This window comes from Pleurodeles waltl, chromosome 4_1, assembly GCF_031143425.1.
Source record: "Pleurodeles waltl isolate 20211129_DDA chromosome 4_1, aPleWal1.hap1.20221129, whole genome shotgun sequence".
Classification (NCBI taxonomy): Eukaryota; Metazoa; Chordata; class Amphibia; order Caudata; family Salamandridae; genus Pleurodeles; species Pleurodeles waltl.
In genome coordinates, this window is record NC_090442.1 from 29,156,876 (window position 1) to 29,291,562 (window position 134,687).

General features: G+C 49.0%; 2 protein-coding genes across 2 annotated transcripts; one reads left to right on the plus strand and one right to left on the minus strand.

The window, feature by feature from the left end:
* Positions 1–22,639: 22,639 nt before the first annotated feature.
* LOC138287303 (zinc finger protein 850-like) lies at positions 22,640–37,913 on the minus strand. Its single transcript, XM_069227656.1, has 2 exons — positions 37,729–37,913; positions 22,640–29,542 (listed from the first exon to the last, which is right to left on the minus strand). The coding sequence occupies exon 2, from the start codon at positions 28,950–28,952 to the stop codon at positions 27,030–27,032; it is 1,923 nt and encodes a 640-aa protein (XP_069083757.1). The 5' UTR covers positions 28,953–29,542; positions 37,729–37,913; the 3' UTR covers positions 22,640–27,029.
* Positions 37,914–38,054: 141 nt separating this feature from the next.
* Positions 38,055–105,267, plus strand: LOC138287307 (zinc finger protein OZF-like). The gene is made up of 7 exons (XM_069227663.1): positions 38,055–38,152; positions 46,239–46,365; positions 50,890–51,000; positions 70,137–70,244; positions 72,162–72,233; positions 73,422–73,517; positions 103,240–105,267. The coding sequence occupies exons 2-7, from the start codon at positions 46,332–46,334 to the stop codon at positions 104,109–104,111; spliced, it is 1,293 nt and encodes a 430-aa protein (XP_069083764.1). The 5' UTR covers positions 38,055–38,152; positions 46,239–46,331; the 3' UTR covers positions 104,112–105,267.
* The last annotated feature ends 29,420 nt before the right edge of the window (positions 105,268–134,687 follow it).

Sequence of the window (134,687 nt, forward strand, 5' to 3'; positions counted from 1 at the left end):
GCAAGGGAAACTAATAATTATAGTTTCTCCTATTTCTACACTAGAAGTGGTGTCAAAAGCAAGTTTTTCTAATGGTCACACTGTACACCTGTGTTGGTTGCAGTAGCACGCATCTTTAAGTGCAGTTGATGTAGGATCTGAGTATGATCTGACTGTCTGCTTTCAAGAATTTCTTCACTATACCCAAAATATACCAGAAACTCCTAACATCCTACCCATTGGGGAATATAGGAGAGTTTTCTATAAAGATGGCTCTGCACAGCCTGCGCTTGTTACTATACTGAAATAACCTGACTTGTGCTGTAGTGCAGGGAAAGTTGGAAAATGCCAAATTTAAGGCACTATTTACTCACAGTAAAATCTTTGGTGATTGTGTTGCACAGCTCGCAGAAAATCACACCTTGTTGCTTGCACTACAGAAGACTGATCCATCAACTCCCACACTAATAGTGTCAGATTCATCCTTCTGTGTGCAAGGGGGCAATGTTGATTCAGCATAATGGCATTCGAAAGGTTTCAGAGATTCAAAAGTGAAACCAATTAAAAATAAGCAGCTCTGAGGAAAGATGGCTGTCTTAAAATACAAGTTTCTTTTGGTCCATGTTCAGCATAGCGTGGCCCATAAAAGTACGGAAATTCACACTAGAGGGTACCGTGCAGTCGACTTAACCGCAAAGTCAGTAGTTCATACTTTAAAAAAATCAATGATATCCAGAGCTCAAACCAAGCTTGACAGGGACATTTTGGCAACGATACAAGCAATCATTAAGGGTGAAATGCCTCCAGATGGCCTTCCTTGTGCATATTTACACCCTCCTTCAAGATACCACTCTGATGGTTCCATTACGTGGACTGGAAGCAAGACAAATTCTTAGCAAACAAGTTAGATTGTATGCATAAAAAAATAGAATGGTGCACCCACATCTAAAAAAAGGTCCGATGTCAAGATTTGATATAAAAGCTTTAATTCCTTTATTTCATCAACTCAACACAAAGACAGCCAACGTGTTTTATTCATTTCATATGAAAAAAAGGTTGTTTTTGTTGTTGTTGTGGACTGACTGTGAAATTGGTTGCCGGATGTACTGGTGAGGGATGCAGATGTTGCCTCTGTATCCAGTATATCACGGCCCGTTGTTTAGTGTCAGGTTAATACATAGGGCAGGATTTGAGTAATTAAAACCGCAATCGGTCCCAAAGTGTTCTACGGGAACTAAAGACAGTAGTGAGTCAGTGACCTCTACGCAGTGCAGAGGAATGGGCTTTTGCTGCCTGTGTCTTGTAAGCTGCAGTGCACTGTGCACTGATTACTAATAGTACACTATATGGCAGTGCAGTGTGCACAGATTTCACATACTGCAGTAGAAGGCAGTGCAGTGGGCACAGATTCCTCACAGTGCAGTAAAAAAACAGTGCAGTAAGATAAAGTGCAGCATGCATAGATTCCTCACAATGCAGTAAGATGAAGCACTGTCTTCACATATTTCTAATATTGCAGTAAGATACAGTGCAGTGACACATTCCTCATAATGTAGTAAGATACAGTGCAGTGCGCAAATTACAGTGCAGTATGATGCAATGCAGTGCACAGATTCCTCATAGTGAAGTAAGATGCAGGGCAGTGTGCGGATTCCTCACAGTGCTGTAAGATGCAGTGCAGATGCACAGATTACTCACATTGCAGTAAGATGCAGTGCACAGATTTCTCATAGTGTAGTAAGATTCGGTGCAGTGCACTGATTCCTCATAGTGCAGTATGATGCAGTGCAGTCCACAGACTCCTCGCTGTGCAGTAAGATGCAGTGTAGTGAACAGATTCCTCACAGTGCTGTAAGATGCAGTGCAGTGCACAGATTCCTCACAGTGCTGTAAGATGCATTGCATTGGCACAGATCCATCACAATGCAGTAAGATGCAGTGCTGTGTGCACAGATCCCTCCCAGTACAGTAAGATGCAGTGCAGTATAGATTCCTCATAATGCAGTAAGATGCAGTGTTGTGCAGTGTACAGATTCCTCACAGTGCATGTTTAGAGTCTGTGAGTGTCTCAAAATGAAGATAACTGCACAGACAGGCAGGGTGTCCTTCCTTCAGACACCAGAGACTGTCTTTTTGTTTGCTGCTTTGTTGACCTCCAGGGTTGCTGCTTTTCCCATTGAAAGGTACTAGCCATCTATAAACATTTTCACATTCTGCAAAGGGACAGGCTAGGGTCAGATGACTGAATTGTTAGCGACTCACAAACCAGCAGCAAAGTTGTAGGAGGCTAGCCTGGCTTGTAGTGGGTACCAGAGGTACTTACACCTTGTGCCTGGTCCAGTTATCCCTTGTTAGTGTAGAGGGGTGTCTAGCAGCTTAGGCTGATAGAAGGTAGCTATGGCAATGCATCTTAGGCTGAACTAGGAGACATGTAAAGCTCCTGATATAACACTAGTGTCATGTGCACAATATCAAACGAAAACACAATACACAGATATACTAAAAATAAAGGTACTTTATCTTTATGACAATATGCCAAAAGTATCTCAGTGAGTACCCTCAGTATGAGGATGAGAAATATGCACAAGATATATGTATACAAACCAAAATTATGCAAGTAATAGCAAAAGGAAGTAATGCAAGCAATGTAAAGTTACAGTAGATTGCAATAGGAGCACATAGGTATAGGGGCAACACAAACCATATACTCCAAAAGTGGAATGCGAACCACAAATGGACCCCAAACCTATGTGAGCTTGTAGAGGGTCGCTGGGACTGTAAGAAAACAGTGATGGTTCGAAAAATAGCCTACCCCAAGACCCTGAAAAGTAGGTGTAAAGTGCACCTACTACCCCCAGAGAGCACAGCAGTCGTGATAGGGGGATTCTGCAGGAAGAACAAACACCAGCAATGCAACAACAGTGGATTTCAGGACCTGAGTACCTGTAAGACAAGGGGACCAAGTCCAATAGTCGCGACACTGTTGGGAATGGGCAGGAGCCAAGGAAATGCCAGCTGAGGGTGCAAGGAAGCTGCCGCCTGTTGGAAGAAGCTTGGAGTTCTGCAAGAAAGAAGAGGACCAGCAACTTCTCCTTTGAAGGATGGATGTCCCACGTCGCGATGAAGCTTGCAGAGGTGTTCCCACGCAGAAAGACCGCAAACAAGCCTTGCTAGCTGCAAGGGTTGCAGTAGAAGTTTATGGGTGCTGCTGTGGCCCAGGAGGGACCAGGATGTCGCAACTTGGAAGAGGAGACAGAAGGGGCACCCAGCAATGTAGGGAGCCCTCACAGAAGCAGGCAGCACCCGCAGAAGTACCTCAACAGGCACTTAGAAGAAAAGTGAACCGGAGTCCACTCGAAGTCACAAAAGGGAGTCCCATGATGCCGGAGGACAACTCAGAAGGTTGCGCACTGCAGGAAGGAGTGTCGGGGACCCAGGCTTGGCTGTGCATGAAGGAAATCCTGGAAGAGTGTACAGGAGCCGGAGCATCTGCAAATCACGCAGTACCCAGCAATGCAGTCTAGCGTGGGGAGGCAAGGACTTACCCCCACCAAACGTGGACTGAAGAGTCACTGCACTGTGGGAGTCACTTGGACAGAGTTGCTGAGTTCCAGGGACCACGCTCGTTGTGCTGAGAGGGGACCCAGAGGACCAGTGATGCAGTCTTTTGGTGCCTGCAGTTGCAGGGGGAAGATTCCATCGACCCACAGGAGATTTCTTCAGAGCTCCTGGTGCAGAGAGGAGGCAGGCTACCCCCAGAGCATGCACCACCTGGAAACAGTCAAGAAAGCCGGCAGGATGAAGCGATACAAGGTTGCTAGTAGTCGTCTTGCTACTTTGTTGCAGTTTTGCAGGCGTCCTGAGCAGTCAGCGGTCGATCTTTTGGCAGAAGGTGAAGAGGGAGATGCAGAGGAACTCTGGTGAGCTCTTGCATTCGTTATCTGGTGAGATCCCCAAAGCAGAGACCCTAAATAGCCAGAAAAGGAGGTTTGGCTACTTAGGAAGGAGGATTGGCTACCAAGAGAGGTAAGAGCCTATCAGAAGGAGCCTCTGATGTCACCTGCTGGCACTGGCCAATCAGAGCAGTCCAGTGTGCCACAGACACCTCTGTTTCCAAGATGGCAGTGGTCTGGGACACGCTGGAGGAGCTCTGGGCACCTCCCCTGGGAGGTGCAGGTCAGGGGAGTGGTCACTCCCCTTTCCTTTGTCCAGTTTCGCGCCAGAGCAGGGCTGGGGGATCCATGAACCAGTGTAGACTGGCTTATGCAGAGATGGGCACCATCTGTGCCCATCAAAGCATTTCCAGAGGCTGGGTGAGGCTACTCCTCCCCAGCCTTCACACCTATTTCCAAAGGGAGAGGGTGTTACACCCTCTCTCAGAGGAAATCCTTTGTTCTGCCTTCCTGGGCCAGGGCTGCCTGGACCCCAGGAGGGCAGAAACCTGTCTGAGGGGTTGGCAGCAGCTGCAGTGGAGACCCCGGAAAGGCAGTTTGGCAGTACCCGGGTTCTGTGCTAGAGACCCGGGGGGTCATGGAATTGTCCCCCCAATGCCAGAATGGCATTGGGGGGACAATTCCATGATCTTGGACATGTTACATGGCCATGTTCGGAGTTACCATTATGACGCTGTACATAGGTAGTGACCTATGTGCATTGCACCTGTGTAATGGTGTCCCCGCACTCACAAAGTCCGGGGAATTTGCCCTGAACGATGTGGGGGCACCTTGGCTAGTGCCAGGGTGCCCACACACTAAGTAACTGTGCACCCAACCGTCACCAGGTGAAGGTTAGACATTTAGGTGACTTATAAGTTACTTAAGTGCAGTGGTAAATGGCTGTGAAATAACGTGGACGTTATTTCACGCAGGCTGCAGTGGCAGGCCTGTGTAAGAATTGTCAGAGCTCCCTATGGGTGGCAAAAAAAATACTGCAGCCCATAGGGATTGCCTGGAACCCCAATACCCTGGGTACCTCAGTACTATATACTAGGGAATTATATTGGTGTACCGGTATGCCAATGTGAATTGGTAAATTTAGTCACTAGCCTGTTAATGACAAATTTGGAAAGCAGAGAGAGCATAACCACTGAGGTTCTGGTTAGCAGAGCCTCAGTGAGACAGTTAGGCATCACACAGGGAACACATACAGGGCACATACTTATGAGCACTGGGGCCCTACCTGGCAGGGTCCCAGTGACACATAGACTAAAACAACATATATACAGTGAAATATGGGGGTAACATGCCAGGCAAGATGGTACTTTCCTACACAACCCCCCCCAAATGAAGGACAATAAGACTAGCCATGACCTGATGAGTCTTCATTGTCTAAGTGGAAATATCTGGAGAGTCCATCTGCATTGGAGTGGGTACTCACAGGTCTATGTTCCACTGTATAGTCCATTCCCTGTAGAGATATGGGCCACCTCAACAATTTAGGATTTTCTCCTTTCATTTGTTTTAGCCAAAGTAGAGGTTTGTGGTCTGTCTGAACAATAAAGTGAGTGCCAAACAGGTATGGCCTCAACGTTTTCAGTGCCCAGACCACAGCAAAGCCCTCCCTCTCAATGGCAGACCAACGCTTTTCTCTAGGGGTCAACCTTCTGCTGATAAAAGCAACTGGTTGATCCTGGCCCTCAGAGTTCAGTTGTGATAAGACTGCCCCTACCCCTAATTCAGATGCATCAGTTTGAACAATGAATTTCTTGGAGTAACATGGGCTTTTTAGGACAGGTGCAGAGCACATGGCCTGTTTGAGCTCCTCAAAAGCTTTCTGACAGCTAGCTGTCCACAATACCTTTTTAGGCATCTTCTTACTTGTGAGGTCATTAAGAGGGGCTGCTATGGAGCCATAGTTTCTAATGAATCTCCTGTAATACCCAGTGAGGCCTAGGAAGGCTCTAACCTGGGTCTGTGTTGTAGGGGGAACCCAATCGATGATTGTCTGGATTCTCCCCTGCAGTGGTGCAATCTGTTCTCCACCTACCAGGTGTCCCAGATAAACCACCTTTCCCTGCCCTATCTGGCACTTTGAGGCCTTGATAGTGAGGCCTGCCTTTTGCAGGGCCTCCAAAACTTTCCAAAGGTGGACCAGGTGCTCATCCCAGGTGGAGCTAAAGACAGCTATATCATCACATTCATATTGTGACCAGACACTCATGTGTATGTCTTTCCACAGGTGACAGTGCAGATGCCTTGAGACCCTGCATTCGGACACCATATCTCTCACCATGAAACCCTAGTGAGCAGCACTACAATGTGGCACATAAACGCACAAGAGGGATAATTGAGCAGACATTTGGGTTGTTGAAAAACTGATTTCATTGTTTGCACAAAAGTGGGGGTGCACTGCAGTACGTACCAGAAACAGCTCGCAAAATCATAGCTACTTGTGCAGTGCTGCACAACATTGCCACCAGGACAGGACCACACATCACAGCATCGGATTCTGAGTCTGAAGATGATGATATCGCACCTCCAAGGCTGCAGCGTCCAGAGGACAGGAGGGCAGTGGAGGAAAGATTGAGACAGAACCACATTGCCAACATTTATTTTGGAAGGTAACTCCAAATTTCTCTATGCATTTGATCATGTGGTCAAAAAGCAGACAGCTGATGATGCTTGGAAACTTCTTACTTTATTGATTGGTATATGTCATTAACAAAACCAACAATAGTGAGGTACGCAATGCTGGTTAAGCCACCAGAAATGTCCATTGCAGCACACTGATTGAACATCATCATTACTTTCTGCCTCTGCGGATTGATGGTGTTCCTTGCTCATGTGCCTCAGTATGTAAGCGGATGCTGTGTCTCTGTGTTGAGCTATCAATGGTAGACACGCTGCTAATCCTAGAGTGGTCCTCCCTACCCTGACCGTCACCTGCTACGTTGCCTGCAACGCGCTCACTTTGCATGTCTCCCGGCTGATGTCAGGAGCTGTAATTCTGTTGTTACTTCACCACTGAAGGGGCCCAATTCTACTTGGACATTAACACTCCCTGCATAGGTTAATCATAGCATGTGCCAATCTGCCAATTGAGTGGCCTAGTGTGTCCAGTTGGGTAGCAAGGTGCTTCTCCTTGTGCTCCTGGCTGGTGTTACATGTAGCAAGTTGGACACACAACTGTTCAATTGCAGCTGTCATGCTGTCCATCTTCATGTCCAAGTGACCCTGATTTTCTGCCAATTGTCTGGACACATTGGACAAACCTACTGACATTGTTGCATAGTCTGCAACCTTCTATTCATGATTTTTATCTGTTTTGTTGCAGGCGTTGAACATGTAATATGGATTTTTTCTAGGCCTCCAAACACCTGCTTAGTGTCAAAACGTCGTGGGCTGGAGGGGATTGCCTGTGCAGCAGGTCTTGGCCTTCGTCGTGGAGGGTCACATAGGTATTGAACAAAGTGGGACAGAGGGATGATCCTGCATATGATGTTTTTGGGAGTGAAAGTGAAGGCAGGCAGCCGGGCGTAGTGGGTACATCCTGTCAGGAAGGAGGTGACCCATTTGAGAGCGTCTTCCTGTATGCTAATGCTGTGGATTCTGTTGATGAGGGTGTGGCGGGAGAAAGTGTCAAATGCAGCTGATAGGTTGAGAAGGATCAGGGCAGCGGTTTCCCAGTGATCAAGGAGTTTTCTGAATTTATCCATGCCAGTCATGAGTATGGTCTCGGTGCTGTGGTTGGTGCAGAATCCTGATTGGATAATGGTGAGCAGGTTGTTTTCTTCCAGGTAGCTGGTGAGCTGTTGACTGAAGCCCTTATTTAGTACATTAGCAGGGTAGGGAAGCAGAGATATGGGTTGGTAATTTTAAAGTTCTCCGGGGTTGGTGGAGGGTTTCTTTAGGAGGGGTCTAATTTCCAAGTGCTTCCAATTGTCTGTAAAAACAGCCGAGGTGATGGAGGTGTTGAGGATGATAGGAAGTTCCATGCTGATATGGTTGGTTCTGAGTTTAAACAGGTGGTGGGGCATTGGTCGGCGGGTGCTCTGGAGTGGATGACATAATGGCTGAGGTGGAGTGTGTGGTGAGCAGTGTCCATGTGGTGATTAGTCTGTTGGTGTGCCCTAGGGGGTCGAGAGATGCAGGGCCGAGAGATTGTGGGATGGGGGTTGTTGTAGATGGTGACAATCTTGCTGTGAAAGTAGTCTGAGAGAGTGTTGTAGAGTTCTTGGGAAGGGTGGACAAAGTTATCTGTGGCTGGATAGAGTACTGTTTGACTATTCTGAATAGTTCTTTCATAAGGTTGGCAGCTAGGGAAATGCGGGCCATGATGGGTGCTTTCTTGGCTTCCTTGATTTGCCGGTGGTAGCAGCTGAGGGCTGCTTTGTAGGTGGCTCTGTCGGAGGGTTTCCTGGTGAGGAAATTGCCCTGAACTATGTGGGGGCACCTTGGCTAGTGCCAGGGTGCCCTCACCCTTAGTGACTTTGCACCTAACCTTCACCAAGTGAGGGTTAGACATATAGGTGACTTATAAGTTACTTAAGTGCAGTGTAAAATGGCTGTGAAATAACGTTGATGTTATTTCACTCAGGCTGCAGTGGCAGCTCTGTGTAAGATTTGTCTAAGGTCCCTATGGGTGAAATGCTGCAGCCCATAGAGATCTCCTGGAACCCCGATACCCTGGGTACCTAGGCACCATATACTAGGGAATTATGAGGGTGTTCCAGTATGCCAATTAGAATTGGTGAAAATGGTCACTAGCCTATAGTGACAATTTTAAGTGCAGAGAAAGCATAAGCACCGAGGTTCTGGTTAGCAGAGCCTCAGTGACACAGTTAGGCACTACACAGGGATACTCATACAGGCCACAAACTATGAGCACTGGGGTCCTGGCTAGCAGGATACAAGTGAGACAGTGAAAACACCCTGACATACACTCACAAACAGGCCAAAAGTGGGGGTACCAAGGCTAGAAAGAGGCGACCTTCCTACAACATGTGACTGTGTCCAGCGTTCTACTGTGTGCAGATTAGCACCTTACACCTAAAGAGGGAGCAACAATCCTCTTCAGAGTATAGTAACTATTCAGCAGAGCCGATGTCCTACACTTTGATAATAATACTTTTCCATATTTCACATTGACTTCTGTGCATATTATCAGACCTGCCAACTAAACCAAAAATCACAGCGTGTGAGACGAGGACGGGATTTTAGGGTGTGGGTCTCATGCTAAGAAATACTGAAAGAGGCACTTGTGTCCCCACCCCACCACCAAACCCTCTCCTCAAAAGAAAAACATAAGCTTGCTGAGGCTGTTGCTGATGACCAGGGGTGTTTACACACCCATTAATGAATGTTAGCAGTTCAAAGCCTCTGAAATCGAGCTGAAAATCCTCTGGTTACAGTTGTTTTCAGTTTGTTTTCCCTGCCATCATGTGATATTGGCTCCTCACCAGATGACTGTGTGATGGGAATTGATATTATGTGTCATTGTGTGAGTTGGCAGGTCTGTATTACTTTTGGTGTAATGTTAATTTGTTTGTTTCAGTTACTTAGAAGTATCATTTTACATGTGTATTCATAATTTCTACAACTTCACTTATGTTTCTTTCTCTGACGGTATCAAAGTCTAATGTTATGTGACATCACTTCCTGTGTGGTCATTGATATATTCATTAGTTTTGGCTCCTAAGAAAAACTTGAGTGCTCCGGAGCACTGAACAGGGTTCACATCAGAGGCAAGGGGACGGCCCTAGAGGTCAGAGGCAAGGGGACGGCCCTAGAGGTCAGAGGCAAGGGGACGGCCCTAGAGGGAAGAGGCAAGGGGGCGGCCCTAGAGGTCAGAGGCAAGGGGACGGCCTTAGAGGTCAGAGGCAAGGGGACTGCCCTAGAGGGCAGAGGCAAGGGTGCGGCCCTAGAAGTCAGAGGCAAGGGGGCGGCCCTAGAGGGAAGAGGCAAGGGGGCGGCCCTAGAGGTCAGAGGCAAGGGGACGGCCTTAGAGGTCAGAGGCAAAGGGACGGCCCTAGAGGTCAGAGGCAAGGGGACGGCCCTAGAGGTCAGAGGCAAGGGGACGGCCCTAGACATCAGAGGCAAGGGGACGGCCCTAGAGGGAAGAGGCAAGGGGGCGGCCCTAGAGGTCAGAGGCAAGGGGACGGCCTTAGAGGTCAGAGGCAAGGGGACTGCCCTAGAGGGCAGAGGCAAGGGGACGGCTCTAGAGGGCAGAGGCAAGGGTGCGGCCCTAGAGGTCAGAGGCAAGGGGACAGCCCTAGAGGGAAGAGGCAAGGGGGCAGCCCTAGAGGTCAGAGGCAAGGGGACGGCCTTAGAGGTCAGAGGCAAGGGGACGGCCCTAGAGGTCAGAGGCAAGGGGACGGCCCTAGAGGGCAGAGGCAAGGGGACGGCCCTAGTTTTCAGAGGCAAGGGGACGGAGCAAGGTCTTCGCTCAGAGTTGAAAATGTCAGGAATCAGTGCAGACGCTACTCTGTCTCCGCTGTCAGCATTCAGACCAGAAGAGTGCTGATCTCTGTAAACAAAATGTATAAGAAATGTTTGTTTTTGTTTAAGTGCGCTTCATGTCAATGTTGTTCAGCTTTCTAATGGTCACGAAGCGTTCCTCACAGGTGTTCCTACGAATACTAATGAGTACTGTGTTTTTTTTTTTTAAATATTTTTTTATTGATTTTATGTTTCAGATATGTAATACAAATTGTTCAATTTTCAACCACAGGATAACCCAGTGCAATGTCTAGTATCTAAACCATTTAACAATCAAAAACCCCCCCAATAAACACAACACGGAACACTTCCAGTTTTACAGTATCATTTCTAACTGCACCCGCCATGAGTTTATCCTTTGTTATTTATCTTATAAAGGTATTCGCTCGTGACCAGTGTGGGCCCTATTTTGCGTGTGTGAGTTCCATAGCTGACTAACGGGGGCTCCTTTCAGATTGATGAATGCACGCAGCTACCCAGGTTTTCTACTCCTCATGTGACGCTGGTACTGCAGTGCCGGAGATTTGACGGATTGTTGCTACAAGAGGGAGAGAAAGGGGTGATGCGCATGTGCTGTGGTGCCTGGGTGCCCTATGGGCTTTATTTCTGTAGTGGGGGATGCAGGGGGATTTATGTCGTAGTTATTGCGAGTGTGTGTTCCCCAGTTCAAGGGGGCATCTCATCGTTTTTGGCCTCCAATTTTGTTACCAGTTCTTCCCAGGTGGTGCACCCTGTGTGTTGTCGCCCCTCGCGCACCATTCTTTTTAGTACCTGGTGTTCAGTGCGAGCCCAACGTAATATTAGAGAATGCCAGGATTTCAGGTCGGGAGCCTTGGGGGCTTTCCAGTGTATCGCTATTAGTCTTTTGTACATTAAAAAGGCTAGGTCTATAAACTTGTGTAGGTATCTTTGTTTTTCTGGTCTCTTTCTCAATCCCAGCAGGCAAGACTCAAGGTCTGCTATCAGTGCAAGCCCCGTTAACTCGGATACCTCCCCTACCACCTCCGCCCAGGCCGTTTGTATATTAGGACAATCCCATACCATATGGTAGAAGGGTGCTAACGGTGTTTTGCATCTTGGGCATACTGGCTCAGAATCGGGGAACATACGCTTTATCCTGGCTGGGGAGAGATATGTTTGATGCGTGAAATTTAATTGAGTGTACCTGAATCTGGGATTCCTTGACACGCCGCGGGTGTGGGACAAGGCCTTTGGCCAGTCTGCCTGTGGGATCGGGGTGGGGAGTACTGCGTTCCATCTCCCCCAGGCTTTCCCCGCCTGTGGTTCGGGAGTCATGTTGAGGGTTCTGTATAGGTTGGATATTTTTTTTATTTGGTCATTATGTTGTAAAAGCTGGTGGATCACTGGGGAAATCGCTGGTTCTAAAATACCTGCCCCCCATATTTTTCTAATTTCGTGACATACGGCTTGGTATGTCAGGAACTGACCCGGGTTTATCTCTGTGAGGGCCTGGAGAGCCTCAAACGTCATTAATTTGCCATATTCAAAGCAATCTCCTACTGTCTGTATTCCTGCTTCACTCCACACCCTCGCAGCTTGCATTCCAGCTGCGGTCCCCACCAATAAATAGTTTAGTGGTATGTGTGGGGAGTAAGGAAGCTTATCCGCTCCTTTTTGCACATATTTAGCCCAACACACGTGCGCAACTGCAAGCAATGGGTTGACCTGTTCCGTTTTGGGGGGCTTAGACGTCAGCCAATTTATGAGGGGGGTCCCGTTCCGCCGAGGCTCTAGGCTCATGTTGTTATGGGGGATTCGATTATATCTCTATCTGTTTGTGATAGTTGGGGCAGGAGGGAGTCCGCAAGAAAAGCCTCAAGTTGTGTAGCTGTGCATGAGGTGCGTTTAGTGTACAAGTTTGAGTAATAATTCCTAAACGCTCGTTTATTCCTACTTGTGTGGTAGCCATCTCTTGCGCCCCCACACGGATGGCACCTATCGGAGCTTGCTGTCTATCTTCATGGAGTAGCCATGCTAGCATTCTGCTTGATCTATCTCCTTCCATTTGCAACCTAGTTAAGTAGTAGTTATAGTCGTGACAGCAGAGTCTGCTATCTGCATCATTATATTTTGAGCGCTTTTCTTTGAGGATGGTGTTGGAGATTTCCCCTAGCGCTACCGCTTTTTCCGCCGTCCTTAGCTCCTTCTCTAGTTTGCTAATCTCTGCCTGTAAGGAGCATCTCACTCCCCACGTAGTGGATATACATACTCCGCGTGCTACTACTTTATGGGCGTCCCACTCTGTCGCCCGAGTTGTTGCAGACATAGCGTTTATTTCCCGATATTGGCTTATAGATTTCCCCAATGTTTCGGCGAATGCTTGGTCTTGTAAAGCCTCCGCCTGGAATCTCCAAGTGGGGACTGCCTGACGTGTTCTTCCCCAGTTCAGTGTTACTCTCAGAGGCGCATGATCCAAGAGCGTCTTTGCTAAGTATTCAGATTCGGTGACCAGTGCCCCTATTTCGCAAGTGCCCCATATTATGTCTATTCTAGTGTAGGTGTTGTGTGGTACTGAGCAAAATGAATATTCTTTTTGTTCTGGATGGCCTAATCGCCATATGTCATGGAGTCCCATAACGTTTGCCCATTCTTGCAGGGGACCTATGGGTTTCCTTTTGGTTAGTGAGCTCGGATAGGCACTGGTTCTATCCAATACTACAGATGGGGTACTATTGAAATCACCGCCCCAGATGGCTAGGGCCATGGGGTGGGACAACAATGTTGGAGTGAGAGTGGTAAGAAAACCCGTGATGCCACTGTTTGGAGCGTATACCCCGACCACCGCCATTTGTCTGCCGTCTAGTCTGCCCTCCGCAACTACGTATCTCCCTCCCTGATCTATCTTGTGTGATGACAAGAGGAATGGAACTCCTGCCGCTATCCAGATCAACAGCCCCCCTTGAAAAGGCCGAGTATGTCGTGCCTATCAGCTGGCCTCCCCATTTCGTGCGCAGGTCACGTAGGTCCCCCTCTAACATGTGTGTCTCTTGCAAAATAGCAATATGCACTCCTAGTGGTTTGAGTCGAGCGTGCACTCTAGCCCGTTTATTCAGCGCCCCAAGACCCCTGATATTCCATGTTACTATGATATACTGGTTTTGAGTATTGTTGCGGGAAGACATCATATGGGGTTCTGAGGGTGCATTGCTGTGTTAAGGATCTGGGCTCTAGAGTTGGCCCGCCTGGTCACTGCCTTTCTGTAGCTGGTATTTAAATATAGCGGGTGCAGGTGTTCATTTTGCGCAATAAGTGATTCCGGTACTTGTGTTCCTACTAAACTATTAGCCCCAACTCCCCTTATTAAACCCCCTATACTACTTTCAACTACTGTGAAACTACAAAACTTAAAAATACGTGAAATAACCCATATCCAGTTGGATTTGCATAGTGGGATTCTCATATCGTACAGATGTGGCTCTTATAAGGGGCTCACATCTTTCCGCAGACTTAGGGGGTCATTTTGACCTTGGCGGACGGCGGAGGCCGTCCGCCAAGGTACCGCCGCTGAATGACCGCACCGCGGTCAAAAGACCGCAGCGGCCATTCAGACATTTCCTCTCGGCCGGCGGGCGCTCTCCAAAAGAGTGCCCGCCGGCCCAGAGGAAATGCCCCTGCAACGAGGACGCCGGCTCAGAATTGAGCCGGCGTAGTTGCAGGGGTGCGACGGGTGCAGTTGCACCCGTCGCGTATTTCAGTGTCTGCTTAGCAGACACTGAAATACTTTGCGGGGCCCTCTTACGGGGGCCCCGCGGCACCCCCTACCGCCATCCTGTTCCTGGCGGGAGACCCGCCAGGAACAGGATGGCGGTAGGGGGTGTCAGAATCCCCATGGCTGCGGAGCGCGCTCCGCAGCCATGGAGGATTCTGAAGGGCAGTGGTAAACCGGCGGGAGACCGCCGGTTTACCCTTTCTGACCGCGGCTGAACCGCCGCGGTCAGAATGCCCTCGGGAGCACCGCCAGCCTGTTGGCGGTGCTCCCGTGGTCGGTGGCCCTGGCGGCCACCGGCCGCCAGGGTCAGAATGACCCCCTTAGTCTGCTAATATCGTCAGGCGCCCCCCCTGGGCATGAGTTTGTTCCCTCTGGCCCCACCCGCCAATTGTATTCCGCCCCCATATACCCCCAATCACTTACCTTAGTGCTTATATTAAAGATACATATTGTTGGAGGCACATTGTCCCCACATCTCGGCGGTGCCACAAAGTCTCTGCAGATTTCCAGGTTTCAAGCATCATCGCTGGCGGTCTCTCTGGGCGTGTGCGTATAGTTTAAAGTTCGTCAGCGGTTCTGGGGGTGACCTGTGGCCCACCTAGTTCTCCTGTTAACGTGGATGCGGAGCTGGCCGTGTCTGAGTCCGATCCCGGCTCTGGGGGTTTCCTAGCCATTGCACTGTGACTTTGCATGTGTAACGGCGTCTCTTTTAGCACTTTTGCTCTTTCTTCTGCTGCTTGCCAGTCATTGGGCTGTCCTCTAGTACGTCTTTTGGATCGCTTCCTTGCAGCAGGAGTTTGCCATTTCTCGTCCCCTTCCTTGTCTTCCCGGGGGTGTGCTAGGCCCTTGGCGTGTAGCCATGTCCAAGCATCTTCGGGGTTTGTGAATATATGGGTGCGGTCCTCCATTACTACCCTTAGTTTGGCAGGGAAGAGCAAGGCATATTTTATGTGGTGTTCCCGTAGGCGTTGCTTAATTTTGATGAAGGAATTGCGTTGGTTCTGCACCTCTTGTGTAAAGTCTGGGTATGCGTTAATGTTCGAGTCTTCATACTTGAATGGCCCTTTACTGCGGAATTGTTGCAATATTGCATCTCGATCTCTGTAGTTCAAGAATCTAGCAATCAATGGCCTGGGGGACTGGCCAGGGGCCGGGGGTCTACCCGGGATTCTGTAAGCCCTTTCAACTGAAAAAAACTTAGATGGAGCCCCATTTAACACCTCCTTGATTAGCCACTGCTCTAGGGAAATTTCTGATTCCGGTTGTCGCATACTTTCTGGAAAGCCCAGAAACCTCACGTTATTGTGACGCGGCCTGCTCTCCATTTCCTCCGATCTCCTCCAGAGTACCTTCAGCTCCTCATCCATGCACTGGATCTGTTTTTGGTTTCCTTGCGCTATTGGAGTTAAGTCGGCTATTTCAGCTTCTGTTGTTTTCACTTTTTCAGCTAGGCTTCGGTGGTCCACTCGCAAAAGGTTCAAGTCTTGCGCAACTGCGTCAATTCTGCTTTCCAGAGATGACTTAGGGGGTCATTCTAACCCTGGCGGTCGGCGACCGCCAGGGCTAAAATGACGGAAGCACCGCCAACAGGCTGGCGGTGATTCCTTGGCCATTCTTACCGCCGCGGTCAGAAAAGGGCAACCAGCGTTTTCCCGCCGGTTTACCCCTGGCCCAGGGAATCCTCCATGGCGGCGCTGCTTGCAGCGCCGCCATGGGGATTCCGACCCCCTTACCGCCATCCTGTTCCTGGCTGTTTTCACCGCCAGGAACAGGATGGCGGTAATGGGTGTTGTGGGGCCCCTGGGGCCCCTGCAGTGCCCATGCCACTGGCATGGGCACTGCAGGGGCCCCCTAACAGGGCCCCACCAAGATTTTCAGTGTCTGCAAAGCAGACACTGAAAATCGCGACGGGTGCCACTGCACCTGTCGCACCCCTTCGACTCCGCCGGCTCCATTCGGAGCCGGCATCCTCGTAGAAGGGGGTTTCCCGCTGGGCCGGCGGGCGGCCTTCTGGCGGTCACCCGCCGGCCCAGCGGGAAAGCCAGAATGGCCGCCACGGTCTTTTGACCGCGGTGCGGTCATTCGGCGGTTCCCGCCAATGTAGGAATGACCCCCTTAGTGTCCAATATTGCCTGCAATACTTTCTCAAACTGAACAGAATGCGCAAGAAGTGTACTTTATAGTGACTGTAGGGATGGATTAGATTGTTGGTCGGCAGGTGTTAGTCCTTGAGTGGTTCGGTCTGAGTTCTTAGCTGATTTGGCTCTGCCGGCCATTTTGGCTGTTTCGAGATCTCCTCCCAATCTGCAGTGATTTCGCACTTTTAGTCCTCTTAGTTCGTTGATTTAAACTTTTACTGAGTGACCTGGGCGTGGTGTACACTTTCGTCGTTAAGAGCGTGAGACTGGCCAGCAATGCCAAGGGATGGTGTAGCCTTATTCAGGCGTGTTTGTAGCCTGAGGCCTTGTATTCATTAACAAATGCTGCGGCCGTTGATAGATTCGGTGGCCCGGCGTTGAGTTCCCGTGGGACTGTCCGCAGGACCCACCGGGGTGTGCGGGGAGCGTAGGAGCTGGAGGGGAGCACTCTCTCCCTCATGTGTGATGGCAGGGCTTGGTGCCAGAGGTTTCCCCAAATGGAGGGGCAGCGTATTTGAGGGCCGGGGGAGGCGGCGTTGCACGGGAGAGACCACAGATCAGGGCGAACGTCAGGCGCCGCGGATGGGCTCCGTGTAACAAAGGACAGTCGTGGCATGCACCCACTGCTCACGTGGGCACGCGGCCCACATTAGTCTTGCGCCCTTGCATTAATGATGAGGTGGGGTGGGGGGGGTGTCCAAAAGTCCAGGAGTTTCCCCACAGCGTTGGTTTTAATTTCCCGCCCCCACAGGTGCCCTCCTCACCTCATTCCTCTGGCTATTATTTGGAATCCCCTGCATCCTTCTGAACTGCCACAGCGATATGTCTTCAATTCTGGGCAGGGGTGCCCCTTCTTTGTTCTTCCGTGGCGTGTACACGCAGCTTCTGCCGCGGCGGCGTCCAAAATGGCGCTCTGGCCCCTCGGGCCGGCACCAGCCTCGCGCGCCTCAGGGCGCCGTGCAAAATTCTCTGTGCGGCCCGCTTGGCCGCGGCGCTTCAGCCCCCCCGGCCACGAGCAAGCATAGGGGCGGAAGGCGGCCGAGCGAAGCGAGAGCGCGACCGGAGCCGCAGGAGCAGCCCCTCCCGCTCGTCGCCGCGCCCAGCGCGAGCCCACGAGACCCGGCTCTGGTCCGCCCACGCTCCGATGGGCGCGCACGGCTCACAGCGGACGCTCCGGTCCTCCCCGGTTGGGCCGCCTACCCGGCTGCTTCAACAAGGCTGCGGGGGGTGCCTTTCAGGATACTTCATTCGAGCCGGGGACGGAGCGCTCGAGTCAAGCGACCGTCCCGGCCGCCATTTTGGCTCCTCTAATGAGTACTGTGTTGATTCTCTCTCTGCCAAGTTTTACATCCAGAAGAGCCGCAGATGAGTTTTGACATACTTAGGTCTTCTCACTGAGGGATAGCTTGAGTCCTGTGGAATAGTGAGCATGGGACCCACATCTGGGCACACCAGTCACACTTTGAGAGTCTTCAGCCACATACAAGGGGTGGAAGAAATGCTTGAATAAATTTCACCGCTGCCGAGATGGGACTGCACCAGCTGCACCGTCAAAAAGTTGTAAATAGGTTGAAAGTACTCGGGTTGCTAGTGCTCAGGTTCAGAGGGGATCGGGCCTGGCAGTTCAGGCGTCACTGTCCTTTTTTGAGAAGGTCTGATTTGCTGGTTCCTGTCTGAGGTGGGAGGGTGGGCAAAGAAGCAATGGAATGGACTGGGATGCGTGCCCGAGTAATTACCAGGGCAGATAATTTAAACATTCCACTTATCACTTTTTTGTTTTCCTTGGTGTAGTCCCACCATACGGATGTTTATTGCAGAAAAGTATCTGGGTCCTGCGTTCCAGTCAGCATGCCCAGGAGCACAGGATGAGAAGGGGATAATCTTTGCCATCGCTGTAGACCCAACACTACCTGCTGTTGTTGAACTTATTGATTTATAACAGAGAAGGGACCTTGAAAGAGTAAAAAAGACGAACAGGCGCTGCGACCTTCAAAAACTGAAATCATTTTGCATCGTCCATAGCCAGCTTGCCTAACTCCAGGTCCACGCTCTTACTGAGAGGATCCTACCTAATAACTCTGCAATCACTGAGGAAATAAGAAATCAAAAGAGGGTCACAGACAGACTGTGGAAACTAAGGGGCATCTTTAAGAGCCCCGAGCGCCATTCTAACGCCACATTGTGCCACTTTGTAACCCTTTGCGCTACATTATGCCTGTGCCGAGCATAATGTATTCAAAGGGGGCACTCCCGGTTAGGGGGTGTGAAAAAATGGTGTCACTTTTTTCGGCACTTTTAATGCCTGCTCAGAGCAGCAATTAAAAGGAGGCATGCCACTGATTACATTGGGCCACTATTTTGTGACTATTCCTGCAAAGTACATCAATAGTGTAAAAAGAAAAATGACGCTATTGCCCCCTACCCTGCACCATAGTGCACCGTATTTTAAATACGGCGCACACATGGTGGAGGTACGGGGGTGCTAATGGGTGCAAGAAAAGTGGTGCGGCACTGTGTAACTTATCTTAAATATGCCCCTAGGAAACTGATTTGCCAGAAAGTGGGCTTCCTTTTTTGACCAACTCAAACAGGAAATGTTTTGTGGGTGACATATAAGTCAAAGCTTGTGTCAAGACAGCACCCCTATACCTCTCCAAGGCCCCCTTGGATTTATTGATATTGTGAATTCATGTAACTGTGGAGGTAGAATTACCAGGCAATTACAAGTGGAATCCTTGGAAATGATAATTAACTGGACAAATTGATCATTTTGCATTTGGTTCCCCCTGTAAATTCTCATTTTTCCTGTTTTTTGCCCAGAGCTGTCACCTGCCTGGAGCTGATGACATCTCAATGAGGAAAGCACCAGCTCTGTGGTAAATCAGCTGACCTTGCAATTGGATGGGCCAGATGGGCAGTTAAATGAAGTTGCTGACCATCGGAATTAAAAGGGCAAATCACTGGTATTTGGGTGTCTCCGTGTGTGGCATATCACTCTGTCTGAGTGTGTTATATTGTCTTTAAAACACCTGGTAATAAAGCATATCACTGCACTGCATGAATTGTTCCCACTCTCAAGGCCTGGTAACAACCCTCTTAACACCAGTCTCTGAACAGCTCCTCTGCTGCAACCCCCTGCCTCCCAGGTGGTGTGGGGTATGGTAGGCTTTGAGGTGATAAGTCAGGGGGCTGCCGCATCTCTTCATGTGGCCCGCCCAGTGCGGGCCCTGGCAGGAAACACCCTCAGCCGACTGCTGGCTATCACGTCCCAATAAGGCACCCCCCCCCCCAAATTCTAAGAAGGTGCAAGGCGACACTGACAGTCTAACCTCCTGGGCCCTGCAGAAGTTTGTTCTTTTGTGACGTATCCCTCTGCGTTGCCTTCCACACACAGCATTTGTGTAGAGTGATGCTCTTCACAGCAGGGTCGTTCCCAGTTTGGACCACCCACAACAGAGGAACAAATAGCTGTGAGTTTTCTGCACCTGGCTATCAACAGCCACACACAACAGTGATCACGAAACACACAAAAGACCGTCCTCAGTTAAAGGAAACTTCACACCCTGAACAACAGAGCCTGCAGTCCCACACTTCACCCCACCAATTACCAAATGGCAGTGCTCATGAAGACAAATCACTTACGCTCACAGCAAAAGGAGCTACTCGAATTTCAAAAGGGAGCACTGTTTCCTTTTTCCCTACTTCAGTGTCTAGGCCTCCTCCCTCCAGCTTCAGGAATGTCATGAAAACACTCCCACTTTCTGGGAAAAAACTCAACCTGTCTTGTACACTTGACCAGGTCCGGGACTTCAAAAATGAAACCCATAGGTTTTCAATTCTCTGGTTCACTGGTACACACAACAAATGTACAGGCAACACATGAACGTGCACACATAACATGCACAGGATGTTAGCACTAGGAACTGGGTTAGTGCATAGAAGCAGAACTTTATAAGGGTGGGCAGTAGGCCTCCATTCATGTGACACAGATTAAAAGGTCGGTTCACAACTACTGATTCACAAAACTCGGAGCCACCACCGCTCTACATGATAAAACCATGACCGGAATTTTAGGCCACTGTCCAACAAATGAGGGCATGCTTTGGTTGCCCCTCCAGGTCCAGGTCAAGGGACAAGCCTAAGCCTTTACACACATACATCAGATCAGTGTGACACTGGGGAAAAAAGAAAAACCATGATGCCAGATGGTCACAGTTAGGCACCAAGGGCCGGGGAACACAAATGGACACCATGCACCGGACATTCCAACCCAAACACAAATGCTAATCCTATGAAGCACCCTACAAATTTAGGGTTACTTACACACATAGGAACCCAAATCCCAGTCATGGAATACTGCACAGATTTACAAGGAAGATCCAGCAGCCAGTCTCCCCACAGGGGGTCAGGTATAAAGACTTATAACACACTACTACAATCGGTTATCACCAACCACTGGTAGTGTCAAGACCTAGGTCCATATTTATACTCGGTTTGCGTGGAATTAGCATCATTTTTTTATGCTAATTCAGCGCAAACCTAACCTATTTATACTTTGGCGCTAGACACGTCTAGCGCCAAAGTTATGGAGTCAATGTGTTTTTTTGGGGGGGAAAACCTACCTTGCGTCAATGAGATGCAATGTAGGTGTTCCCATCCAGAAAATGGCCTTTGCACCATATTTATCCCACTGTGCTAAAATCCAGCATAGGGGATGGGGGCCTTAAATAATGGCGCTAAGCTTAGCGCCATTATTTAACGCCTGGTTATGGGCAGGCATAAGGGCACCTGTAGGCATATTTCCACAGTCAGAGACCATGGAAATTGCCCACAGGGGCCCTTCCCTGGCCCCAGGGACACCCCACCCACACCAGGAGGACACCTAAGGATGGGGGACCCATCCCAGGTAAGTCCTGGTAAGTATATATATTTTTTTCCTCCATCACCGCTTGGGGGCCCTGACTTGGGGCCCCCTGCACAGCGCTGGCCCGAATGGCCTTGCCCAAAGGACATTTGTCCCCAGGGCATGGACATTGGGGTGGTGGGTCATGGCTCCTGTCTTTACTGGGGGTTATGTGCCAGAAAATGAAGCTACACTGCTTAGAGACATTTTTTCTGCCGCTGAACAGTTTAGCGCCATCATTCGGCGCACAAGCCCTGGTCTCCCCTACGCCTCCCCAGCCCTGTTAGCGTCCTTCCCAAGAACGCTGGCAGGGCATTAGCGCCAGCTAGCGCTATTCTATAAATATGGCACCTGTCTGGCATCTTGGAATGGTGCTAGCTGTCACTATACTTTTTCAAGCAAAACTGCGCTAACGCAGTTTTGCTTGAAAAAGTATAAATCTGCCCCCCCAGTCTTTGGGGCAGTAGTAACCAATGTCTAAAGGAGTACCACTGTGTGACCAAACAAGCCCTGGTCGATCTCTAGGCCCAGTCACTGAGGGCCAATGATCGGGTCGGACAGCAGTCCTAGTTTTGTTGTATTTGCATGAAGTGTTCACCTCCGAGTCTTCTACAGGTGCTGCAGGGGGGAGTGAAGAATGGGTTGGGTCTGACATAGACAGGGTTTGGTGTTCACCCACCAGTCTCCTACAGGTGCTGCAGGAGGTAGCATGCAATAAGTTGGATTTGACATAGAGAGTGTTTGGTGTTCACCCACCAGTCTTCTACAGGTGCTGCAGGAGGTAGCATGCAATAGATTGGGTTTGACATAGAGTGTCTGGTGTTCACCCACCAGTCTCCTATAGGTGCTGCCAGAGAGGGTGTAAAATAGTTTTGATTTGACAGACAGCGTCTGGTGTTCACCCACCAGCCATGCACAGGTGCTGCTGGACAGAGTAAAGAATAGGTTGGGTTTGGCAGAAAGAGATACTTATAAAGAACGCTCTTAACATAGAAACAATCGCACTCCTGTTTGCAGTACTTGAGTAGGGGGTGTCACACATCATGAAACATCTTTACATCATGAAATCTTGACTTTGAAATGCATGATGAACTCACCCAGCTGGTGGTCCATCTGAACAAGGGAGGAGGGGACCTGATCCTGTACCTTCTGCGATCAATGAGGATGAGGAAGAGGCAACCAACAGGTTTGAGGTCTAGGAGTCTGTGCCTCCACTTTAAGCTGTAATTGAATGTTAAATCAGGGTTTTGAGACCTCCTTCATGAGGAAGACCCTAGACCAGTGGTTCTCAACCTTTTGACTTCAGTGGACCCCTGCGTCATTACTGCAATCTGAGGACCCACACTGAGTCACTAGTGGAAGCCGGGGACCCCGGACTAAGCATTTTTGATTTTTTGAACCACAAAACTATGGACAAAAAAAAACACAAAAACAAGCATTTAGCAAACAAATACACAAACAAAGAAATATTTTATTTAATGTGCAAAAAATGAGAAATCAAAATTTAAATTTTAATAGGAGGATTGTAGCTTTTCTAATCCAATTGAGGCCACTCATCGTCCATACTATATTCTGTTTGATGCACTTGCACTGCTCCCACAGATCCATCTGAGGACAGCAACTTAATTTTCAGTCTCAAATTTCGAATTCCTTAACATTTACAGAACGTTTAAAAAAGTTTCAGTTGTACATTTTGAGCCTTTTCTTACATACACTTTATTAATCTCTTAATATTATTTGATTTTCTAAGCAGTCACAGGGCCCCCTGAGTAGGTTCACAGACCTCCACGGTTCCCTGGAGCACAGGTTAAGAATCACTGTCCCAGACATACATTGCAGTATTCTCACTGAAGAGCTGACAGAATATGAGTGAATGAATCAATCAATATTTATTTTAGAATCAATGTGCATTAGTGTATATTGCATGAAAGTGTTACTTCAATAGTACAGAAGAATACTTTAATGCCAAAAATGCATTTAACATTAGTTATTCGATTCATAAACAGTAGCAGGAAAACAAGGAACTGCTGCACCAAAAGTATAACTTACATCTAATGTCTAAAACCTAACTTAAAGGAATCCATAGTTTAAAACACCAATGGTTAAATAACACTTGCAAAAATATCTTCCAGTAGCTTCCTCCAACATATGGATTACATGAATTGTTAGGCTAATTATGTCAATTTATGACATAAAACTCACATACTTAGACAATTCCCCTCTAGTTTCAGTACGTTTCATACCTTTGGCCAATTATTACAGGACACTTGGGTCATGTGATATTAGGTGGAAAGGTATTACATATTTACAGTTTCTCGCATTAGCTTTTTTTTAAAAAAGAAAAATAGCGTTATTTTCTTTTTAAGGGCAACAATACATTGACAAAAGCAGCTTGCAAAATGCAATTCTGTTTTCTTATTATCTGTCTGCTTGGATCACACAACTGGCTGTGTGAGCGACTGTGTGCAGCTCCTTATTCTGCACATCTGCACTGAAAGCTAGAGACAGATTTCTTATCAATCAACAAACCATTTAAATTATTCAAACGTCCTCACTGCCCTCTGCCCAGATGCAGAAGGCAATTCTGTGAACCACTGCCATGCCACGCAGACAGGTAGGCATGAGGCTAGGAATGAAAAAGTTATTTACCTGTGGTAATGATCCAAATCCCTAGGAGGTGTCCCCAAGACCAGTCTCAATGTTTGCAGGCAAATGAGATGAGATTCTAGCTTATTGACATAGCACATCACTGCAGAGATGTCTGCCAGGATCTGGACAGACCGACCGTGGATGGAGAAGAAAGCCTTGAGTGCCCTCCACATTGCCTGCAGTTGTAACAGAACCTGTTCTCCCAGAGTCCAAATGCCTTTGATCACCAGATCCTGTAGACGAGCTGCCCACCCTGAAGTGGAAACATCCATTACTACCATAGCCATGGCTGAAGTGGGAGCAAAGGTCATCTTGCCACTCAGGTTCACCTCGTTCCCCCACTAAACCACTTCTGCTGCAGCACTGGGGGAGATTATGATGGAGTCCAACAGATCTCCCCTGTATTGTAGCCACTGCTCGCAGAGGCATCACTGTAGGGCCCACATGTGCCAAAATTCATATAAGACTAGGAGAATGCAGGAACCCATCAGACCTACGAGTCAGAGGACCTACAATACTGGGACTTTCACACTGTGTTGGAAAGAGGGAACCATTTCCCCTGAATGTCTGTAATCCTCTGAGGTGGGGGAACGGCGTGGGGAAGAGTTGTGTCCAGTACTGACCTTATAAAGTTGAGTCACTGGACGGGAGTTGGGTGGGATTTCGCCTCATTTGTTGAGAAACTCAGGTCGAACAGTAGGGCTACTCGACTGCAGATTGGGAGATACCACCTTTGTCGATCCAAGTCTGATTAGCAAGTCATCCAGTTACGGCGAGAAAATAGGTGTGCCCAACCTTCGGAAATGCATTGTAACTACTACAATCACCTTTGTGACAACTCGAGGTGCCGATGTTAACTCAAATGGTAGCACTGCAAACTAGGAGTGCGTAGAACCCACTACAAAACAAGATACCTCTGATGCAAATGCACTATTGGGATGTGGAAGTACGCATCCTGCAGGTCGAGTGACACCATACAGTCTCTAGCTTCCAAACCCATTAACACTTGAGCTAGGGCCTGCCTCTTAAACTTTTTCTTTTTGAGCTGTAGTGTGGTCGGAAGCAGTGTCACCTGCGCTTCTCATCCCTCACCTGGGCCATGAAGAGCCTCGTCTCATAGTCCTTGATGGGCTTTGGGGGCTTGCTCTGGCAGTAGTTACAGGACCGGGAGCCGTGGTCTGAACCGAGGCACTAGTGGCAGATGAAGTGGGGATCTGGTACGGCCATCTGTCACTCCCAATACCATCAGGGCCTGAACCCCGATCTCTTGGGAGACAACAAGGTACTGCACTTGTTGGAAACATTTCTGTGAGAAAACTCAAGACTCTTTGAGAAAGCGAGCTCCAGACCTGCACCAAGAGAAGAAAAAAGGTAACTGACATCCTTGTGCCAGGGTGAACGCTATATGGCTTCGGTAACAACACTGAATGCCACCTTTGGCACCAATGCAATGCCAGGCCACCCACCGGCAATGTGATAGCCTTGAAGATTCCTGCTCCAGACTGGCATCTGCGGATTATGCTATAGGTGAGGAATCGTAGGTAGAAATATCCATCAGAAGTGATCTCTCTTCATTGAGAGGTGCAGCGACACTTGACTCTCATTGGTTCACAAAATCTTCAATGTGAAACATGCAGGATGTGCAGAACTCTGGCGGCATAGATGTGCTGTGCTCATTCTGGTATTTAACAGCAAGTAACAGTTTCATTTCCAAGTTCTGAAAGGGACCTCGCCCCAAACTACCACTACCAGGTGCTGGTGATCGGCAAGAGGGACTCTGCACTTTGCTACTATTAATTCAGAGGAGTGCATTCGTTTTTAACCAGCTTTGGCTACTGAAGATGTTTCATTTTCTTTCTTCTCACATGAATATTTTATCGGAGAACTCCTTCATCTACGCAAGGCTGGGTTATGAGTATTTGGTGGTTCCTGCATCACAAAAGCAAATTTCAGATGATTCAGAAAGCTGCCGCCTATCTTATTTGTGGTCATTCTTTACTCACGAGGCAGCACCTACTTTTAAAGTCCTTTCATTCACCAGCAGAGTTTATAAAATGATGGTTTGTTTTTGCTTATAAACATAAATCTGAATATCATTTGTGTTTCTTTTCTACTCAATCCAGGTTTCATTTCCAGTGCCAAGGTTTCAGAAATGTATAGCATGGAGTCAATAGTTCTGGATTCTAGCTTCTAAGAGCTGGAATTCTTTACTTCTGAAGATTCAATTTTTACTAAACTGTCAAACTTTCAGAAACCTATTAGGAACTAAACTTTTCAACATCTTTTCCTCCTATCAATAATTTTGCCAATTATGCATTCTATCCTTGCACGAGTCAGAATATGGTTGAATGATTCTCTGCAAATAAGAAACGCATAAAATATATTGAGCCCTCCAATCTCCCAAGGATGCAGCTGTTGAACCCCACTGGGGAAGTACCACTATGGTGGGTGCATTTACAAATGCATGTGATGATGGAAAGAGCATCCCTTCTCCAGCATTAGGTCTTGGGAGGTAAATGCCGACTACTGCAAACATTAACCCAGACAGTTACAGCTCACATTTCTTACTTTCACTTCTTGTGCTTTTGGGCACTGTTGTCTTGCTGCTGTCACTGAACCATCAATGTTGCATAAAGCGCCCAAACACCACAATCAGCTATGGATATTCTCGTGTGTGCTTGTTGAATCGGTATGAGTGTGTTGGGTTTACATGTTTTAGCACTAAAACCAGAAGTTAGCTGAAATACACGTGTTAGTCCAAGCATTGGTCATAGTGTTGCTTTTACAGGCAGCATGAGCAGGTGTGCTTGGGTGTTTTTCTTTATAACTCTACTTCATCGAAGAAAAAAACACTTTTCCTTTTAGCCCACACTCTGCTGATGTCTTAATGTGTTGCTTGCAACTTCTTTTCTTTTTGTTAAATGTAAAGACATGGAATAATCAATCACTGAGAACAGACACTTTTATAATTCTACAACTATCTGTGTGTTTTTATTTACTTCCTAGCCGGGGCTTCTATCATCTACTTATCATCAATTGGCATTAGAATGTCCCACATATTTGTAATGTTATCATCTTCTGAAATTCATCGAATAAAGCTCTTCTGTTATTCACTGCACTTCAATAGTTTTTAATCTTTGTGTGTTCGCTGATGTGTTTGTAGTTGTGATAACTGACTAAAGCTCTTCACACATTCACTGCAGTTCTATGGTTTTTCCCTTGTGTGTTTGCTGATGGCTTTGGAGGTGTGATAACTGACTAAAGCTCTTCACACATTCACTACAGTTGTATGGTTTTACCCCGGTGTGTGTTCGCAGATGTTGTTGTAGCGTTGATAAGTGACTAAAGCTCTTCACACATTCACTGCAATGGTATGGTTTTTCCCCTGTGTGTGTTCGCTGATGTATTCGTAGGTGTGATAATTGACTGAAGCTCTTCACACATTCACTGCAATGGTATGGTTTTTCCCCTGTGTGTGTTCTCTGGTGACTTTGCAGGCATGATAATTGACTAAAACGTTTCGCACATTCACTGCATCTGAATGGCTTTTCCCCTGTGTGTACTCTCTGATGTTTCCTTAATGTTGAAGATGCACTAAAACTACTTCCACACTCACTGCATTGGTATGGTTTTTTGCCTGTGTGTGTTCGCTGATGTTTTTGGAGATCTGATAATTGACTGAAGCTCTTCACACATTCACTGCAATGGTATGGTTTCTCCCCCGTGTGTGTTCGCTGATGTCTTTGGAGGTGTGATAACAGACTAAAGTTCTTTCCACACTCACTGCAGTTGTATGGTTTTTCCCCTGTGTGTGTTCGCTGATGGCTTTGGAGGTGTGATAACCGACTAAAGTTCTTCATACATTCACTGCAGTTGTATGGTTTCTCCTGTGTGTGTGTTTGCTGATGCTGTTTTAGGTTTGATGAAAAACTGAAGCTCTTTTCACATTCACTGCACTTGAATGGCTTTTCTCCTGTGTGGATTCGTTGATGATTCCTTAATGTCGAAAAGTCACTAAAGTTACTTCCACATTCATTGCAGTGGTATGGTTTTTCCCCAGTGTGTGTTCGCTGATGACTTAGGAGGTGTGATAACCGACTAAAGTTCTTCATACATTCAGAGCACTTGAATGGCTTTTCCCCTGTGTGTTTTCGCTGATGTTTCCTTAATGTTGAAGATTCACTAAAACTACTTCCACATTCCTTGCAATGGTATGGTTTTTCCCCTGTGTGTGTACGCTGATGGCTTTGGAGAGCTGATAATCGGCTAAAGCTCTTCACACATTCATTGCACTTGAATGGCTTTTCTCCTGTGTGTATTCGCTGATGATTCCTTAATGTCGAAGAGCCACTAAAGTTACTTCCACAGTCACTGCAGTGGTATGGTTTTTCCCCGGTGTGTGTTCGCTGATGGCTTAGGAGGTGTGATAACTGACTAAAGCTCTTCACACATTCATTACACTTGAATGGCTTTTCCCCTGTGTGTATTTGCTGATGTTTCCTTAATGATGAAGATGCACTAAAACTATTTGCCCACTCGATGCAATGATAAGGTTTTTCACCTGTGTGTGATAGCAGATGTTTTTGGAGATTTGATAAATGACTGAATCTTTTCACACATTCATTGCAATGGTATGGTTTTTCCCACGTGTGTGTTTGCTGATGTTGTTGTAGGGTTGATAAGTGACTAAAGCTCTTCACACATTCACTGCAATGGTATGGCTTCTCCCCTGTGTGTGTTCGCTGATGTATTCGCAGATGTGATAATTGACTGAAGCTCTTCACACATTCACTGCAATGGTATGGTTTCTCTCCTGTGTGTGTTCGCTGATGTATTTGTAGGATTGATAACTGACTGAAGGTCTTCACACATTCACTGCAATGGTATGGTTTTTCCCCAGTGTGTGTTCGCTGATGTCTTTGCAGGTTTGATAATCGACTAAAACCTTTCACACATTCACTGCATCTGAATGGCTTTTCTCCTGTGTGTGTTTGCTGATGGTGCTGTAAAAGGGACGGGAAAATGCATGTATATGATTCTTCTTTCTTGGTTAGTGTCTCTGGGTCGGCTCTATATTTGTCTACAGCCCATGACTGTGTTTCCTGATGTGCCAACATGGTTATAAAGCAATTGTATTATTCTCATGTTACCTATATTTCAACGATTGTGGGTAAAGATTAATCATCCATCTTTTGTTCAGAGCACACTGGGACAGTCCGTTGTATTGAAGACAGCAGAACTCCTCTTTCCTTTACCTTTCCGTTGTTTTATCCACTCCGTTGTGCTTTACTCTGGTTCCTGTGGTGCAGCCATGAAGAGTTTATGATACACCTAGCGCACTGAATTAAGGCCTGTTATCATTTTATAATCAGAGCACTGTGGTTGTCACATCATACAGATCCCGAGATCAAAGCTGGTGTTGGTCACCAGTTTATTCAGGAGGTGGTTTGTCAGTGTTGTTTCCTTAATTTTGTAGAGGTCTTTTCTTAGTCTTGTGGTGTGAAGTTGCACAGCTCAGACTCTTATGTTTACTGAATCGTCCTTCAGAACTTCTTCCAGCATCTATCAGTCTATGTTCAGGGTCCTCAGTCTCTGACTGCACTGATGTTTTCCTGAATCCTGGAGTTGATTATTTCTGACCATTTTTGTAGATTTACAGAACCACTGTTGTTATTCATAAGCATTTCATGCATTCAAGCCTTGTTTCCTGTTGGATGCAAAGAGATTTACAATTATGAAATGCAAAAGTAACAGAAATTGTATACACAATATTTAACTGGCATAAACATCATCTCTCCTTTACCATCTTTGAAACTTAGCAAGGGTTATTTCACTATACACAGATATGTTCTATTGAACATGTCACATCTTACTTTCGTCTGAAAAGGAGGTGATTTACCAGTGTTCGCATAGTAACTTAGTAAAGAAAGGGCGAGGGGTGATGTAATGTTTTGAGTAGTGACCACTGATGTCATGGCACACTGCTTTGCACCTGGTTTAGCTGCCTATTGGCTTTAACGTGGCATTGGACATGACATTTTGTATTCAGTTTAGCTACCTATTGGCTTTATCGTGGCATTAGACATTGCAGTTGAGGCATTGCAGATGAGCTGTGTTTTTCCACATGGTAAACTAAGCTTGTGTTTTTCTCCCACTGAACACTATCATGATAAAGAAGCGCATATTTAGTGTTTTTCTCTAGTGCAGCCTTGGGAAAAGCAAGCTTCGAGGTCTTGGCCAACCTTTGACACTTGTTTTTTTTCCAATTCTGACCTACAGTAGCCAGCATTTTTTTTTTAATAATTCCCCTCTAAGAGGGAGGGCTTTCTAGAAAGTTCACTCCTAATTATTCAAAGATATAAAAAGATGACTCAGTTCAGTAGCGATAAATTCCGAGACTTCAGTCAGGAGCGGGTGTCTCTTTCTCGCAGTTGAACAGGAGTCGTTCTTCTTGCTGGCATGAGAAAGATGAAGCATTTGGTGGGCCCTACTACGGTGATGAATTTTTATAAATGATTTGCTTTGCATTGCATATGAATATATATCTATATATCAATATACAGGTGTTTGTATCCTTGCATGCATATATTTGCTGTTTATAGATTGGAGACTTTTTATACATAGTCTCACGTTGTGGTTGCACATTTTGAAAGTACACTTTTTACTAATCAAACCTTCCTTCACGAACCTTGCAAAAAGCTATAATAAATGTCTTCTTCAGATTAAGAAGTGCATTCCAGAGAATCTTTTTGACTCCTTTCAGTGTGCATATCTTGGCTCAGTCGAAAGTAAAGCAAAACAGGTGACTTGTCTCGAACTACTGAGACCACAACCACATACTGCAAGTTGCCAGGTTCAAGGATCCCTGGTGTATCTCCAAGGCCTCAATTAACATGTATTCAGACTACACTACAGAAGTACAGAGTCTCAGAGGTCCATTCTTGCTGGTCACAGGGAAGCTCCAGCAACTCAGCCTGAAATATTCTCTTACGTACGTGGCCAAATTGCCTATGGTGGACTCTGAATGCTCCCTATGTTTCACAACACCTGCAAATGCCTGCGGCTGGCTGTCTCTCCTCAAAACCGACTGCAGTCTTTTAGGGAAAGGTTATAGCTAACAGATTTATACCACTACCTCCCCGTTGGCACTCCCTGATTGAAACGCCTTCACACCAAATAGGAATACTTTCCTAAACCTACTGCATCTCTTCCGAATCATGGAAGAATGTGAGTGCACAGACCTGTTCCCTACAGCCCCATCTCTGGATATAGAGAAGGCTTTTGACACCTTAGTGTGGCCCTACCAGACTGCTGTGCTAGAGAAAATGGACTTTGCCCCAGAAATACTACACAGGATAGGTATAGTACATACCAACCCAGTGGTTCGGGTGCGCACATGCGGTGAGATTTCTACTGTGGTCAGTATACATCGGGGCACCAGGCAAGGCTTTCTATTGTCAAGGATCATATTTGCCCTAGCGATAAAACCATTCACAAACCTGGTGTGTATACAGAGGCCACAGTGGGGGACACCAATCGGTGGCTATTTTGCTGGATGCGGGTTATGCGCTGGTGTACCTCCACGAACCTCACGGAACCCTCCCACAGGTGATGGAAAGGTTTGAAGATTCTTGAAGCATGTCAAGCTTAAAACTGAAGTCCTGCTTGTTCTGCTTGTGTAGTCTTACACAACAAGAGTGGAGGGCTGCCTCTCCTGGCTCTGGGATGGTAGTACGATACATTCAAATATTTGTGGATAAATATATACCATTCTGAGACAGATTTGGTACAAAGGAGCCTGGTGAAGGTCCTGGCTGGCATGCGCAACTCCTTGATATTCTGGGGATCACTGCCTCTCTCTCCCATGGGCAGAATGACGATAGCCAAACTGCTAGTATTTCCCAGGTTATTGTACCATTTTTCAGCACTGCCTGTCCAGTTGCCAAAATGCTTCTATCAAGACCTTAATTCTACCCTCATCCACCTGATTTAGGGATCAGTTCAGAAGAAAGCAGCAATGCACAAACTATATGCTCCATTTGAACAAGGGCTGGGTGCCCCCAACTTCACACTCTACCAACTGCGGTGGGCGACACAGTGCCTAGCCAGACACACCCTTACCGGTCAGTTGTTCTCATTAACTTGATGGCTGCCATAGTGTCATGTAACAGGGACGTCTCCCTTCCTTACAGCCCAGAACGCATGAGCTCCTGGACGTCCACACACTGCACTACGCATTCTACTGCTCTCAGGGGATGACTTGAAGGATGCACTGTGATTCTTATGCGTTACAACGCTGTTGTACCATGAGTGTTCTATATTCCTTATAAAGAACTACTAGAAAAAAAATTAGACACTTTATGGTTGATTTGAGCACTTTCAGAGAGAGAGAGAGTCGATCTGATATGAACTGGCAGAAGGTCCCAAAGTGTCCAGGCTTTGGCAGTGATGGACTTTTCGAGTGTGGACATCTTTGTTATATGAGGAGACTTGAGAATTCTGTTCTTGCATGGATAGCTCGAGCCTTCTTGACGAGATGGCTGTGAGTTTAATTAGAGAGTCAGTGTGGGAGGCAATATGCTGATCACACACACTGAACAAGGCTTCCATGAACTGTGTGAGGACCTCAGTTGGAGGAGGTTACTCATAAGATTCCAGGCAACACGTTTGTAGTGAGCAGGCAAAAGCCAAACATTCAAACGAAGAAAGCATTGTTAGGATGCTGTCACATACTTTTTCTGCCCCATTTTTGTGCTAAGCATTTTATAAATTTGCACATTCTTTCACAGATTAATTCCTTAAAAAACATGTTTTGTTTTTCATTCCCAATATATCCATCTGCATAGGAAGAAACATCCCTGGCTTCCTGCCAAAACCTTCCAAAGAAGTCAAGGAAAAGCACTAATTTCAATCATCCATCTGCAAAGGAAGTGACATCACTGGATTGTCCATCATCCATCTGCAGAGAAAGTGACATCACTGGATTTCGCAGAGTAAGTGGCATTAGCCTTCCCCCTTCCCAGGACCCATGGAAGGTGCTCTGTGGGCATGCGGCTGTCACCCTGAAGGTGTGTCAAAAGCAAGCCCATCTGCACCTGATCATGCCTGGACGATGCCCAGCGCCAGGAACCCTGGTCCTCCCCAATCCCACCACTACCTCACTGAGACGCTGTATGCCCTCAACCTCAGCCACCCTTCCACATGCTGGTGCCTTACCGCACCACACAACATCAAGGAAGTGTTCTCCTGCACTTCCTGCAAGTTTTATGCACTGACCACACCCATCACACACCGCGTCTACACCGACAGCACCCAACAATTCACTCTCTCACACTCACACATTCCTGCAACTAGTCACACAATGCTCCGCACTTACATGCATGCTCCTCAACATCCTGGACTAAATGCCCCACACCCTGACCTACATTTCTCACAGAAACCTGGCTGAACCCCTGCATCAGCACCCAACATCACCACAGCCATCCCCCCAAGGTACAAGATGACCAGGCAAGACAGACTTCATAGGCTTGGAGGCGGAATTGCATTTGGCCACAAGAACACCATCAGTGGGCACCACCCCTAGAGAAACTTCATACTCTATAATGAAACACCTGTTATTCAGAGCGCGACGTCTCAGCCAACTTCACCCTAAGCAGCATTCTCGTCTGCAGACCACCAAGACCACGCAGCAACTTCACTGACTCCATCACAGACACCGTCAAGGTACTTGCCATGGACGCTAGAAATTACATCCTGCTTGGAGACATGAAGTTCCATCTGGAAGGCCACTCCAACTCCAACTCAAAAGCACTCATCGAAGACCTTGGAAACATGAGTCTAAGCCAAACAGTAAAGAGACCTACCCAAATTATAGGAAACCTCCTGAACTCTATTTTAACCACCTTTGACAACATCAGAATAAGGGAGCCCACAGTTTCCTGGACAGACTAAGCCCTCATTAAGTTCAGCATGCCAGTCCAAAACACACACACCACCGCCAGACCAGCCTGCAAAAACAGGAACAGCATCATTGTCAAGGACTGGAACACAGCGCTCAACGCCCACTGACCTAAACACAGGAACAGCCTCCCCAAAGCCATCATGAATTTGAACAATTCAATCACCTCCTGCACTGACTCCCTCGCTCCCTCCAAAACGGTAATACAAGATCTCGACTTCAAGCCAGTTGGTACACTGATGAAATGTCACTGCAGACAACTAGAATGCAAATGCAGAATGTTCAAATCTACCCTGAGATGCTGTTACCGAATGATCCAGACCAGGAAACGTGGCACTATAGCAGACCACATTGAGGACAGCACCAGCAGAAGCAAAGAAATTATTGCCACTGTGAAGGATTTCACCTTACCCACGGCCACCTCTAACTCGATCACCCCCTTGCATGACCCCTCTCTCTTCTTCAGCAACAAAACCAGTACCATTTACAGCAACTTCAACCTGCTATCGGACCCGACAGACCTAGTCAAATATCTCCTGATCTTATCCAAAGAACCAATGCTAACCAAATGACCTGTCATCACCCCAGAAGAAACCGCTGCCTCCATGAAGTCCATCCTCTAAGGGGCCCCTATGGACCCCTGCCCTCAACATGCCTACTCCAGAGGACATCAACCCATAAGTGCCATGCTCACACCCATCCTGAATGTTATCGTCTCTTCAGCAACCTTCTCAGATGCTTAGAAACTGTCAGAGTCTTGGCGGTACATGCTCTAGGGCCTGTGGAGATCCCTTGCCTACCTCAGGGCTACTCAAGTAACGAGCAATTACTTTGTGGAAAAGCCCACTGGTTGCTGAGACCACCAAATGGTGGTCCTGTTGTGAGTGTGTCAGCTAACGCCTTGACCTCTGCCTGAAATGGGGTCTACAAGTGCTGCAATATGCGATCAATAATGCCTGCTGTAATTCAATATGGGAATAAATATTGCCAGTTATTGCTGCCTTGAAACCCTGCCTGTGTTAGAGTTTACATTTACTACAATATAAAAATAATATTGGCTGCAGTGATTCAAGGCGATATCTAATGTTGCCTGTGGTTGCCGCCTTGGAACACTACCTGTACTGGGGTTGCATGCAATATGCAATAAATACTCCACACTGCGATTCTGTGATTAAATGTGGGAACTAATCTTGACCATCATTTAGTTTCAGAGAAGGAATGTGTCAGCACTATAAATCCCAGAAGCAGGGAGCGGTGGCCATCGTCGATGGGGCTAGTGTTTTAACCGCACGCTCACTATTCCAGGAACCCATCAGAGAATCAGCTTCTTTCCTCGGTTCCAGCGCTAAACTGGGTCTCTCAGTTTTGTTGTCATAGTTCAATGGACAACGTTTCTTCAACTGAGTGCTTAGGTAACAAGTTCGCTCATGCTGCAAGTGATCCGGCATTCACTTGGGACAGAGTAGGTGACCCTTGGTAGGGGTTGAGTCAGCCGAATTCCTTAGCGTTTCAAGCCTTGGCATAGTTCCGGTTCTAAATCAGAAGTAGAGATTAAATGTGAGCTAATTTCTTGTGCTACCAGTAAAGAACATTATTGATAGAAACCAGTCCAATAAAGGCAGTTCCATAGAGACAGACTAGTTTGACTAAAGAGTAAAGAACCTGACTCATGAATGTTAGTTTATCTAACTGTCTCTCTCAGTCAGGTGACTTAACCTGGGGCACTGAACAATCGAAGAAGAGAGAGAGAAATGTTTAATGGAACTCTTATTGCTATGTATACCTGTAACAGTGTCTAGAATGGAGTGTAGCTAAGGTATTAAAAGGTATGCGTTAAAAAAGTGACTTCATCTGATCCCCCCTTACTTTACAACCTATTATTAAAAGATCCTGTATAGAGACTGAAACCCTCAAAACAGCAGGAAAGAGATAGAGTGGGTAAAAACTCACTCCTTCTAAAGTGCGGAAGATTTTACAGGAAACTCAAAACTCAGGGTCCATCTGAATATTATGTGTGCTCTCTTTTTTCATATCTCCCTCCTGGCTGTTCCTATCCTCTAAACCCCTTTCTCTCACCTGGCCACTCCAATACTCTGCGCTAATACAGCATTCAGAGTTAGTGGTGCATATCGATCTTCGTTCAGACACTGAGGAAGGACCGGCCTGACTGAAGCACACAATTGTTCCCCCACAGCTGAAGAAACACTCTGCAGACCCTTCAATGCTCACCAACCACAGGCCCGTCTCCTTGCTACCATTCCAGGATAAGGTCTTAGAGAAAATGATCAACAGTTACCTCATTGAATACCTCAATGAACACCAGCTCCTCAACACCACTCTACAGCATGGAAACAGCCCACATCTCTGCCATGAATGATATCCGCATGACTCTGGACAGAAGAGACAAGGTGTCCTCATCCTCCTGGTACTCTCTGCAGAGTGAGGCAGTCTCTCACCCCATCCTCATCCAACGCGTACACAACATCAGAATCCAAGGAGATGCACTCCGATGGATCTGCCCATGATCTCATCTGCGGAATTCCACAAGGATCTTCCCTAAGCCTGACCCTCTTCAATGCATACATGATCCCTCTTGCCAGAATGAATAGCTCCCACAACATCAACGTCCTCTCCTACACTGACGACACACAACTGTTTCTGTCTCTCATGGTCAAGACACCCAGTACCTTTGGGAAAGGTGTCACTGGAAAGTAGATAAACTCCCATTTCTGAAGATATCTCTGCCCAGTGGATCCTTCCTTGGGAATTGCCACTTGAGAGCGATACCTAAGCAGGAATCCATAGATTAGGCTCGAGGGACATTGTTGAGCGGCCCCTTTGGAACAGGCTTGTATTCCCACACCACCTTCAAATATCTTGGTCTTTCTGTGCCCTGGGGAGAGGAGGAGGTGATTGCCCCTGATATGCCACGTGGATGGGCAGAATGAGCACTGGACAACAGGGAAAAAATATAGATATAGGGGTGGGTGCTACCTGCCCAATAATGGCCATGCCCTCCCCCCAAAAATGACAGCATAAGCCTTTCTGCCCAACCTGGGGGGGTGCGATGAGCGTGTTTACCCTCAACTGCCTGGGAGGGCTTGAGGGGATGCAGAACACTCCCTAGACACCAGGGAAAGTTTTTGAAAAAAAAAAAAATCAGGGGTGGGTGAAGACCCCCATGGGCATGGCCATGCCCTTAACCCAAAAAGTGTGTCAGTTTACAACACCTACCCCACTTTCCTATGCCCTAATGTCAGGTAGACTTTCTGACATATTTGGGGGAACCACCCCAATTGGTACAAGCCTCTCTCCTGCCCCCATTAGGGTAGAAAAACACCATTAACCCTTTGTGGACGGGATATGGCTCCATGCCACTGTAGCCTCCCCTTCCTTTTGTTTGTTTTGGCTCAGTTTTGAAAGTGCTGGTGTTTAATGGGCTTTCTGCCCCGAGGGAGAGGGTGATGAATACCCCTATCCACCCAACCTGGTAGAGCAGAAAGTCAATAAGGCCGTAGGATGGTGCAGAGCTCAGACAAATGCCCAGGGGAGCGCCCCCCACAAAAAACACTGCATAAATGCAGTCCCTGGTATCTAGTGGGCTTACTGCCCCTCCCCCAAATGGTATATTGGGGGTAAATACCACCATCTTCCTCCAGGGGGACAAAAAGACTGCCTGTGGCATTTTAGGGTGGGAGTATTTTCATGCCCATGGTGGACAGCCCCCACGCCTGTAATTTTTTTGTTTTGCAAATGTTCACTGGTTCATAGTGGCCTTTCTGCCCACGCCCCCCCCCCCCCCCAGGAGGGCAGATTGGGGGTGATCGCCCTTATCAGCTTCCCAGGTGGGGCAGAAAGACTTAATGCTTTTCTGGGGTGGGGCATGGCCGTGCCCATGGTGGGTAGCCCTCACCCGTGTAAAAAAAAATAATTACCAAATTTCTGTGGTGTCTAGCTAAAGACAGATACTGAAACCAGCCGAGCCGACCTCCACGGACCCCGGGGGGCTCTTCACTGGGCTCCGGGGGTGAGCGGTGGATGCGGCGGGGGGAGCCGGGAGACCCTCTCCCTGGGGAGACGGTGGGGCCTGGGCTGCTCCAGCGGCTGCTACTACGCATGCGCGGGAGAGAAACGTCGTGCATCACTGCGCATGCGCGAGAGAGAAGGACGTGCCTCACTGCGCATGCGCGGGAGAGAAACGTCGTGCATCACTGCGCTTGTGCGGCAGAGAAGTAACATGTGCTACTGTGCGCGCCCGGGAGAGAGGTGTCACGTCTTACTCCGTGTGTCAAGAAGTGTAATCTTTACTGCGCATCCTCATGAGATAAGTGTCCTGTCTTTACTACGCATGCTCTTCAGGTAAGTGTAGTCTTTACTGCGCGCCCTCATGAGATAAGTGTAGTGTCTAAGCCCGTATGAGATGTTTGTGTCTTTACCACGCATGCCCTTTATATACCGCGCTCTCTTTACTGCGCATGCCCGGGGGATAAGTGTACCCGCTGCTGATCCTGTGTGCCAGGGATTAATCATCATGGTGAGATAACTCTGGGGGTTAACGCACCCGCTGCAGAGATATCAGTGTTTTCTCTAGTCCCAGTGCTGAATGAAAGTATCATAGAGGGTTAAAAGTCTCCTGCACAGCACATTATGTAACAAGAGATAACAGATGTGTATTTCCTGTGAATGGGGAGTGGGTCACTGCTTTCAGCACTGAGATCCTTCTGTTACTTGCAGTTCATAGATTGTAAGTCACAGACACCCTGTACATTGATTTACACTCATGATTTATTGTCTCTACATAATTAGTACGTTTGATATAAGCGCTCTTACACCCTCCATTGGGATGAGAAGCGCTATAAAAGAAATAAAACAAAATAGTGGTATTTAAATCATAACTTGTGTGAATACTGGGAGGATCAACACATCCGAAGTTCTTACAGTGCTGTACGTGTCCTACATGCAGGGGCTGAACAAAGCCAAAAACATCCCTCTCAAGTACCTGTGAGGAGACAAGCTGTGCGCCTTTGTTTCCTCCATTGCTTTTAGGTGAGAGGGTCGCGATAGCTCCCAGCCAGGATACTTCAAACAAGCAGCGGCACAGCCGACAGGTCTCACCTGTACAAGAGCTATTGGTTTTAGCATTGTCTTTCTGCCCTGTTGTACATCAGTGTGGCTTCTGTTCAACATGGCTAAAAGGTAGTGGCATGGAGTGTTGTGGAGTGGGGAAGTGAAGTGTTGGTAGAGAGGAGTACACTGTTGTAGAGTTGAGGGGAGGAGAGTAGAGTTCAGTGGTTCAGTGGCAGAGAGTGTTATGGCGTGGCGTGGCGTGGGGTGGAATGGCTTCGAGTGGATTGAGGTAGTGGGCCGGATTGGAGTAGAGTGGGTGGTTTGGATTGGAGTAGAGTGGGTTGGATTGGATAGGAGTAGAGGGGTGGTTTGATTGGAGTGGGGTGGATTGAAATAGGGTGAGGTGGATTGGAGTAAACGGATAAGACTGGACGGGATGGGTGGATTGGACTGAAGTGATGGGACTAGGTTGGGTTGGATTGTGGTGATTTTTAGTGGGGTGAATTGGAGTGGGGTGGATTACACTGGAGTGGGCTGGATTGGATTGGAGTAGAGTGGGTTGGATAGGAGTAGAGTGGGGTGGGTTGGAGTGGATTGATTGGAGTGGGGTGGATTGAAATGGGGTGAGGTGGATTGGAGTAAAGGGATAAGACTGGACGGGATGGGTGGATTGGACTGAAGTGACAGGACTAGGTTGGGTGGATTGGGGTGATTTTGAATGGGGTGAATTGAAGTGGGGTAGATTACACTGGAGTGGGGTGAGTTGGAGTAGAGTGGGGTGGATTGGAATGCAGTGGATGGATTGGAGTGGGGTGGATTGGATGGATTGGAGTGCACCCTACCATGAGCAATGAGCACCTGACGCCATCGTTCCATGTTGTTGGGCCGGGCGACATGGTCAGCGTTTGCACTGTACTTACCACACAGCACTGCCCGATGCAACGCTGCATTGGGGTTAGGAGTGGGATCGCGTTGGCAACACAAACACAGGCATATCTTGTGATGCCTGGCAGACAGTACGAGGGAGGAGGAGGCCAGGCACGTACTGGCTGCAGTTAGTGATAGGCTCCGGCTCACAGAAGGTCAGCCCTAGAGTAAAGTCGCCACTCAGGCTTGGATTGGGATGGCAGGCAGTGGGGCACTGGGTGATGAGCCGGTGCCTCAGGGTCACCTGTGGGCCGGTTTTCCCTGTCAGACCATTGTAATATGGCACCAGCATCATGGACACTTCCCTGCCATGCTGTCAAACTAAGGCTGAGGTCCAGGTGTTGCTCTGGCCCTTAGGCAGGGCCACTGGAATTATGCGGCAAGGGAGGGCTAAATTATGCAGGAGGGTTGAGTAAATTATGCAACAAAAAAGGCAGATTATGCAGCATAATGCAGCACATTTTGCATAGTATTACTTCATAATTTGTCATTTTCAAACCTGTTAACATTGTTTTGGCATTGTTGTCTCTCATTAGTACCAGTATAACACCCAAATATAGCAATATAGTAACAAAAATGTAACTGCAAATGGCCTTCCACTGAGCGTCAATGCATGCGCTGTATTTTTAGTAACTTTTGAACGGTTTGAGCTGGAAACAATTTTTTTTGTTAAAATCTGCAGAATATGTAGCAGATGATGGATTATGTGGCAAATTTGTCAAATCTGAAATTATGCAAAAATCCCTGCAGCCACACCATTGCATAATTTCAGTGGCCCTGCCCTTAGGGCATTCTCACCTCGGCCCCCTGCACAGTGAGGCCTGGCTCAGAAGCAGTGTCATCCCCCGCTGGGCTATTACTTTCAGGCCATGGTGGGCGTCTGGAGGGTGGGAGTTTGCAGGGTCCTTGCTGGGGGTCCATTCTCACCTAAGCCCACAGAGCAGCAGCAGGTTTGTGCTTTTCTGGAGCCCTCCGCTGGCTGAGGCCTGGCAGCGGAGGGCTTAGGAACAGATCCCCAGGCACCTGATGGTGCGTCTGGTGTTCAGAGGTAGCCATTTGGATATCTTGCGGAGTATGAGAAGAATGTGGAAGCAGGATGAGCTGACTGCATTGGTCTACACTGTCATGTTGAGCTTCTCATCCAGGATGAGTCCTAGGTTTCTGGCATGGTCAGTCAGAGTGGGAGTTGGTCCAAGCTCTGAACACCACCTGGAGTCACATGGATAGTTCTTGTTGCCAAAGATTAGCACTTCTGTCTTGTTGGAGTTGAGGTTCAGGCAGTTAGATCTCATCCAGTCTGCTATGTTGATTACGCAGTTGGAGAAGTTGGTTCTGGCGATGGTGGTCTTGTCTGTCAGAGAGAGAATAAGTTGTGTGCCATTGGCATAGGATGATGGTGATGCCTTTGTATCTGATGATGTTGGTGACGGGTTCATATAGATGGTGAACAGAGTTGGGCTGAGTGAAGAACCCCAAGAGACTGCGCAGATCAGCTGCTTGGATTCCAGTTTATACGGTGGTAGTCTGAATTGTTGTGTTCCTTCTGTGATAAAGGATCCGATCTATGTGAGGGCTGGTCCTTGGAAGCCTGTCTTGTGGTGTCTTCTGACACTGGTGTAGTTGGAGACTGTATCGAAGACTGCTGAGAGGTCGGGTAGGATGAGGGCTGTGGCTTCTCCCTGGTCCAGTATAGCGCTTATGTTGTTTTTTGCCACAATGAGTGCCGTTGTCTCAAAATCCTGATTGGGTGTGGTCCAGTAGGTTGTTGTGTTTGAGGTGGCTGGTGACACTTTGCTTGGGTAAGGAAGCAGAGAGATGGGACGAACGTTGTTCAGCTCACTGAGGTTGGGCGATATAGAGATCTATAAATATATATATTTTAGTTTTTAGGAGGGCATTGGCTGTTGCATGCTTCCAGACTTTTGGGAATGTGTCAGATTTGATGGAGGTCTGATGATGTGAGTGAGGGCTCTGCTGATTGGTGATCCCCCCATGTTGTAGATGTGGTGGGGACATGGGTCTGTAGGTGCCATGGAGTGTTCTGTTTTCATGATTGCTGCAGTGCCTTCTTCGGTTACAGTTTTCCATTCAGTCAGGTGTTCGTATCGGTTTGTGGTGGTCAGGTGTGTGATCAGATCTTTGGGGGCTGATTATTGTCGAAGTTGCTGTAGAACTTTTCTATTTTGCTGTGGAAGAAATTTGATAACTTGTCACAGAGCGCCTGTGAATGAGTGATGGTGTTGGCTGTGGCCTCTGAGGTGGTTAACTCTTTGACAATTGTAAAAATCTCCTTGCAGCTGTTGGTGCTCGCCTCTAATAGTTTGGTTAGTACCCTTCATTCAGCGATTCCTAGAAGTTGGTGTTAGTGTCTTAGTGAAGGCGGTTCTGGCATTGGCATCATGGTTGGATCTCTATTTTCTTTATAGCTGCTTGCAGTAGCTTTTAGATTCTCTGAGGTCCTCTGTATACCAGTTGGCTTGTTTGTCGTCTCTTCTTTATTTGATGCTTTTGATGGGCATAAGAAAGTCTGCAAAGTTAATGATCCATTTGTTAAAGTTGGTGATGTTGTTGTCGAGGTTGTTGGTGGTGTTGGGTTGGTCCGTTTTAAAGCTGTTAAGCCAGTCTGCTGCTGCTACTTTGTTCCAAATCCGACTGGGTAGGTTGATGCTTGTGGGTGCGTTATCTTGTGCTGCGGTAATTTACAAGTTTATGATGGAGTGGGCATTCCATGTCAGCAGTGAGATGGAGTTTTAGGTGATCCTGTCACTGGTGGTGAAGATTGGATCCAGGTGATGTCCTGCAGTGTGAGTAGGGTTATGATACCTGAGTCTCTCCACTCAACACAAAGCTATCCCATGACACCAGCCTCAACACTCCTTCACTCACCAAGCATGCTACAGAAATCTGGAACCTACTGCATGAATATTCACTGGAAAGTCTGTTTTTCAAGGAAACTTGATTGAACCTTTGCAACAGACACTGCCACAGCAATTGCTGACAACTACAAGATTGTTAGGCAGGACCTCCAGAACAAGCCCGGAGGCAGATTCTCCATCCTACTCAAGGACACAATCATCTGCTTTACCACCAGGGACTCCACCGCCAGCTACATGGAACTCACATTCAGGCTCCACACCACAGCCTACTTCAGCCTATGAGGAATCCAAACCCTGCAGACCTCTGTGGCCCTGCTCCAACTACACTTCACAGACTTCAATACACACCGCATCATCGATGCCAGCACCTTCATCCTCCTAGGTGATCTGAACTTTTACCTAGAGGCCCATGCTGACCCACACTCTATGGCTTTCCTAGAAACCCTCGGAAACCCAGGGCTCACTCAGCACATTACCAGACTGACCTATATTGCTGGTCATCTTGTGTCCCAATTTACACCTCCCTCCACAACATCACAGTCAATAAGACAGTACTATTGACCTGGACAGACAATTGGCTTATCAGCTTCAGCATTCATGTCCCACACCTCGCATCATCGGAACTGCCCACTGGAGCTGGAACAAAATCACAGAAACCGACTGGACCACCGTACTCAGATCTTAGGCTGACAAAAGACACTGCAAGCAACTGGAGCATAGGTGGAGATTCACCCAAGAGACCACAGACAAAGACACTAGTTGATCCCAATAGACAAAAGTACAACTATCACAGACCATATCAATGCCTGCAGGAAGATTATCACCACTGTAAAGGAGTTCACTGCCCTTGTCAGCTCCCTCCCACTGTAATCCCCTCACTAGACCTCTGTGACAAACTCTCTGAATTCTTCCGCAACAACATTGCCTTCATCTGTGGAAACCTTGGCCGCAACCAGACCCCATCATCCAGGCCACTCAACTCCTCACTGGGGAGCACACCCTGACCTCCTGGAGCACCATCACTCAGACTCAACAAATGCTACCTTCAAGACAGTCCACTCAGGCTCCCCCTGACTCCTACCTAGAGACCACACTTTCACCAAATGACTCCCTCCTAAAAGCGAAGCTTTAACTATCAACCTCAACGGCTCCACCGACTCAGCCGATATCCTGGACACTTGGAAACCATCACTCTCCTGCTCAAGCAGCCATTTGCAGACCCAGCCACACTGTCCAACTAACTACAGGCCCATCTCCATTCTACCATACCTGGCCAAAGTCTCAGAGAAGCTAATCAACCTATTCCTCACCAACCACTTCAACAACCCTCAACACTTTGGCATCACTCAATCTAGTTTTAGGCCCAGCCACAGCATGGAAGCGTCACTCATGGGTGCCACAGACAACATCTGCATGATCCCACACAGAGTAGAATCTATATCCCTCATCCTCCTGGATCTCTCAGCAGCTGTCAGCACCATCTCACACCCTAGCCTCATCAGGCACCTGCTTAACATCAGCATCCAAGGACCCCCCCTCCACTGGATCTGCTCCTCCTTAACTGAGAAAACACAAGCTGTCAGCCTGGCACTGTATTCCTAGGTAACCTGAAAAGTAATTTGTGGAGAAGCACAAGGCTGTTCTCTCAGCCCCATGCTTTCCAACATATACATGGTTCTGCTGGACAACATCACCTGAGAACACAACATCAACATCCTCTCCTACGCTGATGAGTTACAACTGATCATTTCCCTCTCAGACAGGCCCCCAACACAAGAAGCAAGATCACCTCCTGCATGACGAATGGATGAAGTCTAACTATCTGGAGCTCAACACCGACAGTTCAGACAAAGTAGTCTTCGGCTGCAGCACCTTACCTGAGAATTCTAACTTGTGGCTGCCGAACTAGAGCCTACATCCTCACTCAGCAGCTATGCCAGGAACCTTTGGATCATCAAAGACAACAAACTGGATATAAAGAGGCAAGTGAAGGACGTCACAGCATCGTGCTACTGCACCCCGAAAATGGTAATGAAGATCTACAAGTGGCTCCCCAACCATACCATGAAGACCGTCACCCATGCTCTCATCACCAGCAAACTGCACTGTGAAACACCCTCACTGCCGGAATCTTCAAACAATGAACTAGAAGGTTTTAATCCATCCAGAACTCAGCAGCAAGAGTGATAATCAAACTCCCACACACACACACACTACACCTCAGGGAGGTCCATTGGCCTCCTATACACATATGCCCTCACTTCAGACTCCTTAGACATACATTCAAGGCACTACACAACCTTATTCCTGCTTACCTAAACAGTAGCATCACCTTCGGCCAACAACACAGATATCTCTGCTGTGTCTGACTGCTACTCGCGCACATCCCACGCATACACAGAAGCAAAGCCAAAGGCCGAGCGTTCTCACATATTTGCTACTAAAGCCTGGAATGACTTAGCTCCTCACATCTGAGCCTCATTCTCACTTCTTGAGTTACGTAATAGGCTGAAGGCATGTCTCTTGAAGTAAACCCCTCTAAAGACAGATTTCGCTCCAGCAGGAGCATAGTGCTAGGACACCCTCACGATTGATAGCACGATCACAAATGCTTGTAACATAACCCGATCAGGCTCATCCTGATGGAATTACATTGGCTCCACTTGCCGGGCCACAACATCTTCAAACCGGTTGCATCATTTACAAAGCCATCATGAATAACACCTCTGCTTATTTTGCAGACAAGCTCACCGTCACTGTTGTTTTCTCAGCACACCCACAGCCTGTACATCATCAGACTGGAGACTAAGAAGTGTGAAAAAGCAAAACCAAGGAAGCAGGCCTTTGCCATCTCTACACCAAGGATGTTGAACAACATTCATGTATCCATCAGGACCGGTCAAAGGCTGCTCCAATTTAGGAAAGAGTTGAGGACAAAGCTTTTTAAGGAACACTACATCACAGTATAGTAACAAGCCACAACCCAGCCACATCTCTAATCACTTGTTGATCGTTGGCTTGTCTTTGACACAGTACAGCCCGCCGGAGCCTTTTGGTCCTATACAAATATCACATACATACAAATGTACGCACAGGTGCGCAAACAATAATATACCCAGATAAATAGCAGGCCATTTTCTTTATTAATTTCCTACAGATTTCATATGCAAAATTTAACGGAGCAAAACTTTATCGCCTCCTATATTGACTGCATGGAATAAACACCTCATTGTTTATAGTTACGATCCCTGTGCAAATCAGTGTTTGTGAGGGGATTGTCCTTTAACGACCCACTTGTAATCAGGCCCTGAGTCTTAAAATGTAGTATTTAATCTATTTCTTTATATTTAAAGTGGTCTTCAGCCCCTCCCCGTCAGTTTACTCATTACATGTTTTTAACTTTAAGAAACAGATCTAAGTGTCTCAGTCTCTGCTTTCATTAAATGTGAAGAGGACAGAATGTGGTGGGAAGTTAACATTAAGTTCAATGTAATTAAGATGGATGCAGGGTCACAGTTTTCTTGATTTCACTGAGTGCAGCAGACGAGATAGAAACTTCAAGGTTTTTGTTCCAGACACAGGTTCCCTCCCGGGATGCTTCTTGCTGTTTCTCAGAGGAGGAGTGGAATCTTTTACAAGAATGGCAGAAGGAGCTTTGTGGGAACCTGATGAAAGAAATTCACCGAGCACTGGTCTCGCTGGGTAAAGTTGCACTATTGACCAGTACCAAGAAACGTTGTTTTCCGGATGCTGCATGTGTGCATTATTGCAGAATTGTGGGAGCAAATTTTCTTTTGATGTTCTATCTTTTTTCTATCTCTTTCATTCTTCCAGGAGTAATGATCTGGGTATGTTGAGGTGGAGTGGGTACTCCAGAAAAATAGACAGCCATGGTTATGATGGATGCTTAAAGATTGTAAGTGGTAAAATGGGAAAAGTGGCCACTGGACAGGGACAGTCGTAAATTAGGGCATACTTACGACACAAAGGCTGTGCACAGTGGGTGGTGGTGGTGGGGGGTGTTGGCTGCCCGGAAAGAGGGGTGCAGAACCCGGCAGCCAACCACATGCTGCGAACAGCCAAAGTGCGGCCGGGCATTAGCCGCTCGCGGAGAGCTGGGCGTAGGACCTTCCTGTCTATGCATTAAACTAATAATATTAGCGAATGAGATGTAGTTTGTATGTTATCTGGACGAGTAAGTTGCTCATATGCTATTGCCTACTGTATTAAGTCTGCTTTCCAGGCTTTTCCGTCGGGCTATAGACGCCACCCAATGTATTGCAATCCATCTCCCCGCCAACATCATACTGAGCGTCATCCTTCGGGTCTTCATTTAAGAAGCGTTTCCTTCTTGTCATCATGCTAAAGAGGAACATTTTGATAGAAACGGAAGCTTGCATCTGCTGCAAACTGCAGGGCTAGCGGGGTATTTCTTAGTCAATTTGTTTGGACTCATGTAGGTTCTGTGTAAATAGTGAAACCATACTTGCTTGAATTTTGCCATGGGGGATACCGACTTGACTTTTTCACATGCCCTCATTTATTCGGACACAGTCAATTGATCTGAACAGTTAGCACTCCATCGGTCCTTAACCTGATCTGTCGTGCCACCTTTATCTGTCACTAAGGCCGCATGTAAATGTGTAAGTCAGCCCTGCCAAGTACCAGGCATCAAGGATTAAACTAATGTATTGTAGTGCTGGTGTCCGCATGACTCTGCCAGTCCCAGTATCTCTTGTAAGACTCTGTGTTCCTATTCTTTATCTGGGGGCGAAATCCAAATCCCTGGGGCAATGCGTGCTAATACGTTCTGATGCAAGTGAGACTAAATAAAGTTCCACTCATGAATGGGAGCATCTATGCCACAAACATGAACCAGACGCAGGTTTTCAAGTCTCAGGCCTGCTGTTGTCACAGGACACGCAATTTACAGTGCTGCTACGAGGGGATTATAATTGTGTCATTAACTGCAGCAGCCACGTCCTAACACCTCTAGAAACCAGTATTATATAAACACAAGGCAGCAGGCTATATTTCCATGCACCTAACCCCTATCACCTAACATGTACTAGAGATTCAATAGAAATCAACAAGTTGAATTCCAATTCATAGTAGCAATCCAATTGAAATCCTCTCTTTATTCTTCATTTTCTTTTTTAAATAGGCGCATATTCATAGCAGACACAGCCAACGGGTTTCGTCCATACAACGGTTTTCGTCCATTACAGGGCTGTAATACCATGGATATAGATTTCTTACAATACAAACATATATACATACAACAACTTAAAGACATGTCTGTCTTTTTTTGCTTTCCTTGTCTTTTTTGTACTCTTAATAGGCATTGTGTAAGTTATCTATATGGTGTTTCAAGTGTGTGTATGTATATATCTTTAAGTTGTTGTATATATATTTTTATGTTTGTATTGTAAGAAATCTATATCTATTGTAATACAGCCCTGAAGAAGTCCTGTTTTATAAATGAAACACGTTGACTGTTTCTGCTATGAATATGTGTCTATTTCAAAAAGAAAAAGAAGAATAAATTGGAATTTTTAACTTGTTTAGGGTGGTGCACCGTTGAGAAATTATTTGTTTACAGTACCTCTAGAAACCAGGTTGCTAAAAAGGGTATGAGTTTCAGATACACAAAGAGCTCTTGCAGTTCTTTAGTAAAATATGCCTGCATTTCTTCTTCACAGACAGAACTGAGATCGACACCAGGGAATTGCAACCAAATATGAACTTGAGAAATAAATCCACATTCAACCCGCCATCTCACATGATCCCCAAACGAGGTATTGACTTTGAAGAGGCAGTACTGAAAGATTTTGAGAGGAACAAGAAAATGGCCATACCCCTATTTTACAAACTCTCTTAACAGGAACAGTCATCCATTAACACTCTCAGCACGGACACTACTATTACTATTAAACCGGCTGACGAAGCCGGTGCAGTTGTCATCCTTGACACCGTTACTTACAGAGCCAAATGCCTTAAGCAGCTGAGTGTGAGAAGTTCCTATCCACCTCTCAAACGAGACCCTACCAAGCAGTTACAATCCACTATCAAGCTGTTGCTAAAGGAAGCTGACTTTCTTATTGCAAGTGACCCTGTTTTACTCTACTTCTGCACACTCCCTAAAATTCAATAACCACAACGGCCTCCTCCCACCAGACCTATTATCTCAGACGTTGGTTCCTTACTCAAACCACTGTCCCAGTTTGTTGATTTCTTCTAAAGACCCCTTGTCCGTGAGATGCCCACCTACCTATAAGACACTAAAGATGTCCTCAAAAGCCTCAATGGCCTTGCCTTTGACACAGAGACTGATTTCTTGATCTCTTTTGATGGCGAGTCGCTCTACACATGCCTCCCCAAGATCAGACTATTGCTACTGTACAGTCCATGATTCGGGCTACTGCCCATTACTTTCTTACATCTGTTTCTTTCACCATGAAATGTGCCCATCTGGCCACGAAAGAAAACTATTTCCGTTTTGAAGACCACTTGTATTTACAAACTTCTGGGACCTCCATGTCCAGCACCTTCGCCCCCAGTCTGGTAAATGTATACATGCATGCTTTTGAGACATGTTCTCTCTCCTGGCAATCTATACCGCTCCAACATCAAGGTTTGGAAGCGGTTCATTGAAGATATTTTTGTTAGCTGATGTGGAGACGCAACTTCCATCACATTCTGAACTCTCAGAATAATTTCCTGAGATTCGCATACGAGTATAGCAAAGAGAAGCTCCCCTTCCTTGACCTCTTGATCCATTCTTCAGCAGGCCTTTTGGAAATCGAACTGTATAAGAAACCCATGGCACAGAACACCTTACTTTCGTACCACAGCTTTCACCCCAAGTCCCTGAGGGCCAATCTCCCATTTGGCCAGTTCATACTCAATTGTTCTCAAGTTCATAAATTCAATGAACACGACAAAACTCTGTCCTAAACTCTGTCCATCCATTTCTTAGACAGACAGTGTCCTGCTCCACTAATACATGCAGCAGCCAAGAGAGCCAGGAATAATACGCAGAAAACACTCTGGCCCTAATTATGACAATGGCGGTATAATCCGCCTACTGCTGCGGCGACAGCCACCAAAAGACCATAGCAGTGGCCACCATCCATCTGCCAAATTATGACCACAGCCGGATTCCCTCCACAGCAGCGCCACGCCAGTAGACCGGTGCCAGCCATATCATGACACATGATACTGCCTGGCGGTGTTCTGCTGGCGGGCTCTGTTGGCGGTAGCAGCGCCCCGTCCCCTGCCAGAAGACCCTCTGGATGCAGGTAAGGAGGGCTTCCGACAGGGGCGGGGGTGTTGTGTGTGTGTGGGGGGTTGTGTGCATGAATGTGTGAGTGTGTGCGTGAATGCGACTGTGTGTGTAGTGTTGTGTGAGTGGGTGTATGCATGTGTGAGAATGTGTGTGCAAATGGAAATGTGAATGCGTGTAAGAATGCGTGTGCAAGAATGAATGGATGTATGCGTGAATGAATGCGTGTATCACAGTGTGAGTGAGTGTGTGTATGCGTGGTGCATGTCTGCGGATGTGCGTGAAGGGGGGGCTGAGGGATTGGAAGGGGGAAGCTTGGATAGGGGTCATCTGAGGAGTGTTTGGGGGGGTTGGTGAGCCTCCTACTAGGAATTCCCTGCCACAGGTAGGGCCTACAGCCATGGCTTTCGTGGCGTTGTGAACGCTATGAAAACCATGGCGGTAGGCAGGCTCATTAGCAGCTGCCAGGAGGGAGATTGTTATTTCCGGCCCAGCGGCTGCTACTGCCATGGTGGTAGGAATGGTAAATAGGCGGGTTGGCTGCAGCCAACCCGCCAGTGTCATAATGTGGCAGTATGTACTGCCAGCCTGTTGGCGGTACTACCGCCACATTAACGCCTACCGCAGGGGTCATAATGACCCACTCTGTCTCTCATGAAGCACAAGCGTCTCTCTCACTCTGTCTCTCCTGAAGAGAAGTCCATCTCTCACATTATGTTTTGTGAGGGGAGTGAGGACTTCTCTCACATTGTAAGGGTGTGCACATCTGTCACTTTGTCTTGGAATTTTTGGACTGTACCTGACGTATTGTGCTCAATATCCGCTCCACCCATAAATGTGTGTTGATGGACATGTGTTGTGTAAGACAAACAGCAGATTCTGCTCAATATTGTATATTGCCCCTTGTAGCATTATTAATTTGTGATTTCTTTCTTTAATAGGCCCTCTGATTGCTAACACTGTCTTTTCATTGAGAACGAAAGGAACACAACTGATCCACCCTCTGGACAACAATGAGTCCAAGAGAAGAAACAGTGTCACATGTTCCCCAAGTAAGTAAGGGGTGCTTTAGCCTTGATGTAAGAATGACAGCTTCATGCATATGGGACACGTGTGCTCACTAGACAAGGCACTGCTTCCCAATCACAGAAATGACCACTCACTCATGGAGGCACACATGAGGTCTATGTCCTCACTAGACCGGAAGTTTAGTTCCGGGTTTGTGTTACGTGTTTGAGTAGATGAGTGTGTAATTGTGTTGGTTGTTGTGGGTGTTATGTCAGCAGTGTGTGTATGTTCTGTTATGGATGTATGCCAATGTGTATTTTCGGCATGTAAATGTAGTGTATGGCAGAATGGGTAGGGATAATAGTGTGTATATAGTGTGTTGTGTAGTGTGTTCTGCAGGTGGACACATATGGCTAAGGTACAGTGTGTGTGTGTGTGTAACTTACCACTATTCCATAGCCACTTCAAGGAATTCAAAGAACTCTCACGGCACGGCATGGTACAGTACAGCATCTCTGGCCTGTTCTGGGGCACCATCTTTCTCTAACGACTGGAGCTGCTTACCCAGCGCACTGAGCATATGATCACGGCAACCATGATGGGATGGGTCAAACATCAGCAACAAAGAGGACAAGTCCAATTTTGCAATAAGTTCCTGGAATATTAATGGGCTACTGGACAAACTGGAGGACAAGTGCCTACTCAACTACCTAACGTCATTCCAGATAATAATGCTGCAAGAGACTTGGACAGAATCCCCTACTAAAAGTACAGGATTTGTGAGTTATCATGTCCAGGCAACAAGGAGGGCTCGCTTTGGGTGCTTGAGTGGTGGGCTCATCACATATCTCAGAATAACAATGAAGAGGCACCATCATACGTCTCCAGTAACGTGCAGTAACCTGTGACAGTTCTTCTCACTGTGAGTCAAGGCCCCTCCACCCTCCATCCAGCCCTAATGAATATCTATATCCCACCGGGAAAAACTCACAAATTAGAAGCTGCACGTCAGCTGAAAGAGAATATTGAAGAACTAGTCAATAATGTTCCATGCCCTCAACTGATTCTAAGCTGTGATTGTAATATGAACCTGCTGAGATCTGAACCCTCTGACGAAGCCACTTTGGCACAGAACTTTCTCTGGCAGATACAGGACCAAGTTCTACCTGTAACTTGCAAGGGGGACAAACTAGGGGAACAACTCATAAAAGAACTTGAAGCAATGGGACTCCGACCTGCCAACGGCCGCTAATGTACGGACCAACCTCCCCATTAATATTTTTTAATCAAAAAGCACGATCAATAATAGACTACACAATTTTATCCCTACCCCCTTTCAGCCGAATTTTGAAATTTCAGGTAACAAGCAGAGGGGAGAGCGATCACTTACCGCAAGAGCTGCATTTTACTCAACCAATTGAACAACAAGTACCTTCAGACACGTTGCAGCAAGCCACATATATATCTAATAGTAGGTGAATTAAGGGGTCCTCCAAGACCACTCCTCCGCTGGCAGAGACAGCCAAATGATTATGGTCCCTTAAATCAAACCTCGCAGACCCTGAGCAAGCACCACAAATAACCTGGGACGTGTTTGTAGTTGAGCTTCTGGCATCCTACCATCAGCAGCTTCAAGGAACAAGACCCCACAGCTTACAAAACCCTTCATCCAGAAGGTATACAAAGACACTTAAACCAAACTTAAATTCCGCCCTTCGATGTCTTCAGAAAGAACCTAGGAACGAGGCCCTGAGAGCGCTGGTATCTACCTCTAGACAGTCCTACAGAGGCCACTTATGGACACATCAAAGAGACAAGGCAGCTGCGCTAGCAGCAAAACATTTGCACGCATCAAAGACAAATCGGCATGCACAGTTCTAGAGGCTTATTAACAGCCTAAGCTCTGCAACACACTCATCCTCTATGATTAATATCTCAGAGCCCACCTGGCATCAGCATCTCTCACACCACTTTGGCCTTTCAACCAAGCGCTCTGTAGGTGAGGCAAAAGCATCAGCATGTACCTCCACCGGCTCTCCAAAACAACAACTCAGCTACTTTTCGGTTTCCTCAGAACAGAGAGGATGAGAATTATTAAGTGCCGGAATGAGGGAGCACCGGGACCCAATGGTATTCCTGCCGCCCTGTACAAAGAGGACCCAGATTTCTGGGCAAAACATCTCTCGACACTCTACAATTGCATTCTTGCTACTAACATCATCTTGCAAGCATGGAGAGGCTCAACTATCACCTCTATCTACAAAGGGGGTGTAACTAACGACCCAGCAAATTACTGATTAGTAGCACTCCTAGATGTCGAATCACAAGTCTTTGCAGGAATTCTCTTGTAAGAGCTCGAAACCTTTGCTACTATGAACAACCTGATCTAAAGGGGTGGGCACGACTGCCAATCTTATGGCCATCGCACTATTATTTGATCAATGCCAACGTGTCAAGAAGTCCCTCTTTCTTTCTTTTATAGACTATAAAGCTGCATTTGATCGAGTAGACAGAGGGAAACTCTGGTTAAAACTCGCAAGTTGGGGTATTCCCTCCCAGTTGTTGAAAGCAATAGTCCTTCTCCACACAGATACCTGGGTGAGGGTCAAATTGTGTGGTGGGATGCACCTTTCCAGGAAAATTCCCACTCTTCGGGGTCTGTGTCAGGGATGTGTACTTCCACCCCTTCTCTTTAATTTACTTTTGGCTGACCTACCGGCGGAGTTTGACAAGGTGAACTCACATTCACCAAGGCTGGGGCAAACTACCATGACAAGCTTGATGTACGCCGATGATATCATCCTTTTCAGTCACACTAGAATAGGCCTGCAGAGGCTACTTACAGCAACAGCTGAATTCTCTGGAAAAAATGTTCTTCTCATTAATTTGAATAAAGCAAAAATCATGCCCTTTAAGACGACTGGGCGGCTGCAACATCAGTGGTACTTGGGTAACACTACGGTTGAAACAGTGCATGAATACAAATACCTAGGGGTTCTTCTTGACAGCAATGGCTCCTTCAAACCCCACCTGGAGTACCTCAGTCGGATATCCATATTGCTTGCATTCGCATTCAACAGCGTTAAAAAAGCAACTGGTCCTTCAACCTACCTGCCGCTATTAAAGGTCAACCAAGCCAAATAATACCAACAATTACATATGGCAGCGAAGTTCTAAGAGGCCACTGGAACGACCACTTCGACAAAACGATCACCAAGCTTTTCAAGAGGTTGTTCAGCTTACCAAATTATGTTTCACCGGCCCAAGTTCGCCTAGAATTTGGCCTGGTTAGGCAGACTCTAGCAAGGAAAGGGGCATTTATCAACCTAAGCCATAAGCTTAAGGTACCAAAAGAAGGCTCCCTAAGCTCTTATTTGGGCAGAAATGACTTCAGAGTCAACCTCCACCTTCTGTCTCTACCTCGAGTCCTCCCTGACAACATTGGGCCTGGTAGATCAACTACTCCAACTCAGCTCACATCAGCTTGTCAAACGTGCAACAAAAGTAAGTGTCAAGTCTCTCTCACATCTTCAGGAAAAAGAGGCTTTATCGAAATGAAGCCCTACCTGGCTGGTTCTGTCATCATACGGCTCTCTAATCCCACAGCTATATGTGGGAGCAGCAGTTAATCCACGGATTAAAGCAGCCCTTATGAAATACCGATTGGGCTGCCTTCCAACACGTGTCCATCTTCCTAGGTGGACGAGAGTCAATATGCCGGACACCTGTCGACTATGTGGGCTGGCTCCGGAAACGCTGATCCATCAGATATGCCTATGTAAAAGCATTACAGCTTTTCGTAACAGGCTCCTACGACCAGTTTGGCTCCAAAGAGGGCTACGTAGGTGCAGACCGTCGATATAAGCAGGCTTTAAAGGGGACGATGTACAACTCAGCTGCAGACTGGCTAACTTTTTGGATAAATTAGGGTGCCTTCTTCAAGAGACTGAACAAGCGAGACAAACGTGCACAATCAGCCTGCAAGCAAAGTCTTTGTACTCCGCAATTCAGCTGAAACATTTTCACGCAAATCGAATTTTATTACTGTATTCTAAGATACCTTTGCCTTTTGTTTTTTTCTTTTCTCTTTCTTCTTTTCTATTTTTTCTTTTCCTTCTTTTTCTTTCTCTCTCCTTTCTTCGTGTAATGGTTTTTACTGACTGAACATGTGATAAATAAAAAAATACAAATACAAAATACACTGCCATTATACAATGTACATTACCTCCCACAACGGGCTCCCTCTATGAGCAATCCGCTGCCAGTACACCCCCTGCAGAACTGTGACGTCTAAATAGGGTCGACAGTAGTCCACCAACCTGACGACTAGGAGAAGCACTCCATCGTGGCCGTCGGCGGCTCAACTGCAATACATCTAAATTCGGTGGTCGGAACCCTGTCTACTTGACCGAGTACTCGGGTCCACCGCCACTGCAGTAATACCGTCACGATCAGGCCCATGTGTCTGACATTAAAGAGTTACTATTTCCACTTGAATCTATGCTACTTTGGGAAAAGCGTTTGGTAAATAAAGGACTATAGTGACTGCTCCCACTCAAATCTCAGCTACATTGGGCAAGGTTTGGTCATTAAAATTATTAACTATTCTATAAACAGTCCAATGTATATACTAAATGTTCTGAAATGTAACACTTTAAAATTTCACTACCACTTAAACTAAATGTGTTAGTCAAAGAGTCAAATATTAGAGAGTCAAATATTAAAATCTATACTTAACGTTAACATTTTTTATTATATGCATATGAACTGTAATAATTACTAAAAGCTTTGAAACTTATAAGTTATATTTATAGTACTTTTTTGAAATTGTGAAAATTGAAATAAAGTTAAAAAAATAAATTTTAAATTATATATACAAAAATGTATTTACAGTACATAAATATTCACCATTAAAACATTAAATATATAACTATAATTTTTTAAGAAGTTTGTTGTTAAATATATTTTCTTTAGAATACAATTTAAAAATGTAAATTTATTAAATGTATAAATACATATTTTTATAAACGTGTATTGTATTAGTTTTTAAAAACAACAAATACAATATACAGTGCTAGATTGTGTACTAGACACATAGGGGGTGATTCTAACCCTGGCGGTCGGTGTTAAAGCGGCGGCCAACCCGGCAACAGGCTGGCGGTCCAAAAAATGGAATTCTGACCCTGGCGGGAACCGCCAACTTAACACTCCGACCGCTGCGGCGGTACAGACAAACAGCGCGGCGGTCACCGCCAACAGGCAGGCGGCAGACAATGTACCGCCCACACTATCATAACTCACCAATCCGCCACCTTTTCCGGGGCGGGAGCACCGCCGATAAAAACACGGCGGAAACAGACTACGAACGGGAAAACGCTCACCAAAACACACTCCACGAGTACGGAGGACAGCATGGAACCCGAATTAAACATCCTACCTGCTCTCGTCTACCTTCTCATCTACCACGAGTACGAAGTCCGGCGCAGACGACAACAGTGAGTACTGCACCTACGACACACGGGAGGGGGAGGACGAAAGGTTACGGGCACACACATATGCGACCCCCCCCCCCCAACTATGTACTCACCAATGCAGAGCACCAAGTCACAGTGACACCACCCAAACACCCCTGAAAAATGCTAGGACATAATCATATTTGGAATAAATATTTATGTACCAAAAAGCTCCAGAAAATTAGCGTACAACCATGAAAGATATCCACAACAAAACAAATGACATACACATCAGTGTATAACTGAAGTACCAAGTCCTGCACATCCTACGAATTCAGCATGTCCGTGGGCCAAAGTCTTGAGAAACAAGGGCAAAGCCCACACAGGAGACCTGAGTCCTTTGGAGAGAACACTGCAGGGGCATCAGATGTAAAAACTACAGGCACCTCAGGGGGAAGGGAAGGGGGGGGCACCACAGCCACATGAGTCCACGACGCCAGATCCACGAGGAGCCACCATGCCCACTGTACCATCCTGGGGAGTGCAAAGCCACAGTCTCTCAATGTCTCTACAGTGGGTGGGCTGCCCACTGTACCATCCTGGGGAGTGCAAAGCCACATTCTCTCAATGTCTCTACAGTGGGTGGGCTGCCCACTGGACCATCCTGGGGAGTGCAAAGCCACAGTCCATCAGGTGGATGACAGTCTCCACTGGTCAAGGAGGAGGCATGGTGGGCACAGTGAACCATCAACGGTGCTTGAGACGGCGGTGCCCTGTTCAGCGGTGCTTGAGACGGCGGGGCCCAGCGGAGCGGTGCTTGAGAGGAAGGGCCCAGCGGAGCGGTGCTTGACAGGAAGGGCCCAGCGGAGCGGTGCTTGAGACGGCGGGGCCCAGCGGAGCGGTGCTTGAGAGGAAGGGCCCAGCGGAGCGGTGCTTCACAGGAAGGGCCCAGCGGAGCGATGCTTGAGACGGCGGGGCCCAGCGGAGCGGTGCTTGACAGGAAGGGCCCAGCGGAGCGGTGCTTGAGAGGAAGGGCCCAGCGGAGCGGTGCTTGAGACGGCGGTGCCCAGCGGAGCGGTGCTTGAGAGGAAGGGCCCAGCGGAGCGGTGCTTGAGAGGAAGGGCCCAGCGGAGCGGTGCTTGACAGGAAGGGCCCAGCGGAGCGGTGCTTGAGACGGCGGGGCCCAGCGGAGCGGTGCTTGAGAGGAAGGGCCCAGCGGAGCGGTGCTTGAGAGGAAGGGCCCAGCGGAGCGGTGCTTGACAGGAAGGGCCCAGCGGAGCGGTGCTTGAGACGGCGGGGCCCAGCGGAGCGGTGCTTGAGAGGAAGGGCCCAGCGGAGCGGTGCTTCACAGGAAGGGCCCAGCGGAGCGGGGCTTGAGACGGCGGGGCCCAGCGGAGCGGTGCTTGACAGGAAGGGCCCAGCGGAGCGGTGCTTGAGACGGCGGTGCCCAGCGGAGCGGTGCTTGAGAGGAAGGGCCCAGCGGAGCGGTGCTTGAGAGGAAGGGCCCAGCGGAGCGGTGCTTGACAGGAAGGGCCCAGCGGAGCGGTGCTTGAGACGGCGGGGCCCAGCGGAGCGGTGCTTGACAGGAAGGGCCCAGCGGAGCGGTGCTTCACAGGAAGGGCCCAGCGGAGCGGTGCTTGACAGGAAGGGCCCAGCGGAGCGGTGCTTGAGACGGCGGGGCCCAGCGGAGCGGTGCTTGACAGGAAGGGCCCAGCGGAGCGGTGCTTGAGAGGAAGGGCCCAGCGGAGCGGTGCTTGAGACGGCGGGGCCCAGCGGAGCGGTGCTTGACAGGAAGGGCCCAGCGGAGCGGTGCTTGAGAGGAAGGGCCCAGCGGAGCGGTGCTTGAGACGGCGGGGCCCATCGGAGCGGTGCTTGAGAGGAAGGGTCCAGCGGAGCGGTGCTTCACAGGAAGGGCCCAGCGGAGCGGTGCTTGACAGGAAGGGCCCAGCGGAGCGGTGCTTGAGAGGAAGGGCCCAGCGGAGCGGTGCTTGAGACGGCGGTGCCCAGCGGAGCGGTGCTTGAGAGGAAGGGCCCAGCGGAGCGGTGCTTGACAGGAAGGGCCCAGCGGAGCGGTGCTTGAGACGGCGGGGCTCAGCGGAGCGGTGCTTGAGAGGAAGGGCCCAGCGGAGCGGTGCTTGAGAGGAAGGGCCCAGCGGAGCGGTGCTTGACAGGAAGGGCCCAGCGGAGCGGTGCTTGAGACGGCGGGGCCCAGCGGAGCGGTGCTTGAGAGGAAGGGCCCAGCGGAGCGGTACTTCACAGGAAGGGCCCAGCGGAGCGGTGCTTGAGACGGCGGGGCCCAGCGGAGCGGTGCTTGACAGGAAGGGCCCAGCGGAGCGGTGCTTGAGAGGAAGGGCCCAGCGGAGCGGTGCTTGAGACGGCGGTGCCCAGCGGAGCGGTGCTTGAGAGGAAGGGCCCAGCGGAGCGGTGCTTGAGAGGAAGGGCCCAGCGGAGCAGTGCTTGACAGGAAGGGCCCAGCGGAGCGGTGCTTGAGACGGCGGGGCCCAGCGGAGCGGTGCTTGAGAGGAAGGGCCCAGCGGAGCGGTGCTTGAGAGGAAGGGCCCAGCGGAGCGGTGCTTGAGACGGCAGGGCCCAGCGGAGCGGTGCTTGAGAGGAAGGGCCCAGCGGAGCGGTGCTTCACAGGAAGGGCCCAGCGGAGCGGTGCTTGAGACGGCGGGGCCCAGCGGAGCGGTGCTTGACAGGAAGGGCCCAGCGGAGCGGTGCTTGAGAGGAAGGGCCCAGCGGAGCGGTGCTTGAGACGGCGGTGCCCAGCGGAGCGGTGCTTGAGAGGAAGGGCCCAGCGGAGCGGTGCTTGACAGGAAGGGCCCAGCGGAGCCGTGCTTGAGAGGAAGGGCCCAGCGGAGCGGTGCTTGACAGGAAGGGCCCAGCGGAGCGGTGCTTGACAGGAAGGGCCCAGCGGAGCGGTGCTTGAGACGGCGGGGCCCAGCGGAGCGGTGCTTGAGAGGAAGGGCCCAGCGGAGCGGTGCTTGAGAGGAAGGGCCCAGCGGAGCGGTGCTTGACAGGAAGGGCCCAGCGGAGCGGTGCTTGAGACGGCGGGGCCCAGCGGAGCGGTGCTTGAGAGGAAGGGCCCAGCGGAGCGGTGCTTCACAGGAAGGGCCCAGCGGAGCGGTGCTTGAGACGGCGGGGCCCAGCGGAGCGGTGCTTGACAGGAAGGGCCCAGCGGAGCGGTGCTTGAGAGGAAGGGCCCAGCGGAGCGGTGCTTGAGACGGCGGGGCCCAGCGGAGCGGTGCTTGACAGGAAGGGCCCAGCGGAGCGGTGCTTGAGAGGAAGGGCCCAGCGGAGCGGTGCTTGAGACGGCGGGGCCCAGCGGAGCGGTGCTTGAGAGGAAGGGCCCAGCGGAGCGGTGCTTCACAGGAAGGGCCCAGCGGAGCGGTGCTTGAGATGGCGGGGCCCAGCGGAGCGGTGCTTGACAGGAAGGGCCCAGCGGAGCGGTGCTTGAGAGGAAGGGCCCAGCGGAGCGGTGCTTGAGACGGCGGTGCCCAGCGGAGCGGTGCTTGAGAGGAAGGGCCCAGCGGAGCGGTGCTTGAGAGGAAGGGCCCAGCGGAGCGGTGCTTGACAGGAAGGGCCCAGCGGAGCGGTGCTTGAGACGGCGGGGCTCAGCGGAGCGGTGCTTGAGAGGAAGGGCCCAGCGGAGCGGTGCTTGAGAGGAAGGGCCCAGCGGAGCGGTGCTTGACAGGAAGGGCCCAGCGGAGCGGTGCTTGAGACGGCGGGGCCCAGCGGAGCGGTGCTTGAGAGGAAGGGCCCAGCGGAGCGGTGCTTCACAGGAAGGGCCCAGCGGAGCGGTGCTTGAGACGGTGGGGCCCAGCGGAGCGGTGCTTGACAGGAAGGGCCCAGCGGAGCGGTGCTTGAGAGGAAGGGCCCAGCGGAGCGGTGCTTGAGACGGCGGTGCCCAGCGGAGCGGTGCTTGAGAGGAAGGGCCCAGCGGAGCGGTGCTTGAGAGGAAGGGCCCAGCGGAGCAGTGCTTGACAGGAAGGGCCCAGCGGAGCGGTGCTTGAGACGGCGGGGCCCAGCGGAGCGGTGCTTGAGAGGAAGGGCCCAGCGGAGCGGTGCTTGAGAGGAAGGGCCCAGCGGAGCGGTGCTTGAGACGGCGGGGCCCAGCGGAGCGGTGCTTGAGAGGAAGGGCCCAGCGGAGCGGTGCTTCACAGGAAGGGCCCAGCGGAGCGGTGCTTGAGTCGGCGGGGCCCAGCGGAGCGGTGCTTGACAGGAAGGGCCCAGCGGAGCGGTGCTTGAGAGGAAGGGCCCAGCGGAGCGGTGCTTGAGACGGCGGTGCCCAGCGGAGCGGTGCTTGAGAGGAAGGGCCCAGCGGAGCGGTGCTTGAGAGGAAGGGCCCAGCGGAGCGGTGCTTGACAGGAAGGGCCCAGCGGAGCGGTGCTTGAGAGGAAGGGCCCAGCGGAGCGGTGCTTGAGAGGAAGGGCCCAGCGGAGCGGTGCTTGACAGGAAGGGCCCAGCGGAGCGGTGCTTGAGACGGCGGGGCCCAGCGGAGCGGTGCTTGAGAGGAAGGGCCCAGCGGAGCGGTGCTTGAGAGGAAGGGCCCAGCGGAGCGGTGCTTGACAGGAAGGGCCCAGCGGAGCGGTGCTTGAGACGGCGGGGCCCAGCGGAGCGGTGCTTGAGAGGAAGGGCCCAGCGGAGCGGTGCTTCACAGGAAGGGCCCAGCGGAGCAGTGCTTGAGACGGCGGGGCCCAGCGGAGCGGTGCTTGACAGGAAGGGCCCAGCGGAGCGGTGCTTGAGAGGAAGGGCCCAGCGGAGCGGTGCTTGAGACGGCGGTGCCCAGCGGAGCGGTGCTTGAGAGGAAGGGCCCAGCGGAGCGGTGCTTGAGAGGAAGGGCCCAGCGGAGCGGTGCTTGACAGGAAGGGCCCAGCGGAGCGGTGCTTGAGACGGCGGGGCCCAGCGGAGCGGTGCTTGACAGGAAGGGCCCAGCGGAGCGGTGCTTCACAGGAAGGGCCCAGCGGAGCGGTGCTTGAGACGGCGGGGCCCAGCGGAGCGGTGCTTGACAGGAAGGGCCCAGCGGAGCGGTGTTTGAGAGGAAGGGCCCAGCGGAGCGGTGCTTGAGACGGCGGTGCCCAGCGGAGCGGTGCTTGAGAGGAAGGGCCCAGGGGAGCGGTGCTTGACAGGAAGGGCCCAGCGGAGCGGTGCTTGAGAGGAAGGGCCCAGCGGAGCGGTGCTTGAGACGGCGGGGCCCTGTTCAGCGGTGCCTTTCTCCACGGCGGGGCCCTGTTCAGCGGTGCTCTTCTGCACCGCGGGCCCTGTTCAGCGGTGCCTATCTCCACGGCGGGGCCCTGTTCAGCGGTGCTCTTCTGCACCGCGGGCCCTGTTCAGCGGTGCCTATCTCCACGGCGGGGCCCTGTTCAGCGGTACTCTTCTGCACCGCGGGCCCTGTTCAGCGGTGCCTATCTCCACGGCGGGGCCCTGTTCAGCGGTACTCTTCTGCACCGCGGGCCCTGTTCAGCGGTGCCTATCTCCACGGCGGGGCCCTGTTCAGCGGTACTCTTCTGCACCGTGGGCCCTGTTCAGCGGTGCTCATCCAGCAGGTCAAGGGAGCCAGACCTGGCCTGGACTCCCTGTTCAGTCGCCCTGGGACCGTGACGTTTCTGGACCCTTCGGGGACGGACTCCTGGCCTCCTTAGTGTCCTCCTTCCCAGCTGGGATGTGGCATGTGGGGTCCACCTTCTCCGCGCTCCTGCTGCCCTTCCGCTCCTTTGATGGGGCTCTCGGGCCCTTGCCTCCCCTAGATGGTGTGGGTGGTGAAGTGGCCGCACATTGCTCCTTGGGGGCAGCCCTGTCGGTCCTCGCACGGCGGTCCTTGTTTTGGCGGGTCCTCTTGCCGGGGGGGGGGCTGGACGTGTCCTTGCTGCTGATCGATGTGTCACTGCTGGCAAAGGGTGGGCTCCAGAACCCAGGCACAACAGTGACACCCGAAGCTGGGCTGGTGGTGGCTGCGGTGCTCTTGGGACTCTTTGAAGATGGATGGGGGAGGTCATCGGGGGGAAAGAGGTTAAGGTTAGCCAGGAAAAGTTTTTTAGGGCCAAGGTAAAGGGTAGGAGAAGTGGAGATGGAAGTGGAGGTAGAGGAGGTGGTTGTAGGAGAGTCAGGTGTGCTGTCATTGGGTGAAGGTGCTGGTGCTGTAGGCTGTCGTGAGGTGGATGGCTGTTGGGTGGGTGGCTGCCTGCGTTTGTGTGTCTTGGAAGAGGGGGTGACAGACACAGTGGGAGAGGACACAGGGGATGTGTACATGGCAGTGGGGGTGGTGACTGCACGAGTGTGGACTGTACTGGAGGGTGAGGTGGTGATGGAAGCACTGGCTGATGTTGGGGTGCATGCAGGTGTGAGTGTAGACGTCACAGGGAGGGAGGAGGGAGACGAGGAGGAGGGGGACACAGGGGTGGCAGTGGCTGTTGGCATGTCTGCATCTGGGTGTTGCTCGGGTGAGTGTTTGCGGGATCTGTGGTGCTTGTGTTTGGATGAGCTGCTCTTGGGTGTTGAGGTGTGTGCAGGCTGGTCTGATGGTGTGGATGGGATAGGCTGAGGAACAGGAGACAGAGACAGGCTGGAGGCAGTCAGAAGAGGGAGGCTGGAAACAGGGACAATGGCTGCCGTCAGTGCTGAGGCCAGAGCAGTGAACGCTCGTTGATGGGCAGCCTGACCCGAATGAATGCCCTCCAGGTACGCATTGCTCTGTTGCACCTCCCTTTGCACACCCTGGATGGCATTCAAAAGGGTCGTCTGCCCAACAATGAGCGTCCTTACCAGGTCAATGAGCTCCGCACTGAGGGCAGCAGGGGCAACAGGGGCAGGGGCTGAGGTGCCTGGGGCGAAGGAGACGCGCGCCTTCCTGGGCGAACGGGCACGGAGCGAAGACTGAGGGGCTGCTGGGAGGGCGGGGCTGGTGCGCTGGGTGGCGGCTGTACCTGTAGAGGCGGGGGGCACGGATGTTGCCGCCACCCCTAGGGAGCTCCCATCCGAGGACGTGTCGCTTTCGCTGCTCTCACCAGCGGTCCCCGTCGTGGTGCTCCCCTCGCCCTCCGGATCACTGGTGCCCTCGGTGTCTGTTCCTGGGCCCACCGGGGCCTTGTGTCCTGCAGCTCCCTCGTGCTCCGATGCCAAATCTCCTCCGCCTGATGATGCTAATGCACACATGCACAAGAAGATGGAGAGAAAGGGTGGGGGGAGAAAAAAGAAGACCAGGTTGAGTGCATGCAATGTCAACACCGTTGGCGGAGAGGACAGACACAGGTGCCTAATGCACTAAGCCGCGCATTCGGGGTACACTACTCAGTACTACTGACTAAGACAACAGGCCAAGAGACGTCAAACGCGCACATGGGAGATGCTGGACCTTCAATGGCTGTACTTGTCACCCTACCGAGGTGGGGGCCGGGGGCACAGGGCCATGCCTAAGGGAGAGGACTACACTACAGAAAGCGCCCTGGCCTAATGTCACCCACAGCCCTCCTCCCCCACCCAGACGCCTCCACTGCGCAGAAAGATAGGAGAATGTGCTGATACTCACCCCCTTGTGTCTGCTGTGATGTCTTAAAGCGCCCATCCAATTCAGGGTAGGCCACCGCCAGGATCCGGGACATCAGGGGGGTCATGGTGCGACTGGCACCCCTCCTAGGTTGGGAGGCCATCCCCAGCAGTGTTTCTGCGGTCTTCCTTGTTCCGCGGCGGATGTCCTCCCACCTCTTGCGGCAGTGGGTGCCCCGTCTGTTGTGGACCCCCAAGGTCCGGACTTCCTTGGCGATGGCACGCCAAATCTCGATCTTCTGATGGGCGCTGACCTATTAGACATGTACAGGGTGGAAAGGAGGAAATCATCAATGGCCTGCATGTTAGATGTAATTGGCCCCCCCCCACCCACTTTGCCATATGGCACATGCTCTCATCTGTCGGGCGTTGCACTCCTCATTCGCCCCCCACCCCACCAACTTACATCCACCCCAATCCACACAGGCATAGCCCATTCCATTAGCACCCGGTGTACTCACTTGTTGGTCTGGAGGACCGTAGAGTAGCGCATACTGGGGGAGGACCCCATCCACGAGCTTGTCCAATTCTTCAGACGTGAAGGCAGGGGCCCTTTCCCCAGTCGCAGCAGCCATTGTATCTTCCAGACCGAGGTCACAGCAGCACTTGCAGTATAGGTCCTCTCCTGTGGATGATCAGGTCTCGAGTGATTAAGCAGATAGAAAATGGCGGTCACGTCCGCGGCGGTGCGTACCGCGGCGGTGCGTACCGCGACCGCCGGCGCACTTCGTTATTGGCTCCTGAAACCCATAGGCTTCAATGTTAACCAATGCGGCTTTGCGCCGCGGTCTTCGACCGCCTACCGCCACGGTGTGCCCCGCCAGCGCAGTGACCTCACATCCCATTGTCCCACTTCACAGGTCAGGCAGCCGCCATTTCAAGGGCCCACATGGCTTAATTTTGACTGCGACACACAGGCCTAGGCCTTGCATTGCCACACATACACGCCTTTCAACCCATTGCCATTCTTTAACTGTGCAAGCTGTCTGTACGTACCTGTGGTTTGGCTGACTCTGTGCTCCATGTTGTCCTTCCTAGGCACCGTCCGCTGGGACTTGGGATGAGAAGGAGGAATCCTCGCATGTACCGACCGCTGGTGGACCTGTCGACAATGGAAGAACGCCATATAATACTTCGATACCGACTTGACCGTGCCACTATCCATGAACTGTGTGCCCAGCTGGAGCCAGCCCTGATGTCCCCCATCCGCCAACCCACAGGGATTCCCCCTCTGGTGCAGGTTTTCTCAGTCCTCCATTTTTTGGCCAGTGGGTCATTCCAGACCACAGTGGCCATGTCATCTGGAATGTCTCAGCCTATGTTTTCTAAGATTTTGAGCAGAGTGTTGTCTGCCCTGATGAAACTCATGCGGAGCTACATCATTTTCCCCGAGGAGGGTGACTTGCCCTCAGTGAAGGGTGATTTCTATGCCCTTGGACATATCCCCAACATCATTGGTGCCATTGATGGGACCCATGTGGCTTTGGTACCCCCAAAAGACGATGAGCAGGTGTACCGAAACAGAAAAAATTATCATTCGATGAATGTCCAGGTGGTCTGTTTGGCTGACCAGTACATCTCCCATGTAAATGCCAAGTTCCCAGGGTCAGTGCATGACGCGTATGTGATGCGAAATAGCAGCATCCCCTATGTGATGGAGCAGCTACAGAGACAACGTGTGTGGCTAATAGGTGACTCTGGTTACCCCAACCTGCTGTGGCTACTGACCCCAGTAAGGAATCCCCGGACAAGGGCAGAGGAACGCTACAATGAGGCCCATGGGCGTACAAGGAGGGTGATTGAGCGAACCTTTGGCCTCCTGAAGGCCAGGTTTAGGTGCCTGCATATGACTGGTGGATCCCTAATGTACTCACCAAAGAAGGTGTGCCATATCATCGTGGCGTGCTGTATGCTTCACAACCTGGCTTTGCGACGCCAGGTGCCTTTCCTGCAGGAGGATGGTCCAGATGGTGGTGTTGTAGAAGCCGTGGAGCCTGTGGAGAGTGAAGAGGAGGAAGACTCTGAGGACGACACAGACAATAGGGACAGAGTGATACAACAGTATTTCCAGTAACACCCAGGTAAGAATCACCCACGCCATTTCACAATTGCTTCTAGCCTCCTGCATCTGTACTTTCTGTAGTTCCCCACAGATGTTTTTTATTAATTTATGCCTTTCCCTTCCCTTCTCAGTGCTGTCTGACTCAGTACCTGACTTCTGCTTGGTTCGCCCATGAAATACAGCGTATTGACATTGGTATGTTGTCATGACTAATTGACAGAACAGAAATTGAACAGTAATATGTTATCCATTTGTTAATAATACAGCATGACTCAAAACAGGTTTGTGTGCAAAATGTGATTTATTTACAGTGCTAGATATCGGTACATGTGATTCTAAGGGTGATGGGTGGGGGTGGAGGAATATCCATGGCAGAGTCCAGTTCTCAGTCTCACAGGTGCATTGTTCTTTTGCCTGTGGAAGGATGGAGCATAGGCAGTTCATGGTTGGACAGGGTGGCAATGTGGGACAGTGGGAAGACTTGAGGGGGTATGTCCTGCTGGCGGGGGTCTTGACATCCTACTCTGTCTTTTTCTTTGGTCTCAGGCTCCTCTTACGGGGTGGTTGTTCTTCAGCAGGAGGTGGGGTTCTGGGGGGCTGTCGAGGTGTTGGGACCTCCTGTCCACTAGCGCCGGCGGAGGTGGTAGGCTGTTCCTGGTCCGGCCTAGTGACAGGGGCCCTGTGTGGTGCACCATGGTCCCGCAATGCGTCCTCTATCCTGTGGAGGGCCAGGACGATGGTCCCCATTGCGGTCCCGATGATTCTCAGCTCCTCCCTGAACCCCATGTAGCGTTCTTCCTGCTGTGCCTGGATCTCAGTGAACCTGGCCAGTACCGTCGCCATCGTTTCTTGGGAGTGGTGGTATGCCCCCATGATGGTGGTGAGGGCCTCTTGGAGAGTGGGTTCCCTGGGCCTCTCCTCCCCCCCCTGTCGCACAGCAGCCCTCCGAGCTGCCCGTTTTCCCCCGGCCTCTGTCCCCTGGCCGGTGTGCCCGCTCCCACTGCCCCCAGGTCCCTGTTGTTGTTGGGGTGTCGGGTTAGCCTGGGTGCCCTGTAGTGGCAGACACACCGCTGATTGAGCTGTCCTAGAGACAGAGGCATGGGCCCGCTGGGTGGGAGCTGTGCTGGTGTCGGCAGAGGGGGTCGGGTCTGGTGTGGCCTGTGTCTGGGTGAGGGGAACCGACTGCCCAGAGGTCCCCGATGGTCCGGGCTGGTCATCAGGTTCACTGTTGACAGAGCTGCTATCCTCAGTGTGGGCCTGTTCCGGTGGTGGGATGGACACTTCTGGACCCTCCTGGCTGGTGTGTTGTCGTTCGGGTCCTGCATGGGGTAAGAGAGTTTGGTTATTGTTTCTGTGTGTGCAATAGCATGCGTGTTGTGGGTGCCCTTGTCCCCCAGTGCAGGCATTCCCTGGAGGGAGGTGTTGTGAGGGTATTTAGTGGGGGGGAGGGGTTAGTGCAGTGGTCATGCTTAGGTGATGGGTGCCCATGGTTTGTGTTGGCATGCAGGAGTTGGTGTTGGGATGGGTGGGTTGTGCTGGTGAGACATTGTCAGGAAGGATGTGTGCTGGGGGGTTGGAGGTGAGGGTGGGGGTGTGGGTTGGCATGCTGGTGGGGTGGGGGGGATATAGTAGTTGAGATGGGACTTACCAGAGTCCATTCCTCCGGCTACTCCTGCGAGGCCCTGAGGATGCAGGATGGTCAAGACGTCTTGCTCCCACGATGTAAATTCGGGAGGGGTGGGTGGGGGTCCGCCGCCAGTCTTCTGGACCGCGATGTTGTGCCTGGAGACCATCGATCGGACCTTCCCCCGTAGGTCGTTCCATCTTTTGCGGATGTCCTCCCTATTCCTGGGATGCTGTCCCACCGCGTTGACCCTGTCCACAATCCGCTGCCATAGCTCCGCCTTCCTGGCTATACTGGTGTGCTGCACCTGCGAGCCGAAGAGCTGGGGTTCCACTCTTAGGATTTCCTCCACCATGACCCGGAGTTCTTGGTCCGAAAATCGTGGATGCCTTTGGGGTGCCATGGGGTGGTGTGGGTGAGGTGTGGGGTGGTGTATGTGATGAGGAGTGTGTTGGTGAGTGGTGCTTTGTGCTACTATGTGGTGTGTGTGATGGTGTAGTGTGCCTCAGTGTGTCTTGCTTTGGATTGTCTGCTGTGTCTCTCTCTCCTTCTCTCAGTAATTGGGGTCGCAGGGGTTTGTGGGTGATGTGGGTGTGTGTTTTATAGTTGGTTGATTGTGTGGGAGTGGTGTGTGTATGTGTATCAGGTGTTTGTTTTTCAAATTGTCCAATGTGGCTGTGTTTTGGTGATGTGTATGTATTCTGACCGCGGCGGTGTGTAGCGCCAATGGATTACCGCGTTTGAATGACCGGCGTGTGGATTCGTGGGTCGTAATGGCATGGGCGTATTTCTGTTGGCGTGACGGTGGAGGTTTGGTCATCTCCAGTTTATCGCTGCCCGCCGATGTGGCGGGCTGCAGTGGAGGACGGATTTTTGGAGGTTTGGCCGTTGTGGGTCAGAATGACCGTGGCGGTTGACCGCGGCCGCGGCGGTGTTATGGCGGTCTTCTGACCGGCGGTAAGGGCATTTTACCGCCGATGTCAGAATCACCCCCATATTCTGCTGAATTACATTTTGTTCACAGTGACAATCTAGCTGAGATGTGTCAAAAGGTAGCAACTACTTGCACACTTTAGGAATTGTGGGGAACCATTGGCCTGCAGGACATTAGCTAGGGCTGGGCCAGTAACTAAGAACCACAACCTTAGCCTACTAAATTTATATTTGAAGTATATACAAAATGTTTAAAATGTATTAGTAAAAATGTTATTTATCATTTTTTAGAAATATTAATTGTAAGTAAAACACCATAACAAAAAAAAAATATTGAATTACAAATTTTAATTAAAAAATAATCTATATTATTGTAAAAAACACTTTAATTGTATTTCACATTTAAAAAAAAGTGCCTATCTTTTTAATAAACTCCCCATCCTTTTCCCCTTTAAACCCAACATCCCACTACTAAAAACAAACTTCCCAATTGAAAATAAAATTACCAGTTAACACTAATACAATACACATTTCTCACATATTTATTTGCTCACGATTTTTTAAAACATAGAAAATAAAAAAAAAATTAAGTTAACCACTCAAGTCAGTAAAACTCTTAAACATTATTACTAGACACCAAGTAAAAATATATACCACCTCTACTATTACAAAAATATTGAAAACACCAATGACAATAATTTTAACAATTACATTGAAAACACACACTAAAAAATATATATTCTTACCTAAGATATTCCTGTCGACTATATTTTTGATATCACAATATTCTTGTAACACTATTCTGGTAACACTATTTCGAACTCAATATCTTGGTTAAATAGGCTTGGATGTGTACAAAGGAATGTGTCCCTATTGACTATCGTACTTTCCTGTGTCCTTAAATATATACAGAGGAGGGTGCTTAATGCATGCATGAATGCCTTCTGTACTCATGAGGTTTCAACAGAGGAAGCTTTATGATTGTCATATTGTATGTCTGAATGCCTTTGGTTCTCCAATGGCTACAGAGGTGATTTATCACAAACACAAGATCACTTAACAGTACAGAAGCGAGACTAAAGATACCACTTTAAACAAGTAGAATGAGCAAAGACATAGGGGGTCATTATGAGTTCAGTGGACGGTTTTTACCTTCTGCCGAACTTCTGACTGGGAGGTCGCCAACACACAGGCTTCCTCCCCCAGCCCCATTATGAGTTTCCCACTAGGTCAACGGGCGGAAACCTTAGTTTCCACCCGCTGGCATAGCGGGAAACGGGCTACATCATCCTCGCAATGTTCACTGTCTGCAAAGCGATGGTGCTGGCTAGGGGGCCCTGCACTGCCCATACTAAGTGCCCTGATGGATTAGGACCGCCACCACCTCCAGAGCTCTGGGATCTCCAATCCTGGCGGAGCTGGCTGTTCCCAGGCAGTCCGACCACCATCCGCGCGTTTCGCGGCCTAGTGACTGCCAGACTCGTAATGACCCCCATAGGTAACGGCCTCAACGAAGAACTAACATCGTCTCCAGAAAATTGAAATCATGTTACATTTATACACTAGGTGACCCAAACACCAGCCATTGTGAGTTATTGATCCTAAAAAGAGAAGAAAATGTCCAACTGAACAGCCCCCAGGAAACAGATGAAAGAGAAGATTGTCTTAGCAGAGGTAAGAATATTGGAAATATTAAAATGCCTCCGCCTTTCTGAATCCTTGTCTTGGGAAATTACCCACTATAGCCCTCTACAATTTCTAGAGCAAGATTGTGCAAATAATGTGGAATAGTGTGCACCACCTGTAGTGTTACAAACCTCTGACTCTCAGGAAGACTGCGTCATATTCACCTGTGCAGAAATTGTTGTGCCTCTGCAGGAAACTGGATTGTTAGACTGTCAGGCCTTTAGTCTTGATATAAGCTATGGCTGAACTTAAGCACTGTGAAAACAATCTTGTTCGTAAACATAAAAAAGGTTTCTGTGAGGACTTCTAAGCTTACTTTTTGTAGTTTGGTACAAGCAATTGCATTCCTCAAACAAAAGTGCATTTGGCATACGTAGTGTTGCACCAAAACAACATTAAAGTTAGTATATAAGTCCAAATTCATATCAAATGTAATTAGCAGAAAACAATTTAACAACTAAAATGTCAGAAGTAAAGCTGATGTACAGATCAGGCAATATTAAAAAAAAGTACTTGCTTGTTTTTTTATTAAATCTTAGTAGGTGTTACTTTAAACCTATCAGTCAGCTTTGATTTGCAAAACTGCCTCTAGGAGACATGGCGTTGAACCAAAGTAATGCCCCACCGAGATATGTGTTAAGAGAGGATACCCCCCGAGATTGGGTGTAACAGAGGATACCCCACAGCACAGGTGTTAAGAGAGGATACCCCACAGCACAGGTGTAAAGAGAGGATACCCCACAGAATGTGTGTTAAGAGAGGATACCCCACAGAACAGGTGTTAAGAGAGGATACCCCACAGAACAGGTATTAGGAAAGGATACCCCACAGAATGTGTGTTAAGAGAGGATACCCCACAAAATGGGTGTTGAGAGAGGATACCCCACAGCACAGGTGTAAAGTGAGGATAACCCCACAGAACAGGGTGTTAAGAGAGGATACCCCACAGAACAGGTGTTAAGAGAGGATGTCCCACAGAACAGGAATTAAGAGAGGATAGCCCCACAGAATGTGTGTTAAGAGAGGATACCCCACAGAATGTGTGTTACGAGAGGATACCCCACAGAATAGGTATTAAGAGAGGATACCCCACAGAATAGTTGTTAAGAGAGGATACCCCACAGAATGGGTGTTAAGAGAGGATACTCCACAGAATGTGTGTTAAGAGAGGATACCCCACAGAATGGGTGTTAAGAGAGGATACCCCACAGAATGAGTGTTAAGAGAGAATACCCCACAGAACAGGTGTTAAGAGAGGATACTCCGCAGAATGTGTGTTAAGAGAGGATAGCCCCACAGAATGTGTGTTAAGAGAGGATACCCCACAGAATAGGTGTTAAGAGAGGATACCCCACAGAATAGGCGTTAAGAGAGGATACCCCGCAGAATAGATGTTAAGAGAGGATACCCCGCAGAATAGGTGTTAAGAGAGGATACCCCACAGAATGTGTGTTAAGAGAAGATACCCCACAGATTGTGTGTTAAGAGAAGATACCCCACGGAACAGGTGTTAAGAGAGGATACCCCACAGAATGGATGTTAAGAGAGGATACCCCACAGAATGGGTGTTAAGAGAGGATACCACACAGAATGGGTGTTAAGAGAGGATACCCCACAGAACAGGTGTTAAAGAGAGGACAGATTTTCTGAACATGACGTTCTTTCCCTTAGTAGTTTCACTCACTTGCAGCAATGCCTATTTTTACAGATTAAACAAAAAATGCAAATGTCAAAGTCTTCTGAACTTGTAAAAAATAATGGTCCTAATCTTATGGGAAGAATATTATTGGTCTAAAATTGTATATGTATAGCGGATGAAACTCAGTCTGTATAAACCTGTAACTGTCGATAACTAGTTCTACCTGGTTTTCTTTGGTAATCCTGCTATTTTATTGAGGAACAAAGAAGAGGCAGCTTCACCTTTTATCGATCGTCTTGCTGAGGAAATTAAAGAGAGCAGTGGCGACCCTGACTTGGGTAAGTCCTAAATTGTTGCACTTCTTGTGTTGGACAATGTGCAGTTGTTTCAAAGTGACCCCTTCTTGGGTGTTCACCTCCAGTTTTTCATTTTTTGGGACTCATCTGCTGGTCCTTGAAGGATTCCAACTCTTTGTCCTCGATACAAGAGAAAGCAGATGCAGTCGGTCAGGGCTCCTCTCTGGTCACAGACAGCGGGTCCAGGCCTCTTCTCCAGAGCTCCAGTGGTACCAACCTGCGTTAGGTATCCGGCTTTCGGTTTCAAACCACAGGCTACAATTTCAGCAGCAGCCCGCTCAAAGAGGCTTTTTCTTCTGAAAAGTGACAGTCCCTTTTGATATTTTTTACCTCTAGACTTTTACCAGGATCAGCCTACCTGTTATATCTGACCAGAGCTCCATCACATTCAGCCTCAAATTGTGTACTCTTGTGTTGGACACTACACCTAGGGCTCGGGGAGGGTGCAAGTTTACCCTTGTGTTGGACAGTGTGTCATTGCACCAAAGGCTCACAGAGCGTTCAAGTCTATCATAACTAAAGCAACCAAAAATCCTACTGAATAAAAAGTTGGAGGTAACAATTGTACCACTGTGATTATAGTACAAGCAGATAATCTTTTAACCCTCTAATTTCTTTATTTGTAGATAGATAAAAGCCACATCCTTTACAACATGAGTAGTCACCTTAAAATGAAATAATTCCAAATTGACATCAGTAACAGCAAGTGAGTCCTCCTTAATTCATCTCAGTGTTCAGAAGTTGAGGTTCTTCTAACACTTTCTACACAATTCACATAACCAGTGCTTACTTCTGACATGGGGCTTTATAGATTACCAAAGGGTAAAATACTCTTCCTTCATTTATAAAAAATGAAGTCGTTTGAATAGGTTTGGTTAATTGCCTTTGCAGATTTTTGTATGCTGCTAGGAAACTGACACCTCTTTGATGTTATTTCCACCGCGGCCGCCGGTGATGTAGATGCAGTTTGTGTAGTTGTGCTTAGACAGTTTTGTTTTTTCTCCTGTACACACTGTGGCATCACTCACCTTTTGTTTTCTGTTCTGTAGCTCATGTTTTAGGGCCTCCTTTCAGATAGTTGATTTTTGGTTATACTTCACAGGTTTCTTAACTCATTGTGTTTATTCTTTCATTCTCTCATGCAATTATATATGGTGTGTCTCTTTTCAGGGGTTCCACTTATAACAGCAGTGTTTTCACTGAGCACAAGACCAAAGGAGGAATCATGTGTTCAGAAGACAACGGAACCCGAGTTAAGGATTTCAGGTGAGCATGAGAAGAGGTGGTTGTGAATTACAAGACAATAGAGAATGTAACATGTTTTGCTTGTCTGAGAAATAATGCTTGTACATATCCATTGAAACTTTGGGGTGGATTTAAGGGATCATTGTTACAGCAATTTTTGTAGCAGGCTTTCTTTAAAAAGTGACATAAGTTTCAATGGAGGAAAGCAAATATATATCAGTAGTTATACATGTGTATAGATCTATAAGATGTATATATTTTTTCAATGGAAAAAAAGGTTGAAGGGACATTGTAGTTAGGTGGAAATGTCAGTTAAGACATAGGCCCTCATTACAACATTGGCGGTAAAAGCCGTTTACCGCCGTGCAGAAGACCGCCAACACACCGCCGCGGCCACAGAATTCCAACCACAGCTATTATGACCCACATTACGAAGTCCGCCAAATTTCAGACACCCACACAAGTCCGCCACACCAAAGGTCAGTGATAAACTGGCGAAAACAAATCCTCCACCGTCACGCTGACAGAAATACGCCCACACTATCACGACACACGAATACACGCAGCGGTCTTTCAACCGCGGTATTCCATTGGCGGTACACACCGCCGCGCTTAAAATACACACACTATTACAAAACACAGCCACATTGGACAAATCGAAATACACACACCTGATACACATACACATACCACTCCCACACACCCAATACAATATAAAACACACACCCACAACAACCACAAACCCCTACTACCAAAAATTCAGAAAGAAGGCCAGAGAGAGACAGCACCAGCAAGAACAACAGCATCAACACGCACACAACACCATCACCCACATAACTTCCACGCACCTCACACAACACACCACTACATATCAGCACACTTATCACCACACACTCCACCCCCCACATCACCTACACCACCCCATGGCACGGCAGAGACACCCCAGGTTCTCGGAGGAGGAGCTCATTGTCTGGGTAGAGCCACAGCTATTCGGAGCACAGGTGCAGCACACCTCAATAGCAAGGAAGACGGAGCTATGGCGAAGAATAGTGGACAGGGTCAACACAGTGGGACAGCACCCAAGAAACCGGGAGGACATCATGAAGAGGTGGAACGACCTATGAGGGAAGGTGCGTTCCGTGGTCTGAAGACACCACCAGGCGGTTCAGCTAACTGGCGGAGGACCCCCACCTCCTCCCCCACAACTAACAACATGGGAGGAGCAGGTCTTGGCGATTCTGCATCCTGAGGGACTCGCAGGAGTAGGTGGAGGAATGGACTCTGGTAAGACAAATCTTAATTATTACATCCCCCACCCTACCTGCATTCCAGCAGATACCCCCACCCTCACCCTCACCCCCAGCACCCCAACTCCTCACATATGTCCCAACATCACAAACCACACATCCCAACACCAAGCCCTGCATGCAACACCAATGCATGGGCACCCATCACCAATGCATGTCCACTGCACATACCCATACAACCCCCTAAACCATCATCACACAAGGTCCCATACAGGAATGCAAGCACTGGGTACACAGTCACCCACCCATTGCACACCATGACACACACAGATGTAATAACCATCCTTTTGTACCCCTGCAGGACCCCTACCCAATGTCACCGGACAGGAGGGTCCACACATGTCCACACCACCAACAGAGGCCCACAGTGATGACAGCAGCTCTGTCCAACTGGATCTAGATGACCAGCCTGGCCCATCGGGGACCTCTGGACAGTCGGTTCCTCTCACCCAGTCACAGGCCACCACAGACCTTCCCCCCTCTGGAAACACCAGCACAGCACCCACCCAGCAGGCCCATACCTCCGTCCCCAGGACACGTCAATCAGCTGTGTGTTCACCACTATAGGGAACCCAGGATAACCCACCACCCCAACAACAACAGGGACCTGGGGGCAGTGGCAGTGGGCACACGGTCCAGGGGACGGAGGCCCAGGAACACAGGGGAACTGGGAGGGCTGCTGTGCGACAGGGGGCGGACAGGCCAAGGGAACACACTCTCCATGAGGCCCTCTCCTCCATCATGGGAGACGATGGCAACAGTACTGGCCAAGTTTCAGGAGACCCAGCGCCTGCAGGAGGAACAGTATATGGGCTTCAGGGAAGAACTCAGAACCATCCGCTCCACCCTGGGCACCATCGTAGGGGTGCTGAAGGAAGTACTCAACACCAGGAGGGACACATTGTGGCACTACAAGGGGCCCCTGACACTAGCATGGACAATGAACTGCCCACCACCTCCGCCGGCGCTAGTGGACAGGACGTCCCGCCACAGGACCACCACACCAGCACCCCACCCCCTGCAGAGGGAGAACCACCCCGCAAACAGTCCCTGAGATCCAGGAACAGGACAGAGCATGATGCCAAGACCCCCGCCAAGAAATGAGACCACCCTGATTGTCATCCTACTGTCCCACTTTGTCACCCTGTCCATACCTAAACTGCCCCAGCTCCACTTCCTATGCCCATTTGGGCAATGCACCTGTGAGACTAATAGACTGGACTCTGCTATGGACATTCCTCCGCCATCACCCCTCACCATTTTGCTACCCCCTCTAATTTTGAGCACTAAAATAAACACCCTTAAAGCACAAAACAATCTGGAGTCAGTCTGTGATTTCGAAATAGTGTATTAGCAACTACAGTGACAAAATGCTCTTTCAATTGTAATGTCAACATACCTATGTCACACAGCTGTAGTCCATGAGGAATCTAAGCAGATATCACACAGTGGGACCCACATCTGTGAAATCGTAAGGAAAAGTGACAACTCAGTGGCCATACACTGGGTGAAAACAACAGACAGTAGAGAGGTAGTAGTGTTAAAGTACATGTAGTAGGCAGGTCTGTACTCTTACCTGTGTCTCACTGGAAATATTGCTGGATCACTGAGTCCCTGTTGTTCATGTCTTCTTCCTCTGCTTCTTCGTCTTCACTGTCCACAGGCTCCACAGCTGCCACGACACCGCCATCCGAACCATCCTCCTGCAGAAAAGGCAGCTGTCGTCGCAAAGTCAAGTTGTGAAGCATACAGCAGGCCACGATGATCTGGCACACCTTCTTTGGTGAGTAGAATAGGGATCCACCTGTCATATGGAGGCACCTGAACCTGGCTTTCAGGAGGCCGAAGGTCCGCTCGATCACCCTCCTAGTTCGCCCATGGGCCTCATTGTAGCGTTCCTCTGCCCTTGTCCTGGGATTCCTCACTGGGGTCAGTAGCCATTACAGGTTGGGGTAACCAGAGTCACCTGCAAATGGCGAGGGACAACTGTTAGACACACACTAACTTGTAGGGATATCCCCAGACCCAGACAACCATTCCCACTGACTTGCTTCCAGATGCTCACCTAGTAGCCACACACGGTGCCTCTGGAGTTGACCCATCACATAAGGGATGCTGCTATTCCGCAGGATGTAGGCGTCATGCACTGAGCCAGGGAACATGGCCTTCACATGGGAGATGTACTGGTCTGCCAATTATACCATCTGTACATTCATGGAATGATATCCGGTTTCTGTACACCTGTTCACTCCTGTGGGGGGGGACCAAAGCCACATGGGTCCCATCAATGGCACCTATGATGTTGGGGATGTGTCCCAGGGCATAGAAATCACCTTTCACTGCAGGCAAATCCTCCACCTGAGGAAAAACGATGTAGCTCCGCATGTGTTTCAGAAGGGCAAACAACACTCTGGACAATATGTTGGAAAACATAGGCTGGGACATCCCTGATGCTATGGCCACTGTTGTTTGAAATGACCCACTTGCAAGGAAATGGAGCACTGACAGCACCTGCACTTGAGGGGGGATTCCTGTGGGATGGCAGATTGCTGACATCAGGTCTGGCTCCAACTGGGTACACAGTTCCTGGATTGTGGCACGGTCAAGCCTGTTTGTGATAATCAGATGTCGCTCCTCCATTGTCGACAGGTCCACCAACGGTCGGTACACCGGAGGATGCCGCCATCTCCTCACATGTCCCAGCGGACGGTGCCTATGAAGGACAACAGCGAGCACAGAGTCAAACAACTCAGAGGTACGTACACACAGTTTAGCCAGAACACCAATCATACACAAAAGGTGGCCTGTATGTGTGTTGAGTCTAGGCCTAGGTATGTGTGACGCAGTTGAAAATGAAGCCATGTGGGCCCCTGAAATGGCGGCTGCCTGACCTGTAAAGTGGGACAATGGGATGTGAGGTAACTGCGCTGGCATTGTACACCGTCGCGGTAGGCAGTCGATGACCGCGGCGCAATGCTGCCATGGATACATTGGACCCTATGGGTCCCAGGAGCCAATGACGATGTACGCCGGCGGTGAAGGTACGCACCGCCACGGACGTGACCGCCATTTTCCATCTGTTCAATCACTCGATACCTGATCTTCGACAGGAGAGGACCTACACTGCAAGTGCTGCTGTGACCTCGGTCTGGAAGAGACAATGGCTCGAGTGTCTGGGGAAAGGGCCCCTGCCTTCACATCGGAGGAGTTGGAGAAGCTCGTGTATGGGGTCCTCCCCCAGTACACGCTACTCTACGGTCCTCCAGACAAACAGGTAAGTACACAGGGAGCATGTTGTATGGGCTATGCCTGTGTGGAGAGGGCTGGATGTAAGAAGGAAGGACGGAGAGTGCTGCGTGCATGAAAGACGGTGAATGCATGTGCCACATTGCAAGGGTAGGGATGGGGGCCAATCTCTTTGACGGTGCAGTTGGTAATAACTTCTCTTTTTCCCCTGTACATTTCATGTAGGTCAGCGCCCACCAGAAAAAAGAAATTTGGCGTGCCATCGCCAAGGACGTCCGGACCCTGGGGGTCTACCACAGACGGAGCACCCACCGTCGGAAAAGATGGGAGGACATTCACCACTGGAGCAAGAAGACGGCAGAGGCTCAGCTGGGGATGGCCTCCCAACGTGGGAGGGGTGCCCGTCGCACCATGACCCCCCTGATGTTCAGGATCCTGGCGGTGGCCTACACGGAGTTGGATGGGCGCTTGAGGGCATCACAGCAGCCACAAGGGGGTGAGTACACTCTCATTCTGCTGACTTTGCACGCAGTGGAGGGGTCTGGGTGGGGGAGGTGGGCTGTGGGTTTCCCTAGGCCAGGGCGAGTTCCGTAGGCAAGGCCCCTCCGTAAGGCAGGCCATGTGGCACCACACCCCACCTCTGTAGACTGCCAAGTACACCTAGTCATGCCCCTGTGTCATCTATGTGTGCAGATGTCGTCCATAGCCTTGTAGGCCATTTCCCAGGAATTGAACAGTGGAGCCCAAGAGCGTGGCGTAGTGCAGGGGGCTTCTGTGTCTGTTGTGTCTGCCAAGTGTAGCGGTAATGCATGCACTCAACATGTCTTTCTTCTGTCGTCCCCCCCCCTTTTTGTGGCCTCCCTGTTCTTTTGTGCATTAGCATCATCAGGCGGAGGAGCAGTGGCACCCAAGCACGAGGGACCTGCATCCCACATGGCCCTGGAGGGCGAGACTACGGACTCAAAGTTCACCAGTGGGACGGAGGGCGAGGGGAGCTCCACGGCGGGGACAGGAGCTGACACCAGCGACACAGACTCGTCCTCTGATGGGAGGACCCTTGTAGTGGCGGCAACATCTGTGCCCCCCGCATCTACAGGTACAGCCGCCACCCCCCCTACCAGCACCGCCCTCCCAGCAGCCCCTCAGCCTTTGCCCCGTGCCCGCTCACCCAGGAGGGTGGGCATCTCCTTTGCCCCAGGCACCTCAGGCCCTGCCCCAGTCACCCTTGCTGCCCTCAGTGAAGAGGCCATTGTCCTCCTCGGGTCCCTCACTGTTGGGCAGTCTACCAATTTGAATGCCACCCAGGGTGTAGAGAGGCAGTTGCAACAAACTAATGCATTCCTGGAGGGCATTCATTCTGGTCAGGCGGCCCTTCAGCGAGCTTTTCAGACTCTGGACTCAGCACTGACGGCAGCCATTGTCCCTGTCTCTAGCCTCCCCCCTTCAACTTCCTCCACCCAGACCCAATCCCCTCTACCTCAGCCTATCTCAAGCACACCTACAGACCAGCATGCACACACGTCAACACACAAGGGAAGCTCTGGCAAACAAAAGCACCATACATCCCACAGGCACTCACGCAAGCATCACACACATGCAGACACACCAACATCCACTGCCTCCACTGTGTCCCCCTCTTCCTCGTCTCCCTCCTCCTTCCCAGTCTCGTCTACACTCACACCTGCATGCACTACATCTACAGCCACTATGTCCCTCTCCAGCACACCCACCACCACACCCCGCTCACGTGCAGTCACCACCCCCACTACCATTCACACGTCCCCTGTGTCCTCTCCCAGTGTGTCTCTGACGCCCCCTCCCAAGATACACAAATGCAGGCACACACCCACCCAACAGCCATCCACCTGACGACAGCCTCCAGCGCATGCACCTTCACCCAAAGTCACCAAACGTACACCTCCTACAACCACCACCTCTCCCTCCACTCCCAAACCCCCCCAGCTACCCGTCCCAGTGTCTCCAAAAAACGTTTCCAGTCCACCCTTGACCTCTTTCCCACACCTCCCCCACCCCTTCCGTCTCCTAGGGCCCGAACTAGCACCTCAGCCACAACATCTCCGGGACCAGTGGTGCCTGTAGTCACTGGAATCTGGAGTGCACCAGCCACCAGGGCAGCCAGTGTGGCACGGAGCCACAGCACAGACAGTCCCCCACCTGTGAAGCATCAGAAGTTGGCCAGTGCCCGGCGGGAGAGGGGGAAGACTCCAGCCACCAAAGCTGCTCCCAGGGGTCCCGGTGGGAGTGTGGAGTCAGCTGTGACACCTTCCAAGGTGGGGAAGGGCCACAAGAAACCCGGCAAGTCTGGGAAGAGCAGCACGGCGGAGAAGACCGCCATCATCCCCGCTGCCCAGGAGGCCACCTCCAGCACAAGCCCAGCTGCCCAGGAGAGGACCGCCAACACCAGCCCAGCTGCCCAGGAGGCCACCGCCAGCACCAGCCCAGCTGCCCAGGAGGCCACCGCCAGCACCAGTCCACCTGCCCAGGAGGCCACCGCCAGCCCAGCTGCCCAGGAGGCCACCGCCAGCACCAGCCCACCTGCCCAGGAGGCCACCGCCAGCACCAGTCCACCTACCCAGGAGGCCAGCACCAGCCCACCTGCCCAGGAGGCCACTGCCAGCACCAGCCCAGCTGCCCAGGAGGCCACCGCCAGCACCAGCCCAGCTGCCCAGGAGGCCACCGCCAGCAAAAGCCCCGCTGGGCCATGAAGGACCGCCAGCAAAAGCCCCGCTGGGCCATGAAGGACCGCCAGCAAAAGCCACGCTGGGCCATGAAGGTCCGCCAGCAAAAGCCCCGCTGGGCCATGAAGGACTGCCAGCAGCTGAGACCCTGCAATGGAGACCGCCATCTCATGCACTGCTGAACAGGGCACCGCCATCTCAAGCACCACTGAACAGGGCACCGCCATCTCAAGCACCGCTGAACAGGGCACTGCCATCTCAAGCACCGCTGGCCCATGAGCGGCAAGGGCACTGACGCAACTGAGTCCGTCACGGGGTGAATGATGCACTCTGGGCACCATTCCCCCTCCAGAACCAGTGGAGACTGTCATCCACTACCTCTGTCCTTAGCAGGATGAAGCACTCTGGGCACCATGCGCCCTCCAGAACCAGTGGAGACTGTTATCCACTTGAGAGACTGTGGCTTTGCACTCCCCAGGATTGAACAGTGGGCAAGCCACCCACTGTAGAGACTTGAGAGACTGTGGCTTTGCACTCCCAGGATTGAACAGTGCGCAAGCCACCCACTGTAGAGACTTGAGAGACTGTGGCTTTGCACTCCCCAGGACTGAACAGTGGGCATGTGGCCCCCTCGTGGATTTGGCGTTGTGCACTCAAGCGGCTGAGGTGCCCCCCCTTTCGCTCGCCCTGAGGTGCCTGTTTAGTTGCTGTCTGATGCCCCTGCAGTGTTCTCTCCGTCATGGTCGGGGATCTTGTGTGGACCTCGCCCATACCGTGTGGTCCCAGTGTTCCACTGACTTTCTTAGAGCACTACCTGGATTACTATGCTTGGTATATATTATGTACATGGTGTATATATATATTTCTGCCTACTTGCTTTTAATATATTACAATGGTTATCCTCATTTTCTATTGTCTTTGCATTCTTCCGGGGGGCTTTGGGGGTGTAACTGTGATGTATTGATATGCATTAGTGTGTGTGTTGTAGTGGGTGAGGATGGGGGTGTTGCCTGTGTGTGTCCCTGTTTTTTGCCTCCCCCCTCCCCTGTGTCGTAGGTGCAGTACTCACTGTGGTCTTCGCCGCTGCCGTTCGTGCTCCTGGTAGAGGAGCAGGAAGACTATTGCAGGAAGAATTTGGAGTTCCGGGTCCATGGCGTCCTCGTTCCTCGTGGGGTGTGTAGAGGTGAGCATTTTCCCTTCAGGATTCCTGTTTCCGCTGTGTTTTTATCCACGGTGAATCCGCCCCGGAAAAGGTGGCGGATTGGCCTGTCATAATAGTGTGGGCGGTACATTGTCCTCCACCTGTCTGTTGGCGGTGACCGGCGTCCTGTTTGTTTGTACCGCCTTGGCGGTCGGAGTGTTAAAGTGGCTGTCTTTGTTGGCAGTTTCCGCCACGATCGTAATTGCTAATTTTTTACCGCCAGCCTGTTGACGGTCTTACCGCCGCTTTAACACCGACCGCCAGGGTTGTAATGACCACCATACTGTTTTAAACAAACAAAACCACTGAAATATACATGTAACTTTGACTCGTGCCCTAAAGTAAATATAACTTGTACCCGGCCATGCACAGTGTTGTCATCATTGATGTCATAAAACATGTCATAAGTGATGTAATATGGGAAGTAATTAGCAGTTCATGGCGAGTGCACAAGTTAAAGTTACATTAGGGCACGAGGTAGCAGAATTGCCTAGCTCAAATAAACGTAGAGGAGATAACTGGAATGACTGTCTTCTGCTGGTGACAGACACACCAACACCTCCTCCGATTGACTCAACACTGGACAACATTAGTAAATCTTATATCCTGTTTGAAAGAACTGGATAAAAGATTTGCCCTTCCTATAGCAGTTAGACAAAGAGCCTCATTATGAGTTTGGCAGTCGGAGGAGCCGACCCCCAAGCATTTTACAATGTTTCCTCCGGGCTGACTGGCGGGAACACTGTATTATCCGTTCCCACCAGGCTGACTGGCAGGAACAGTGCTACGATATTGGTCTTGGCTCCCTTAAGGAAGCTGAGGCCAATTCCATAGCACAACAGCACCATCGGAATGTGCACTGTCTGCCCATCCCCTGGCACTGGCTTTCCACCAGCCATTCAATCGCGGGGTGATCACCATGGAAAGACTGGCGGAAAGCTGAGATGTCATCAGCCAGGCGGTGTTGAGTTCAGCGCCGCCAAGGCTGAGTACAACTCAGACCACTGTCAGCCCATCGGGAACCATGTTCCTGGCAGGGGCTGGTGGTCCACTGGTGGGTCCGCCCGCCAGGGTTATTATGTAGCGGTCTGACCCCCTAGAGTGTGGCGGTCTGACCATCACTGCAAGCATTATCTTAGAGATAATCCCCCTCACTATATAGGGAGCACCTATATGGGCTATAGGTTGTTTAAGCTTGAATTTTAAAAAGAATATTCCCCATTTGGTGTTCCATCTCTGCATCCATTATTCAACATGGCTAATCAGATGAAGGCAAGAGCCTGGCCCGCACTTTTTAGAAAAATGTGCTCAGATTTAACCACCAAATACAATCAAGAAACTGCAGTCATTACTTAGTTTCTTTAACTTTGGCAGAACATACATTCCAGATTATGCTCAACGCATCAAACACCTCTATGATTTAATTTGCCCAGATTTTTCAAGCAATAAAATCGGACAGTTGAGCACACGCACATCCTTAAAGGGTTGCAGCAAGACATGCTAGAAGCAAAACACACACACACGACAGCAAAACAAATTTGGTCATCAGAATAATAGCTGGTGCCATTGGGTTCACGTATGTCACCTTTAACAAGGGTGACACAGAGCCCATAGCATACACATCACATTTGTACTCAAACGCAGGACAACGTTTTGAACCCAAAGAAAAGATTCTGACTGCTATACAGATGGCTGTCATAAAGGAGAGGCCACATGTCCAAGGTAAACGCATCATTGTAGTTACCCTGGTACCAGCCCTTGAGGCCGTCACCAAAGCAAGCATCCCTAATGCTAAAGCATTACACCTACGTTGAATTCAATGGGCAGCCTCCGTGGCTGCCACCGATGTTGATTACATCTTTGATCCAAAACTTCAAACACAAGAGTTTCTCCAGTAGGAGCAGGAGTACCCCACTCCTCTAGATATTTTGCCACTTAACAGATACCAAACTGTCATTTACACTGATGGTTCAGCACAACCAGCTGTAAGTATGAAACATCAATCCTCAGCCGCTGACTGTCAGCCGAGTGATGGGGGAAGGTGTATCTCACCCTCAAAATACCAACACGCAGATCCTGAGGGACAGCACAGTTGGCTGAGCATAAAGCTCTTATGTTTGCACTGGAACATATGGATCCAAAACAGCTCACACAGATTATGTGTGATTCGTACCAATGTGTCCAGTCATGCAATGATTATCTCAACCACTGGTGGTTGAACGGGCTCATAGACTCAAAGGGGACACCATAAACCACAGAACTCTTTGGGGGAGGGTGGCTGATCTTACGGATAAGCTACCAGATACTCATGTAGTACATGCACTGGGCCATCAAAGTGTAGGAATACACGTTTTAGAAAATACTTTGGCTGATGAAGCTGCCAAATATGCAGTAGCTTTGGCTTCTGTTGCTGCAGTGACTCGTTCTCACACAAGATTGGATAGTGAGATTCAAGCTACTGTGAAAGCTTCAGCTGAGGGCAAGTCTCTTCCAAAAGCATACCTTGCAAAATATTCATACCACATCAGTGCACATAATATTGCCTTTGCGACAATTCCTGGGGTGGTAGATCGAGTGATCCCCAACCAAGACCAGAGTTTAGATCTCAACAATGCAGCGCATGTCTGCCCATGCTAGTCTGGCGGCCACAATATCATTTTTACAGAAAAATTTCTGGTGGCCGTGTCTATACAAACAGGCCAAGCAATATGTCCTTTGCTGTGAGATTTGCCAGCAAATAAAGGGCTCCAACATCAAATGCCCTTCACAGACATCCCTTTTAGTGTCCAATAGGCCACTACAATGTGTGTACCAGGAACATTGTGGTACCTTACAACCAGACGGTGCATACAAATACATCTTAGTCGCTGTTGATTCTTGTTCTAGATTACTGTGGGTATGGCCACAGCAGTCGGCTGACACTTGAACTGTTACTAAAGAACTTGCTGGTCTTTATCGGTACATATGCGGTTGCAGCTTTCCACTTGGACCAGGGCCCTGCTTTTGCCTAGGACATTCAGGGACACCATGAGGGCATTGGGTGGGCAATGGGATTGCCTGACTGGGTCTGCATGACCGCACGGTCCATGGCTGCCCGGGAGGGAAGTCAATGGCGTCTGGAGCCTAGAAGAATGGCCCAGACAGCTGCCAAGGAGAGGGGCAAGGGGTGCAGGAAACGGGTCCCAGAAATTCCCGCTGTGAAGGTTGATGGGGTCCCCTGAGCCAAACCAGGGAAGACATTGCTGCCCTAGGTGACTTACCTGAGCTTGCTGGCTGGCAAGTTGAGGGTGGGACAACCAGGGAGGAATTCTGCAAGGCACAGAGTGTCACTCTGTTGAGGGCTTGAGGCAACAGGCCTCAGCCCAAGCAGCAGATTAAGCCTCTAGGGGTCACCTTATCTACTGGGAGCCTAAGGCTCTGGGTACTGGGGCAGCACGTGTGCTGGTGGTCCCCCAGTGTTACTGAGCCTTCCTACTGGGCCTGGCTCACGGCATATTTAGGACAAGACAATGCCTTTGCCAGGCTTGTCACCCACTTCTATAGGCCCAGAATGCAGACAGGCTCAGATACATTCTGTAGGTCCTGTCCCACCTGCCAGGCCAGTGGGAAGACCGGGAAAAAGCTAAAGGCTCCCCTGATCCCACTCCCCGTCATTGGCACCCCCTTTGAAAGGGTGGGCATCAACGTCATTGGTCCATTGGACCCCAAAACTGCCCTAGACAACAAGTTTATCCTGGGTTTGGTGGACCATGCAAGCCACTACCCAGAGGCAATCCCTCTGAGGATGGTGAATGCACCAGTGGTGACCAGAGCTCTGATGGGGATCTTTGCCCGTGTGGGGTTCCCCAAGGAGATAGTGTCTGACAGAGGCACTAACTTCATGTCTGGATTTTCAACAATTGAGGGACATTACCAGTTCTGGGTAATGCCTTTTGGCTTGAAAAATGCCCACGCTACCTTCCAGTGGTTGGTTGACGGGGTCCTGGCTGGTAAGGATGCTTTCTGCACTGCCTATCTAGACAACATTGCCGTCTACAGTGCCAGCTGGGAGGAACACCTGCTACACCTCCAGAAGGTGGTCCAGCCCCTGCAACAAGCAGGACTGACAATCAAGGGCAGTAAGTGCCAGATTGAGCAGGGTTCCATGGTGCACTTGGGACGCCTAGTAGGTGGTGGCCAGATGCAGCCCCTCCAGGCCAAGATTGAGACAATCACGCCTGGCAATCACCTAGAACTCAAACTAAAGTGAGAGCCTTCCTAGGCCTCACTGGTTACCACCGCCGAATTGTTAAGGGTTGTGTCACTGTGGTGGCCCCCTTAACTGAGCTGACTTCCTTGAAGCCTAGGTTGGTGATCTGGACAGAGGCTTGTAAGAAAGCCTTTGATTCTCTCAAGGAAGCCATGTGCACATGGCACCCGTGCTCAGGGCCCCTAATTACCCCAAGGAGTTCACAGTGCAGACAGACTCTTCAAAGCATGCCATTCAGCTGAATGAGGAGGGCCCGACCAACCAGTAGCCTTCATTAGTAGGAGGTTATTACCACGGGAACAGAGGTGTAGTGCCATTGAAAGAGAAGCATTTGCTGTGGTCTCGGCACTGAAGAAGCTGAGTCCATACCTTTTTGGGACTCACTATTGGGTTTGGACAGACCACAGGCCCCTCAAATGGCTCATGCAGATGAGGGGCGAAAATCCTAAACTCTTGAGGTGGTCCATCTCCCTACAGGGGATGGACTTTACAGTGAAGCATAGTTCAGTGACTGACCACGCCAATGCTGATGGTCTCTCCAGATTCTTCTGCTTCCAGGGGGTTGAATAGCTCTCCCTACTTTGAGCTGGGGGCGACACATGTTAGACCTGACAGCCTTGGGGTGGTCATCCCCCAATGTTTTGTCTGCCTCCCTCCACCTTTCTGAAACTATTTTAGCTGGTTTTAGGAATCTGCTCACTTGCTAACCAGTGCTAAAGTGCATCTGCTCTCTCCTTTAAACATTGTAACATTGGTTCATCCCCAGTTGGCATATTTGATTTACTTAGAAGTCCCTAGAAAAGTGCACTACGTGTTCCCAGGGCCTGTAAATTAAATGCTACTAGTGGGCCTGCAGCACTGATTGTGCCACCCACATAAATAGCCCCTTAACCATGTCTCAGGCCTGCCATTACAAGACCTGTGTGTGCAGTTTCACTGCCACTTCGACTTGGCATTTAAAAGTACTGCCAAAGCCTTAAACTCCCCTTTTTAGGGTTGAGCCTGTGTTGCATGCGCTTGCACATGTGTATCGCTTGCGAGACGCTTTAATAGTTAGAAAAGGGATTGGAGCCCCGTCCATGTCACGTCAGTTTCTTTCATTGGTTCGTAGGCTTGCCTTTTAAAATTTGCTTGCTTTCATTAGTGGAAGGCATGCATACGTCATGCCTTTTCCGGTGGTTATCCCTCCTTGAGCACAGCGACGAAGTACTGAAAACATACGAGGCTCGCTGTTTTCCATCCGGTTTGTGGACTACATTTTATCTTTTTTCTCAGCGCGATCTTGCTTGGCAGAAGTCGAGCGCTTTGCATGACATCAAACCTGTTACATAGTTAATTGCACATTTGCCGGTTACGTAGATAATTGCACTTTTGCAGATAGGTTTCACTACGAGTGAACTGTAGCAGCGCGATCACGCTTCCGTTACATAGTTAATTGCACTTTTGTGGGTTACGTAGATAATTGCACTTTTGCCGATAGATTTCACTATGAGTGAACTGTAGCAGCCAATCGCGCTTTTTTCCCGTTTAATTTGGCAAGAAAAATCCAAATGGGACTTTACAACTGATAATAGCTCTAACTCGGAGAAATGTTAGACCTGTTGCATTGCAAATGCTTGTTCTACATACAAATTACCCCTAAGGAAGGCCCTAGGTAACCCATAGGGCAGGGTGCTATGTAGGTAAAAGGCAGGACATGTACATATGTGTTTTATACGTCCTGGTAGTGAAAAACACCTAAATTCGTTTTCCACTACCATGGGGCCTGCTCCTTTCATAGACTAACATTACGATTGCCCTCATATACTTTTTGAGTGGTATATTCTGATCTGAAAAGGGTAACCAGGTCATATTTAGTATGGCCAGAATGGTAATAGAAAATCCTGCTTATTGGTGAGACTGGATTTTATATTACTATTTTAGAAATGCCACTTGTAGAAAGTGAGCATTTCTCTGCACTTAAAACCATCTTTGCCTTACAGCCTGTCTCCAATCAATGCCTGGTCTGTGCTGGTTGACAGCTATCTTGTGCATTTCACCCAGACAACCACACCCACAAACACAAGACACTCAGTCACATCTGCATACTGAATGGGTCTTCCTGGGCTGGAAGGGTGGAGGGCCTGACATTTACATTTCAAAGGCCAGTGGCCTGCCCTCACACAAAAGACTGATAATCCCCCACAGGGAACCTGGCAGACAGGACTAGGCTGAACAGGCAACTTGTGCACTTGTAAACCACTCTTTGAAGTCTTCCCCACTTCAAAGGCATTTTTGGGTATATAAACTGGGTCTGACCCTACCAACTCAGACACCTCTGGACCTACACCTGAACTCTGTCAGAAGACCTGCCTGGCTGCCCAAAGGACTCTCTGGACTGCTTTTCTGAGAAGGACTGCTGCCCTGCCGTTGCCCTGCTGCCCTCTGACAGTGCCGGAAGGACTCTGCCTTCCCCCAAAGTGATCTCCAAGGGCTTGGATTGAGATTGCCTCCTGTTCTGAAGTCTCAGGGACAGCAAAGACTTCAACTACTGGCTTTTTGCTAGTACTTGTCTCCAGCAACGCTCTAATGACTTCATAAATGCCAGTGACCCCGCAGCCTGTTCCTGCTTTGTGGACCTCGCTGCACGCAATGACTGATGTCTGACTTATTCCGCTGACGTCACTCAGGGTCATCACAACACTGCGAAGTCCACACATCACGTCCTGACGGACCAGAACCAGCAACCCCGCCGGATCACAAAGAATTGACACATCATGAACAACGCTGCACCAGCTCCCCCTGCATCCAGACAGAACCAATGCAGCGCAGAACTGACGCCTCATCTCCTCGGAAGCTGTAAGGGACTGATGCCGTACAGACTCCAGCAGTGCCTCTTTCTGACTCCATGGGATGTCTGGGTTCTTCGTTTTCAAAATGTACTGTAACTGGGGGTCCTTGTGACTCTGTGACCGGCACTGTTGGAGTATTGGGAACGACTCCGCCAATTACGGTGTGATAGCCCCAGTTGGAGCTATTGTGTTTCTAGGCGCTTTAGTTGGATTTAATCTTTGAAAACTCCTAACTTCACTTTTGTACATTGGATTTTCATGGTTTCAACAGTATTTTATTCAGATACATATTCTCTATTTTTCTAAACCTGTGTGGTGTCTTTTTGTAGTGTCTTCACTGTGTCATTGTATAAGTTCTGCACAAATGCTTTACGCATTGCCTTCTGAGTTAAGCCTGACTGCTCAGTGCCAAGCTACCGGAGGGTGGGCACGGGATAATTTAGATTGTGTTGTGACTTACCTGACTAGGGTTGTGGTCCCTACTTAGACAACGGTGTATACCTCTGCCAACTAGATACCCCATTTCTGACAATCACCAATACAATTTAGACAGAGAGCATGTGCACTTTAGCACTTGTTAGCAGTGGTAAAGTGCCCACTGTCCTAAATCAAAAAACAGGACAGAAAAAATAGGAGACAGGAGGCAAAAAGTTTGGGGATGGCCCTGCAAAAAAGAACCAACAGTTGCGACTTGTTGTAGGAGTGACTCCGTCACATACAAACAAAAGAGCTGTCATCCCTAAACCATCAGTCTCACTAAGGAGCGAGAGTCCAACTTCAACAAAGGACTTACTGGAAGTGAAACAGGTGTACTCCGAACTTCTACTGAAGATGGCTATGTTATCCAGGAAAGGAGCTCTGAAGACCTCCAATCTAGCCAAAACCTGATTCACCAGCCTCTGGAAGGTGGTGGGGCATTTTTCCGGCAGGCATTACCTTGAATTGGAAGTGGCCTCTGGTGTGGAAAATGCCAAACTCAATGTAGCCCCCTCAGTAAGGGGAATCTGCCAGTAGCCTGAAGTCAATACAAAAGTACTCAGGATCATGGCAGCTCCCAACTGATCAATGAGCTCATCATTACGAGGAATGGGTGGCCTAATTGAGCCCCCTGTAGTCCACACAGAACCGGAGTTTTGGTGTGGTGTCCGGTGGGGCAGCCTTTGGAACCAGCATCACTGGGCTGGACCAGGGACTACCAGAGGGCTTCCAGATCCAGCATCTTGAAGACTGTAGGAGGCTGGCCTGGCTTATAGTTGGCACCTGATGGTACTTACACCGTGTGCCAGGTCTAGTTATCCCTTATTAGTAGATTAGTAGTGTTCTAGCAGTTTAGGCTGATAGAGGTAGCTATAGCAGAGCAGCTTAGGCTGAACTAGGAGACATGCAAAGCTCCTACTATCCTACTTATATCATATAGCAGTATATCATAAGAATCACAATACTCAGAGTTACTAAAAATAAAGGTACTTTATTTTAGTGACAATGTGCCAAAAATATCTCAGAGGATATACTCCCTCAGGAGGTAAGTAAAATACACAAACTATACACACAAACCAAAATCAGGTAAGTAAACAGTTGGAAAAGTAGTGCAAACACTGTAGAATACAATAGTGTGAGAAAGTAGCCTCTTTCTAGCCTTGTTACCCCCACTTTTGGCCTGTTTGTGAGTGTATGTCAGGGTGTTTTCACTGTCTCACTGGGATCCTGCCAGCCAGGACCCAGTGCTCATAGTGAAAACCCTATGTTTTCAGTATGTTTGTTATGTGTCACTGGGACCCTGCTAGTCAGGACCCCAGTGCTCATAAGTTTGTGGCCTATATGTATGTGTTCCCTGTGTGATGCCTAACTGTCTCACTGAGGCTCTGCTAACCAGAACCTCAGTGGTTATGCTCTCTCATTTCTTTCCAAATTGTCACTAACAGGCTAGTGACCAATTTCACCAATTCACATTGGCATACTGGAACACCCTTATAATTCCCTAGTATATGGTACTGAGGTACCCAGGGTATTGGGGTTCCAGGAGATCCCTATGGGCTGCAGCATTTCTTTTGCCACCCATAGGGAGCTCTGACAAATACTACACAGGCCTGCCACTGCAGCCTGAGTGAAATAACATCCACGTTATTTCACAGCCATTTACCACTGCACTTAAGTAACTTATAAGTCACCTATATGTCTAACCTTTACCTGGTAAAGGTTAGGTGCAAAGTTACTTAGTGTGAGGGCACCCTGGAACTAGCCAAGGTGCCCCCACATTCTTCAGGGCAAATTCCCCGGACTTTGTGAGTGCGGGGACACCATTACACGCGTGCCCTACACATAGGTCACTACCTATGTGTAGCTTCACAATGGTAACTCCGAATTTGGCCATGTAACATGTCTATGATCATGGAATTGCCCCCTCTATGCCATCCTGGCATAGTTGGCACAATCCCATGATCCCAGTGGTCTGTAGCACAGACCCTGGTACTGCCAAACTGCCTTTTCAGGGGTTTCACTGCAGCTGCTGCTGCCAACCCCTCAGACAGGTTTCTGCCCTCCTGGGGTCCAGCCAGGCCTGGCCCAGGATGGCAGAACAAAGGACTTCCTCAGAGAGAGGGTGTTACACCCTCTCCCTTTGGAAAATGGTGTGAAGGCAGGGGAGGAGTAGCCTCCCCCAGCCTCTGGAAATGCTTTCATGGGCACAGATGGTGCCCATTTCTGCATAAGCCAGTCTACACCGGTTCAGGGACCCCTCAGCCCTGCTATGGCGCGAAACTGGACAAAGGAAAGGGGAGTGACCACTCCCCTGACCTGCACCTCCCCTGGGAGGTGCCCAGAGCTCCTCCAGTGTGCTCCAGACCTCTGCCATCTTGGAAACAGAGGTGCTGCTGGCACACTGGACTGCTCTGAGTGGCCAGGGCCAGCAGGTGACGTCAGAGACTCCTTCTGATAGGCTCCTTCAGGTGTTGCTAGCCTATCCTCTCTCCTAAGTAGCCAAACCCCCTTTTCTGGCTATTTAGGGTCTCTGCTTTGGGGATTTCCTTAGATAACGAATGCAAGAGCTCATCAGAGTTCCTCTGCATCTCTCTCTTCACCTTCTGCCAAGGAATCGACTGCTGACCGCGCTGGAAGCCTGCAAAACTGCAACAAAGTAGCAAAGACGACTACTGCAACTCTGTGACGCTGATCCTGCCGCCTTCTCGACTGTTTTCCTGGTGGTGCATGCTGTGGGGGTAGTCTGCCTCCTCTCTGCACTAGAAGCTCCGAAGAAATCTCCCGTGGGTCGACGGAATCTTCCCCCTGCTACCGCAGGCACCAAAGGACTGCATCACCGGTCCCCTGGGTCTCCTCTCAGCACGACGAGCGAGGTCCCTTGAATCCAGCAACTGTGTCCAAGTGACTCCCACAGTCCAGTGACTCTTCAGTCCAAGTTTGGTGGAGGTAAGTCCTTGCCTCCCCACGCCAGACTGCATTGCTGGGAACCGCGACTTTTGCAGCTACTCCGGCCTCTGTGCACTTCCGGCGGAAATCCTTTGTGCACAGCCAAGCCTGGGTCCACGGCACTCTAACCTGCATTGCACGACTTTCTAAGTGGCCCTCCGGCGACGTGGGACTCCTTTGTGCAACTTCAGGTGAGCACCGTTTCACTCCTCTTCGTAGTGCCTGTTCCGGCACTTCTGTGGGTGCTGCCTGCTTCTGAGAGGGCTCCTTGTCTTGCTCGATGCCCCCTCTGTCCCCAGACGCAATTGGCGACATCCTGGTCCCTCCTGGGCCACAGCAGCGTCCAAAAACCCTAACCGCACGATTTGCAGCTAGCAAGGCTTGTTGGCGGTCTTTCGGCGGGAAAACACTTCTGCACGACTCTCCACGGCGTGGGGGATCCATCCTCTAAAGGGGAAGTCTCTAGCCCTTGTCGTTCCTGCAGAATCCTCAGCTTCTACTGTCCAGTAGCAGCTTCTTTGCACCCACAGCTGGCATTTCCTGGGCATCTGCCCATCTCCGACTTGCTTGTGACTTTTGGACTTGGTCCCCTTGTTCCACAGGTACCCTCGACTGGAAATCCATCGTTGTTGCATTGCTGGTTTGTGTCTTTCCTGCAGAATTCCCCTATCACGACTTCTATGTCCTTTGGGGAACTTTAGTGTACTTTGCACTCACTTTTTAGGGTCTTGGGGTGGGCTATTTTTCTAACCCTTACTGTTTTCTAATAGTCCCAGCGACCCTCTACAAGGTCACATAGGTTTGGGGTCCATTTGTGGTTCGCATTCCACTTTTGGAGTATATGGTTTGTGTTGCCCCTATCCCTATGTGTCCCCATTGCATCCTATTGTAACTATACATTGTTTGCACTGTTTTCTAAGACTATACTGCATATTTTTGGTATTGTGTACATATATCTTGTGTATATTTGCTATCCTCATACTGAGGGTACACTCTGAGATACTTTGGCATATTGTCCTAAAAATAAAGTACCTTTATTTTTAGTATATCTGTGTATTGTGTTTTCTTATGATATTGTGCAAGTGACACTAGTGGTACTGTAGGAGCTTCACTCGTCTCCTAGTTCAGCCTAAGCTGCTCTGCTAAGCTACCATTATCTATCAGCCTAAGCTGCTAGACACCCTATACACTAATAAGGGATACCTGGGCCTGGTGCAAGGTGTAAGTACCCCTTGGTACTCACTACAAGCCAGTCCAGCCTCCTACAAATAGGATGCAATAGGTCTAGGGGCAACACAAACCATATACTAAGAAAGTGGAATGCGAACCACGAATGGACCCCAGGCCTAGTGTAGTGTGTCGAGGGACACCAGGAGTGTAAGAAAACACTAAGGGTGTCCAAGATACCCCAACCCAAGACCCTGAAAAGTAGGAGTAAAGTTACCCTACTTCCCCAGAAACACACTAAAGTCATGATAGGAGATTATGCAAAGGAAACAACTCACTGCAAAGCACTGAAGACGGATTCCTGGACCTGAGGACCTGTAAAGGAAGGGGACCAAGTCCAAGAGTCACGTAAGTGTCCAGGGGGGCAGGAGCCCACTAAACTTCGGATGAAGGTGCAAAAGGGCTGCCTCCAGGTAGAAGAAGCTGAAGATTCTGCAACAACGGAAGATGCCAGGAACTTCTCCTTTGCACAGAAGATATCCCACCGCGTGCTGGAGGATGCAAAGTTGTTTCCACGCAGAAAGACCGCAGACAAGCCTTGCTAGTTGCAAGAGTCGCGGTTGAAGAAAATGGGTGCTGCCCAGGCCCAGGAAGGACCAGGAGGTCGCCCCTTGGAGGAGGAGTCAGAGGGGGCGCTCAGCAGCACAGAGAGCCCACGTAGAAGCAGACAGCACCCGCAGAAGCACTTGAACAGGCGTTCAAGAAATCTGAGCACAGCGGTCATTTCAACACTACAAAGGAGGGTCCCACGAAGCCGGTGGTCAACTCAGCGAGTTGAGCAATTCAGGACGGAGTGCTGGGGCCCTGGACTGTGCTATGCACGAAGGATTCCTTGCAAACATGCACAGAAGCCCTAGCAGCTGCAGATCACGCAGTACACAGGATTACTGGCGTGGGGAGGCAAGGACTTACCTCCACCAAATTGGACAGAAGGACCACTGGACTGTCGGGGTCACTTGGATCCAGCTCCTGTGTTCCAGGGACCATGCTTGTCAAGATGAGAGGAGACCCAGAGGACCGGTGATGCAGACGTTTGGTGCCTGCAATAGTAGGGGGAAGATTCCGTCGACCCCTGGGAGATTTCTTCTTGGCTTCCAGTGCAAGGTGAAGGCAGACAGCCCTCAGAGCATGCACCACCAGGAAACAGTCGAGAAAGGCGGCAGGATTAGGCGCTACAATGTTGCTGGTCGTCATCTTGCTACTTTGTTGTGGTTTTGCAGGCGTCCTGGAGCAGTCAGCGGTCGATCCTTGGCAGAAGTTGAAGAGAGAGATGCAGAGGAACTCTGGTGAGCTCTTGCATTCGTTATCTGAAGAGAAACCCACAGGAGAGACCCTAAATAGCCCGCAGAGAAGGATTGGCCACCCAACCAGGTAAGCACCTATCAGGAGGGGTGTCCGACGTCACCTGCTGGCACTGGCCACTCAGAGGCCTCCATTGTGCCCTCACACCTCTGCATTCAAGATGGCAGTGGTCTGGGACACACTGGAGGAGCTTTGGGCACCACCCCTGGGGGGGGTGATGGACAGGGGAGTGGTCACTCCCCTTTCCTTTGTCCAGTTTCACGCCAGATCAGGGGCTGGGGGATCCCTGAACCGGTGTAGACTGGTTTATGCAAGGAGGGCACCATCTGTGCCCTTCAAAGCATTCCCAGAGGCCAGGAGAGGCTACTCCTCTCAGGCTCTTAACACCTATTTCCAAAGGGAGAGGGTGTAACACCCTCTCTCAGAGGAAATCCGTTGTCCCACCTTCCTGGGACTGAGCTGCCCAGACCCCAGGAGGGCAGAAACCTCTCTGAGGGTTGGCAGCAGCGGTAGCTGCAGTGAAAACCCCAGAGAGCTAGTTTGGCAGTACCCGGGGTCCATGCTGGAGCCCCAGGGATGCATGGGACTGGCACCCTAATACCAGATTTGGCATGGGGGGACAATTCCATGATCTTAGACATGTTAAATGGCCATTTTCAGAGTTACCATTGTGAAGCTACATATAGGTATTGACCTATATGTAGTGCACGCGTGTAATGGTGTCCCCGCACTCACAAAGTTCGTAGAAATTGCACTGCACTATGTGGGGGCACCTGGGCTAGTGCTAGGGTGCCCTCACACTTAGTAACTTTGCACCTAACCTTCACTAGGTGAGGGTTTGACATATAGGTGACTTATAAGTTACTTAAGTGCAGTGTAAAATGGCTGTGAAATAACGTGGACGTTATTTCACTCAGGCTGCAGTGGCAGTCCTTTGTAATATTGGTCTGAGCTCCCTATGGGGGGCAAAAGAAATGCTGCACCCCATAGGGATCTCCTGGAACCCAATACCCTGGGTCCTTAGGTACCATATACTAGGGAATTATAAGGGTGTTCCAGTGTGCCAATCAGAATTAGTGAAAATGGTCACTAGCCTGCAGTGACAATTTTAAAAGCAGAGAGAGCATAGGCACTGAGGTTCTGGTTAGCAGTGCCTCAGGCAGAGCACATGGCCTGTTTGAGCTCATCAAAAGCTTTTTGACAGCTAGCTGTCCACAATATCTTTTTAGGCATCTTTTTACTAGTGAGGTCATTAAGAGGGGCTGCAATGGAGCCATAATGTTTAATAAACCTCCTATAGTACCCTGTGAGGCTTAGAAAGGCTCTCACCTGGGTTTGAGTTGTCGGGGGAGCTCATTCCATAATGGACAAAATTTTCCCCTGCAGCGGTGCAGTCTGTTCCCCACCTACCAGTTGGCCCAGATAAACCACTTTCTCCTGCCCTATCTGGAATTTTGAAGCCTTGATAGTGAGGCCTGCCTTTTGCAGGGCCTCCAAAACTTTCCATAGGTGGACCAGGTGCTCATCCCAGGTGGAGCTAAAGAGAGCTATATCATCTAGATATGCTGCACTGAAAGTTTCCAAACCTTGCAGGACTGTGTTCACCAACCTCTGAAAAGTATCAGGTGCATTTTTCAAACCAAAGGGCATCACAGTGAACTGATAATGCCCTCCAGTTGTGGAAAATGCAGTTTTAGGTTTAGCATCTTCTGATAATTTAATCTGCCAATACCCTGCAGTTAAATCAAAAGTGCTTAGATACTTGGCAGAAGCCAGTGTATCTATTAGCTCATCTGACCTGGGTATAGGGTGAGCATCTGTCTTGGTTATTTGATTGAGACCTCTATAGTCATCACAAAACCCCATTTTTCTCTTACCATCCTTACTGTGAGGTTTTGGGACAAGCACCACTGGGCTAGCCAAGGGGCTTTCTGAAGGCTCAATCACTCCTAAGTCCAGCATTTTCTGTACCTCTTGTTTTATGCAGTCCCTGACATGGTCAGGCTATCTATAAATCTTACTTTTGACAGGTAAACTGTCTCCAGTATTGATTGTGTGCTCAGACCAAGTAGCGGTACCTGGTATCAGTGAGAAGAGTTCAGAAAATTGGCTTAGGTGATTTACACAGTTGTCCTTCTGCTCAGCAGTAAGGCAATCTGCAAGCACCACTCCCTCCACTAAGCCATCAGCTTCAGTGGTGGAGAAGATATCAGGGAGAGGGCCACTCTCTTCTTTCTGTCCCTCATCAGTTGCCATGAGCAGGGTGAGATCAGCCCTGTCATAGTAGGTTTTTAGGCGATTGACATGGAGCACCCTAAGGGGATTCCAGGCAGTGCCCAGGTCTACCAAGTAGGTAACCTCACCCTTTCTCTCAACAATTAGATGGGGTCCACTCCATTTGTCTTGGAGTGCTCTTGGGGCCACAGGCTCCAATACCCACACCTTCTGTCCTGGGTGGTACTGGGTCAGGACAGCTTTCTGGTCATGCCATTGCTTTTGCAGCTCCTGGCTGGCCTGAAGGTTTTTACTGGCCTTTTTCATATACTCAACCATTCTGGATCTTAGGACAAGTACATAGTCCACAATGTCCTGTTTAGGAGCTTTTAAAGGTTGTTCCCAACCCTCCGTCACAAGTGCAAGGGGACCTCTCACAGGATGCCCAAACAGGAGTTCATTGAGGTAAAGCCCACTCCTTTTTGGGGTACCTCCCTGTAAGCAAAAAGGAGGCATGGCAACAGGACATCCCATTTCCTTCTGAGTTTTTCGGCGCGTCCCATTATCATACCTTTGAGAGTTTTATTAAACGTCTCAACCAGACCATTTTTTTGTGGATGATAAGAAGTAGGGAACTTGTATGTTACACCACACTCCTTCCACATTGCTTTGAGGTATGCAGACATGAAGTTACTACCTCTGTCTGACACCACTTCCTTAGGGAAGCCCACTCTGGAAAAGATTCCCAGGGGGGCCTTTGCTACTGCAGGAGCTGTAGTGGTCCTTAAGGGAATTGCTTCAGGATACCTAGTGGCATGGTCCATTACCACAAGGATAACCCTATTGCCTGAAGCTGTTGGGGGGTCAAGGGGGCCAACTATGTCAACCCCTACCCTTTCAGAGGGCACCCCAACCACTGGAAGTGGAATTAAGGGGGCTTTTGGTGTGCCACCAGTTTTGCCACTGGCTTGGCAGGTCACACAAGAGCGACAGAACTCTTTGGTGTCCTCTGACATATGAGGCAAGTGAAACAAGGGAACAAGCCTGTCCCAAGTTTTACTTTGGCCCAAATGCCCAGCCAAAGGAATGTCATCTCCTGGAAGCTCCAGGTTTAGGGTCCCTTGACTCAGTATACAGGAGGTTATTTTCCCAATACACCTTATGGCTATCACTGACATCCCCTTTCTGCTGTTTGACAGCTTGCTGTCTCAAACCCTCTAGTGTGGGACAGGTCTGCTGTGCCACACTCAGCTCTTCCCTAGCAGGCCCCCCTGCACCTAAAAGCTCAGCAGTGTCTGCTGCCAGCTCATCTGGTGTAGGTTCTGCACTGGGAAAGGATACCTCTTCCTCAAAAGGGGAATCTTCTGGACAAGGAGGGATAGTGGGCAAGGATTTACCCTTACTACCCCTAGCTTTTGGGAGCACTTGGTCCATTGTTCCAGGATCCAAGTTTCCCTGTCCATTTTGCTTTTTGTCCTGAGCCCTTGTCAAAGCAAAAATATGCCCAGGAATGCCCAGCACTGCTGCATGAGCCTCCAACTCCACTTCAGCCCAAGCTGATGTCTCCAAATCATTGCCTAGTAAGCAATCTACAGGTAATTCAGTGGCTACCACAACTTTCTTTGGACCAGTAACCACCCCCCTAACTGAGATTCACAACAGCCATGGGGTGGCTAAGTGTGTTATTATGAGCATCAGTCACTTGGTAATGCTGACTAAGTATGTGTTGATCAGGGTGAACCAGTTTCTCTATCACCATAGTTACACTGGCTCCTGTGTCCCTGTAGGCCTCAACCTCAACATCATTTATTAGGGGCAGGTGCTTGTACTTACCCATATTAAGGGGACAAGCAACCAAGGTGGCAAACTCAATACCATCATCAGAAACCAAAACGGCCGGTGTCGTCTCCCTAACGAGACCAACCCCAACTACACTGCCAATGGTTAGCCCAGCTACACCCTTGGCTTGGCTATTTGTAGTAGTCTTCCCACTACCACTGCTGTTACTAGGGGTACTAGAGGTTGCAGTTGGGGTTCTGGTAGCAGGCGTCCTGGAGCAGTCAGCGTTCGATCCTTGGCAGAAGTCAAAGAGAGAGGTGCAGAGGAACTCTGGTGAATTCTTGCAAGTCGTTATCTGAGGAAAAGCCCACTGGAGACACACTAAATAGACTTCAGAGCAGAGGAGGATTGGCCACCTAGTCAGGTAAGCACCTATCAGGAGGGGTCTCTGATGTCACCTGCTGGCACTGGCCTCTCAGAGGCCTCCAGAGTGCCCTCACACCTCTGAAGCCAAGATGCAGAGGTCTAGGACACACTGGAGGAGCTCTGGGCAACACCCCTGGTATGGTGATGGACAGGGGAGTGTTCACTCCCCTTTTCTTTGTCCAGTTTCACGCCAGAGCAGGGACTGGGTGTTCCCTAAACCAGTGTAGACTGGCTTATGCAAGGAGGGCCCTTCAAAGCATTTCCAGAGGCTAGGAGAGGCAACCCCTCTCCAGCCTTTAACACCTATTTCCAAAGGGAGAGGGTGTAACACCCTCTCTCAGAGGAAATCCTTTGTTCTGCCTTCCTGGGACTGGACTGCCCAGACCCCAGGAGGGCAGAACCCTGTCTGTGGGGTGGCAGCAGTGGTAGCTACAGAGAAAACCCCAGAGAGCTGGTTTGGCAGTACCCAGGGTCCATAGTGGAGGCCCAGGGATGCATGTAATTGGCTCCCCAATACCAGTTTTGGAATGGGGGGGACAATGCCATGATCTTAGACATGTTACATGGCCATATTCGGAGTTACCATTGTGAAGCTACATATAGGTATTGACCTGTGCACGCATGTAATGGTGTCCCCGCACTCACAAAGTTCGGGGAAATGGCCCTGAATGATGTGGGGGCACCTTTGCTAGTGCAAGGGTGCCCTCACACTTAGTAACTTTGCACCTAACCTTCAGCAAGTGAAGGTTAGACATATAAGTGACTTATAAGTTACTCAAGTGCAGTGAAAATGACTGTGAAATAATGTGTGCGTTATTTCACTCAGGCTGCAGTGGCAGTCCTGTGTAAAGGTTTGTCTGAGCTCCCTATGGGTGGCAAAAGAATTGCTGCGGCCCAAAGGGATCTCCTGGAACCCCAATACCCTGGGTACCTAGGTACCATATACTAGGGAATTATAAGGGTGTTCCAGTGTGCCAATTGAAATTGGTAAAAGTGGTCACTAGCCTATAGTGACAAATTTAAAGGCAGAGAGAGCATAAGCACTGAGGTTCTGATTAGCAGAGCCTCAGTGACCCAGTTAGTCACTACACAGATATACACATTCAGGCCACAAACTATGAGCACTGGGGTCCTGGCTAGCAGGATCCCAGTGAGACAGGCAAAAACAAACTTACATACATTTAAAAATGGGGGTAACATGCCAGGCAAGATGGTACTTTCCTACAGTGGGGCTTCAGGCGATTGAGGTGGAGGACCCATAGAGTTTTTTTTTGCTGTCTTGAGATCCACTAGGTAGGTGGCCTCCTCCTTCCTTTCGGTCACCTCATAGGGCCCTGTCCAACAATCCTGGAAGGCCCTGAACTCACCCTCACCTTCTGGTCAAGCCTAAACTTAATCAAAGTGGCCATCTGGTCAAACCATTGCTTCATCATCTTGTGGCTAGTTTCTAAGTTCTCAGAAGCTTTCTTCCAGAACCTCTGCATTTGATTGCGGCAGGCTAGCGTGTTGCTTAGCGTTTGGCTTACCACATCCTGAGAGGGCTTCTTTGGAGCTTGCTCCCACCCCCATCCCCTTTACTAAACCAAGAGGTCCCCTTACAGGGTAACCATAGGGGAGTTCAAGAGGGCTGACTCCTACTCCTTTCTGTGCTACCGCCCTGTATGCATAGAGTAGGCAGGGCAAGAGGACAACCCACTTCTGGCACTTGGGCTCTGATAGGCCCATAATCATGCCCTTGAGGGTCTTGTTAAATCTATCCACAAGCCCATTAGTCTTGGGGTGATAAGGTGTGGAGAACTTATAGGTTACCCCACATTCCTTCCACATGGGCTTCTTGTACATGGGCATGAAGTTGAAATCCTCATCAAGGCCCTAGCTACTTCAGGTGGGTGACAAGCCTGTGAAAGGTCTTGTCCTGCCCCAGATGTCCAGCCAAGGGTACCTTCTGAGCCAAACACAGTAGGAAGTCCCTGTAACATTGGAGAACCACCAGCACACATGCTGCCCCATGCACAGGTGCCTTAGGCTCACTGTACATGAGGCTGTTCTCCCATTAAATAAGGCGATCTCTAGAGGTGTCACCAGCTTCCTGGGCTTCAGCCTGCAGTCTCAATCTCTCTAGGGTTTGACACTGTGGGGGTCATTCCGACCCTGGCAGTAAAATCCGCCAGGGCCGGGGACCGCGGATGCACCGCCAACAGGCTGGCGGTGCATCCCTGGCCATTCTGACCGCGGCGGTACAGCCACGGTCAGAAACGGGAAACCGGCGGTGTACCGCCAGTTTCCCGCTGCCCTGGGGAATCCTCCATGGCGGCGCAGCTTGCTGCGCCGCCATGGGGATTCCGACCCCCTTACCGCCATCCTGTTCCTGGCGGTTTTGGCAGCCAGGAACAGGATGGCGGTAAGGGGTGTTGTGGGGCCCCACCAAGATTTTCAGTGTCTGCCATGCAGACACTGAAAATCGCGACGGGTGCAACTGCACCCGTCGCACCCCTTCCACTCCGCCGGCTCCATTCGGAGCCGGCATCCTCATGGAAGGGTGTTTCCCGCTGGGCGGGCGGCCTTCTGGCGGTCGCCCGCCCGCCCAGCGGGAAACCCAGAATACCCGCGGCGGTCTTTTGACCACGCAGCGGTATTCTGGAGGTTCCAGCCAGGCCGGCGGCTTCCGCCACCGGCCGGGGTCAGAATGACCCCCTGTGTCTGCACCTTACAGATTTTTTCACTGGTAGCCCCACCCTCAAGGCAGGATTCCTACAGAGGCAGTGTCCTCACTGGCTGGCTCCGGGTCCGCCTCCTCCGGCGCTCCATCCACCGGTACCACGGGAACTTCAGGGGCTGGTTTCCCACGCCTCCTGCCCTTCCCTTTCTTTGCAGCTGCCTGGACCATTCTTACAGGCTCCAGGCTTTCTTGAGTCTCCTGCCTGGCAACCTTGCAACACTTCTTGTTGGCTGTCTAGGAATTAGGCCATCCTGATCACCACCTAATATAAATCTCAGTGTATCATCTATCTATCTAATCAGGTTAGGCTTGCACTGCACCCTAACACATACATTAAAGAACAACCTTCTTACTCTGCCACTTTCATGCAGTGCCTGACTGGTGGAGTTGGTGACTGGTGATGTGGGGTAGCTGCTTACCTTGAAGACAGAGTCCTTTGCCAATAGCCCCTGAAAAACGTACCGTGCAAATGCCCTAAGTATAAAGGACATTTCCACAAGCTATGGCTGAAGGTGAGTGGTGGAAAGCAACCAACAGCTGAAGGGGCTGAACCAAAGTCCTCTATTTTTGATGATATGTTCTCAGGTAAAAGGCTGAAGCTGTCTGTGGCCAAATGTAAAAAGTACAGGTGATCCTGTTTTAAAATATTCAAAAGAATCCTGACTAACAGAACACATTAACTACAAAATCTTTTTCCCATAATAACAACTAGGTTGTAATCTACTCAGAAGAATCTGATGGATCGAAGTTCTCTTGTAATCAATTGGCTGTTTTTGAGCTCTAGCCTGCTTAAAATCATGCCAATCATTCCGATTTTACACGACTGGGCATTCAGCAGACATTGCATGGACTGGTACATGTTTGTCATTCAAGGTATCCAACACTTGCTTTCAGTTGGACTTCTTGACTACTGCCAGAAATAGGGCAGATTAACCTTTGTAATTCAGTGCACGTGCTGGCACCTGCCTATTAGAGACTAATGTGACATCTTTCTGCTACTTGGCTGTCATTGATTGCTTGGCTGTAGTATGATTGTCCCTCTTTTACAAGTGGCAACTGTGATGTTTTTTGTTTAATTAAGAAAATAATATTTGTCCACATTTTTTTCATTCTATGTCAGGTATGTCAGACTCGAGAAGTATGCTTGTGAAAGAATCCACTACATGCTGTGAAAACAAGAACTGTATTCCAGAGTCTGTCCTTAACCAATATCAAATACTCCAAAGTGATGACAAGCACACCCTCTCCACTGATGATAAAAAGGCATTAAAAAAAATTGGGAATCGTCTATACCATCAGAAATACCATGCAGTAAAGAAGCACTTTCCTTGTACATATTGTGGAAAGAGTTTTATTCAGAAGTGCTATCTTCTTCGTCACCAGAGAACCCATACTGGTGAGAAGCCCTTTTCCTGCACTGAATGTCAAAAAAGTTTTACTCATTTGTCAACTCTTCAGTGTCACCAGAGGATTCACACAGGCGAGAAACCCTTTCTCTGCACTGAATGTGGGAAAAGCTTTACTCAGCAGGGAGGGCTTAAACGTCACAAGAAAGTACACACAGGTGAGATTGAGAAACCCTTACCCTGCTCTGAATGTGGGAAGTGTTTTGTGTACAAGTCAGACCTTCTTCGTCATCAAAGAATCCATATTGAGAAAAGCTTTGTTTTTAAATTGGACTTTCAGCACGACCAGAGAATTCAAATTGGAGGGAAGATCTTTCCCTGCACTGAATGTGGGATGAGCTTTCCTCACCAACCAGGACTTAAACGCCACCTGAAAATCCACAAGGGTGCAATTGAAAAGCCCTTTCTCTGCAGCGAGTGTGGAAAGAGCTTTGTGTATAAGTCAGATTTTGAACGTCACCACAGAATCCACACTGGTGAGAAGCCCTTTGTTTGCACTGTGTGTGGAAAAAGCTTTAGTCAAAGGTCATTTCTTCTACATCACATGAGAACCCACAAAGAAGCTACTTTCATGCAATCATTATGAAAAGATTTTTAATCAACACACGTTTTAAACACCACCAGATAATCCGCACAAGTGAGCAACAATTTTCATGCATTGAATGGGTGAAGAGTTTTATGTATGAGACAGGCATCACTTTCATTGGAGAGTTCACATGGATGAAAACGCTATTTTCTTGGACTCATTATAGGAAGAGCTTGATGAATAAGTAATCTTCACTGTCACGAAAAGTTCCACACGGGTGAGAAGCCATTTGCATACACAGAATGCAACAAGAGGTTTACTAAAAGGACCTTCTATGACACCATATTGTCAACATTGGGTTGGAACCCTAGCAGCAAAAAGAGTTTCACAAAAGATATCTTCAACATCACAAGAGAATTCTCATAAGGACTGAAACTTTTAAACAGGTCATGAACTTCAAATCAGAATTCATATGGATTGACTGTTTTATCCCCACACTAATTAGGGGAAAAGACTTCCAAAAGGTTCATTTAAAACATCGCTTGAGAATTACCCAAGGAGGTTGTAGCTCTCTCAGAGCACTGTTGTAAAAAGAGATTTCTATAGCACGGGAAATGCTGCACCCAAGTATGCTCTTTCTGTGCAACCAGTGTGAGAAAAGCTTTATTCAAAGGACGTGCTCTAACGGAGGAATTCAGACAGGAATGACGCCCTCCTCCTCCTGCGCTGTTAGTGTGAGAGCTAAACTGGTCGCTCCCCACACATAGATTTACATTATTTGTCTTTGGCTATTTTGCTTTCTTTATAGAACTATTTTGACCATTCTTAACTGAGCGTCATCAGTTTCACATGCTGCTGTAGTGTTTGCTTGGTCTCACACTGGACCTAAAGCTAAACATACATGTGAGTGTCTTTGTATAACGCAAACATAGATAAAAGGTGATTGAAAGAGCAACGGGGTTCTACGAACGGAAGTGGACTGTTACAGCATCATGATGTAGTGTTCTTTAAAGAGGTGTGTCTTCATCTGTTTTCTAAATTGGACTAGGATTGGGGCACTGGCTGCAACAACCTACTCGCCCGCCTGCTTTGGTGATACAGATTTTACCACGGCAAGCTGTGTTTCAGTCCTACAGGCCTGGTCTGGCGAGAGAGCTCCTGAAACAGAACAGCTATTCTGAAAGTGAATAAGCAATAAAGATGCCTTTCAATCTTGTTTTTATCTTATCACGTTTGTGATGTGTTAAAAGAAAGACGGGAAATGTCTGCTTAAGTCTTGTTCCAAATGGCTGCTTATTTTATCTTGGAGATTAGTGTTTACAAAATCCTCTAGCTTTGCAGCCAGAGAAAGAAAAGTTAAGTGAACCGTCTGACAATTGAGCTGCCGTACAAGCATACAAGAGAGGGGTGACAAAGCTTTCACAGAGAGGGCTTTGTTGAATGTAAGAAATTGTCCTCATAGGAGGTGACTTGTAAAGAAATTAGGGATGTTGCGAGGTCTGCGAGAGACCGACTCTAAGGATGACAATGTAAACTGAGGTTTTAGGATACAAGCAGGTTTGATGTTATTGGTTGTGCTGACGCATCTTTTCTATTGTTTCACCCAAATTGATGGCAATTGTCTAGAATGTGTGGGATCAGAGCTTCTGTTGGTAGCATCCTACATTGTGTGAGTGCATTATGTGGCTTCTTTAATGTGATGAGCTTTCTGTGTGTTGTGTGGAGGGAGTACGTAAGTGTAATATGGTCAGGGATTTAGTTATTTCCCATATTTCTGTAGATGGGGCATTTCTTGACAAGCAAGTAGGGGTAGGTGAAAAAGTCTGCTCCGCCGGTGGAGTTCGCAATTTTTTGCCCATTCCAAGTTCCACTTGGAATACAGAGTTCCAGGAAAACTCTGCCACCACCGGGTAGTACCATTTTTTGCTTTGTGAGACTCAGCAAAATTAGGTTGGCAAGTGCGAGTGACAATTAGTGTCCCCTAGTGTGATTTTTAGGTGCTAGAATGCTTCTCAGTGAGATTTTGCAACATGGGCGGTCACTGCAGTTTGCCAGCATGCATAAACGTGATGCCTATTAGTATAGTCTTGCTGGATACTCTTCACTTATTCTGCAACATTTGGGCAGCCTCTATTTTCTGCCAGATAGGGCCGCATGGAGCAGTGTTGTATGTTGGTCTAGGGATGGCAGAAGAGAACCATCTGTGACTAGAAGGGTTTCCCTCATAAACACCTCCATTGGGCCCTTTTGTGAGGACCAGGTAGGGGCTTAAGTCCTGATGAAAGCCAGGGGCCCTTTCATAGGCCGAAACATGTTGACCCAGGAGATGCTGGGCAGTACTCACTCCCACGCATCAGTTATTTTAACCCATCACGTTGTCACACCTTTAATAAAAAGGAGCACCTTTGGTAAAGGGCCTTGAGATTTTTTTTGTCATTGCACACTAGCACCCCATTTCTCACCACTCCCTAGAAGCACTACCTGTAACAACTGGGAACCCTTTCGCCACTATAGATTTCTCTGGCGAATGTCGCTGGCCGATGATCAAGCATGACACTCCTGGTGTTGGGTGAGGCCCTGTCTTAAAATCTTTTGTAATTCCAAGGTCTTGTTATGTTTGGGGGCAAACATGGACATCAGGGTCCCAAGAAATACGGGCAAATCCCAAGGAGAGATCCCTGTGTTTAGTCTTGACAGAGTAATCATGTTTGCCTTTTGGTGTTGACAGTTGATATAGGGAGAATGCAAACAAAGACAGCCCAATTTATCCACTCGTTCCCCTGATCCCTGTTGTGATGTGGCATAATTTGTTTCAGATGAATTATTCGCTGAAAACAAGAAAAGTAAATTTAAATCCGATGTGTTCAACTTCAATGAAGCTGGGTCATTGAATGTCTTGAGGAGCTGAATGAAATAGGGGAGGAGGCTAGAAGCTTCAGGCGAAAGGCATAGTTTCTAACACAGATAAATAAGAACTGTGCCTGAGCCATCCTCCTAGATTAAAGTGGTGGAGACTACATTTTTCTGGGTATGCACTTGGTGAGAGATTTGTATGCTCAAGGTGTTGTTAGATTACCAACAGCAGTTGCCAGTCGTTTCCAACAAAGACCCTCATTATGAACATGGCGATCCAGAACACCATGCCGGTGGTGGCGGAAATTACTGCCACCGGCATGGTGGTCTAGACTGCCATATAATGGACCTGGGGAGACCGCCACTGGTGGAACTCCGCCACCGCCAGGCTACCGCCGGCAGGCGCGGAGTTCCTTATCCGACAAGCAGTGCTGCCCGCCGGATAATGAACCTGTTTTCCCCCAGCCTTTCCCCAGTGGTTTAGGCTGCCAAGAAACAGCTGGAGGAATGGGTGCCCAGAGGCCCCCGTGCACAGCCCCGTCACGCATGTCACTGCCCGATTTACAGACAGTGATATGCATGATGGGTACTGCTGTACCCACCGCACTGCTACATTGCCGGCGGCTCCATGTGGAGCCATCGGCAATGCACAGGCCCTGCATTCTGCTGGGCCGGCATGGTGGAAACACTGTTTCCTGGCCCAGCGGAATGGTGTTTATTTGGCCGGCGGGGTCTTCAGCGTGCTGCCAGCACCGAACTCGGCAGGATTTCTTGCTAGTTCGTAATGAGGGCCAACGTTTTTCCAGTGCCCAGGGACAGCACCGTTGGTATGCCAACATCTTCCAAAAGGATAGGTAGTTCAGTTGTGTACTCTGTTGTGGACTGTGGGTATTACAAAGCTTTGGGCCCACCATTCACAGGTATTTGCTTCCAAGTGTTATTCGTATACTCAAACTTTGGCTGACTGGAGATTTCTGCTTGGAGGTAGATGGGGCCTTTCTCTTCATTGCCCTCCTGACCCTTGTTACAGTACAATTTTTCCTTGCTGCATAGGAATTTAGCTCCATCTAATTGCAACTTCAGTTGGTTGCGAACTGTGCTGGTGGATTCAACTGACTGTCAACTTTGCTGGCTAATTTTGTGTCCGCTGTACTCTGCCATTTAAGTTTTTGATTAGGCAGGTAGATTACATGAGGTCTTTGCTTAGCCCTGTGTAGATCATATAGAATTTATTTTTTGGTAGTCCAGCGAAGATCACATGAGCTCTTTGGAAAAATCACAAGTCCCTCTTTACATAGTCACAGGTAGATCATGTGAACTCCTGTGAAGGTCCCAGGTAGAGCACATGTGCTCTTTTGATAGCCTCATGTAGATCCTGTGGGCTCTTTCTGTAGGTAGGTATAGGTAGTTCTGGTGAGCCCTTTGGGTTGTTCCATGTAGGCCACATTGTGATCTCTAGTATTACATGCTATTCTGTTTGAAGGAGTGGTATAACCTTGTAGAGTAAGTTAGTTGGTTGTCACAGAGTAAGTTTGAAAGTGGTTTACTTCTGCTAAGCTATTTGTGTCATGAACCAAATTACTCCTTACGTCATTGCTGGTGCCCATCTTCTTTTGTGCACTTCATTGGTGGAAGTACTGTTTTTGGTTCCAGTGTTGCAGAGGAGGAATCCCTCGTCCAGTGCTAGATGTGGGTTAAGCGTTCTGTGATTTGTCATCTTAATGATATTTGTGCAGCACAAACTAATTTCCTCAAGAGGGTCCCCTGGTGCTGAGCACTCTACAACAGCACAGCATTACCAAAAGGAATTAAAAGAGCTAGGTTTTAAGAAATTTCTTGAAGCAAGCAAAATCCGAGCAGGCTTATAGTTGCAAAGGTAGCTTGTTCCAATGATGGGGAGCAGAGTAAAAAGATCTACCCTGTATCTTGCAGTGCGAATATGACGGATGAAGTAAAAGTTGTCCACTGGATCTAAGATTGAACGTTGGTGCACAAAACTGCAACTTATTCTGTGGATAAAGCGGACCATTTCCAAAGGGGGACTTGTGTACAAGGCAAAGAAGTTTAAATAGGGAGCACTTTTTTATTGGTAGCCAATGGAAAAGTTTCATTGTAGGCTCTGATGGAGAGCGGGATGGCAAATTGCAAATCAGGCGGGCAGCAGTATTTTGCACCACTTGAAGTTTGGCTAAAAAAGATTCATTTGCTGCAACCATGAGGGAGTTTCCATAGTGCCTGAGTGATTGACTCTCTGGACTGGAAAGGCAGCCATTGAAAGGCTCTTTTGAGCAAATGCATATTTCCAAATCTGGACCCAAAGATAGAATTGACTTCATAGAAAGGGCATCATGTATCCTTATGCCCACATTTTTTACCACTTTTTGGGAGTTTGAGCTCGCCCCAGTTCCGGCAGCCACCAGTCATCAGACTAAAAGGAAGAAGCTTTTCCAAAGAGCAAGATTTCAGTCTTTCCTGTATTAAGTTGAAGGCACTTGGATGACATTGATAGGGCTATTTTTCCGTACAATTCCTGAAACTGCAATAGCAGACGGGATAAGCACATTAAAAGGATTTGTGGTAATTTCAGATGGGGTAATGGTGCATTATCTACAGTTGTTTGGGGTCAAGGACAAGCTTTCATGTTTATTTTGTCCTTGGAACAGGTAGGGCCGTCTCCGCGCAGCACAGACTGTGCCAGTTTACAGTGCTGCGTTATGGATCAGTGAAAGACATTGTCTGCAGTTGAAGTACTGATCACGTCCTAAAGTCAATGCTGTTCAAACCTGTATTTATGGTTCAATAGTGCAAAGCCTTTAATTATTAAGGTGAGCACTCTAAATATGTGTTGTGAGCTTGGACTGCACTACTGACAGTGGTTCCAGTAGGAAATGTTTATGTTTGCAAAGTTTAAAAATATGAGGCTGCGTCTAATACTCCCAGAATGCTCTCTGATTAGGTGCAAATTTGCAGAATCTTGAAAGCAAGATTGATGATTCTTTGCTTTCAAAATGAAATGTTCACAAAAAGGCAACCAGGAAACAAAACGTTTTGCTAAACTACTGTGAAACGTTACGAACCATTGCTTTGAAGCATCATTTAGTAAAGTGTGTTGATGCATGCTAATATTTCCAAAAATATTTGCAATGGAAAATCAGTCTAACCACTTTCAACAAGATTATGGGAAACATTAAAATAAACAAGCATTGGCAAAGGCAATAGGTCGGACACTGGTAGTCAGCTATTTAGTTTGGGCAATGCAGGTCTTGTTTTGACATCTTTTGGAAATATTTATTGTTGTGGAAGCTGCCGGGCCCTCACCATTGGAACAAAAATTGGCAAAAAGCAAAAATATTTTTTGGTCTCATAAGCACACATTACCACAGTAGTTCCTGGCACTGAACAAAACTACTTTGTGTCTCGATATACTCCTTGTAAAAGAGTAGAATGCTGTCACTCACACTGAAGTCAGCCAATAGATGGATAGGTAGATAGAGAGAGACAGAGAGAGAGAGAGAGAGAGAGAGAGAGAGAGAGAGAGAGAGAGAGAGAGAGAGAGAGAGAGAGAGAGAGAGAGAGAGAGAGAGTTTGATAAAAACTAAGGGGCATATTTATACTCCTTTTGTGCTGAATGTGCGTCAAAACCTTTGACGCACATTCGGCGCAAAAAGTGCACCATATTTATACTATGACTCCCGACCCGCGGGCGTCAAAATTCCTCTGTGTGCGTCATTTTTTGGAAGCGGGAAACTGCCTTGCGTTAATGACATGCAAGGTAGGCATTCCCGCCCAAAAAATGACTTTAAGGTCTGTGCGCCTTATTTATACTCCTGTGTGATTTTGACGCACAGGAGGAGGCGGTCCTTAAAAAACGGGGCCCTGCCTGATGTGCGCCGTTTTTTAACGCCTGGGTGAGGGCAGGCGTTAAGGGACCTGTGGGCTCACTTCCATGGTCTCTGACCATGGAAGCAGTCCACAGGTGCACTTCCCTGCCCCCCGGGACACCCCCTGCCAACCTCGCCGACCCCTGGAGGACACCCATGGATGGGGAGACCCATCCCAGGTAAGTACAGGTAAGTATATATATATATTTTTTTAAGTGGCATAGGGGGGCTTAATTGGGGCCCCCCTACATGCCACTGTGCCCAATGGCCATGCCCAGGGGACAGAAGTCGATCCTTAAATATGGTGCCCGTATGGTGCGTAGGAATGGCGTTAGCCAGCTGTAAAAAAAATTACGCAAACCAGCGCCAGCGCTGGTTTGCGTCAAAAAGTATAAATATGGGCCTAAAGGTCTTGGTTAATGCCATACCGAATTAGGGCACAATTTTTAAAAGTCACAAAACCTTACCCATGGTATATGTCTTTGCATTAGAGCAGATTTTCGTATTTCATCAATTCACAAGACTTCACAAATGTAGACTAGGAAATCGTACTCCTAGAAAGTATTTGTAAGCAAATATGCATGTGTAGTTTGCTCATGTGAAACTCTCTAGAGTGTTTACAAGTACACTTTCCCTCCAACCACTTTTTCCCCAACCCTGGAAGAAGTTTTACTTCTGTTCTTGTCAGGAGTACATTTTCAACCTTTCTCAGTATAGGAAAAGATTAGAGAAGAGCTGGTGAAAACCCTTAAAACATGCAAGTTAGTAGGTTTGCATTGACTCAAAAGTGAATTCCGACCCTGAAACTATTGCTTACCGCTATCTCCAGACTCAGTGTGCAGATCTGGGAAAAGTTGGCATAATAAGGAAATTGATAGTATTCAGGCCTTACTACAGTATTAGCCTAGGCATAATCACAGAGGCTATTATCAGAGCTCTTACATAATGAGTTTGCTGCTATAATATGGCGCCGCACTACATGGCACCAATGGGACAAGTAGATTTTTTTTTATAGAACAAGTAGATTTATGAAGCAACCTGTCCCATCGACACCTGGAAATGTTATTAAATTCCACACCCCTGAGTTTAACTTCATATAAAGTGAAAACTGCGATATGGGGAATGTGGCACCTGAGGCTGTCCTGAAAGTGGTTGTTACGATTGTCTAATGTGGTTGGACGTTTAATGTTACTTCATAGCTGGGGATGGCTTATGTCAGTTATATGATTGTGCTTGCCCCACAAACTTGTGGATTTCAGTATGGACGTGTTCTCATACCCAACCTAAGCGGGTGATTGTAAAGGATGTAATATGCAGTTGTACCTTACACAGCACACCTTGGTTTACTTATGTAGAGGTCTCTCTCCTCACATTGAATCTTGGGGGCAGTATAGCCTCCTGGAGTCTACAATGAAAGTTGGGCTTTAGGATGAAGGGAGGTGTCCAACCATAAGTAAACCTTGATCAGAGTTCATCTCCTGCTCATCTTCTGTTAAAAGACTTCCAGGATGCACAGAAAGTGCTGCTGCTTGTGAAGGACTAGTAGGTTTGGATTAGATGCTCTACTTTACATGAGAGTTGGAGACTGCAACAACGTATCCTTGGATTGAACTCCTGCTAGAGAATCTCAGGGAAACTACTTTCTTTTCATACACTCCTGCCCTTTTTTTTAAATAACCAGTTGAAGAATAAATATATCTTACTGTTTTTGAAATCTCTGGTTATATGTAATGTCTCCTTTATTTCTCAGATCAGCGTTTGACCCAGTGCCTGGTTTTGCAATGGAATTGTTTTTCTAAAGGATCTTTGTCATAACATAGGTTACAAAACTATAGGTTTTCCCCAATCAGGAATGCAAGATCTATAACTGCAGAATACCGTCGTAGGGAGCCTACACACTGGGTGCAGATTTACTGTCATAACTCTACATCTACTTACCTTAACAATATTGTACAAGACGCAGTGTTATGGTACCACAGCCGCAGATCAATCTTTAAAATAATTTAACACTGTTGTACCACACTTTAGATGTAGGTTTAAGTTTTAACTCTATGTGTTCATTTACTGTACTATGGTAGGGCATGGATTTTGCCCTTTATTTTATTTTATTTTATTTTAAGGGGACATTGAATTGTGCTTTCATATAAAATGTATAAAGACTACTAATATGGGTGATATGCGGTGTATGTATGGGATATGTTGCAATGCATCTGATTTTATTCTGAATACCTTTAATACATTTTTCTCATATTGTAATAAACAATGTATCTTTCAGTTATACTATCAAATATAATAAATCACATAATGGTGGTGCGTGACTAACAAGTTTGATTTCTAGTAATCTGCTGGGTTCTCCTGGAGAGTTACTGGGACCAGAATTGACGATTCTGGATCATGTAGTGAGATACCAGGGATTACAAGTTTCCAGATTGGGAGGATAGAATTAATGGGTCCTTCTGAATGCATTTCCCCCTGCTACGGTGACTCTAACACAGATATATACCACTTCCACTGAGCAGGTGGTGAAACCTGTTGAGGGGCTGGTAGGGGTCAGGATGTGTGGGGCAGTGGCAAGAATGGTGCCTAGGGGTTGGGGTGCTACAACACACATAGAATCCTCTTGCTTTCCCTTACACTGAACACAGAGCTGAAGCCAGCAGATCTTGGTCTCAGCTAGTATCTCCTAGCTTATCCACACCTAACGACCGACACAAGTGCCAGAAATCCCACAGACACCACACCTAGCAGACCCATCCGATGCCTCCACCAGTGGCAGCAGCTCTCACACACCTCAGCACCGACACAAGGGCCAGAAATCCAACAGACACCACACCAAGCAGACCTATCCGATGCCTCCACCAGTGCCAGCAGCTCTCACACACCTCAGCGCCAACACAAGTGCCAGAAACCCCACAGACACCACACCAAGCAGACCTATCCGATGCCTCCACCAGTGCCAGCAGCTCTCACACACCTCAGCGCCAACACAAGTGCTAGAAATCCCACAGACACCACACTCAGCAGACCTAACCGATGCCTCCACCATGGCCAGCAGCTGTCACACACCTCAGCACCAACACAAGTGGCAGAAATCCCATAGACACCACACAGAGCAGACCTATCCGATGCCTCCACCAGTGCCAACAGCTCTCACACACCTCAGCACCAACACAAGTGCCAGAAATCCCACAGACACCACACCTAGCAGACCTAACCGATGCCTCCACCATGGCCAGCAGCTGTCACACACCTCAGCACCAACACAAGTGGCAGAAATCCCATAGACACCACACAGAGCAGACCTATCCGATGCCTCCACCAGTGCCAGCAGCTCTCCCACACCTCAGCACCAACACAAGTGCCAGAAATCCCACAGACACCACACCTAGCAGACCTAACCGATGCCTCCACCAGTGCCAGTAGCTCTCTCACACCTCAGCACTGACAGAAGTGCCAGAAATCCCACAGACACCACACCTAGCAGACCCATCCGATGCCTCCACCAGTGCCAGCAGCTCTCCCACACCTCAGCGCCGACAGAAGTGCCAGAAATCCCACAGACACCACACCTAGCAGACCTATCTGTTGCCTCCACCAGTGCCAGTAGCTCTCTCACACCTCAGCACTGACACAAGTGCCAGAAATCCCACAGAGACCACACCAAGCAGACCTATCCGATGCCACCACCAGTGCCAGCAGCTCTCCCACACCTCAGCGCCGACAGAAGTGCCAGAAATCCCACAGACACCACACCCAGCAGACCTATCTGTTGCCTCCACCAGTGCCAGTAGCTCTCTCACACCTCAGCACTGACACAAGTGCCAGAAATCCCACAGAGACCACACCCAGCAGACCCATCCGATGCCCCCACCAGTGCCAGCAGCTCTCCCACACCTCAGCGCCGACAGAAGTGCCAGAAATCCCACAGACACCACACCCAGCAGACCCATCCGATGCCTCCACCAGTGCCAGCAGCTGTCACACACCTCAGCACCGACACAAGTGCCAGAAATCCCACAGACACCACACCCAGCAGACCCATCCGATGCCTCCACCAGTGCCAGCAGCTGTCACACACCTCAGCACCGACACAAGTGCCAGAAATCCCACAGACACCACACCCAGCAGACCTATCCGATGCCACCACCAGTGCCAGCAGCTCTCCCACACCTTAGCACCGACACAAGTGCCAGAAATCCCACAGACACCACACCCAGCAGACCTATCCGATGCCACCACCAGTGCCAGCAGCTCTCCCACACCTCAGCGCCGACAGAAGTGACAGAAATCCCACAGACACCACACCAAGCAGACCTATCCGATGCCTCCACCAGTGCCAGCAGCTCTCTCACACCTCAGCACTGACACAAGTGCCAGAAATCCCACAGAGACCACACCAAGCAGACCTATCCGATGCCTCCACCAGTGCCAGCAGCTCTCACACACCTCAGCGCCGACAGAAGTGCCAGTAATCCCACAGACACCACACCTAGCAGACCCATCCGATGCCTCCACCAGTGCCAGCAGCTCTCACACACCTCAGCGCCGACAGAAGTGGCAGAAATCCCACAGACACCACACCTAGCAGACCCATCCGATGCCTCCACCAGTGCCAGCAGCTCTCACACACCTCAGCGCCAACACAAGTGCCAGAAATCCCACAGACACCACACCTAGCAGACCCATCTGATGCCTCCACCAGTGCCAGCAGCTCTCCCACACCTCAGCACCGACAGAAGTGCCAGAAATCCCACAGACACCACACCTAGCAGACCTTTCCGTTGCCTCCACCAGTGCCAGTAGCTCTCCCACACCTCAGCACTGACAGAAGTGCCAGAAATCCCACAGACACCACACCTAGCAGACCTTTCCGTTGCCTCCACCAGTGCCAGTAGCTCTCCCACACCTCAGCACTGACAGAAGTGCCAGAAATCCCACAGACACCACACCCAGCAGACCCATCCGATGCCTCCACCAGTGCCAGCAGCTCTCACACACCTCAGCACCAACACAAGTGCCAGAAATCCCAGACACCACACCCAGCAGACCCATCCGATGCCTCCACCAGTGCCAGCAGCTGTCACACACCTCAGCACCGACACAAGTGCCAGAAATCCCACAGACACCACACCCAGCAGATCTATCCGATGCCACCACCAGTGCCAGCAGCTCTCCCACACCTCAGCGCCGACACAAGTGCCAGAAATCCCACAGAGACCACACCAAGCAGACCTATCCGATGCCTCCACCAGTGCCAGCAGCTGTCACACACCTCAGCGCCGACAAAAGTGCCAGAAATCCCACAGAGACCACACCTAGCAGACCCATCTGATGCCTCCACCAGTGCCAGCAGCTCTCACACACGTCAGCACCAACACAAGTGGCAGAAATCCCATAGACACCACACAGAGCAGACCTATCCGATGCCTCCACCAGTGCCAGCAGCTCTCCCACACCTCAGCACCAACACAAGTGCCAGAAATCCCACAGACACCACACCTAGCAGACCTAACCGATGCCTCCACCAGTGCCAGTAGCTCTCTCACACCTCAGAACTGAAAGAAGTGCCAGAAATCCCACTGACACCACACCTAGCAGACCCATCCGATGCCTCCACCAGTGCCAGCAGCTCTCCCACACCTCAGCGCCGACAGAAGTGCCAGAAATCCCACAGACACCACACCTAGCAGACCTATCTGTTGCCTCCACCAGTGCCAGTAGCTCTCTCACACCTCAGCACTGACACAAGTGCCAGAAATCCCACAGAGACCACACCAAGCAGACCTATCCGATGCCACCACCAGTGCCAGCAGCTTTCACACACCTCAGCGCCGACAGAAGTGCCAGAAATCCCACAGACACCACACCCAGCAGACCCATCCGATGCCTCCACCAGTGCCAGCAGCTGTCACACACCTCAGCACCGACACAAGTGCCAGAAATCCCACAGACACCACACCCAGCAGACCCATCCGATGCCTCCACGAGTGCCAGCAGCTCTCACACACCTCAGCGCCAACACAAGTGCCAGAAATCCCACAGACACACACCCAGCAGACCTATCCGATGCCACCACCAGTGCCAGCAGCTCTCCCACACCTCAGCGCCGACAGAAGTGACAGAAATCCCACAGACACCACACCAAGCAGATCTATCCGATGCCTCCACCAGTGCCAGCAGCTCTCTCACACCTCAGCACTGACACAAGTGCCAGAAATCCCACAGAGACCACACCAAGCAGACCTATCCGATGGCTCCACCAGTGCCAGCAGCTCTCACACACCTCAGCGCCGACAGAAGTGCCAGTAATCCCACAGACACCACACCTAGCAGACCCATCCGATGCCTCCACCAGTGCCAGCAGCTCTCACACACCTCAGCGCCGACAGAAGTGGCAGAAATCCCACAGACACCACACCTAGCAGACCCATCCGATGCCTCCACCAGTGGCAGCAGCTCTCACACACCTCAGCGCCAACACAAGTGCCAGAAATCCCACAGACACCACACCTAGCAGACCCATCTGATGCCTCCACCAGTGCCAGCAGCTCTCCCACACCTCAGCACCGACACAAGTGCCAGAAATCCCACAGACACCTGTAGGAGGCTGGACTGGCTTGTAGTGAGTACCAAGGGGTACTTGCACCTTGCACCAGGCCCAGTTATCCCTTATTAGTGTATAGGGTGTCTAGCAGCTTAGGCTGATAGATAATGGTAGCTTAGCAGAGCAGCTTAGGCTGAACTAGGAGACGTGTGAAGCTACTACAGTACCACTTAGTGTCATATGCACAATATCATAAGAAAACACAATACACAGTTATACTAAAAATAAAGGTACTTTATTTTTATGACAATATGCCAAAGTATCTTAGAGTGTACCCTCAGTGAGAGGATAGGAAATATACACAAGATATATATACACAATAGCAAAAATATGCAGTATAGTCTTAGAAAACAGTGCAAACAATGTATAGTTACAATAGGATGCAATGGGGAAACATAGGGATAGGGGCAACACAAACCATATACTCCAAAAGTGGAATGCGAACCACGAATGGACCCCAAACCTATGTGACCTTGTAGAGGGTCGCTGGGACTATTAGAAAATAGTGAGAGTTAGAAAAATAACCCTCCCCAAGACCCTGAAAAGTGAGTGCAAAGTGCACTAAAGTTCCCCTAAGGACAAAGAAGTCGTGTTAGAGGAATAATGCAGGAAAGACACAAACCAGCAATGCAACAACTGTGGATTTCCAATCTAGGGTACCTGTGGAACAAGGGGACCAAGTCCAAAAGTCACAAGCAAGTCGGAGATGGGCAAATGCCCAGGAAATGCCAGCTGCGGGTGCAAAGAAGCTTCTACTGGACAGAAGAAGCTGAGGTTTCTGCAGGAACGAAAAGGGCTAGAGACTTCCCCTTTGGTGGACGGATCCCTCTCGCCGTGGAGAGTCGTGCAGAAGTGTTTTCCCGCCGAAAGAACGCCAACAAGCCTGGCTAGCTGCAAATCGTGCGGTTAGCGTTTTTGGACGCTGCTGGGGCCCAGGAGGGACCAGGAGGTCGCAAATTGGACCTGAAGAGAGAGGGGACGTCGAGCAAGACAAAGAGCCCTCACTGAAGCAGGTAGCACCCGGAGAAGTGCCAGAAACAGGCACTACGAGGATGCGTGAAACGGTGCTCGCCGAAGTTGCACAAAGGAGTCCCACGTCGCCGGAGACCAACTTAGAAAGTCGTGCAATGCAGGTTAGAGTGCCGTGGACCCAGGCTTGGCTGTGCACAAAGGATTTCCGCCGGAAGTGCACAGGGGCCTGAGTAGCTGCAAAGTCGCGGTTCCCAGCAATGCAGCCCAGCGAGGTGAGGCAAGGACTTACCTCCACCAAACTTGGACTGAAGAGTCACTGGACTGTGGGGGTCACTTGGACAGAGTCGCTGGATTCGAGGGACCTCGCTTGTCGTGCTGAGAGGAGACCCAAGGGACCGGTAATGCAGCTTTTTGGTGCCTGCGGTTGCAGGGGGAAGATTCCGTCGACCCACGGGAGATTTCTTCGGAGCTTCTGGTGCAGAGAGGAGGCAGACTACCCCCACAGCATGCACAAGCAGGAAAACAGTCGAGAAGGCGGCAGGATCAGCGTTACAGAGTTGCAGTAGTCGTCTTTGCTACTATGTTGCAGGTTTGCAAGCTTCCAGCGCGGTCAGCAGTCGATTCCTTATCAGAAGGTGAAGAGAGAGATGCAGAGGAACTCGGCTGAGCTCATGCATTCATTATCTGAAGTTTCCCCAGAGACAGAGACCCTAAATAGCCAGAAAAGAGGGTTTGGCTACCTAGGAGAGAGGATAGGCTACTAACACCTGAAGGAGCCTATCAGCAGGAGTCTCTGACGTCACCTGGTGGCACTGGCCACTCAGAGCAGTCCAGTGTGCCAGCAGCACCTCTGTTTCCAAGATGGCAGAGGTCTGGAGCACACTGGAGGAGCTCTGGACACCTCCCAGGGGAGGTGCAGGTCAGGGGAGTGGTCACTCCCCTTTCCTTTGTCCAGTTTCGCGCCAGAGCAGGGGCTAAGGGGTCCCTGAACCGGTGTAGACTGGCTTATGCAGAATTGGGCACCTCTGTGCCCAACAAAGCATTTCCAGAGGCTGGGGGAGGCTACTCCTCCCCTGCCTTCACACCATTTTCCAAAGGGAGAGGGTGTCACACCCTCTCTCAGAGGAAGTTCTTTGTTCTGCCATCCTGGGCCAGGCCTGGCTGGACCCCAGGAGGGCAGATGCCTGTCTGAGGGGTTGGCAGCAGCAGCAGCTGCAGTGAAACCCCAGGAAGGGCAGTTTGGCAGTACCAGGGTCTGTGCTACAGACCACTGGGATCATGGGATTGTGCCAACTATGCCAGGATGGCATAGAGGGGGCAATTCCATGATCATAGACATGTTACATGGCCATTTTAGGAGTTACCATTGTGAAGCTACATATAGGTAGTGACCTATATGTAGTGCACGCGTGTAATGGTGTCCCCGCACTCACAAAGTTCAGTGAATTGGCTCTGAACAATGTGGGGGCACCTTGGCTAGTGCCAGGGTGCCCACACACTAAGTAACTTTGCACCTAACCTTTACCAGGTAAAGGTTAGACATATAGGTGACTTATAAGTTACTTAAGTGCAGTGTAAAATGGCTGTGAAATAACGTGGACGTTATTTCACTCAGGCTGCAGTGGCAGGCCTGTGTAAGAATTGTCAGAGCTCCCTATGGGTGGCAAAAGAAATGCTGCAGCCCATAGGGATCTCCTGGAACCCCAATACCCTGGGTACCTCAGTACCATATACTAGGGAATTATAAGGGTGTTCCAGTAAGCCAATGTAAATTGGTAAAAATGGTCACTAGCCTGTTAGTGACAATTTGGAAAGAAATGAGAAAGCATAACCACTGAGGTTCTGATTAGCAGAGCCTCCGTGAGACAGTCACTACACAGGTAACACATTCAGGCACACCTATGAGCACTGGGGCCCTGGGTTACCAGGGTCCCAGTGACACATACAACTAAAACAACATATATACAGTGAAAAATGGGGGTAACATGCCAGGCAAGATGGTACTTTCCTACAACACCACACCTAGCAGACCTACCCGATGCCTCCACCAGTGCCAGTAGCTCTCTCACACCTCAGCACTGACAGAAGTGCCAGAAATCCCACAGACACCACACCTAGCAGACCCATCCGATGCCTCCACCAGTGCCAGCAGCTCTCCCACACCTCAGCTCCGACAGAAGTGCCAGAAATCCCACAGACACCACACCTAGCAGACCTTTCCGTTGCCTCCACCAGTGCCAGTAGCTCTCCCACACCTCAGCACTGACAGAAGTGCCAGAAATCCCACAGACACCACACCCAGCAGACCCATCCGATGCCTCCACCAGTGCCAGCAGCTCTCACACACCTCAGCACCAACACAAGTGCCAGAAATCCCAGACACCACACCCAGCAGACCCATCCGATGCCTCCACCAGTGCCAGCAGCTGTCACACACCTCAGCACCGACACAAGTGCCAGAAATCCCACAGACACCACACCCAGCAGATCTATCCGATGCCACCACCAGTGCCAGCAGCTCTCCCACACCTCAGCGCCGACACAAGTGCCAGAAATCCCACAGAGACCACACCAAGCAGACCTATCCGATGCCTCCACCAGTGCCAGCAGCTCTCACACTCCTCAGCACTAACACAAGTGCCAGAAATCCCACAGAGACCACACCAAGCAGACCCATTCGATGCCTCCACCAGTGCCAGCAGCTCTCACACACCTCAGCGCCAACACAAGTGCCAGAAATCCCACAGACACCACACCCAGCAGACTTAACCGATGCCCCCACCAGTGCCAGCCGCTTCCAATCTTCACAGCAAACTCTAGTTCAAGGGTTTCCAATCTTTTCTGCAGTGAAAATCATCATGAGCTACTGAAGGCCAAGCCACTCATGCGGTGTTCCCAAACACCCCCATGCCCAGCTTCACTGACTAAACCTAGGGGCACATTTGTGGATTTGGTGCAGAGCGGGTCACCCTGCTGCGCTTCCCTGCATCAAAGCGAAAGGGCAGGAATGTGCAGTATCTGTAGCATACGGCACATTCCTGTCCTTTGTCCCTGCGCTGGTGCATCAAAGTGAAAGGGAAGGAATATGCAGTATCTGTAGCATACGGCACATTCCTGTCCTTTGTCCCTGCGCTGGTGCACTAAAGCGAAAGGGACGGAATGTGCAGTATCTGTAGCATACGGCACATTCCTGTCCACGGCACATTTCTGTCCTTTGTCCCTGCGCTGGTGCATCAAAGCGAAAGGGAAGGAATGTGCAGTATCTGTAGCATACGGCACATTCCTGTCCTTTGTCCCTGCGCTGGTGCACCAAAGCGAAAGGGAAGGAATGTGCAGTATCTGTAGCATACGGCACATTCCTGTCCTTTGTCCCTGCGCTGGTGCACCAAAGCGAAAGGGAAGGAATGTGCAGTATCTGTAGCATACGGCACATTCCTGTCCTTTGTCCCTGCGCTGGTGCATCAAAGCGAAAGGGCAGGAATGTGCAGTATCTGTAGCATACGGCACATTCCTGTCCTTTGTCCCTGCGCTGGTGCATCAAAGTGAAAGGGAAGGAATATGCAGTATCTGTAGCATACGGCACATTCCTGTCCTTTGTCCCTGCGCTGGTGCACCAAAGCGAAAGGGACGGAATGTGCAGTATCTGTAGCATACGGCACATTCCTGTCCACGGCACATTTCTGTCCTTTGTCCCTGCGCTGGTGCATCAAAGCGAAAGGGAAGGAATGTGCAGTATCTGTAGCATACGGCACATTCCTGTCCTTTGTCCCTGCGCTGGTGCACCAAAGCGAAAGGGAAGGAATGTGCAGTATCTGTAGCATACGGCACATTCCTGTCCTTTGTCCCTGCGCTGGTGCATCAAAGCGAAAGGGCAGGAATGTGCAGTATCTGTAGCATACGGCACATTCCTGTCCTTTGTCCCTGCGCTGGTGCATCAAAGTGAAAGGGAAGGAATATGCAGTATCTGTAGCATACGGCACATTCCTGTCCTTTGTCCCTGCGCTGGTGCACCAAAGCGAAAGGGACGGAATGTGCAGTATCTGTAGCATACGGCACATTCCTGTCCACGGCACATTTCTGTCCTTTGTCCCTGCGCTGGTGCATCAAAGCGAAAGGGAAGGAATGTGCAGTATCTGTAGCATACGGCACATTCCTGTCCTTTGTCCCTGCGCTGGTGCACCAAAGCGAAAGGGAAGGAATGTGCAGTATCTGTAGCATACGTCACATTCCTGTCCTTTGTCCCTGCGCTGGTGCATCAAAGCGAAAGGGCAGGAATGTGCAGTATCTGTAGCATACGGCACATTCCTGTCCTTTGTCCCTGCGCTGGTGCATCAAAGTGAAAGGGAAGGAATATGCAGTATCTGTAGCATACGGCACATTCCTGTCCTTTGTCCCTGCGCTGGTGCACCAAAGCGAAAGGGAAGGAATGTGCAGTATCTGTAGCATACGGCACTGCTACATTGCCGGCGGCTCCATGTGGAGCCATCGGCAATGCACAGGCCCTGCATTCTGCTGGGCTGGCATGGTGGAAACACTGTTTCCTGGCCCAGCGGAATGGTGTTTATTTGGCCGGCGGGGTCTTCAGCGTGCTGCCAGCACTGAACTCGGCAGGATTTCTTGCTAGTTCGTAATGAGGGCCAACGTTTTTCCAGTGCCCAGGGACAGCACCGTTGGTATGCCAACATCTTCCAAAAGGATAGGTAGTTCAGTTGTGTACTCTGTTGTGGACTGTGGGTATTACAAAGCTTTGGGCCCACCATTCACAGGTATTTGCTTCCAAGTGTTATTCATATACTCAAACTTTGGCTGACTGGAGATTTCTGCTTGGAGGTAGATGGGGCCTTTCTCTTCATTGCCCTCCTGACCCTTGTTACAGGACAATTTTTCCTTGCTGCATAGGAATTTAGCTCCATCTAATTGCAACTTCAGTTGGTTGCGAACTGTGCTGGTGGATTCAACTGACTGTCAACTTTGCTGGCTAATTTTGTGTCCGCTGTACTCTGCCATTTAAGTTTTTAATTAGGCAGGTAGATTACATGAGGTCTTTGCTTAGCCCTGTGTAGATCATATAGAATTTATTTTTTGGTAGTCCAGCGAAGATCACATGAGCTCTTTGGAAAAATCACAAGTCCCTCTTTACATAGTCACAGGTAGATCATGTGAACTCCTGTGAAGGTCCCAGGTAGAGCACATGTGCTCTTTTGATAGCCTCATGTAGATCCTGTGGGCTCTTTCTGTAGGTAGGTATAGGTAGTTCTGGTGAGCCCTTTGGGTTGTTCCATGTAGGCCACATTGTGATCTCTAGTATTACATGCTATTCTGTTTGAAGGAGTGGTAGAACCTTGTAGAGTAAGTTAGTTGGTTGTCACAGAGTAAGTTTGAAAGTGGTTTACTTCTGCTAAGCTATTTGTGTCATGAACCAAATTACTCCTTACGTCATTGCTGGTGCCCATCTTCTTTTGTGCACTTCATTGGTGGAAGTACTGTTTTTGGTTCCAGTGTTGCAGAGGAGGAATCCCTCGTCCAGTGCTAGATGTGGGTTAAGCGTTCTGTGATTTGTCATCTTAATGATATTTGTGCAGCACAAACTAATTTCCTCAAGAGGGTCCCCTGGTGCTGAGCACTCTACAACAGCACAGCATTACCAGAAGGAATTAAAAGAGCTAGGTTTTAAGAAATTTCTTGAAGCAAGCAAAATCCGAGCAGGCTTATAGTTGCAAAGGTAGCTTGTTCCAATGATGGGGAGCAGAGTAAAAAGATCTACCCTGTATCTTGCAGTGCGAATATGACGGATGAAGTAAAAGTTGTCCACTGGATCTAAGATTGAACGTTGGTGCACAAAACTGCAACTTATTCTGTGGATAAAGCGGACCATTTCCAAAGGGGGACTTGTGTACAAGGCAAAGAAGTTTAAATAGGGAGCACTTTTTTATTGGTAGCCAATGGAAAAGTTTCATTGTAGGCTCTGATGGAGAGCGGGATGGCAAATTGCAAATCAGGCGGGCAGCAGTATTTTGCACCACTTGAAGTTTGGCTACAAAAGATTCATTTGCTGCAACCATGAGGGAGTTTCCATAGTGCCTGAGTGATTGACTCTCTGGACTGGAAAGGCAGCCATTGAAAGGCTCTTTTGAGCAAATGCATATTTCCAAATCTGGACCCAAAGATAGAATTGACTTCATAGAAAGGGCATCATGTATCCTTATGCCCACATTTTTTACCACTTTTTGGGAGTTTAAGCTCGCCCCAGTTCCGGCAGCCACCAGTCATCAGACTAAAAGGAAGAAGCTTTTCCAAAGAGCAAGATTTCAGTCTTTCCTGTATTAAGTTGAAGGCACTTGGATGACATTGATAGGGCTATTTTTCCGTACAATTCCTGAAACTGCAATAGCAGACGGGATAAGCACATTAAAAGGATTTGTGGTAATTTCAGATGGGGTAATGGTGCATTATCTACAGTTGTTTGGGGTCAAGGACAAGCTTTCATGTTTATTTTGTCCTTGGAACAGGTAGGGCCGTCTCCGCGCAGCACAGACTGTGCCAGTTTACAGTGCTGCGTTATGGATCAGTGAAAGACATTGTCTGCAGTTGAGGTACTGATCACGTCCTAAAGTCAATGCTGTTCAAACCTGTATTTATGGTTCAATAGTGCAAAGCCTTTAATTATTAAGGTGAGCACTCTAAATATGTGTTGTGAGCTTGGACTGCACTACTGACAGTGGTTCCAGTAGGAAATGTTTATGTTTGCAAAGTTTAAAAATATGAGGCTGCGTCTAATACTCCCAGAATGCTCTCTGATTAGGTGCAAATTTGCAGAATCTTGAAAGCAAGATTGATGATTCTTTGCTTTCAAAATGAAATGTTCACAAAAAGGCAACCAGGAAACAAAACGTTTTGCCACAATACACAGTTATACTAAAAATAAAGGTACTTTATTTTTATGACAATATGCCAAAGTATCTTAGAGTGTACCCTCAGTGAGAGGATAGGAAATATACACAAGATATATATACACAATAGCAAAAATATGCAGTATAGTCTTAGAAAACAGTGCAAACAATGTATAGTTACAATAGGATGCAATGGGGAAACATAGGGATAGGGGCAACACAAACCATATACTCCAAAAGTGGAATGCGAACCACGAATGGACCCCAAACCTATGTGACCTTGTAGAGGGTCGCTGGGACTATTAGAAAATAGTGAGAGTTAGAAAAATAACCCTCCCCAAGACCCTGAAAAGTGAGTGCAAAGTGCACTAAAGTTCCCCTAAGGACAAAGAAGTCGTGTTAGAGGAATAATGCAGGAAAGACACAAACCAGCAATGCAACAACTGTGGATTTCCAATCTAGGGTACCTGTGGAACAAGGGGACCAAGTCCAAAAGTCACAAGCAAGTCGGAGATGGGCAAATGCCCAGGAAATGCCAGCTGCGGGTGCAAAGAAGCTTCTACTGGACAGAAGAAGCTGAGGTTTCTGCAGGAATAAAAAGGGCTAGAGACTTCCCCTTTGGTGGACGGATCCCTCTCGCCGTGGAGAGTCGTGCAGAAGTGTTTTCCCGCCGAAAGAACGCCAACAAGCCTGGCTAGCTGCAAATCGTGCGGTTAGTGTTTTTGGACGCTGCTGGGGCCCAGGAGGGACCAGGAGGTCGCAAATTGGACCTGAAGAGAGAGGGGACGTCGAGCAAGACAAAGAGCCCTCACTGAAGCAGGTAGCACCCGGAGAAGTGCCAGAAACAGGCACTACGAGGATGCGTGAAACGGTGCTCGCCGAAGTTGCACAAAGGAGTCCCACGTCGCCGGAGACCAACTTAGAAAGTCGTGCAATGCAGGTTAGAGTGCCGTGGACCCAGGCTTGGCTGTGCACAAAGGATTTCCGCCGGAAGTGCACAGGGGCCTGAGTAGCTGCAAAGTCGCGGTTCCCAGCAATGCAGCCCAGCGAGGTGAGGCAAGGACTTACCTCCACCAAACTTGGACTGAAGAGTCACTGGACTGTGGGGGTCACTTGGACAGAGTCGCTGGATTCAAGGGACCTCGCTTGTCGTGCTGAAAGGAGACCCAAGGGACCGGTAATGAAGCGAAAGGGAAGGAATGTGCAGTATCTGTAGCATACGTCACATTCCTGTCCTTTGTCCCTGCGCTGGTGCATCAAAGCGAAAGGGCAGGAATGTGCAGTATCTGTAGCATACGGCACATTCCTGTCCTTTGTCCCTGCGCTGGTGCATCAAAGTGAAAGGGAAGGAATATGCAGTATCTGTAGCATACGGCACATTCCTGTCCTTTGTCCCTGCGCTGGTGCACCAAAGCGAAAGGGACGGAATGTGCAGTATCTGTAGCATACGGCACATTCCTGTCCACGGCACATTTCTGTCCTTTGTCCCTGCGCTGGTGCATCAAAGCGAAAGGGAAGGAATGTGCAGTATCTGTAGCATACGGCACATTCCTGTCCTTTGTCCCTGCGCTGGTGCACCAAAGCGAAAGGGAAGGAATGTGCAGTATCTGTAGCATACGTCACATTCCTGTCCTTTGTCCCTGCGCTGGTGCATCAAAGCGAAAGGGCAGGAATGTGCAGTATCTGTAGCATACGGCACATTCCTGTCCTTTGTCCCTGCGCTGGTGCATCAAAGTGAAAGGGAAGGAATATGCAGTATCTGTAGCATACGGCACATTCCTGTCCTTTGTCCCTGCGCTGGTGCACCAAAGCGAAAGGGACGGAATGTGCAGTATCTGTAGCATACGGCACATTCCTGTCCACGGCACATTCCTGTCCTTTGTCCCTGCGCTGGTGCACCAAAGCGAAAGGGAAGGAATGTGCAGTATCTGTAGCATACGTCACATTCCTGTCCTTTGTCCCTGCGCTGGTGCATCAAAGCGAAAGGGCAGGAATGTGCAGTATCTGTAGCATACGGCACATTCCTGTCCTTTGTCCCTGCGCTGGTGCATCAAAGCGAAAGGGAAGGAATTTGCAGTATCTGTAGCATACGGCACATTCCTGTCCTTTGCCCCTGCGCTGGTGCATCAAAGTGAAAGGGCAGGAATGTGCAGTATCTGTAGCATACGGCACATTCCTGTCGTTTGTCCCTGCGCTGGTGCATCAAAGTGAAAGGGCAGGAATGTGCAGTATCTGTAGCATACGGCACATTCCTGTTGTTTGTCCCTGCACAGGTGCACAGTAGGCTGCGTAGCGCCAACGCAGGCACCCTTGCACTATGGTGCATTGGGTAAACTTAGAGCTATCGGCATTGTAAATGACAATGTCTTTACCTATTTGTTTTGCTTCGGTTTTTATCTGGAGGGCCCAGCAGTTGTCATTTCCTGCCGGGAAGTGGTGTCTCTCACTTTATTTTGAACAGAAAATGAAGGGAAATGGTGCCCATGTTATTCTGTAGGCATGTGCATGAGTGCACATGAAGGCGGATGCAGCTGGCAATAGCAGCCATGTTATTGCGTCTTTTCTTTTTTTGCTGATGCTGCAGAACATCAGCCAACATCTCTGGCAGAGTCAAAACGTCAGTCAATAGGCAAGACCTACTAGCTTTGCCAGTGGTCATTTGTTTCAGCTGCTTCCATTTGAGAGTTAGGCCTCTCCTAATATAGTTAAATCCCGAATCAACCCGAGATGATATTAACCATCTAGCGCCCTTGCTCTCCTTGAACTTGGAGAATTCTTGAATTAATTTATTGTTTGGAATTCCATTTGTATAGAACTTCATATCCCTTCGGAAGTGCTGAAACACTTTTGATGGATGGGGAGCTCGCTTCTATGTACATTTCAGCTCATGAGTGAGAGTTTAAAGGGATGAATATGGATTAGATTTCTCTGTAAAAAAAATATGAATTCCTTTTTTTGTAATTTTTCTTCTTTGATGCCAAATAGCACATCTCTTCTTCTAGACTAGTTAAAGATGCGAAAGAGGTATACTGCAGATCGGCTTATTTAACAAAGAGTACACCACTAGCTCTTGCATCATGTTTAAACAAATCACTGCTTGTTGATGTATAACTGCAGCGAGATGGACAGACATCCACCCCAGTGACCAAACTGCACAACGCGCAAGCATGAAACTTGCGCACAAGTCCGTCCTTCTTCATTGTACAAAACTAAGAAATCAATTTATTTCATAGTGCCTTATCAACTGCGACGGTCGTATTTGACAGCACTTTGAAGTATTTCAGTTCAGGGTGGGTGCTAGCAAAAACTTCACTTTTATGGTTTAACGTACCACACTATTGTTGCACACATTGTTGTTCATATACAATGCGTAGATGATTAATGGGCTCGTTTCTTGGTTTACTCGTGACAACTTCATTACACTGGGGGCAGGAGATACGTGGATGTTTGGAAAATATTATTTTAATGTCACTAGATAGAGGGATATATTCTAATGTACAAAACCAGAGCTCTTACCAATGTCAAAGAAATCTTTAGGCCACCAGAGGAAATTAACAGCTAGTAGGCTTCTCTGGTACCTCATATTGAAAACAGGCGACGTTTCATAAGCATTCCCTAACCTTCGATCATCAGATCTTTATTGCAATGCTTGTGTTCCATCAGAAATCTATTTGTATAATACTGTATGGTCAGATCATTGCTACTGACTACTAGACAGTGTAAAAGCTCTGCACCTTTCTTAAAAGTGGAGAAGTAGAGGGGTGAGAAGCACACAGAGGACAGATTGAGGTAGCTTGTGGGGTGCACAGAAGCAAACGGTGCTTTAGACTGACCAGAGGGCACTTGTGAGAGAGCACAAAAGAAAGACTGCCATGCACCCTCGGAGGGCTTCACGAGAAAGCAAACAAGAACCAATGGAAGCATTACTGCAAGGAACAGTAAGGAAAATAAGAGAGAAGGTCAGAAAGTAGACAGATAAATATTTAGCAAAGGAGGGAGCTAGACGATGGGGAGAGGAAAGAATAAACATAGGGAGACAGGCAGAGGAAGAGTTGCGGGAAAAGAAAAGCGAAAGGGGGAAAAGACCAAAGTAAACAGAACACTGGTGATAAAACCCAGCGTGGCTGCTCACACGCCACGTTATTTTGAGAAAACATGATCTCGGCAGTATCATGGAAAACGGAAACGGATGGAGAAATTGTGACATTTGTAGTTGTTCATCTTACTATAAATGGGGGAGAGACTGTCCATATTCAGATGGGGAGTAGAGATCAGCGTGTAGTATCATCAGAAATAAGGGGCGGTGGTCCAAAGGCTCATAAAGTACCTGACAAACAAAATGAGCAAGCAGCACCTTGGAGGAACCATGCAAGGAAAATGACGGTTCAAACAGACGGCCCATTTGAACAAGCCAAGATGGCCACAGAGCACAGAGCTCTTCTCCCCACCAACACCCCCCACAACACAATGTGGCGCCACGCTGGACACCAAAGCTCACTCTTCCCTAAAGGTGCTGAGATAAATGATGCACAAATACATCGCTGCAATCAAACTGCAGGAGACCAGCGATCGACTGTATCTGACGCGATGCTGAAATCTTGCCCTCGCTGCTGGTAATCCAAGAAGTGTAAACACAGTGAGCTCAAAGGTCTGACTCAGGCAGTCAGAATTAAAAACGAGTTCGAGATATTAGCAGTTGTAAACTACGTAACCAGCAGAAGAGCAATTAACTATGTAACAGGGTCGATGTCATGGAGAGCGCTCGACTTCTGCCAAGTGTGATCGTGCTGCACAAAAAGATAAAAAGTAGTCCACAAACCTGACGGGAAACAGCGAGCCTCGCATGTTTTCAGTACTTGGTCGCTGTGCTCGAGGAGGGCTAACCACCGGAAAAGGCATGACGTATGCGTGCCTTCCACTAATGAAACCAAGCAGATTGTAACAGGCAAGCCCACGAACCAGAACATACTTTTCACCATATGTGACACTGTTACATGTATGACACAAAAATGCAAAAAAAATTTAAATGGCAGAATTCTAAAGTGAGGAAAAATGGTCTGCAAAAATATTCATAATATTGAACATTTTTCTGCACTTTAAATTTCTCCCATTTAAAAATGTGCTGTAATTTTCAGTTATAAATATGGCAGCATTTCTACAAGCCCCTGGGAGCAAGATGCCTGCGGAGTGTAAAGGCAACACAGGGAGAAAATTAAACTGAAGAGTTAACATTATGCTTAATCCTTTCCATGAAACTCATGATTTTAATTTTCTCCCATTTCAGAGTGCCACATTTACAAACAGCAGGCATTTTGCTCCCAGTGGCGTGGAGACACAGTGCCATATTTATAACATCAAAATACAGACATTTGTTTACGTGGAATTTAAAGTGCAGAAAAATGTTCCATATTAGAAATATTTGTGCAGAACATTTTTCTAAGCTTTAAAAGGAAAACCCAACACTTATTGCAGCGCTTATTTAAAAATTAACTTGAGGCTGCAAGCTACTCTGAAGGTGGCTGCGAGTTACTGGTAGCTTGCGCTCGACTCATAGGAGACACCTGCCTTAGAACAATCCAGAGACATCATATTGATACGAGAAAGTTTCATGCAGTACCTCTGCGAGCCGGTAGGTGGCGTCATTCATCTCTGCTCCCACAGCAGAAGTGACATGCGCAGTGCCTATATATGAGGCCCATGTCTCTGGAACAGTGGCTCCTGGAGTCCTAGGGTCTCATTTACGAGAGACTTGCAGCACACTGCGCCACCTGAGTGTAATTTCTTTGCCACTGCAGTGGCACAATGTGCTGGCCCAGATTTACAAGGACACGCAAAGCCTCCTTGCGTGGCTTTTCATGATCTTGTAGATATGGACCCATTTCATGCATAACACTGTGTGAAAGGAGCGTTCCATAGGTTTTGCTGTAGGTGTTACCATGCCACACCCCTGAAATCTGATGGAATCTGCTGCAGTCCCAGATTTAAAAGTTTGGAAATGTGTCAGATTCCTATGCCACCTCAGGGGTGGCGTTAAAGTGGTTTATCCGGGAGAAATAACATTATTTCTCCCCATTGTTCCTCTTTCTATGTGTGCTGCATTCTGCAGCACACATAGAAAGAGGAATGTGCCATTAATGATTATTTATGTGCGGGGAAAGTGTCCCTTCCTGCACATAAACAATCATCTGTGCAAAGCAGGCACCCATGCCCCATGGTGCAAGGATGCCTCCGTTGGCACTAGGCAGCAATTTGTGTGCCAGCGCAGGGGACAAGGACAGGAAGGCGCCAAATCTTATGGATGAGACCAGAATACCAGCGTTCCGCACGGATTCAGCACTCTAAACATGTGGTCCAAATCGCTGCCCTTCTTAGACACCTGCACACTATTCCTCAAAATAGGAAGGAATTTGCATACCACTCACTTAAACATGAGTCTTCTTCCAGGACTGATTACCTCTTTATCCCTGCCGCAGATGTAGATGTAGGATGTCTGGCCAAGGCTCATAACATCCCACACGCCTTGACAGACCACACTCCAGTGCAGACCTGCAATATAGGGCCCTGGAGCAGTTGAGGGGGCTTTTAAGATTGGGCGCTTCAGGGCTCCTTGAGGCTGATCTGCAGCAACAGATACTGGAACAGTGACATCGGCGTCCATACCCTGTGAGGCACTTAAGGCAGTTCTGATGGGACAAGTCATAGCCTACCAATCCGGGGTTAACAGGAAGAAGGACAAGGAACTCCATGACCTAGAGAATAATATCTGTGAGTTGGAGAAGGAGCAAGTGGACCCTCCCATTGTGGCAACTGTTATCATGAACTGCTGAGGATCTCACGTTGGCTGAAATTGTTTGATTCCACCACACAAGCACATGCAGTAAAGCAAAATAAAATATACAAATTAGAGGACAAGGCAGGCAAGCTATTATATTGTGCTGCCAACAGAGACATGGTGCTCAGATCTGTGCCTAATCTCACCACTTGTCCAGGGCATGATTTAAACAACCCTGATTAAACTGAGTAAAAGTTTGTCTGGTATTATCAATCCATATATATAAAAGCCAAGGCATCTGCTCTGGCCAAGCTGTATAATCCCATTAATTATAATTTGGTGGTTTCCGAGTGAGACTGACAAATACTAGATGACTCTATAAACAAAGAAGAAATACTAGAAGCACTTAATCCTCTTCTCCCAGGGAAAAGCACCTGCCCTAATGGCTTGCCAGTTGAGGCCTTCACAAAGTATGAATACAGCTAACATCCCCACCACTGGCTATGTACAAAGAGAACCTGCCCTACCGGCTTATCATATGAGATCTTCACAACGTATGAATACAGCTAACATCCCCACCACTGGCTATGAACAAAGAGCACCTACCTTACCGGCTTATCATTGAGATCTTCACAAAGTATGAATACAGCTAACATCCCCACTACTGGCTATGTACAAAGAGCACCTACCTTACCGGCTTATATAAGATCTTCACAAAGTATGAATACAGCTAACATCCCCACTACCGGCTAAGTACAAAGAGCACCTACCTTACCGGCTTATCATTGAGATCTTCACAAAGTATGAATACAGCTAGCATCCCCACTACTGGCTATGTACAGAGAGCACCTGCCCTACCGGCTTATCATTGAGATCTTCACAAAGTATGAATACAGCTAGCATCCCCACTACTGGCTATGTACAAAGAGCACCTACCTTACCGGCTTATATAAGACCTTCACAAAGTATGAATACAGCTAGCATCCCCACTACTGGCTATGTACAAAGAGCACCTGAGCTACCGGCTTATCATATGAGATCTTCACAAAGTATGAATACAGCTAACATCCCCACTACTGGCTATGTACAAAGAGTACCTGCCTTACATAAAAGTCAGAAGAATAAAGTGCATTTTCAGATTAACTAATCAATTCATAAACGATGACAGAGAAACAAGGAACTGCTGCATCAAAATGAAAATACAAATCTCATGTCAAAAAAGTATTATATATTTAATTGAACATTGAAGGATACACACACTAACTAAAATAATCCCAGAGTTTATTACACCAATAGTTAAATTAAACCCTCAGAAATACGTGCCATCCTCCAACCTAGGTGTGACATGAACTGTTCGGCTAAGTAAGTCATTTTTTTCCCCTAAAACTCACAGACGTGGATAATTCCTCTCTAGTTTCATCTTTTTCAAAATTTGGCCATTTAGTACAGAATGTCTGAATCATCTGCTATTAAGAAAAAACTTATTACATATTATCAGCTTTTCACACTATTTTTTTTGAAAAATCATTGTTATTTTAATTTTAAGGGCACCAGCACATTAACAAATTTACCTCAACAAATAATTGTTGGCAAATTGCTGCTCTGTTATCTGCTGCCTCAGCATCACAGCGACTGAATCTACTTTGTTACTTTGCACATCTGCAGTGAAAGCTAGGAACAGATGTGTTATCAATCAACCAACCACTTAAATTAGTCAAACATCCGCAGTGACCCAGCCTAGGTGGACAAGCCAATTCTCAGAGAGCCCCAGCCGTGTTACGCGGGACAGGTAGCCATGTCGCCAGTGGTCCTTCTTAAGTCATATGTGCTGAGACTCTCGACTGTCATTGTTCCCAAATAGCAAACATGCCACGATGGACAGGCCTCTCGCTCCACGGATGTGCTATGCTCATTGTGGCATTTAACGCTACGTAATTTCCAAGTTCTGTGAGTGACCGTGTCCAAGTCTACCAAACACAGGCCTAATCCCAGATTTATGAGCTTTTGGCGCAGGCTGCATCAAAAGGAAAGGGCAGGAATGCACTGCATTTGTACGGCACATTCCTGTCCTTTTCCACTACGCTGGTGTTGTTTTGGCAGCATAGAGGCAACACAGGCACCCTTGCACCGCGGTGTCTGCACTGTAGGCACGATTGTTTTTGTGCAGTAAGGGACCCCTTCCAGCACAAAACCAATCCAGAGAGGCTTTCTTCTCTTTCTATGTGTGACGCAGAATGCAGCCCACATAGAAAGAGGAAAAGAGGAGGAGAAATGTAGATATTTCTTCCCCTTGTGTAAGGGTTTGGTGCATCTTCAGGTGTACAGGCTCTTTTAAATCTGGGGATGCGTCAAACTCCACGGGATTTGCTGCGGAACACCCACTGCAATGCCAACGGAACACCTCCCTCACGCAGAGTAAGGCAACGCAGCAATTTGCACTGCCTTGCCTTACTCAGTGTCTATGAGGCTATTCAAAGCCACAAAAAGTGGCTCTGCGTGGCCTCATTGATATGGCTGAAAGTTTGGCACCGCAGCTGCATCACTAAAAGTGACGCAACAGCATTGCACGCCTCTCATAAATATGCCCTGTAGTGTAGTAAGCGATGCATCAGCATCTCACACCAGCTTTATAAACATATCAGCTGCTTTCAAGAGAATCAGAGG

Coding starts and splice junctions, on each gene's coding strand:
- LOC138287303 (XM_069227656.1), bottom strand. CDS start 28,952: ATGTTGGCACATCAGGAAACACAGTCATGGGCTGTAGACAAATATAGA.
- LOC138287307 (XM_069227663.1), top strand. CDS start 46,332: ATGAAAGAAATTCACCGAGCACTGGTCTCGCTGG. Junction 70,245..72,161: donor AGAAGATTGTCTTAGCAGAG/GTAAGAATATTG, acceptor TGAGGAACAAAG/AAGAGGCAGCTTCACCTTTT. Junction 73,518..103,239: donor ACCCGAGTTAAGGATTTCAG/GTGAGCATGAGA, acceptor ATTCTATGTCAG/GTATGTCAGACTCGAGAAGT.